Source organism: Pan paniscus, chromosome 12, assembly GCF_029289425.2.
Source record: "Pan paniscus chromosome 12, NHGRI_mPanPan1-v2.0_pri, whole genome shotgun sequence".
Lineage (NCBI taxonomy): Eukaryota > Metazoa > Chordata > Mammalia > Primates > Hominidae > Pan > Pan paniscus.
Window position 1 is genome coordinate 17,824,195 of NC_073261.2, and position 135,463 is coordinate 17,959,657.

A 135,463-nucleotide genomic window follows, 5' to 3' on the forward strand; every position below is an offset into this window, starting at 1 on the left:
ATAACTGATTGCTTCCTCTACCCTATTGTTCACGTAAAAATGTAGGTTCACTGAGCCAGACACAATTGTGTATTCATCGGAAGGCTGATCAAGGACTCAAAAGAATGCAACTTTTTGTCTCTTATCTACTTCTGGCCTGGAAACCCCCTACTTCGAATTGTTCTGCCTTACTGGACTGAACCAATGTACATCTTACATATATTGATTGATGTCTCATGTCTCCCTGAAATGTATAAAAGCAAGCTGTACCCCGACCACTCCGGGGCGCGTGTTGTCAGGACCTTCTGAGGCTGTGTCATGGGTGCGTCATTAACTTTGGCAAAATACATGTTCTAAATTGAGTAAGACTTGTCTCATATACTTTTTGGTTTACAGCAATGATGACAATCATGATGTAGCACTAGAGACAACTAAAGGGCTCAGAATCTTTCTCACGTCCCTGTCCTCTCAGGGCAGCGTGCCACCCACCAAAACCAAGAGACTGTGAAATAAAATCTACAGAACAGGCACAAGGCACACTGATGGACAGTCACGGAACCAGCAGCGACAAACAAAATGCAGCCAGAGACACCAAGTAACAACCATAAATAATGATATCCAAGAGTCAGTGAGTGCTTCCTATCACATCCCTTAATCCTTCCCACGGCTTCTGAGATAGGTGTTAGTTACAAATGAAGAAACTGAGGCACAAAGAGACTGAATAACTACTAAGGAGGTGGTGGAGTCAAGATTTAAACCTAGGCACTCTGAGTCCAGAGCCTATGTTGTTAATCCCTGTGTGAGAAAATGTTAAACATAATTACTGGGAAGCACAATGGTTAGCCAGAAAAGATGAGGGAGTGGGTACCAGACAGGACTGGAAGCAGGGGACCAAGTCTTTCTACTTTGAACCCTGAAAATCTCAGAGGATAGGTCAAGAACTCAAAGGCTGTGGGCTACAGATCCTGCCCAGGCCCCAAGCCTATGGCTCATGAAACAAGGGAACCACCATATTTAAATAAGAAAGGAACAACCTCATGGTTTAAAATGTTTCCTTTCAATTTATCTACATTTCCTAATTTTTTAGGTTTCTTTTTTACAATGACCATGTGAAACAGTGAGGAGGCAGGGAGGGAGGGAAAGAAAGAGACAGACAGACAGACGGATGAGGACACAGGCAGGCTGACTCAGACCAGAAATTTAATGCATCCGGTGGGGGTGGCATGGTAGGAGGCAGGAAGCCACGTGAGCCTTCTGCTCAGAATTCTCCCTCACAGTCTCCCCAGTGCTCACATCTTACGTGACTACAGTACAGGAGCAAAACCAGGAACCTGACATTGCAGCAATGCATGTGTGCGGGTCTCTGTCATTTCATCACATGGGCAGCTTCCTGTAACAACAGCCTCTATCAAGTTACAGGACTATTCCATCACCACAGACTTCTCTTTCATGTTATCTCTGACCATCACATACCTCTGCACACTCCAACACTCCTAACCTCTGGCAACCACTCATGTGTTTTTCATTTATATGATTCTGTTATTTAAAGAATGTTACCAAATGGAATCGTTCATATGACATCTTAAGGCTTTTCATTCAGCACAATGCCCTGAGACCAATCCAAGTTGCTCCACATGTCCACAGTTTGCTGTTGTTTACTGCCAAGTAGTATTCCATGACATGGATGCATAGTTTGTTTCACTGTTCACCTGCTGAAGGGCATTTAAGTACTTTCCTTCCAATTTGTGGCACTGTGAATGAAACTATAGAAATTTCTGTATTGAATATATTTTTATTTCTCTGGGATAAATGCCCAACAGTAAAATTGCTGAGTTGTATGGTAAGTGAATGCTTAGGTTTTAAAGAAACTGCCTGTCATATTGTGACTTTTAATAATAAATCTATTCTTGGTCTCTGCCCCCATTTCCTGGCACAGGACTCCTAAAACTCTTGGACTCTCTGAAGTGGTAAGTGTCTTTTGTAGGCTAATGTGACAGGTGTGGGGGTGGCTGCTGGAGAATCAACCATGCAATAAGAAGGCTGCAACTTTCAGCTCCAGCCCCAACCCCTTGGAAGGGAGAGGAGCTGTGGTCAATGATCAAATCAATCATGCCTATGAAAAGAAGCCTCCATAAAAACTCAATAGGACAGAGTTTAGGGGAACTTCTGGGTTGCTGAACATATGGAGGTGCTGGGAGGGTGGTGCTCCCAGAGGAGAGAAGCTCTGCTCTGTTTCCCCACACCTTGCCCCATTATCTCTTCCATCTGGCTGTTCTTAACTCAAGTTATGCTGTGTAAGGATTACTACGGGGAAGCAGACAGAGATCTTTCCTTTTATCTGGTTTCCTCTACTTACATCTGTGACTATTTTAATGAGGGTGGTTGGCACACAGTAACCCTAAATAGAACTCTTCAATAGAGGTCACCTTAACATGACCTGGTTTTATGATCAAAGGTACCATATACTATGAAGATATTTTTAAACTGTTTAATCAATCAATGTAACATTTTATATGAATGTAAAACAGGTTTGTGGCTCTGTTCCTTTGTTTACAATTTTGCTAGATCTCATTCTCTCCTCTTGGCCTTTCTTTCAATCAGGAATATCCTACTGGGAGTTGGGAGGGAAAAGAGAAGCTGACGTTCTGAAGGAAGAGAAGATGCAGCAAGAAAGCTAGATTGTCTTCAATTACACTCTATAGATCACCTTCCCATTAGCCTCTCCCTAGGAACTGATGACCCAACCAGTTGATTCTCATAATAATACAAGGCAAAGAAATTCTCTGCACATTACCCAAGCTACTTACACTGAAACAACAAAGGAACTAATGTGGGGGTTAAAGCCAAGCAGGAGGCTCAGACATGTCTTCCACTGCAATGGTGGGAGTAAACAGGCCCCGGGGTTTCAGGAGCTGGTGACAGCACTGATGGGCTGCCCTTCCTTTAGCAGCCCATTTTGGCATTCTGGTAAAGTCTATTTCTTCTAGAAAAATAGTTGCTCGCATTATTCCATAGTTGGCTTTACATCATTCCTGGACATATGGAACTTTTACTATGAGCCCATGATGCAATAGGCCCAATGTGATGCCTAAGAAGTATCCAGCCCACCATCAGTAGAAGATACTACAATCTGCTGAATGAATGAATGAATGAATGAATGAATAAAAGTCATAGCCTCTGCTTCTATGACTATACAGTACATAGTTTGGTGCCCAGTGCTGAGTGAACAAGGTTGTTTGTATGTCGTGAATAAGGATCTGTAACAGTGTGGCCATGGAAAGTTTAGGTGGTGGTCAGGTGCAGTGGCTCATGCCTGTAATCCCTGCACTTTGGGAGGCCGAGGCGGGTGGATCACCTGAGGTCAGGAGTTTGAGATTTGGCCAGGAGCCTGGCCAACATGATGAAACCCTGTCTCTACTAAAAACACAAAACATTAGCCGGGCGTGTGTGTGGAGGAAAAGTTAAATATTAAATTTGAACTCAATTGAACATGGACACAAACAATGGTCACCAAGTCCTGAAACAGGTTGAGTGAGCCCCTTGAGGCATTCATCCAGCGCTGTTTCAGAGAAATCTCTATTTCAATCTATTCTTACATGTTAGTTATTGAAAAACAATAGACAATCGCAAAAACAAGTTGTGACCTTTTTGTGTTCCTTAAGCCCAGTCACGAAGGCACTTGTGACTGGGTCTCATGCCAAACAACTTGTTACAAAAACAGCTAGAGTCCCAGACTGCACCGAAACTTCATGAGACCTTCCCTCGCTGTGCATGGACCAGTGTCTGACTCTGGAGCCCAGGCTGTTGCTTCCCGGTCTGGTGATGAATCCTCCATAGTTTGGTGAGTGTAAAAAAATATATATATATATCTTTTCCCTTCTCCCCTTTTCATTGCAATTTGTTTATTATATCATTTGTTTATTATATCTGCATTGCCATTTACGTGGGATAAAGCTTGTTTACCCTTAAAGGTATTGTGTGTGTGTTTTTCTTCCCCCCTTAGGCATCTCCCACACAGAAGAGCATGGTGGCAGGTGCCTGTAATCCCAGCTACTCAGGAGGCTTGAGGCAGGAGAATCGCTTGAACCTGGGAGGCAGAGGTTGCAGTGAGCAGAGACTGCGTCAGAGCAGCCTGGGTGACAGAGTAAGACTCTGTGAAAGAAAAGTGAAGAAAAAAGAGAAGAGAAGAGAAGAACAAAAAATTCTAAAATTTATGTGGAGTCACAAAACACCCGAATAGCCAAAGCTATCTTAAGCAAAAAGAACAAAACTGGGGGAATCACATTACCGGATTTCCAATTATACTGGAGAGCTATAGTAACCAAAACAGCATGGTATTGGCATAAAAACACACATATAGACCAATGGAACAGAATAGAGAACCCAGAAACAAAGTCCACACACCTACAGTGAAGTCATTTTCCACAAAGGTGCCAAGAACGTACACTGAGGAAAAGACAGTCTCTTCAATAAATGGTGCTGGGAAAACTGGATATCCATAATGCAGAAGAATGAAACTAGACCCCTACCTCTCACCATAAACAAAAATCAAATCAAAATGAATTAAAGACTTAAATCTAAGATCTTAAACTATGAAACTAGTACAAGGAAATGTCTGGCAAACTCTCAAAGACATTGGTCTGGGCAAAAATTTATTGAATAATACCCCACAAGCACAGGCAACCAAAGCAAAAATGCACAAATGGGATCACATTAAGTTAAAAAGCTTCTGCAAGGCCAGGCGTGGTGGCTCATGCCTGTAATCCCAACACTTTGGGAGGCCGAGGTGGGCAGATCACCTGAGGTAAGGAGTTCAAGACCAGCCTGGCCAAAATGGTGAAACCCCGTCTCTACTAAAAATACAAAAAATCAGCCGGGCGTGGTGGCGGGTGCCTGTAGCCCCAGCTACTCGGTAGGCTGGGGCAGGAGAATCGCTTGAGCCCAAAAGGTGGAGGTTGCAGTGAGCAGAGATTGCATCACAGCACTCCAGCCTTGGCGACAGAGTGAGTGAGACTCCACCTCAAACAACAACAACAACAACAAAAACAACAAATACAGCTTCTGTACAGCAAAGGAAAACAATCAACAAAGTGAAAAGACAACCACAGAATGGGAGAAGATATCTGCAAACTAACCATCTGACAAGGGATTAATAACCAGAATATATAAGGGGCTTAAACAACTCTATAGTAAAAAAAATCAAATATAATAATCTGATCAGAAAATGGGCAAAATATCTGAAAAGACATTTCTCAAAAGAAAACATACAAATGGCAAACAGGCCTATGAAAAGGTACTCAATACCACTGATCATCAGAGAAATGCAAATCAAAACTACAATGAGATCTCATCTCACCCCAGTTAAAATGGCTTATAACAAAAAGACAGGCAATAACAAATACTGATGAGGATGTGGAGAAAAGGGAACCCTTGTACCCTGCTGGTGGAAATGTAAATGAGTACAATCACTGTGAAGAACAGTATGGAGGCTCTTCAAAAAACTAAGAATAGAGCTACCATAGGATCCAGCACTCCCACTGCTGGGGATATACACTAAAGAAAGGAAATCAGTATATCAAAGAGGTATCTGCAGCACTGATCACAATAGCCAAGATTTGGAAGCAACCTAAATGTCCATCAACAGATGAGTGGATAAAGAAAAAATGTGGTACTTATACACAATGGAGTATTATTCAACCATAAAAAAGAATGAGATCCAGCCATTTGCAACACCATGGATAGAACTGGAGATCATTATGTCAAGTGAAATAAGCCAGGCACAGAAAGATAAATATCATTTGTTCTCACTTATTTTTGGGATCTAAAAATCAAAACAATTTAACTCATGGACACAGAGAGTAGAAGGATGGTTACCAGAGGCTGCGAAGGGTAGTGGTGAGATGGAGAATGGGAAGGGAATGGTTAATGGGTACAAAAACATTAGTTAGAAAGAATGAATAAGACCTAGTATTTGATAGCACAACAGGGTGACTACAGTCAATAATAATTAGATTGGACATTTAAAAATAACTAAAATAATATAATTGGATTGTTTGTAACATAAAGAATAAATGCTTGAGGGGATAAATATCACCCCCCCAATAAAATAATTAAACAGAAACAGGAGGTAGATTTGGACCACAGACTGAAGTTTAGAGACTCCTCCTTAATAGGAAGAACTAAATACCATATTGGACAAACTTAAACAAAATATCATTACTATAGAGCCTTGAGAAAACAGATTTTTCTTTATAAGATGCTAACTCCTTAAATGAAATAGTGGCCACCACAATTACTGAAGGAATACCTTAAAGACCCACACAACCACAGCTTTTTGAAAGACCAGGGCTACGTTTACAATGACAGGAGAAACAGACACAGCTTCCGTGTTGCCTGAACTGGCATAAACAACAGAAGAAATGAACAGTGTCAGACTGGCACACATCTGCCTGGCCAGGGCCTCATTCCCACACTCCGTCCGTTCTCCCAAAAGGATTACCCCCCGCCACCCCCCAGATGGCTAGTATCCAACCATCAGGGCTTAATCCTAAGCAAAATATTGAACTAGCTGTTTTCTTCTCACTGGCCTGGTATCTGCAAAGCTAACCATCCGGCTGCCCTACCTTCAACTTTCCTTCCAAACATAGTACTCCTCAGTCTCTCCTTCCTCCTAGCCTATACAAAGTCACAGTTTATGTTAATTTTATTAAAGCTTTGCCAACAACAACAAAAAGTCTCAAATCACATCTAAGACATACCAGGTGACAAAAATTCATTTATAAACAAAAAAGTTTGGATAAAGTAGACATTTTTTTAGTTTACTATGAACTGATGATATACTGGCAAACTTACTAGATGGAGGGCTTTGAGCCAGCTACTTACACATCAGGTCCTAATCTATGAAATAGCCCACACTGCAGTTGTAGGGATGAGGGGTAAAGTTCATAAGCCACCCAGTGCACAGCCAACCACAGTGGGTGCTCATAATTGGTAGCTATTCCTAGGATGATGAGAAACAAGGATATATTAGAAAACATTCAGAATTCATCTGTAGAACAGGTGGGAGAAGGTTTTAAAAAAATAGCATTTCTGGCCAGGTGTGGTGGCTCACACCTGTAATCCCACCACTTTGGGAGGCCGAGGCGGGCAGATCACCAGGTCAAGAGTTCAAGACCAGCCTTGCCAACATAGTGAAACCCCGTCTCTACTAAAAAATACAAAAAATAGCCAGGTGTGGCAGCGGGCGCCTGTAATCCCAGCTATTTGGGAGGCTGAGGCAGGAGAATCACTTGAACCTAGGAGGCAGAGGTTGCAGTGAGCTGAGACTGCATCATTGCACTCCAGCCTGGGCAACATGCAAGACTCTGTCGCAAAAAAAAAAAAAAAAGAAAAAAGAAAAAAGTATTTTTGCTTGTATTATAGATAAGTGAAAAGGAGAAAAAAGAAACATGCACAAAGAAATTCTTTTAGTTATGCAGGTAGAGACAGTCTGTGTGTGTGCCTCTGTCTCTTTCACACAGACACACACACAAGCAAGCACATACACAGGAACCTACAATGGCAACCTGCCAGAAAGAACTTGATATTGTGTGCTAGAAAACATCACCCTCTAGTGACTGCTAGTGTATTTGTTGCTTATTCAATTTATCAAGAATTCACAACATTTTAACTCTTCTATCCAAAAAAATGCTTTTAAAAAGTCTTCAGAAATGCAATCATCATTACAATCACGTGTTGCTGTGGCTGGACTGGGGGCATGAATTCCTGGAAGTTATACAAAAACTTTCTATGCATGTGCCTTTGTGCATTTTCTTCTATTAATGTCGTAAGTGTTGAGTCTCAAAGTGGTCTGTGAATTTAAAAAAAAGGTCAAATTAAGATGTTTTGACCAAGCACAGTGGCTCACATCTGTAATCTCAGCACTTTTGGAGGCTGAGGCAGGCAGATCACCTGAGGTCAGGAGTTCGAGATCAGCCTGGCCAACAAGGAGAAACTCCACTTCTACTAAAAATACAAAAATCAGCTGGGTGTGGTGGTGTGCACCTGTAATCCCAGCTTCTCGGGAGGCTGAGGCAGGAGAATCGTTTGAACCCAGGAGGCGGAAGTTGCAGTGAGCCAAGATCATGCCACTGCACCCCAGCAACAGAGCAAGACTCTGTCTAAAAAAAAAAAAAAAAAAAAAAGATGTTTCGCAGGGAAATTAATGAAGCATCCCAAGTACTTCAAGTTCCTATTTCCTCAACATGCCCCCCTCCTTTTTATTTTTATTTTTATTTTTATTTGAGACGGAGTTTTGCTCTTGTCCAGGCTGTGCAATGGCGTGATCTCGGTTCACAGCAACCTCTGCCTCCCAGGTTCAAGCGATTCTCCTGCTTCAGCCTCCTGAGTAGCTGGGATTACAGGCATGCACCACCACGCCTGGCTAATTTTGTATTTTTAGTTGAGATGAGGTTTCTCCATGTTGATCAGGCTGGTCTCAAACTCCTGACCTCAGGTGATCTGCCCATCTTGGCCTCCCAAAGTGCTAGGATTACAGGCGTGTGCCATGCCCGGCCAACATGCCCTTTCTTTACATACATCCCTAATGGGGAAAGTAAAATCTGAGACCTAACTGAATTCCATTGATCTGTTCTGTAAATCATTTTACATTTATGTTAATCTTCCAAAAAGTGTGCTCCCATTTTCCCCACCTCTTATTTTTAAAATGTTGTCATCATATATAACACCAGAATCCTGAGCCACCCTCTGGCTTTTCTGCCCCTTCCACAGCTACAGCTCATCTTCCATGGACCCTTTCATTTCCTCCTTTGGAAATTAAAGACAGCACATGCTCATTTATCTCACACTCTTTTGTAAGAATTACAAATTAACTCGTATTAATACTAAGAGTATTAATTATCGCTAATTAGAAATAAGCTGAGAAAGATAAAGTACTATACAAATGTTGGCCGCTGAATGGCTACAGGGGCATATGAAGTCAAAACAGTATCAGGTCTTTCTATGTCTGCGGCAGAATGCCAAAGCCCTGACACACATCCTTTTAGCAGCTTTAAGTCACTTCTGCAAGTGAATACTAGGAGATTGTCCCTTACTCCTGATCTCTGCTCTCAGGGGGCCACTTCAGCATAAGCCTTCCACCCTCCACAGATAACCTCAGGTTCTCCTCAAGCCTCTAGATCTTATTTGACATTTTATTATAGGTAGCAACTTCTCGTGGCCTGTTCTTCCATCTTCAAAGCACATTACTCTGACCTCTGTTTCCATCCTCACATTCCTTTCTCCTCTTTCTGATCCTCCTGCATCCCTCTTATAAGGACGACTGTGACTCCCTCGGGCCCCCAGATCATCCAGGATCATCTCCCATCTAAAGGTTCTTAACCATATTTGCAAAGTCCCTTTGCCATGTAAGTAACATATTCACAGGTTTTGGGGAGTAGGATCTGGACATATTTGGGGGCCATTATTCAGCCCACCACATGTCCTTCTTACACGCCTCCATCCTTTCTTTTCCTTCTGGTGCTACAAGATGTTCCAGCCTTATTCTGTGTATTCCTGGCTCCAGACGTAGAATTTCTCAGGCGTTTCTCCAGAAATACTGGGCTGTCACTGCTTCTAGGGCTTCTCAGAAGACAGAGTGAAAAAATATAGCTAAACACAGATTAGTGTATTATACATGAGTATATATAGACACGCACACATTCATACTGATACCTCCCACTCTACTCCACAGGGCTCATTCTAACTTCCCCCCTTGCTTATTTGTAACTTTTTTCTCTGAGAGTGAGACCCCGACTTTCATTATCTACAACATATTTATCTATTTATTATACTTGTAGTTTCAAAATTACTGAGAAACAAATTTACTACCTAGAATACTGTGTTAATATACAATTTTCTTTAGTTTTACAGTATCCAGTCAAAAGGCTGTCTTCCAAAATTGCTTAGGTCAGCTCCTTCTCCATGCAACTCTTTCAGTGAGGCTGTATCATGCATTTGTAATATTGTTAGATTCATTTGTTATAGCCTGCTTTCTCCACAGGACTTCCTAACAGCCTATTTCTTTTCTTTTTTTTTGAGATGGAGTCTTGCTCTGTCACCAGGCTGGAGTGCAATGGCACTATCTTGGCTCACTTGCAACCTCTGCCTCCTGGGTTCAAGCGATTCTCCTGCCTCGGCCTCCAGAGTAGCTGGGACTACAGGCGCCCGCACCACGCCTGGCTAATTTTTGTATTTTTAGTAGAGATGGGGTTTCACCATGCTGGCCAGGCTGGTCTTGAACTCCCGACCTCAGGTGATCCACCTGCCTCCACCTCCCAAAATGCTGAGTTTACAGGCATGAGCCACCCGCCCGGCCAGCCTGTTTCATTTTTCAAATTTGCGTGCACTAAAGTCCACTCTTTGTGGTATACAGATCCATGTGTAGTTGTGTGTTTCTGGGCTTTTTATTCTGTTCCAGTGGTCAATCTGTCTCTTCATATGACAGTATCACACACTTTCCTAAAAGAGGATCTAGAAGTGTTTTTAATACCTGACAAGCTATTCTCTCTCCACAGCTTTTTATTCCAGGGTTCTTCTAGTTGTTCTTATGTTTAATTTTTTTCATATGGACTTTGGTATCAACTTTTCAAGCTCCATTTAAAAAAGAAAGCTTGTGGAATTTTTATAGGATTGCACTAAATTGATGGTGTTGCTAAGATTCAAACTTAGGCAGTTTGCTCCAACACCTACATGAAGTTTTGGGCGAAAAAGAAAAAAGTAACATTTTTGTAGTGGTATTCAGTTTTTATTAATAGAGTTCGGTTTTGATGTTATAACTAGGCTACTTTGTATTAACCCTGGAATTGAAACTTATTATGAAAATAATTTGCATGTAGGTTTACTAATAAAGAATCAGGCTCAAATGCACTAAAAGACAGACATGAAAATTGTGTTTAGACTACTCTGAAAATTCTTATCCCTATAATAGAAAATAATTCATCTGTGAAATGAAATAATAATCTAGAAACCCTCTGATGGCATGTAGAACTTGTTCTCAGTGGAAAACTCAGTCAACTAATTCTCAAATGTTTGCATACTTAAATTATACCCCAAGTCATAAGTAACAACGTATTAAATAAATTTGCTTTGTGTCTTTGTGTTTTATTAATTTTTTCTCATCTGACTTCTTTCCAAAAGCACTTAAAAAGATTATAATAAGTCTCTAGTTACACTTTCCTTCTTCTGCAAATTTGTCAGAGTGAAAATTTATTGTGTTCTTTGAAAGAATTACCTTTTGACAACTTGCACGAAGTCTTCACAAGCTTTCGCCAATTCCTCAGCCATCTTCTCCAGTGAGGCAAATACTTCATTCTCCACTTCTTTTCTCTCCATTGAGATGAGCAGATGGCAAAGCTGAACGATCATTGGTGAGATGATTCTCTCAATGCCTTTGTTCTGTATCACAGAGCTGATGTCATCCAAGAGGAAAGACTCCATCTCTCTTAGTCTGTGAACAGAAGTTACAACATAGTTTAACTCACACTGACTGACATGTAAACCTACTTCTCTTTGACTTGATGTTCATCTAATTTTACTTCTACGATGAGAAAGAAATCTGCAAAATATCAAAGGGATAAGTTGGGAGAGATATTTTTAGGACCTCACAAGTATGGGATAGGTTGTGGCTTAGCAGAAACATTAAAAAATGGGACAAAGGCACAATGAGATAGATTCAGAGGTTCAAACAATGGTGAATGGACTCACAAACTATATGAAATAGAGGCAGTTTAAGAAATGGTTAATGGACAAAGAAACATTGAACTTAAATAGGACTTTACAGACATTTACAGAACACTCTACCAAACAACTGCAGAATATACATTCTTCTCATCAGCACGTGGAATATTCTCCAACACAAACCTCTATCAAGCCACAAAACAAATTTTTCTTTCTTTTTTTTTTTTGAGACAAAGTCTCACTCTTGCCTCCCAGGCTGGAGTGCAATGGCGCGATCTCAGCTCACTGCAACCTCCACCTCCCAGGTTCAAGCGATTCTCCTGCCTCAGCCTCCTGAGTAGCTGGGATTACAGGCACCTGCCACCACGTCTGGCTAATTTTTGTATTTTTAGTAGAGACAGGGTTTCACCGTGTTGGCCAGGCTGGTCTCAAACTCCTGACTACAGGTAATCCACCCACCTCAGACTCTCAAAGTGCAGAGATTACAGGCGTGAGCCACAGTGCCTGGCCAAAACAAATTTTTAAAAATTAAAATCATATCAAGTTCTTCTCAGACCACAGCGGAATAAAAACTTAGAAATAAACACCAAGAGGAACTTTGGAAACTATACAAATACATGGAAATTAAACTACATACTCCTGAATGATCATTGCATCAAGAAATTAAGATAGAAATGTAAACAACATTTTAAAAAATTTTTTTGAGACGGATTTTTGCTCTTGTTGCCCAGGATGGAGTGCAATGGCACGGTCTTGGCTCACCGCAACTGCTGCCTTCCAGGTTCAAGCAATCCCGCTGCCTCAGCCTCCCAAGTAGCTGGGATTACAGTCATGTGCCATCACAATGGCTAATTCTGTATTTTTAGTAGAGACAGGGTTTCTTCATGTTGGTCAGGCTGGTCTCGAACTCCTGACCTCAGGTGATCCACCCGCCTCGGCCTCCCAGACCACGGGGAGTACAGGCATGAGCCACCATGCCCAGCTGGAAATTTAAAAATTTTTTGAAACAAATAAAAATGAAAACAAAACATACCAAAACCTGTGGGATACAGCAAAAGCAGTGCTGAGTAAAGTTTATAGTATTAAATGCCTACATCAAAAAAAAGAAAGATTACAAGTTAACAACCTAACATCACACATCAAGAAGCTATAAAAGCAAGAACAAACCAAATGGAAAGTTAGCAGAAGAAAAGAAGTAACAAAGATCAGAGCAGAGCTAAATGAAATACAGATAAAAAAATTCAAAGGATCAATGAAATGAAAAGTTTGTTTTTCAAAAAGATAAACAGATTGATAAGCCACTAGCTAGACTAACCAAGAAAAGAGAAAATCTGAATAAACAAAATCAGAAAAGATAAAGGAGACATTACAACTGATAACATGGAAATACAAGAGATCATCAGAGACTATTATGAACAACTGTATGCTTACAAACCAGAAAACTTAGAGGAAATGAATAAATTCCTAGAAACATGCAACCTCCCAATATTGAACCAGGAAGAAACAGTAAACCTAAGCAGATGAATAATGAATAGCTAGATTAAATCAGTAATAAAAGATCTCCCAAGAAAGAAAAGCCCAGGACCAGATGGATTCATAGTTGATTTTTATCAAATGTACAAAGAAGAACTAATACAAGTCCTCCTGAAACTGTTCCAAAAAAAAATTTGAGGAGAAATGAGTTCTCTCTAACTCATACTATGAGACCAGTAATACCTTATACCAAAATCAGAGAGACCATGACACATAAGGAAAGAAAACTCCACACCAATATCCCTGATCAACATTGATGCAAAAATTTTCAAAAAATACTAGCAAACCAAATCCAACAGCACATCAAAAAGTAATACCCCATGGTCAAGTGGGATTCATCCCAGGGTTGCAAAGGATGCTTCAACATATGCAAATCAATAAATAAATTTGATACATCTTATCAACAGAATTAGAGACAATAAACCATATGATCATCTCAATAAATGCAGCAAAAGCATTTGGTAAAATTCAGCATCTCTTCATGATAAAAACCTTCAATAAACTAGGTATAGAAGGAACATACTCTGAATTAATAAAAAACCATATATAACAAACCCACTGCCAACATCATACTGAATGGGGAAAAGCTGAAAGCATTCTAAGTACTGAAACAAAACAAGATTGCCTACTTTCACCACTCCTATTCAACATATTAATTAGTACTGGAAGTCCTAGCCAGAGCAATCAGGCAAGAGAAAGAAATAAAAGGCATCCAAATTGTAAAAGAAGTCAAAATATTCCTGTTCACTGATGATATGATTCTATATCTAGCAAAACCTAAAGACTCCACCCAAAAACTCTTAGACTTGATAAATGAATTCAGTAACACTTAAGAATACAAAATCAATGTATAAAAATCAGTAGTGTTTCTATACACCAATGAGGATCTAGCTGAGAACAAAATCAAGAAGGCAATCTCATATATAATAGCTTCAAAAATAAAATAAAATAAAATACCAAGTAACCAAGGAGGTGAAAGATCTAAACAAGGAAAACTACATAACTCTGATGAAAGAAATTGTAGATGACACAACCAAATAGAAAGATATCCCATGCTCATTGGTCAGATTTAATATCATTAAAATGATCATACTGCCCAATGCAATCTACATATTCAATGGGATCTCTATCAAAATACCAATGTCATTTTTCAAAGAATTAGAAAAAACATGCTAAAATTAACATGTAACCAAAAAAGAGCCGGAATAGCCAAAGCAATTATAAAACAACAACAACAAAGCTAAAGCGGTCACATTACCAGACTTCAAATTATAATACAAGGCTGTAGTAACCAAAACAGTATGATACTGGTACAAAAATAGACACATAGATCAATGGAATAGAAAAGAGAATCCAGAAATAAAGCCACATATTACAGCCAACTGATATTTGACAAAATCAACAAGAACATACAGTGGAGAAAGGACACCCTTTTCAATAAATGATGCTGGGATAATTGGATTGGCATCTGCAGATGAATGAAACTGGACCACCATCTTTTACCATATAAAAAAATCAACTCAAGATGAATTAAAGAGTTAAATGTAAGACCCGAAACTACAAAAACACTAGAAGAAAATCTGGGGAAAACTCTTCCGGACATTGATCTAGGCAAAAATTTGATGACAAAGACCTCAAAAGCACAGACAACAAAAACAAAAATAGGCAAATGGGACTTAATTAAACTAAAAGGCTTCTGCACAGCAAAAGAAATAATCATCAGAGTGAACAGACAACCTGCAGAATGGGAGAAAATATTTACAAACTATGTATGACAGGGGACTAATGTCCAGAATTTACAAGGAACTCAAACAATGCAAAAACAACAACAAAAACAAAATAGAAAACAATCCCATTAAACAATAGGCAAAGGACATGAATAGACACTTTTGAAAGAAGACATACAAATGGCCAAGAGGCATATGAAAAAATGCTTAACATCACAAATCACCAGAGAAATGCTAATTAAAACCACAATGAGATATCATTTTACATCAGTCAGAATGACTTATTAAAAAGACAAAAATAACAAATGTTGGCAAGAGTATAGAGAAAAGGTCATACACTTTTGGTGAGAATGTAAATTAGTACAACCTCTATGGAAATCAGTATGGAGATTTCTCGGAGAACTGAAAATAGAACTACCATTCAATCTAGCAATACCACAACTGGGCATCTACCCAAAGGAAAAGAAATCATTATATCAAAAAGATAACTGCACTCATATGTTTATCACAGCATTATTCACAACAGCAAAGATATGGAATCAGCCAGGTGCTGTGGCTTACACCTGTAATCCCAGTACTTTGAGAGGCTGAGGCAGGTGGATCACTTGAGGCCAGGAGTTGAGACCAGCCTGGCCAACATGGTGAAAACCCATCTCTACTAAACATACAAAAAAAAAAAAAAAAAAAATCAGCCAGGCGTGGTGGTGCATGTCTGTAATCCCAGCTACTCTGATGGCTGAGGCACAAGAATAGCTTGAACCCGGAAAGGGGAGGTTACAGTGAGCCAAGATCATGCCATTGCACCCCAGCCTGGGTGACAGAACAAGACTCTGTCAAAAAAAAAAAAAGATAGGGAATTAACCTATGTATCCATCAACAGATGATTGGATAAGAAAATGTGGTACATATACACAATGGAATTCTATTCAGTCATAAAAAGAGAATGAAATCATGTCTTTGGCAGCAACATGAATGAAACTGGAAGCCATTATCTTAAGTGAAAAAAGTCAGACATAGACAAATTCTGCATGTTCTCACTTACAGGTGGGAGCTAAATAATGTGTACACATGGACATAGAGTGTGGAGTGATAGACAGTGTTGACTTGGAAGAGTGAGGGGGTGGGAGGGGAGTTGATGGTGAGAAATTACTTAATAGGTAAAAATGTATGTTATTCAGATGATGTATACCCAACAAAGCCCTGACAAGGATTTTGAAGCAGATGTCATGAACATACTTCAACAAGTAATTGAACACACTTAAATTTTAAAAATTACAATTCAAGAAAAAAAAGACATAGAAGGAAAAAATTTGAAATTTTAGAACTGAAAATGTAATTAAAATAAATTCATTGAATGGGCTCAATAGCAGAACGGAGATGACAGAGGAAAGTCAATTAATTTGAAGATAGATTATTACAAGTTTCTCAAACTGAACGACAAAAAGAAAATAGCTGAAAAAGAAATGAACAGAGATCCAGGAACTTGTGGGACAATAAGAAAATAGCTAACATTTTCAAGGGCTAAAATAAAAGAACTGTTCATCCTAATTCTATACCCAGTGAACTATACTTCAGGAATGAAGGGGAAATAAAAACATTTCTTGTCAAAATATAAACAAAAGTTACCCAGAAGAAACAGAAAGCCTGAATGAATTATTAGCTATAGAGAGAGTGAAATAATAAAGGCTTATATTTTAAAAGGTCATAGATCCAGAAGATTTTAATCCCTGAATTCTTTCTGGCCTTTAAAGAAGGAACAATTCTTACAATGCCTAAACAATTTCACTACTTGGAAAAAGTGCAAAGCTTCATTGTTTATCTTATAAGGCTAACATTGCTTTAATTTTTAAAACTAGTAAGAAATATCAAAAAATTTGAGTATATACCATTTTTATAAAGGGATACAGACACAAAAATTATAATCAAATTATTAGAATATGAAATCCAATGACACGGAAAAAGAATAGTACTCCTTAACTAATCAGGGTTTGAGGAATGAGAGGGTGCTTCAACATTACAAACTCAACTGACTAGGATTCCTTGGACAAATGGCTGATTCAAGGACTGCAGCAGGAATAGAGAAGGTAAGCACAGAATCTCTTGAAATGACAGGAAATAAAGAAGTGCTCCCAAACAAAACCAAACCCACTTTGATGGAGGTTTGTCAAAGGCACACAGGAGCAAGTGAAAGAACTTCCAGTGGCCAAAGGAGGCATGATTGGAGCAACACCATAAAGTAACATTGGATTCTAACCCAAAGTATGAAATAAGTATCTATGAACAATGATTGAGAAAATAAATAAATAGGGGAGACAAACCTCCCATGCAGAAGAATTCTAAATGATTGATGTCGATATTTCACCCTCAAACAGTGGAGAGCATAACTCTCCAATCCTTAAGTGTGGGCTGGAAAGGGATCGGGATCCTGATCCACACCCTAAGAGAGGATTCTTGAATCTTGCACAAGAAAGAATTCAGGATGAATCTGCAGTGCAAAGCAAAAGCAAGTTTATTAAAGAAAGTAAAGTAGTGAAAGCACAGCTACTCCATAGACAGAGCAGGGCGTTCCTGAAAGCAAAAGGAGGAACGCTTCCACTGTAGATACAATGTTGGTATACCCACACACACACACACACGATAAATACACACATATGTGTATATATGAGATAAATACATACATATGTGTATATATATACACACACATATGTATATATCTGATAAAAAAATCTTGGGGAGATGTGCTCTGCTACAGGGGTTTGTGATAAAGCATTAATTGTCCTAATTACTCTATTTTGCAAGAATCGATATGTTTAAAGCAAAATTAGGAATGCCCTTGTTCTCCAGATATCGGGATATCTGGACACTCCCGAGTCTGCATCTGTTTAGTAAACATTATTAATCTGTTCCCTTAACCATAAACATCTAGGGGCTAGGAATTCCTCACTTTCTGGGAATGCAGCCCAGGAAGCCTCAGACACATTTTCCTAGCCCTCACTCAAAATGGAGTCACTCCAGTTCAAACACCTCTGACATAAGGACTTCCTTCCAAAGAGTACAGTAAGGAAAGGGAAAGAAAGAGGGACTTTTCTGTGGAGAAACGTAATGGACACCGTCTCAGCCAGGTGATCAAGGTCAGCATCAACAGGAATAAATCTCACCAGTATCCCCAAAACTGTCAAGGTCATCAGAAACAAGAAAAGTCTTAGAAACTGTCACAGCCAAGCGGAGCGTAAGGACACATGACAACTAAATGTAATGTGATGTCCTGGATGAGATCCTCGAACAGAAAATAATATTAGGCAAAAACTAAGGAGATCTGGATAAAATATTCACACTAGCTAATAATAACAAATCAATATTAGTTGAGTAATTGTTGCAAATACACCATACTCGTGTAAGATGTTGGTTATAGGAGACAATTGAGTACAGGGCATATAGGTGCTCTTTGTATGAATTTCTTAATTTTTCTGTAAGTACAAAACTGTCCAAAAAGTTAAGATTATTTTTTAAAAAAATTCAACTATCACAATATATTAAATCAACAATTTAAACTAGGATAATACGATTAAATCAATAAATACTAAAAAGCTTGTTTCTGATCTTTTTTCAAAGTTTCCAAGTAAAATGATTAAATATGATTAGTCATCAAGAGAAAGCTTTATACTAAACAGTAAAACACAGAGCCAATTTTATCCATCAGTTTCAAGCTGGAAATATCAGCTGCCACCATTATTAAACATATTTTTTCAAAATTCTACTCAATATAATTCGATCAAAAATTGAAATAATTGGGGCCGGGCATGGTGGCTCATGCCTGGAATCCCAGCACTTTGGGAGGCCGAGGTGGGCAGATCACTTGAGGTCAGGAGTTTGAGACCAGCCTGGTCAACATGGTGAAATCCCGTTTCTACTAAAAATCCAAAAAGAAAATTAGCCAGGCATGGTGGTGCGCACCTGTAATCCCAGCTATTCGGGAAGCTGAGACAGGAGAATCACTTGAACCCGGGAGGTAGAGGTTGCAGTGAGCCGAGATCGCGAGACTGCACTCCAGCCTGGGTGACAGAGGGAGACTCCGTCTCAAAAAAAAAAAAAAAAAAAATGAAATAATCAATTTAAATATTGGAAAGTAGGCAAAACCATCCAAGATATTTTAGAAAAGAAACAAAAACAGGCCAGGCGCGGTGGCTCACGCCTGTAATCCCAGCACTTTGGGAGGCTGAAGTGGGCAGATCATGAAGTCAGGAGACCGAGACCATCCTAGCCAACATGGTGAAACCCCGTCTCTATTAAAAATACAAAAAATTAGCTGGGTGTGGTGGCGGGTGCCTGTAGTCCCAGCTACTCGGGAGGCTGAGGCAGGAGAATGGCGTGAACCCGGGAGGCAGAGCTTGCAGTGAGCAGAGATCCCACCACTGCACTCCAGCCTGGGTGACAGAGCAAGACTCTGTCTCGAAAAAAAAAAAAGGAACAAAAACAATCTTAAACGAATAAGTAAATTTGGTTAAATAGTTGCACATGTTTTCTCTATGAACAGAAATCAGAAATGGAAATGGAAAACCATGTCATTGAATAGCAACTAAATTCAAAGTGAAATAAAAATAACATCAAGGACATGAGTTTAACTTGAATAAAATTTTGTAGTGGACGTTAAAACTAAGTACACTGAGAGACACCGTATCTGAATGGGGAGACTCACTATCATAGGAATAAAAATCCTCCCAACATTAATAATGTATGGCTATTGCTGCCATTCTTACACAATGTGTTTGAGCTAGCTAAAAGGATTTCAAAAATTACATGGAAAAATAAATGCTTCAGAATCACTAAGACACTAAGTCAAAGAATAATGAGAGGGAATTGCCTTTATATCCACTATATAGTGGAGAATGCTAAACGCTGCCTGCATTAGTTACCTATTTCTATGTATATACAATCTAATGTTAAAATCTCAGAGAGACCAAAGGATCACAGTCATATTCAGTCACACAAAGGTCCCTTTAAAGAGATTAAGGGTGTTGCTCTCAGATTGTCTCAAACAATTAAACCTCTAGGGAGCTTAAGAGTATTTTTCCTCAGCCTTTCAGCAGAAGCTCAAGATAGTGAAGGGTTTATCCAGAGAGATTTGTAGGGTTTTGTCTAATGTAGTTAACACATTATGCAAGCAAACAAAAAGACCCACAAATTTCCTGAGAAATCTGTGTGTCAGTTTGGAGTGGAAAAAGCAGACCCAGTACAACATAAAAAGGAATTGTTGGACCTCCAAAATTCTAGCAGGAAGCAGGCTGAGAAAACAGATGCTACCTTTTCTTCAAAAAAAAAAAAAAAAAAAAAATTCCAGGCACAGTGGCTCACACCTGTAATCCCAGCACTTTGGGAGGCTGAGGAGGGCAGATCGCTTGAGGTCAAGAGCTCAAGACCAGCCTGGCCAACATGGTGAAACCCCGTCTCTACTAAAAATACAAAAATCAGCCAGGCGTGGTGGTGGGAGCCTGTAGTCCCAGCTACTCGGGAGGCTGAGGCAGGAGAATGGCGTGAACCCGGGAAGTGGAGCTTGCAGTGAGCTGAGATCGCACCTCCAGCCTGGGTGACAGAACAAGACTCCTTCTCAAAAAAAAAAAAAAAAAACCATTCCATTTTGAACTCACTTCTTGTATTGCCTTGGAAGACATCTAGCCATTGGTACTCATTTCTGTTCCGGGTCGAAGGGACCTCACCTTCTTTTCCACCAGCCATGAGACAGGAAGGCCTCAACTGGTATCCCTGAAAGGGGGAGAGTTGGACTCTTGCCACAAGTCAGGTATCTCACCTACTTCTCTCTCCCCTTTTGTGACCTTTTCTCAAGTACTGCCCCCTAGTGTGGTTCCAATGGTAAATGACGGAATTGGAAGAGGAAATAGACATCCCTTCTCCTGTGGGTTTGGGATTGGAGTCAGAATGGCCACTGTGAGGACACCTGGTGATCCCTGGACCCTCACCAAGACAAGACTCAGAGGGACACCAAGCAGCAGGGGGAAGTCAAGAGAGAATAAAATGCTAAAGACTTTTTGCTTTAGGAGTTGAAGAGATATATATTTGATATATATTTATTATGTTTGGAAACCATAAAATGAAACCAATAGGATGAATGAATGGCTTTTATTCTTGTTAAACAAGTATTTATTTGGTACCCACTACATGCTTTGTACAGTTGGCTCAACCTTCAAACTCTACCCATTATGAAGCCACTGTTTACCATGTCCACTGCCTATCTCTAATCTAGCCACCTTCACCTCTCACCTGGAGCGTGGGAACACACTACATCTATAACAGAAAATTATTGTTTAGAAACAACCCCATTGTTCCGCTATTACAGATAACAGTAGTAAATGTCTTTGCTGTAGATCACCCTTGTTTCTTTTTTAATTTTAATTTTTTATTTTATATATATATATGTGTCTGTATGTGTGTGTGTGTGTGTGTGTGTGTATTTTATTTTTTTTGAGACAAGGTCTCACTTTGTTGCCCAGGCTGGAGTGAGATGGCATGATCTCAGTTCACTACAGCCTCGACTTCCTGGGCTCAAGCCATCCTCCCAACTCAACCTCTTTTTTTTGAGACAGAGTCTCACTCTGTCACCCAGGCTGGAGTGCAGTGGTGCCATCTCAGCTCACTGCAAGGTCCGCCTCCCAGGTTCACACCATTCTCCTGCCTCAGTATCCCGAGTAGCTGGGACTACAGGTACCCACCACCAAACCCGGCTAATTTTTTGTATTTTTAGTTGAGACAGGGTTTCACCACATTAGCCAGGATGGTCTCGATCTCCTGACCTCGTGATCCGCCCGCCTCAGCCTCCCAAAGTGCTGGGATTACAGGTGTGAGCCACCGTGCCCGGGCCCGCTCCCATCTCAAGCTCTTGAGTAGCTGGGACGACAGCCGTGCACCACCACACCCTGTTAATTTTTTTATTTTTAGTAGAGATGAAGTCTCACTATGTTACCCAGGCTGTTCTTGAACTCCTGAGCTCAAGTGATCTTCCCACCTCAAGCCTCCCGAAGTGCTGGGATTACAGGCATGAGCCATCACACCCAGCCTTGACTCTTGTTTCTTCTTAAAAATTTCATTAGAGTAAGTTTGAAACATGAGATTACTTGGTCAAATGATATGAAGCCTTTATGGCTCTTGCTCTGTGTTATCCTCTTGCTTTTTCAAAGGGCCGTGAGCTAACAGGGAGCACTTCATGACGAACTTTTACTAAAAGTATCACCATTTTTGTTTTCTTATTTTATAGGTATAAAACGATACATACAATTCAAATTTATTTTATAATTTTTGATACTGTTGTATCAAAAAATCTGAGTCTGATTCCTAAGGGAGATGAAACAGCATGAGTCATGTGTGTAGGGAAAGAGAAGAAGGGAGCTTTTCCAGGTTGATTTGCAGTTTCTTGTTCAAGAAGCTCACCAGATGGTCGAACAAGTGACAGGAAGAAGATAGTTGAAAAGGGCGTTAACGTTTGGGAAAGGTGGATCATTGAATTAATGAACTGAATCGAATTCATTTATAAAGAAAGCATGAGATCCAGGGAGAAATCAGCTATAAATCTAAAGCATAGATCAGAAGATTCTAGCAAACTGAAACCACAGCGAGCTGTCACTACACTTTTATTAAAATGGTTAAAATAAGAAGTGGTGACAACTCACTAAAGAGTGAGTTCAGCCATATTACGGGATATGAGAGCAACACACAAAACTTAATCACATTTTTATATGCCAACAATGAACATGTGGAAACCAAAGTTAAAAACACAAAACTACTTAGCTGGGCGCAGTGGCTCACACCTGTAATCCCAGCACTTTGAGAGTCCAAGGCGGGTGGATCACCTGAGGTCAGGAGTTCGAGACCAGTCTGGCCGACTTGCTGAAACCCTGTCTCTATAAAAATACACAAATTAGCCGGGCTTGGTGGCAGTCACCTGTAATCCCTGTTACTCAAGAGGCTGAGGTGGGAGAATCGCTTGAACCCAGGAAGCAGAGGTTGCAGTGAGCTGAGATCGCACCATTGCACTCCAGCCTGGGCAAGAGAGCAAAAATTCCGTCTAAAAAAAACCCAAAAAACCACAGTACTACTTACAGTCACCCTAGAGAAAATGTGATGCTTGGATATAAATTTAACAAGACATGTATAGGCTCTGTGTGCTAAAAATAGTAAAATGATTATGAAGGAAGTCAAAGAGGACCTAAAGAAATGGACAGACATACTGTGTTCGTGGATTGCAGGACAGTATAGTAAAGATGTCAGTTCACCCCAAACTGGTCTATAGGTTTATGTAATTCTTATCAAAATGTTAGCAAGATTTTTGTATAGACATGGAGCTTCTTTTAAAATTTACATGGAGGGGCCAGGCACAGTGGCTCACACTTGTAATCCCAGCACTTTGGGAAGCCGAGGCGGGTGGATCACGAGGTCAGGAGATCGAGACCATCTTGGCTAACATGGTGAAACCCCGTCTCTACTAAAAATACAAAAAATTAGCCGGGCGTGGTGGTGGGCACCTGTGGTCCCAGCTACTCGGGATGCTGAGGCAGGAGAATGGCGTAAACCCGGGAGACAGAGGTTGCAGTGAGCCAAGATCACGTCACTGCACTCCAGCCTGGGCAACAGAGCAAGACTCCATCTCAAAAAAAAAAAAAAATTTACATGGAGGCCAGGTGCAGTGACTCCCGCCTATAATCCCAGCACTTTTGGAGGCCAAGGCAGGTGGATCACCGGAGGTCAGGAGTTCGAGACCAGGCTGGCCAACATGGTGAAACCCTGTCCCTACTAAAAATACAAAAATTAGCCAGGCATGGTGGCGGTAATCGCAGGTATTTAGGAGGCTGAGGCAGAAGAATCGCTTGGGCCCAGCATAGGCAACAAGACCAAGACTCCATCTCAATAAATAAATAAATAATAAAAATTCATATGGAAAGGCACAAGCCCTAGAATAGCTTAAACATCTTGAAAAAGAAGAATATAAGTGAACATGCTACCTGATATTAAGACGTATTTTAGAGCTATAGTACTTAATACACTGTAGTATTCATGAAAAAATAGAAACATAAATCAGTGGGGCCAGGCACGGTGGCTCTCGGCTGAAATCCCAGCAGAGGCCAAGGCGGGTGAATCACCTGAGGTCAGGAGTTTGAGACAAGCCTGGCCAACATGGTGAAACCCCATCTCTACTAAGAATACAAAAAAATTAGCCAGGTGTGGTGGCGCATGCCTGTACTTTCAGCTACACGGGAGGCTGAGGCATGAGAATTGCTTGAACCAGGGGGCAGAGGTTGCAGTGAGCCGAGATCACACCACTTTGTGACAGAGCAAGATTCTGTCTCAAAAACAGAAGAAACATAAATCAGTGGAAGAGAATAGAGAACTCAGAAATAGACCAAAACATATATGCCCATCTGATATTTGAAAAAGGTGCAAAAGCCATTCAATAGAGGAAGGATAAACTTTTCAACAAATTGTACTAGATAAGGTGGATATCAACAGGCAGGAAAATGAACATCAACATAAGCTTCACACCTCATACAAAAACTAACTCAAAATGGATCATGGACCTAATAATTTTTCAGAAAAGAGGAGATAGGGCTTGGCAAAGAGTTCTTGAGCTTGACTCCAAAAGTATAATCCATAAAAGTAAAAATTGATAAATTGAACCTCATCGAAATAAAACTTCTGCTCTATGAAACACCTCATTAGAGTATAAAAATGAGTTACAAACTGGGTGAAAGGATTTTTAAGTCATACATATGACAAGGGACTCAGATCTAGAATATGTAAACAACTTTCAAAACTTAACAGTAAACAACAGACACACAATCCAATTAGAAAAGAGCAAACAGTAAGACCCCAGCTCTACAAAAAAAATACAAAAATTAGCCAATGTGGTGGCACACACCTGCATACATAGTATTCCTGAGAGTTGAAAATATATGTTCACAAAAACTTGTATGCAAATCTTATAGCAGCATTATTCCTAAGAGGCAGACAAGAATGGAACCAATGCAAACGTCCATCAATTAATGACTAAATGAACAAAAATGACTCTTCAGCCATAGAAAGGAGTGAACATGATGCTAATACACACTACAATGGGGATGAGCCTTGAAAACTTTGTGCTAAGTGAAATTAGACAGAAAAGGCCACATACTGTGTGATTCCATTTATATGAAATGTCCAGATGAGACATCCGTAGATACAGAAAGTAGATTAGTGGTTGTCAGAAGCTGGGGTGAGGAGGGAGTAGTGAGTGACTGCTAATAGGTACAGAGTTTTTTTGGGGGGAGTGGTGAAACCGTTCTAAAATTAAACTGTAGTAGGCCGGGCATGGTGGCTCACACCTGTAATCCCAGCACTTTGGGAGGCCAAGGCAGGCAGATCACGAGGTCAGAAGACCAAGACCATCCTGGCCAACATGGTAAAACCCCATATGTACTAAAAATACAAAAATTAGCCAGGCATGGTGGTGCACACCTGTAATCCCAGCTACTTGGGAGGCTGAGGTGGGAGAATTGCTTGAACCCAGGAGGCGAAGGTTACAGTGAGCTGAGATTGCGCCACTGCACTCCAGCCTGGGCGACAGAGTGAGACTCCATCTCAAAAACAAACAAACAAACAAACAAATAACAACAACAAAAACTGTAGTAATGGTTTAAAACTCTTGAATATACTCAAAGCCATTGAACTGTGCACTTTAAAAGGATAAATTTTTTGGTATATGAATTATACTTCAAGCTATTAAAAAGGATATATCAATTATTTAATGTTAATGGACAATTCCAATGTATCCAGTTTTTTCTATTGCAATGCTGCAAGGGACGTACTTGAACATTCATCTTTATGCCTTTATCTTCCTGGTAGTTCTATAAGATATAGTGAAGGAAGGGGATTTATTGTTGTTATAGTCTTTATTGTGGTAGCCAGTGACCAGTAATAGAATGGTATTTATTTTGAGTGCTTAGGCACTTCGAATTTCTGTAAAACTGAGGTTTCATGGTTGTAGCCAGCCAAGATAGCGTTGACAACCCGTATGGAGAAAGAGTTGGTAGGATAATCCTGGGTGCTCTTGAGGGGAGAAGGGAGCATGTGGGGGACTGGAGTAAGGAAGGGAGGGAAAAAGGTGAGCAGGACATTGAAAGCCTCTTGTGGGGTTTTTGCTGTTCATATTTCCTTTCTGGCTTTATAGAGAGCTCTTGGTTTGAATTGGATTGGTTTCTCTTTTGCTTTTTCCCTGTTAGGTGAAGGCATTCTCATCTCCTCAGAGGCTTCAGAGCTTCTCGATTTCATAGACAACCAGGGCCAAGTGCACGTGATCCAGAAATATCTTGAGCACCCTCTGCTGCTTGAGCCAGGTCATCGCAAGTTTGACATTCGGTAATGCATTCATGTCCATAGCTTTTGTTTTTATTCATCTGAAAAAAACTGCCATGGTATGTGGTGGGAAGGGGGACATGGAATATGAGGAAGCGTTTGACCATGTTTAATATGTTACCAAAATTGAGCACAGCTGAATGGAACTTACCTTCTGTACCTAATTTTCTATTTTTCTTTCTTGTTTTTTCCATCTAGAAAATGTTACTACGATTATGGATTTTCTTTTTTAAAAAATATTATTTTCTGACTGGGCACAGTGGCTCACGCTTGTAATCCCAGCACTTTGGGAGGCCAGGGTGGGCAGATCACCTGAGGTCAGGAGATCGAGACCATCCTGGCTAACACGGTGAAGACCTGTGTCTACTAAAAATACAAAAAAAATTAGCCGGGTATGGTGGTGGTGCCTGTAGTCCCAGCTGAGGCAGGAGAATGGTGTGAACCCGGGAGGCGGAGCTTGCAGGGAGCTGAGATTGCGCCAGTGCACTCTAGCCTGGGCGATAGAGCAAGACTCCGTCTCAAAAAAAAAAGCTAACTTGAAAATTGAAGTCCCTATAATCCTACTTCCTAGATAGAATCAGTGATCTTGCACTTTTAGTGTTATTTTCTGTCAATCATAGTTATATGTATCCCAATGTAATACATATATTACTTAACATGAAAAATTTTAAGCACATAGAAATTTAAAGGAAATATGTTCATCTATGAATATTATAAAGCCACCATCTAGATTTAGCAGTTAATATTTTGCAGTGTTTAAATTTTTTTCACTGTAGTTTGAAGTAAATTACTTTAAACTTTTCACCCCTAAATACTTTAGAATGCATCTTTTTTAAAGAAGGAATTCTTTCACAATATAATCACACAATTTTCACACCTAACACAAGTAACAGTGCTTTCTAAATGTTGTCTAATAACCAGACTATATTCACCTTTCCCTTTTTGACCCCAAAAAATGTCTTTGAGAGCTGGTTTGTTTAAATAGGGTTCTAATTAAGGAGCATAGGTTGCATTTCATTGTTTGTCTCTAAGCTTTTTAAAAATCAAGTGTAGTACCTGGCCCCCCTTTTTTTTCTTGACTTTGAACTTATTGGAGAGACCTAGCCAGTTGACTTATAGAAGTTGGGTCAATGTTCTCACTTTCTGTATTTATCTGATTGTTTCCTCATGGTGTCCTTTAACTATATTCTCTTTTATTTCCAGTAAAGCAGAATTTTAGGCTTGAACACAATTACATTAAACATGTTGGACAACAATTCTTCACCATTGATATCATTTTCTTTCTTTCTTTCTTTCTTTCCTTCTTTCCTTCTTTCTTTCTTTTCTTTTCTTTTCTTTTCTTTTCTTTCTTATGCAGTTTCACTCTTGTCACCCAGGCTGGAGTGCAGTGGCACGATCTCAGCTCACTGCAACCTCCGCCTCCTGGGTTCAAGTGATTCTCCTGCCTCAGCCTCCCACGTAGCTGGGATTACAGGTGCTCGCCACCACGCCCAGAAAGTTTTTGTATTTTTAGTAGAGATGGGGTTTCACCATATTGGCCAGGCTGGTCTCGAACTCCTGACTTTAGGTGATCCACCCACCTCTGCCTCCCAAAGTGCTGGGATTACAGGTATGAGCCACCACACCCAGCCTGATGCCATTTTCTTCACATAATATCTAGTGTACCCACTATTAGAGATTCTAAGATTATAGGGTTAACTATCGATTTACCTTCTTGCCACTGGAAAGTATTCTATGGGTTGAAACACTGAGATCTTTGACATCTTTCCCTTAATGGTTTTAGCATGCAGTAATGATTCTTTCTCACTTCAGTTACTTAATTAGAAGTTGCAAAATGGTGATTAAATTATCTTTTTTTCCCTGCATTTATTAACTGTCATTCTTACCTCTAAAGAACTTTCCCTCATCCACTGGGGTTATTTTGTATCTAAAACTTAGTTCCACTGCAGAGAAAGAATACATTATTCTTTATTTACCTTTAATTACCAAGTTTTAGAATAAGAACTTGAATAACAGCCACCCCCAACAGTGACGATTAAGATGGTTTGTTTTCATCTTTATTGAGTATGATTATGGACTCAAGAATTTTTATGCTTTAAATGTCTTCTAGTCAATTATGGTTCATTACTCTTATTGATGCTCAAACTGTCAAAATGTTCCAGATTTGGCCAAGGGGAGTCCTTTCTGTTGGCTTCTGGGACCTTTTCATATGACTCCATTAGTCTTTTAAATGACTCTTTTTGTCTTTTGGAGTTTTAATATAACTTCATTAGTCCTGGTTCACTTTGTACATTCCTTACCCCAGACCTGAAATAAGCATCTCTCAAGCCTCCTGATTCCTTTTACTATGGAATTACATTTACACATTTATGATTGTTATGTCTTCTTGTTGAATTGACCCTTTAATAATTACATAATATCCTTCTTTATTCATGGTAATCATCTTTGCTTGAAGTCTACTTTGATATTAATATAGACACTCTCATTTCCTTTTTCTTTTGCTTATTTTTTTAGATACAGGGTCTCATTCTGTTGCCCAGGCTGGAGTGCAGTGGTGTGATCATAGCTTGCTGTAATCTCAAACTACTGAGCTCAAGTGATCCTCCCACCTCAGCCTCCCAAGTAGCTAGGGTACATTATACCATGCATGCCACCATGCTGGGCTATTTAAATTTTTTTTTTTCATTTGTAGAGAAGGGATCTCATTCTGTTGCCCAGGCTGGCCTGGAACTCCTAGCCTCAAGAAGTCTTCCTGCCTTGGCCTCCCAAAGTGCTAGAATTACAGGTGTAAGCCACCACACCCAGCCTAATTTCCTTTGATTAGTATTTGCATTTTTCTACTTTTAATTTTATTTTTCTATATATATATTTTTGATATGAAGTCTCACTCTGTCACCCAGGCTGGAGTGCAGTGGCACGATCTCAGCTCAGTGCAACCTCCACCTCTTAGGTTGAAGTGATTCTCCTGCCTCAGCCTCCCAAGTAGCTGGGACTACAGGTGCATGCCATTATGCCTGGCTAATTTTTTGTATTTTTAGTAGAGACGGGGTTTCACCGTGTTAGCCAGGATGATCTCGGTCTCCTGATCTCTTGATCTGCCTGCCTTGGCCCCCCAAAGTGCTGGGATTACAGGTGTGAGCCACCAAGCCCAGCCCATTCTTTTAATCAATTAAGTCTTTATATTGAAAGTGATTTTCTTATAAATAGCATGTACTCGGGTCTTGTCTGTTTAATGTAGTCTGACAATCTCTGCATTACAGTTGGTATATTTAGACCATTTACATTTAATGTAATTATTGATTTGGTAGGATTTAGGTCTACCATTTCTAATCTGTCGTCAAGTTCACAAACTCCTATCATTGTCATCTGCATTCTGCTATGTAGCCCATTGAGTGAATTTTTGAAAACTATTAATAATACATTTTATTGTTTGAACAATTTCAGCTTATCAGAAAAGTGAGCAAACAGAAGAGAATTCCCATATGCCCTCTTACCCCAAACCCTCCCACCCCCGTTTCCCTTATTATTAACATCTTGCATTACTATAGTACATTTGTTATAATTGATGAGCCATTATTAAAACTTTGTTAACAATAGTCCTTTGTGGATTACGTTAGAGTTCATTCTTGGTGTTGTATAGTCTATGGGTTTTGACAAATGTATAATGACATGTATTCATCATTACAGAATCAAACAGAATAGTTTCACTACCCTAAAAATCAGCTGTTCTCCACCATTTATCCACCCTCCCCGCCCCCAACTCCTAACTCCTGGCAACCACTGAACTTCTTACTGTTTCTATGGTTTTGCCTTTTTCAGAATATATATACATAATATTATATATGATATATATTATTATATATCATATATAAAGAACTATTTTTTTGCAAAGATTTTTTCCCATTTAATGGCTTACCTTTTCATTCTCTTAACAGTGTCCTGTGTGAGCAGAAAAATTTAATTTTAGTGAAGTCCAACTTACCAATTTTTTCTTTTATGAGTCATGCTTTTGATGTCATATCTAAAAAGTCATCACCAAATCCAAGGTCACCTGAGTTTTCTCCTATGTTATCTTCTAGGAATTCTGTAGTGTTGCATGTTACATTTAGGTCTATGATCCCTTTTGAGTTAATTTTTGTGAAAGGATTGAGATCTGTGTCTAGATAAGATATACTTAGGCAGGCCTAGTGGCTCATGCCTGTAATCCCAGAACTTTGGGAGGCCAAGACAGGCAGATCACCTGAGGCCAGGAGTTCGAGACCAGCCTGGCCAACATAGTGAAACCCCATCTCTACTAAAAATACAAAAAATTAGCTGGGCTTAGTGGCGGGGGCTTGTAATCCCAGCTACTTGGGAGGCTGAGGCCGGATAATCGCTTGAACCCAGGAGGCAGAGGCTGCAGTGAGCTGAGATTGCACCATTGCACTCTAGCCTGGGCAACAAGAGCAAAACTCCATCTTAGGAAAAAAAAAAAAGATATACCTCGATGTAACATTTTTGTTATTTATCCTATATGGTGTTTTTTGAGCTTCCTGGATCTGTTCCTTTATGTCTACCTTAGTTCATTTGGGCTGCTGTGACAAAAATATCATAAACTGGAGAGTTTATAAACAACAAAAATTTATTTCTCACAGTTCTAGGGGCTGTGATGTCCAAGACCAAGGCACTAGCAGTGTCTGGTGAGGCCCTCCTTCCTCATAGATGGCACATTCTGGCTTTGTCCTCACATGGTGTCAGGGGCTAGCTAATTCCCTGGGGCTTCTTTCATAAGTGCACTAATCTCTGTCCTGAGGATAGAGCCCTCATAACCTGATTGACTCCCAAAAGCCCCACCTCAGTACTATCATATTGAGGATTAAGTTTCAATATAACTTTTGAGGAGACACAAACATTCAGACCATATCTTTATATATCATTAATTTGGGGAAATTTTCAGTCACTGTTGCTTCAAATGTTTCTTCTGTTTCTTTCTTTTTTTTTTTTTTTTTTTTTTGAGATGGAGTCTTGCTCTGTTGCCCAGGCTGGAGTGCAGTGGCACGATCTCAGCTCACTGCAAGTTCCTCCTGCCAGGTTCACACCATTCTCCTGCATCAGTCTCCCGAGTAGCTGGGACTACAGGCGCCTGCCACAATGCCCTGCTAATTTTTTGTATTTTTAGTAGAGACAGGGTTTCACTGTGTTAGCCAGGATGGTCTCGATCTCCTGACCTTGTGATCTGCCCGCCTCAGCCTCCCAAAGTGTGGGGATTATAGGCATAAGCCACCACGCCCAGCTTTCTTTCTCTTTTTCTTCTCTTTCTGGTATTTCCAAAAAGTCTCCATGTTCCACCTTTTGTAATTGTCTCACAGTTCTTGACTCTTGTTCTGTTTTTTCTTTTTCATTCTTTTTCCTCATTGTGTGTCAGCTTTTGAAGTATCTATTGACATCTCTTCGAGTTCACTGATTCTTTCATTGGCCATATCCATTCTTTTGATGAACCCATCAAAGGCATTCTTCATTTCTGTTATGGTGTTTTTTATTTCTAGTATTTCATTTTTATTTCTTCTTAGTGTTTTTATCTCTTTGCTTACATTACCCATCTGTTCTTGCATGTTATGCCGTTTTTACATTAGAGCCCCTAGCATGTTAATCTTAGTTACTTTAAATTCCTGGTTGGATACTTCCAATATTTCTTTCATATCTGAGTCTGGTTCTGATGCTTGCTCTGTCTCTTCAAAGTGTGGGGTTTCTTGTCTTTTAGTATGCTTTGTAATTTTTTGTTTGAGGCTGTATATGATGTACTGGGTGAAAGGAACTGAGTTAAATAAGGCTTTAGTATGAGATTTTGTGTTTCTCTGGCTAGGAGTTAGGCTTTGTTTACTCTTTGCTATATAGTCATGGATGTCAGAGGCTAAAATTTCCCCTCGTGTCCTTGTGTTGTCTCCCCTGTCTTCTCTAGGGAGCTCCCTAGAGGCTTCTTTGTAAAGTAGCTCTGAGTCCTGCAGTGTCTATCCCTAATCATAGGAAAACATCAAACAAACACATACAGCAGGACATCTGACAAAGTACCAAGTGTCAAGGATCATGGATTGAATCCTGAAACAGAGGAAGGACACTGAAGGAAAGACTGGGAAAACCTGACTGAGGTCTGGAGTTTAGTTAGTGATACTATACCAAGACGAATTTCTTAGTTTTGATAATTTGTTAACAGTTATGTTAACATTGGGGGTAGCTGTGCAAGGGGTGTGAGAATGCTGTTATATCTTTAACCTTGGCCAATGGTTACAGTATTTCCAGTGTAAGGTCACTGTTATTCCTTGTAGTTAACATATATTTGGCACCACAGGATTCATTCTGGAATTCTCATTGGCTTATTTATAACTTTTTTTCTTTTTCTAGTAGTGAGAAACCTGGCTTTCATGCAGAGTTTACAAATGCCAATTTAAACTTTTGTTTTGTCATATGCAATGATTTTATTACCTGTATTTATTTCAGAGCTTATGAATTTTTAATTATTCTAAGGGCTAACACAGAACTTTTTCATGTTTTCTACTCTTCAAGAGTAGGTAAGACTTTAGTTTGTAATACATTACAAGAGGAATCCTGTGGTTCTCTAAGAGCTAATTTGTCTTGGCAGAAGGCCTTAGCGAGCTGTGAGTGGTGGCTCATGCCTGGAATCCCAGCACTTTGATCTGAGACGGGTGGATCACCTGAGGCCAGAAGTTTGAGACCAGTTTGGCCAACATGGTGAAACCCCATCTCTGCTAAAAATACAAAAAATTAGCCAGGCATAATGGCATGCACCTGTAGTCCCAGCTACTTGGGAGGCTGAGGCAGGAGAATCGCTTGAACCTCGGAAGTGGAGGTTGGAGTGAGCCGAGATCGTGCCACTGCACTCCAGCCTGGGAAACAGCGAGACTGTCTCAAAACAAACAAAAAAAAACAAAAAAAAAAAACAAAAAAACAAAAAAATTAGACGGGCGTGGTGGCATGCACCTATAGTCCCAGCTACTCAGGAGGCTGAGGCAGGAGAATCGCTTGAACCCAGGAGTTGGAGGTTGCAATGAGCAGAGATCATGCCGCTGCACTCTAGCCTGGGTGACACAGTGAGTATCCATCTCAAAACAACAACAACAGCAACAACAACAACAAATTAAAAAACCCAACAACAACAAAACCAGCAAACAAAATACTAAACAGGCTTTAGGGAAAGAGCAATCTAATTATCTGATTATATGATTGGCACTAAGATGGGAATGACTCTGGCCTAATTTCTTCAATTTACATTTTAAAATAGGAGCTTAGTTAGCCCCCAAATAATATTTAATTGATGTATTAGGGTTGGGGAGTGAATATTTTTCAAAGCAGAAGATATTTCTCAATTCTTGCTTACTTTTAGAGGTTGAAGTTCAAGGAAGTCCCTGCCTTGGCACTGTATCCCAGGGAGGTATTTGGAGTTAATTTCAGGGCTTAGCAGTGACTCTTTAGAAAAGCAGTATACGATTGAAATGTAATGTGTTACAAATGAGATCACTACAAGTAATTTAAAAATGTGCTAGTAGTGTTTCTTTTTCTGAGACGGGGTCTCGCTCTGAAGCCCAGGCTGGAGTACAGTGGCACGATCTCAGCTCACTGCAAGCTCCACCTCCCGGGTTCGCGCCATTCTCCTGCCTCAGCCTCCCTAGTAGCTGGGACTACAGGCACCTGCCACCACTCCTGGCTAATTTTTTGTGTTTTTAGTAGAGACGGGGTTTCACCGTGTTAGCCAGGATGGTCTCGGTCTCCTGACCTCGTGATCCTCCCACCTCAGCCTCCCAAAGAGCTGGGATTACGGGAGTGAGCCACCACACCCAGCCTCTAGTAGTACTTTTATCAAAAGTAAATAGAAACGTGAAATTAATTTTCACAATACATTTTATTTAAACTAATATGTTCACAATGTTAAAATTTCAACATGTAATCACTATAAAAACTACTAGTGAGATATTTCACATTACTTTTTTCATGTAAGCCTTTGAAATCTGGTGTGTATTTTATATTTACTGTACATCCTGATTTGGAATAACCACATTTCAATCTTTCAATAGCCACATGTGGCTAGTGGCTACTGTGTTAGAGCAGTTCTAGAACAAAGGAGTCCCTTTCAAACTATTTTGAAGTCATCGTCTGTAAGGCAATATGAAAGCTGATCTGAATGATTTCTCCTTTTCCAGGAAAGGAAACAAAAATGAAATCATGTTAGGGCTGCATATTTTATGGATCCCAGGAGAAATACACATAGTCTGAAAGAATGATCTCAGTCAGAAACTCAGAATGAATCATATGAATTAAACATTGGACAATGTCCAATGCTCAGCATGTGTTTTTGGTTTATACTAAGAACATATTATGCCACCAAATACAGATATTTACTATTATACTTAGTGTAGGAGGTATATTGAGACATCGTTCTAGACTACCACAGTTCCATATTTTGTGAAAAGTTATATTGCACTTTTTTTTTTTGAGAGTGTGCCCAGGCTGGAGTGCAATGGCATGATCTCAGCTCACTCCAGCCTCCGCCCCACCAGGTTCAAGTGATTCTCCTGCCTCAGCCTCCCTAGTAGTTGGGATTACAGGTGCGCACCACCACGTCTGGCTAATTGTTGTATTTTTAGTAGATACGGGGTTTTGTCATGTTGGCCAGGCTGGTCTCAAACTCCTGACCTCAGGTGATCCACCCACCTCAGCCTCCCAAAGTGTTAGGATTACAGGCGTGATCCACCATGCCCAGCCTTATATTTCACTCTTTGGGAATTGTATCTTACTGTAATCTTAAACTACACTAAAATAAATAATGTAAACCTTTTGTCAAATTGCTCAGAGTAGGTTTCTACTTTGGTTATAAGGAATAAAATTCATGCTTTTGTGTACACACTAAATGTGTGTGTACACACATCTAAAGCAATCAACTATAGTTAACAAGCAGTGCTCTTACCAAAAGGTAACTCTTTCTAGAATCTGGCACACCATTTAATATCAGTATGAGCATATGGTGGGCTTAATAATTGTTTTCCATGTTTATAGGTTTTCTTTAGTTTTATAAGCAGTTAAAAAGAATCCCTTTCACTGAAATACAATCTGTGGTGGGACTTCTAGCTTTTCTCAATCTTACGCTGCTAGATTTATGTCACTGCCAAAGCTATGCAATGGGTGATATTTACACTATGCTCAAACAAAGCAACCAGAAAAACACACCACTGAATAATACAGATATTCTGAAGTCAAGCAAGCCAACTTTCATTAACAGATCAATTTCCTTAGAAAAGTTGATGAAACTAAAGACTGAAGTTCAAACAAAAAGCCCTCTCAAGGGGGTATGAATTTCTGGTAACTTATGGGGTAAGAAAAAGAGCAAGAAACTTGAAAGTAGGGAAGAGAAAAAAGAAAAGGAGCAAGAGGGGATAGCCAGCTCTCAAAAGAGTCTCCAATAGGAAAGCAAAATCTGTATCTAGCCAGTACCAACATGTGAAGAAAGAGTGAGCATAGCAAAATTTAGAAAGGTTGCTTGAAAGCCAAACAAAAAACCAAATACCTGTAATCCTAGCACTTTGGGAGGGTGAGGTGGGCGGATTGCCTGCACTCAGGAGTTCAAGACCAGCCTGGGCAACATGGTGAAACCTTGTCTCTACTAAAATCCAAAAAAAAAAAAAAAATTAGCCGGGCATGGGTGGGGCGTGGTGGTTCACGCCTCTAATCCCAGCACTTTGGGAGGCCAAGGTGGGCAGATCACGAGGTCAGGAGATCGAGACCATCCTGGCTAACACAGTGAAACTCCATCTGTACTAAAAATACAAAAAATTAGCTGGGCATGGTGGCGCGTGCCTATAGTCCCAGCTACTCGGGAGGCTGAGGCAGGAGAATCGCTTGAACCCAGGAGGTGGAGGTTGCAGTGAGCTGAGACCATGCCACTGTACTCCAGCCTGGCGACAGAGCGACACTCGTCTCAAAAAAAAAAAAAAAAAGTCTCTTTTGGCCAGGTGTGGTGGCACACACCTGAAATCTCAGCACTTTGGGAGGCCGAGGTGGGTGGATCACTTGAGTCCAGGAATTCAAGATCAGCCTAGGTAACATGGCAAAACCTCGTCTCTACCAAAAACAAACAAACAAAAATCAACCAGATGTGGTGGTGCACACCTGTAGTCCCAGCTACTTGGGAGGCTGAGGCAGGAGAATCACCTGAGACCGGGAGGCAGAGATTGCAGAGAACTGAGACTATGCCAAGGCACTCCAGCCTGGGTGACAGAGCAAGACTCTCTCTATCTCTCAAAAAAGAAAAAACAAAAAGCCTCCTTTAAAAAATGCAGTTTGATGCTATAAATTTATCAGTTAATAGTTTTTGGGGCAAAAAATGTTTTCTGACATTTCAATAAGAGCTATAGACAAAGTCCAGCATTAGTCATGACTCTGGACTAAGTCTGGAAATCTGGAATCTCTTCCCAGCTCTGGGAGGTACAAAGTTTTAAAAAATAAGGTCAAAATACTGGAAAACATTCAATTTATTTCCTTATTAACACAATTGTTCACTCATAAACGACAGTAACACTTGGTGCTATGGGTCATGCACTGAGGTCAGAACAAGGAACAGAAGAAAATGAGGTAAATTGGTAAATCTTTTTGCAGGCTGAGAAGTGAGAGAATGCTGGCATGCCTACTCTGTGCTGGTTTTTTTTTTTTTTTTTTTTTCTGAGATGGGGTCTTGCTCTGTCGCCCAGGCTGGAGTGCAGTGGCGCAATCTCAGCTCACTGCAAGCTCCACCTCCTGGGTTCACGCCATTCTTCTGCCTCAGCCTCCCAAGTAGCTGGGACTACAGGCACCCGCCACCATGCCTGGCTGATTTTTTGTATTTTTAGTAGAGACGGGGTTTCACCGTGTTAGCCAGGATGGTCCCGATCTCCTGACCTTGTGATACGCCCACCTTGGCCTCCCAAAGTGCTGGGATTACAGGTGTGAGCCACTGCGTCCAGCCCTCTGTGCTGGGTTTTATTATGTCATCCAATAACTCACAACTATGTAATTTATTTCCTTTTTACAGATAAAGAAATGGGGGCTCAGAGCAGTCAAGAACATGCCCCAAGTTATTCGTCAGTGAGGCGGAAATTGTGGTGTCCTTGTGTAAGTTCACAGTTTATACTTTACCATTATACTGTGCTCCAAATTATCTGATATTTACTTTCAAAGCATGTGTAGGAAGTTTACTATGATGATGCAGAGACATTGTACAGAATCCAGTCCCTTGACTCTCAGGTCCCCAGAACACTCACTTCACGATTTTGTTGACCTCTTCTGTCAACTTAAACCTGGCACTCTCTTGGCTGGCTTTCTCTGCTCTTTCTGGGCACTCCAAAGCTTCTGTACTTACATGCTACAATTCCAGTCACAGGAAGATGCTGAGTTCTTTAGTCCCAGATCCATATTCCTGAGAAAACCTAATTGCCTAGGCTCAGGTCATAACTCTGTATCTGTTTCAGTTGATTATGGCTGGGCCTACTGCCCCTCTGTATGGTGGTGGGGCAGAAGTTCCCAGAGAGAGGCAGGGGTGACAGGGACTGTTGTCTCAAATGCTAGGCAGACATCTGGAGTGGTAACCACTACATCTGTTCACAGTGAGCACATCCTTGCAGGGAAACTGGGTTAATCATCTCTATTATTGAAACTCAGAGGTATAGTGTTTCTTCATAGGAATTTTCTTTCCTTATTTGAGATGGGGGTCTCACTTTGTTGCCCAGGCTGGAGTGCAGTGGTGTGTGATCTTGGCTGACTGCAGCCTCCCCTCCCAAGTTCAAGCGATTCCCCTACCTCAGCCTGCTGAGTAGCTGGGACTACAGGCATGGGCCAACATGCCTGGCTAATTTTTGTATTTTTCATAGAGACAAGTTTTCACCATATTGGCCAGGCTGGTCTTGGACTCCTGACCTCAGGTGATCTGCCCACCCTGGCCTCCCTAAGTGCCGGGATTACAGGTGTGAGCCATCGCGCCCAGCCTATTTATAGGAATTTTCTATAGGTATATAAGTAATAATTTGAAGGTCACAACTAGATGCCTTTTCGTGTAACCGTATCTTGAATGGAACAAATATTTTCTTTCTACATAATTATACATAAATAACCCAATGCTTTCTAATACCCATGAAAAACCATTAGCTCAAAGACACTTGCAAAATTGTATCAGGTTGTTTTCCTTGGTGTGTATTAAGTTTGAAGCAAAGGGGATTTTCACATACCAAGACAAAGTAGAAGTCTTCCACCAAGTTGAAATCATCACATTGCAATTTAATCATACGATACAACCAATTTTTTGATGTGTTATGCCATTCGCCAAATACCAAAAATTTTTTAGGGGAAACTTTACATCCTCAATACTATACACTTCCAGCTACATCACCACCTAACAGGGACTTTAAAAAGAATACAAAGTATGGTATGCCTTCTCAGTGCCTTGTTAGTAATTCAGTTACAGTTCTGCCGAACTTTCTTTAAAGGAATACAATTCTCAATCTTACACAGTTCAGAGCACAAGCATAGCTTATTGTATACAAGAGATGTGCATCAGTTCCCACTCCTCAGGGACTGTATGAATTTGGCTTTATTTTTTTGACAGAGTCTCACTCTGTCACCAGGCTGGAGTGCAGTAGTGTGATCTCAGCTCACTGGACTCTGCCACCTGGGTTCAAGTGATTCTCCTGCCTCAGCCTCCCAAGTAGCTAGGACTACAGGTGCATGCCACCATGCCCAGCTGATTTTTTGTGTGTTTTTAGTAGAGACGGGGTTTCACCATGTTGGCCAGGATGGTCTTGATCTCTTGACCTCATGATCTACCCACTTTGGCCTCCCAAGGTGCAGGGATTACAGGCATGAGCCACTGTGCTGGGCCAAATTTGGTTCTTAGAAACCAAGGAGTGATGTGTGCACCAGGCCCAGGGCTGAAGAGCTGCTTCTCACTAGATGCCTCTCTTGGTCTGGCTGCTGTGTCCAGTCCTATCCAGGGTTAGCTCTGTTCCTCCTCCTTGTGGCATCTGTGTTTCTCTTTCTGCTATGTCTCTCCCCATCTCCTAGTCCAAACATCCAAAGAAATCAATTACCTCCAGGAGATCGAGACCATCCTGGCTAACACGGTGAAACCCCGTCTCTACTAAAAATACAAAAAATTAGCCGGGCATGGTGGCGGGCGCCTGTAGTCCCAGCTACTTAGGAGGCTGAGGCAGGAGAATGGCGTGAACCTGGGAGGCAGAGCTTGCAGTGAGCCGAGATCGCGCCATTGCACTCACGCCTGGGCGACAGAGCAAGACTCTGTCTCAAAAAAAAAAAAAAAAAATTAATGACCTCTGCCCCTAACTGAACAAAGCCCTTCATCTAAGGCCACCCTTTGGTTGGCAGCCTTAGCCAGACATCTGCTTCTGGTCAAATCAATGTCTTGTCCACAGGGAGGCCCAGCGCTGTTTTTGGTTTTAGCTGGATGCAGGGTATCAGACATGGCAGGTACTACGGCCTACCTGGCGGGTATCAAAGAGTTGGTCGACGTTCTCTCAACAACCTAATAGGGACCAACCATGGAAGGCCAGTAGTAAAGGAGTTTGAAGTTCCCTTTCAGAAACCAATTAACAACCCCAAAGAGACAGTGGGTAACATAAAAGAGCAGTCATAAAAATATACAGTTAAACATATTTAATAGAAATATTAAAATAATCACACTTCCTCTCATTGCAGAAACCATGAAAGAATATGCCTTTTGTAATCAAAGTAATTTTTTATCATGCAAAAAAGTATTTTGTTATGACATTCATAAGTGGAGACTGTATTTCAAAACAAGTTTATACAGACTTCAAAAGATCTAAAGTCAAAGTGAAATATATTTAAATATGATTAGTTACATCGAATACAGCTGGCATACTCATATTCACAGTTTATAAAGTAAAAAAACTAAACTCTTCATGTCGGCTCTGAAATAGATGCATTTTCATTCATACATTTGCTAGTTAGGTCTGTTCTTCTAAGGAGGAAAGATGAGATATATGAGATATTTTTTAAAGAACAAACTCAACATATCAGCAGCAAATTTCAGTTAAACTAAATTGGAAACCAATGTTCTGTGTAACCAAAGTGCAAAGTCAGTTCCCCAGCTCAGAAAGAAAATTAAGAGTATAAACTGAAGGCTTAAGAGAACTTCAGAGAGCATACTGTGTGATTAATACATAAATATTAAAAATTATCCCATTTTTGATTTAAGAACAACACAGTTTGGATCTAGTCATTAAAACATATGCACAGGTGTCAAAGGCAAGTAACACTACCACCTAAGGTTATTCGGAGGAACTGTGAAGATGTAGCACGGACCTCTAAGGTGTCTAAAATCCCTTCTGATGGAAAGCTTATGGAACACTATCTGCCAAAAACACTGAAAGCACCAGTTTTATATTTAGATCCAATGCTGAGTGATATAGTCACTGTTGGGATAGGTTTTTATTTGGGAAAATGGAGAGAATTCTCAAAACAGATTCATGGCTTGCATGCAGTGACACCCTATCAAGAGCCTGGAAAGACACCATGAAATCACCTCAACTCAAGTGGTGGGCCCACCTATTCATAGTCAGTGTTACACTAGCCAGCTCTAGGGCTCTGACAACATAATGAGTTTTGAGATAGTATACTTTAAAGAAAAAAAGAAGAGTTTATTTTAAAGCAAATAACTAAACTGTATTTTAACTTAGCATAATTCACTGCAGCATATTTACTTCATAGCCCCTTAACATGTCACTTTTACCAACAAAGCTTTTTCCTTCATATTCTAATCACAAAAGTTTCTCAACAATTTATAAAAATCTGTAAATCTGACCTTGCAATAGTCATAAAACGTTATTTTTATTACTATTATTATTTTTAGAGACAAGGTCTCGCTCTGTTCCCTGAGCTGGAGTGCAGTGGTACAATCACAGCTCACTAGCCTCAAGCGATTCTCCAGCCTCAGCCTCCCAAAGTAGTGGGATTTCAGGCATGAATCACCACACCTGGCCTTGAAACATTATTTTTAAAGCCTAAATTCCAGTTGGTATGGTACCAAAATTTAGTTTAACTTCAAAATTCACAGTACTGCCGAGAAATGGGCGGGTCCTGAGGTTCCAGAGAAGTGGGGAGTGAATTCATTCCTGGTGGTTTTATTCTGGCAGCATGCATGGGAGATCACATGAGTTAGAGGGCTGTGGCCTGGTATCAACACTTCAAGCTGTTGTACTTTTACTTCAAGTTGAAACTTTTAAAATACATCTGTCATACAGATGTACAAATATATGTAAATGCAAACATATATACACACTTTTTGACAAAAGAATGATGGTAACACACACGAACCATTTTTGTAAACAGATTCTATTTGGTTAATAACAGTATTCCTTCCATCAACCGATTGGAAGTCCAAACCAACTACGAAGATAGGATGCTCATCCAGAAGAACAGGAAGCATTTTCTTCCTCATCTTTGGAAAGTAAAACAAAGAAAAAAAAAAAGAAAAAAGAGAGTATTAAAATTTCTCAATGTAAAATCTATATTTTAGAACCACTCTACAATATAAGCAAATAATGTCTTTTTTACTGATCACATGCCTTTTTTGGTGGTGGGGGGGGTTCTTTTTTTTTTTTTTTTTTGAGATAGGGTCTTGCTCTGTCACCCAGGCTCGAGTGCAGTGGCGTGATGAGACTTCAATGCAGCCTTGATCTCCCAGGCTCAAGTGATTCTCCCACCTCAGCCTCCCAAGCAACTGGGACCACAAGGTGTGTACCACCATGCCTGGGTAATTTTTTGTTTTTTTGTAGAGATGCAGGTCTCACTGTTTTCCAGGCTGGTCTCAAATTCCTGGGCTCAAGTGATCCTCCCACTTCAGCCTCACAGTGTTGGGATTGCAGTCACGAGCCACTGTACCCAACCATATGTCATTCTTTAGACACACTGCTTACTAAATTTCTCTTTTTAAAGGATATACTGAATTTCCGGTTGAACCAACTTAACAGCTAATATTCTATTTTAGCTTTAAAACATTGATAAGCAACATGAAGCAATCTAGAACTTAACTTTTAAATGGCTTTATTAAAGCAATCCAGCTATGAAAATTATGCAGAAATGATTATCTACAAACAATCTTACCAGCACATAAGAAATTCTTCCTCTATTCTGAAATACCATCTTCTCACAATATACTTTGATGTTATGAATCAATGTCTGTTCTTGAACATTATTTATTGTCTTTCTCTATTAAACAATTCCAAAATAAAATTTCCAGCACAACTAAATATTGTTGACGATAAGAGGATTTTTTAAAAAATTGTTTTAAAACAGAAGTTTATATACAACTTAGAATCTAAAACCAATAGATTTATGGTAAACCTTAAAACTGAACCAAAACAAACAAAAACCAAAGTTTTAATCATTTAAAAATCATGTTTATTGAGGTACAACTTACTTATAGTAAAACCTGCCCTTTTCAGCATATAGCACTGAGTCTTGACAAATGCACAGTTATGTACCACCACCAACCAAGGCCTGGCACATTTTTACCTCCTCAAAGTTCTCCCTGGCTGCTTCTCCCACTCCTTGGCAACCACTAACCTGTTTTCTGTCCTTATAGTTCTGCTTTTTTCAGAGTGTCATATAAGTAGAATCACACTGTACACAGTATTTTGAGTCTGACCTCTGTCAACTGGCATAATGCATTTGAGAATTATCCATGTTGCTGAACTGGCAGTGCATTCTTTTTTATTGCTGAGCAGTATTCAATTGCATGGCTGTACCAGTTTGTTTATTCATTTGCCAGTTGAAGGATAACTGAGATCTTCCTCGTTTTTAGCAATTTTAAAGAAAGTTTCTATGAATAATTGTGTACAGGTTTTTAATTAAATGTTTTGGAGATATAATTCATATACCACATAATTCACCTTTTTAAAGTGCATAATTCACTGGTTTTTAATATATTCACAAGGTTTGTGCCTAGGTTTTTGTGTGAATACTGGTTTTCATTCCTCTTGGATAAAGATTTAATTTGGTATTACCCTTCCAGACACCTTTCTGTGTTTTCATACATATATATGTATGACAGTTTGACCTTAGGCAGAGTAGCATTTTCAAAATTTTACATGGGGAAACTTTCTAGAGTTAAAGCCATTTTATTTTTCTGTTCTGTCTGGTTTTATCTGCGTGTTATTTACAATCTGCTGCGTAACAAATTACTACAAACTTAGTACCTTAACACATATTTATTTCACAGTTTCTGTGGGTCAGGAGATCAGAAATGGTTCTATTTCAAGGTCTCTCACAGGGCTGCAATCAAGATGTTGGCATGGCTGGGGTCTCATCTGAAGGCTGGACTGGAGAAGAATCTACTTCCAAACTTATGTGGTAGTTGGAAGAATTTAGTTCCTCAAGGCTGCTAAACTGATGGCCTGTGTTCCTTGCCTCTGGGATGGTAGATTGCTTCAACAAAGTGTCCAAGCAGAGAAGACAGAGAGAGTCCGCTAGCAAGATAGAAGCCACAATCTCTTGTAATCTATCATTCTTGTTGTATTCTACTGGTTAAAAATAACTCATTAGGTTAGCCTACTGGCTCTCAAGGGGAAGAGATTATACAAAGGCATGCATTTCTGGAGGAGGGAATGAGGGCAAAGAATTCTGAAAAGTCTGTCTTCCACAATCTGAAGAACTTCTAGAAAGTAGGAGGAAGCGATATTGCTTAGGGATGGACAACTTGGCACTGGTTATGTGTTCCAAGTGAGGTAACCTTGTTCCCAAGAATAAAGAGAACCAGACGACTGTAAACATCTCCCTAAACTGAAATGCAGACTGTTGTATGTTCACCTGAAATGAATGGTGTGAGCTGAATATAAGATTTTTGACAAAATAAAAATTTTGCTGTGTTCTCAGATCTGGCAGGCTCCTGCCCTTGTGCAAACAATGTTCCTGGCAGCTATTCATCTCCTTAGGTAAATAAGAATTGGAGAAAAGCTGTGCTTAGATAGGGTGCATTTGCTCTTGCCTTGGAAGGCTGTTTTCTGATAAGGTTCTATATCCTCTGCAAATCAAATCAGGCACTTACAGTGTGAGTATGCATTCTCTTCCTGCCAGTCTGGAGATGATCAAAAAGCCTATAACAGGCTTGGCCTATTTTCCTATTGGGTTGCTGGGCTTTTTTTCTTTATTTACTTGTAGAGAGTTTTAGACCTCTGTGTATGTATGGTGTACAAGTGACAATATTCAGATCTGTAAACTGTAACCCAGTCTGGGAGCAAAGAAGATATAGAAAAATGACTTTTACTTCCGGCTTGAGTAGTAAAATTGAGATTCAAATTTTGCATATAGAAGTACTATATGGCTAACTTATTTGGGGAGCAAAGCTGACTTACCATAAGTCTATCTCAAATAGAAATGAAACACTCAATTTGTGAAATATGCTGAGTTTTAATGCGTGTGGGGGCAGGGTGAATTAACATTTGTGATGCAAGGAGAAGAGCAATCTATACTTACCACTGTCTATTTGACATTGTTTGGGGACTACTGCTACACTCTAAGTCATTTTACCTTATAACGCAGAGTTGTAACACGCTACTCTGAGCAGCTCATGACATCTGCTTGAAATTTAAGTTGGGCCCCTAATATGTGTTTATTATAAAGATTTTGATGCTGCTTTTCAGAGTTGGGTAACCTACTTTACCCCCTAAGCTAATGTTTCCCAAATACACCCAAACCCACAGAAAGGAAAACTATTCCTCATTAACTCACAGCCAACATCATAAACATTTTATATCTAGAGCTGATGATACAGTCAGGTATTTACCAACACTCATGTATATATGTAGAGTTTCAAGAAATAATTGCTTATCCTTACCAGATTCAACATATCCTAACGTTTCACATATTATTTTTATTTCTTAATATTTTTTTAAAGATGGGGTTTTACTCTGTTGCCCAGGCTGAAATGCAGTGGCGTGACCAGGATTTCGACCAGAAGTTTGACTGCAGCCTCGAACTCCTTATAACAAACAATCCTGCTGCCTTAGCCTCCCGAGTAGCTAGGACTATGGGCACATGCCACCAGATCTGGCATATTTTAAAATTTTTGTAGACATAGGGTCTCACCATGTTGCCCAGGCTGATTCTGAACTCCTGTTCTCAAGCAATCCTCCTGCCTGGTCTTCCCAAACTGTTGGGCTTACAGGTGTGAGTCACTGAGCCCAGCTTGTATTCTTTTGATTTAAAAAAAATATATTCTGAATGTGATCCACCAAATTAATTTCACCATCCACTAATAGGTAGCAACCTGAATGAAAAATACTGTTATAAACTTTACACAAAACCAGAGATTATAAACATTTGCTTCCAAGGAGATGAGAGAGGCAAAAGGTACTTGTTTGCTCTGATGGGCCCTGTTTCCTTCAGTGCCAGGAAGAGTGGCTCTCAGACCTTTCTTCTGGCATCCCTCATGTATGCAGTGTTGGTTATTATTTTCAAGGCCTTGGTAACAAAATGCCCCTAGTGTGACCAGTCAGACTGACAGTCCATATCTGTAATATGGTGGTAAGTTTCCTTTGCATGTCTTTCTTTCTGGCATCTTAGACCTTTTACCTAGGAAATTTTCTTTTTGCTTGAAGTACATCATTAAGAATTTTCAGTGAAGGCAGATTCTTAAAGTTTTTGTTTTCCAGAAGAGATCTTGGAAAATATAAAAGGTTGGCAGTTATTTCTTTTAGTACATGAGATAGTATTACACCAATGCTGTTGAGAAGTCTATTGTGAGGCAATGTGTCTTCTTTCTCTGGCTGCTTTTGAGATTTCTCTCTGTCTTTTTTAGGGGCAGTTTTACTTTTATGTGACTAGAAGTAGATTTCTTCTTTTTTTTAAATATTGCTTGAGATTTTATTGGGTTTTTGAATCTGTGGATAGATATCCTTCAACAGTTCTGAAAGATTTCCAGCCATTCTCTTCATATATTATCTGTGCTGTATTCTTGTCTCTCCTTTTAGAACTTCGATTAGTAAAAACATGTTTGATGTCTTTTCCCACTATTGTTTTTTGTTTCTCCCATGCTGAATTCTGTGTAATTTCTTTTGAACCATCTTGTAGTTTACATTCTTTTTTTTTTTTTTTTTTTTTGAGATAGGAGTTTTGCTCTTGTTGCTCGGGCTGGAGTGCAATGGCACCATCTCGGCTCACTGCAACCTCTGCCTCCTGGGTTCAAGCAGTTCTCCTACCTCAGCCTCCCAAGTAGCTGGGATTACAGGCATGCGCCACCACGCCCGGCTAATTTTTGTATTCTGAGTAGAGACGGGGTTTCACCATGTTGTCCAGGCTGGTCTTGAACTCCTGACCTCAGGTGATCTACCCTCCTCGGCCTGCCAAAGTGCTGGATTACAGGTGTGAGCCACCGCGCCAGGCCTTACATTCTCTCTCTTAAAGAGAGAATGTAAGGTATCTAAATCTGCTGCTAAACCATCATTGTTTTTAATTGTAATAAGGTCTCTTTTATGTACTCACATTGATAAGAGACAAGTAGGAAATAATCTTTAAAGGGCAAACTAATGTAAATGTGTTTTCCTGTCTGTTTACAGGACTTAGCAAATGCACATCTTAGAGTTCTAGGTTTCTAATGTGTATCTCCTCTAGGAAATTCTTTAAAAATATCTGTTATTGGTATCCCTTAGGTTAGTCTCTTTTAGAACTTCTAAATCAATGGACCCTTAACTTACAGGAGCCACCTGGACGTTAGCAACATCTACATTAAACATGCTGAGCTTTTAAAAGAGGCCTGTTAGACATGCTGAGTATTTTGAGATAGTATCATTGTTGTATTGAAAACTATTGAAAACTTTAATTTTAAAATGCAAATGTTCTTAAAGTCCTGGTTAATTTTATAACTATAAAATTAGTTATAATTTTGAGATTTCTGTCTTGTTTTTTATAGGGGCAGTTTTACTCTTAGGTGACTAGAAGTAGATTTCTTCTTTTTTATAACTATAAAATTAGGTTTACTTTTGTTAGAATAAATTAAAGACAGTGAATTTGTAATTTGAATAAGTACTAAAAATATACATGATGTATTCTTATTTGGGCCCTTGTGACAAAAATACTATTGTGGCTATAGAAACCTATCCTATAGTTTGAAGAACTGAGATTACTGTCAGTATTGAGAACATTCCTCCTTCATCATTAGAAAGATTATTAAAAACCAGGTTCAAAGAAACTATCAATACTACTTATGAAGTATGTCTGTAAAAAAAATTAAGCCTGAATCTTATCAGGCCTCTAGACCAGGGGTTCTCAAGGTATGGGCCCCAGACCAGAAGTATCAGCAACAAATTGCTAAAAATGCAGAATCTTGGGTCAGAAATTGGGGACCAGCAATTGGAATTTTAGTAAGTATACCAGATGATTCAGATGCCTGCTCAATTTTGAGGATGACTCTTATCAGTTTAGTTATTAGGATTTACAGGGGATGGGGAACATGTTAAAGAGCACCAACTAGATAAGGTCAATCAGTCAAAAGTAAGATGTCTGGACATTCTGGGCCTCCTGATGTCTTAGAAAGCACACAATACCATCTATGATGTGTTTTTGTCCACCATCCCACCCAATTGCACTTGGATCTTCCTATTTATAGGCAATTGGAACAAGCTCAGTGTTACCCTGTAATGATTAAAACCCAAATATAGGACTGCTATAGCATAAACGACCACTTTCTTCAATTAATAAGTGGCATATTAAAAATATACTTATATATATAATTGTTATAGATAAAAAAACAACAAAATGGCCGGGCGTGGTGGCTCACACCTGTAATCCCAGCACTTTGGGAGGCCAAGGCGGGCAGATCACAAGGTCAGGAGATTGAGACCATCCTGGCCAACATGGTGAAACCTCGTCTCTACTAAAAATAGAAAAATTAGCTGGCGTGCATCTGTAGTCCCAGCTACTTGGGAGGCTGACACAGGAGAATCGCTTGAATCTGGGAGGCGGAGGTTGCAGTGAGCCATGATCGGACCACTGCACTCCAGCCAGGGTGACAGAGCAACACTACATCTCAAACAAACAAAAACACAACAACAAAATAAAGCTTAAGGAACATCAACCAAATGCAATATATGAGCCCTATTTAGGATACTATAAAAAGACTTTCACAATAACACAGGCAAAATGAACATAAACTAGGTATAGGTGACAGAGAAATCCAATAAACATTGAATTATTCACTGGGGAAAGAAATGATGTATGGGATTTAAGTCTCTAACTCTCCCCTATTTACGCCAAAAGATTGTCCATGAGTTGAAAACTGTTAGAGATGGGTGACAACTCAAGAGAGATTATAGCATCTTCCTTATGCTTGTAAATGTCAAAAATAAAAGTAATTTAAAACTAAAACAAAAATGAAACCATAATTCTTAAGATGCAGCTTGAATTCAGTTAACTATAGCAGTTGTATATGAAGCATTTCAAAGAAGTTAATGACATCACAGTATTAAATCCATCTGACATGGAAACCAACTCTAACTACATCATAGTTTTTTGTTTTTGTTTTTTTTTTTTTGAGATGGAGTCTCGCTCTGCCGTCAGGCTGGAGTACAGTGGCGTGACAGATCACTGCAACCTCCGCCTCGTGAGTTCAAGTGACTCTCCTGCCTCAGCCCCCTGAGTAGCTGGGACTACAGGCACATGCCACCACGTCCAGCTAATTTTTGTATTTTTAGTAGAGACGAGATTTCACCATGTTGGCCAGGACGGTCTCAGTATCTTGATCTTGTGATCCGCCTGCCTCAGCCTCCCAAAGTGGTGGGATTATAGGCATGAACCACCGGCGCCTGGCCTATGGCACAGTTTTAAAACTGCATTTGCCTAGAAAGTGGACTGCTGTATATAGACCAAGTGTTGGGCTATATGACTCCATTGTCTTAGGCTATTTGGGGTTGGAGGAAGGAAGAGGGGTGAAGTAGAAAAGGAACAAGCTAATAAATGTTTTTTAAAAAGTAGAATTTAAAACAAAACCACGTTCAGCTGAACACCAGAACTCAACACCAGGATAAAAATCCAATTTTCAAAGAGCTAGAAGATCAAGCTAAGCACTTATTGTATTTTGCTGAACGTTAAAATTATATAAATGTACTACAGTTGCCTCAAGATGTTAAAAAGTCAGCTTTTCAAATCTAGTCACGGCCTACTCATATGACAGACCCAATTCAAATGAGCAAAATTGAAAAGTTACACATACAGACAACTTCTCAACCACCAGGCTGTTTAGTTTAAGTTAGAAGTCAGAAGTTCTGAGACTCTCCTTTTACCCACCTTGAGCAACCGCAGCAAGTTTTCCCTTTTCTTCAGGGCTGAGCTGCAACATCGTATTTATAACAGGAAGAAGTCTCTCTCTTTCACTACGTGGCTTCAAGAAAATGAACTGCAGCAAGACGTTCTTCAAGTGTTCCACATTAGCTGCAGACTCCTCTTGCTCTTGATTCCATTCCAATCTTCTTATTTCACTTTTGAGAAGCTGGTGTTAGAGAAATGAGTTAAAAATGGGCTTTAGGAGCTTCTGATTAAATATGGCAGACTGAACTCATGTATTTTTCTTCTCTTCCCCCCAAATTTCTCCCTTCCCTCCATATGGCAATAAAGGAAGGAATTCAGTTAACTACAGCAGCTGCATGTGAAGCATTTCAAAGGAGTTTATGACATCACCGTATAAAATCCATTTGACATGAAAACCGGAACTCCAACTATGAGATAGTTTCAAAGCTGCATTTGCCTAGAAAGTGGATTGCTGCATATGAACCAAGTGTTGGGCTATATGACTCCATTGTCCTAAGCTATTTGGGGTTGGAAGGAAGAGGGGTGAAGTAGAAAAGCAACAAGCTAATACAAGAGGAGAAAAAGTAGATGAGACACATCAAGAAATTCTCACGAGAAACAGATGAAGAGGTGGAAATGTGTCAGTCCAGCAGCTTACCAAGTATCACTGACAAGAGGAGAGGATGCATCCTGTGTAAATACTGGAGTTCTTGTCTCAGAAGCACAGGGTATCATGGAAATGGAGGTGAAAGCTGGGGAACTGATGGAACGTCTCCATGAGGAGCAACTAACTGGAGCCATGGGTTGGTACCAAGATGTTCCCTCTGCCTTCTACTTTCGATAGAAACTAAGCCAGTATGGCATGGGGCTCTGAAAATGGGCTGAGGGGAACATCGGTAGCCTCCACTAACCCTCTGCCCCTACGCTGTTCCTAAAGTCCCAGGCAGTTAAGACGTCCACAGTGAACGGCACTTAATCAAAAGTTCAGACACAGTGAAAATTCAGGAATATAAGACAATGTAAAACACTATCAGAGAAATGAGGCAAAGAACGATATAAAAAAGGTAATATCATGTTCAAGTCTTTGAGGAAGATTTCCAGGTTGAAACCAAGCCATAGCTTTTAGTATGTTTTCATTTTAGGTTAGGCAAGAAAGTTAGCGAACTTTGTCCTCAAACCTAGGACCATTTAAAAAAGTGACAATAAAGAAGACGAAGAAATCATGAAGAGAGTATAAATTTATGAAAATATAACATTTGGCCAGGCGTGGTGGCTCATGCCTGTAATCCCAACACTTTGGGAGGCTGAGGCAGGCAGATCACGAGGTCAGGAGATTCAGACCGTCCTGGCCAACATGGTGAAACCGTGTCTCTAGTAAAATAAAAAAAATTAGCCGGGCATGGTGGTGCGTGCCTGCAGTCCCAGCTACGTGGGAGGCTGAGGCAGGGGAATCACTTGAACCTGGGAGGCGGAGATTGCAGTGAGCTGAGATTGCACCACTGCACTCCAAACCTGGTGACAGAGCGAGACTGTCTCAAAAAAAAAAAAAGAAAATATAACATTTAAATAAGTCATTTAGGTTTACTGGGCTAGTTAGTGATTTGTTAGCTATGATAATGTTTTTATTAGTGGGAAAATGTTAATTTATAGAGATGCATACTGAAGTATTTAATGGTGGAATGTCATGATATATACAATTTACTGAAAATAACTGAATTCGGCTTTAAAATAATCTGACAAGGATAGCTAGTGGCCTTGCACAGTGGCAGGACAGATCTATTAGGAGCAGCAAAGTACAGGGGAAAAGCATGTACTTTTCAGACAGCTGTGAGTTTGAATTTTGTTCCACCATTTACCAGCTTCAATTTTTCTCTCAACCAGTGGTGAGATTAAAGAATGTATGTAGAGCCCAGGGCCTGGGTCATAAGAACTCCTCAATAAGCAGTATGACTATATTCTGAGGGGTGATTTATCAGTGAGCCAGGGTGGAAATACCTCATTTGAGTAATCCTCAACTGTTCTGCAACATTCCTAGATGTTTCTGGTGTCTACTTTAAACAGGAAAAACTTCCCATGCCACTTTGCCATCTCCACCTGAAAACTGTTTAGTAGTTCAGTACTATAAATATCAGTTGAATAATTTAAATTCACTGGTTATCTTTAGAATTCAAAGACTCACACCCATTTTTTATTTAAGCATATGTGAACAATGATTTGTGAACATCTCTCTAGTTTCTAAATCTATTAGGGTTTCTTAGGAAAAGTAGGAATTAAGAAATAATCTTTATGTAATAGGTGTAAAAGAAGTATTTTGGCTGGATGCGGTGGCTCACACCTGTAATACCCGCACTTTGGGAGGCCAAGGCAGGTGGATCACGAGGTCAGGAGATCGAGACCATCCTGGCTAACGTGGTAAACCCTGTCTCTACTAAAAATACAAAGAAATTAGCCAGGCATGTTGGCGGGCACCTGTAGTCCCAGCTACTCGGGAGGCTGAGGCAGGAGAATGGCGTGAACCTGGGAGGTGGAGCTTGCAGTGAGCCGAGATCATGCCACTGCACTCCAGCCTGGGTGACAGAGCAAGACTGTCTCAAAAAAAAAAAAAAAGGCAATATTTCTCACCATCAGGAATCTAATATAAAGATCAAGACGTTATAGATGCATCTGCTATGTGAATTTTTAAACTTGGGTGCATGTGTATGGAGGGTCCAGAAAACCAAACTGGCGGTTTTCACGGTGGCCAGGTTTTCTGATCTCACCTTAATTTGCTCCATAAGGACTGCATTGGTTGCCTCTGTTTCCCAAAGCAGGCCGATTAAGCGATGTGTACTTTTTGTGATGGAACTGAGCTTCTGAACCAATTCTTCTTTGGTAAATTCAGCATGCCATAATGGAGGCTCTGCAACATGTTGTTCCAAGAATTAATTTTCAAAATCATACATTACAGATGAAGATTCTAAATAAGAAAAATCTAAATATAAATATCTTACTATGTGATATTTTATAGGTCTGCTTTCTTTGCCATTCATCTATTCAGCATACCTCAATCAACAGATTATATGTTGTAGGTGACACAAATAAAACAGTATCTCTGTTGTAAAGCATGTCATCTAACTGAATAAAGCCCTATGAGTCCCAGTTCTGAAATTTGTCAGAATTGTGTTTATAGACAGTTTTATTACACATCTTCTTCCCATCTATTAATATTCCAAGATTTTATGTCATTTCACGTATAAGGAAAGCATTAACATTTACTGGTCACGTATCATGTTCCCTCATAAGAATCTTCTATCAGGCGGGGTAGGTATCATTATTCAAACTTTACAGACAATGAAACAGGCTCACAGTTGACAGGTAATTTTTTCAGAAATCACAAAGTCAAATTGGCTTCTGGAGTCTGCTGCTCTATCATGATGCCTCCATGTCACCACTATTAACTTTGCCTGAAGGAACCATGACTTGCAGTTTCTACCCCACGTGGTCAGTGACCATGAATACAAATGACCCTTACTCCAGGTGATTCTGAAGTTTCAGGAAGATGACAGATTCCCCCTAAATTTTGAACAGTAATATTAATTACAAGTAATAAAATATACCAAAACATCACTACAAAAATTTAGCATTACTTCATCAAGAGGAATAAACTGAAACTGTCAGTTTCTTGGAAGGGTGAGAGGATAGTTTATCCTGCTTTCTAATACCCACCACCTATTTGTGACTATAAACTTCCCACCACTTATTTATGGTTCAAGCCTAGGGCAAGAGCTAGCATTTTATTTTTAAAAAGATTTGTTTAATAATTTTTCCATTTGGACAGTGTGATGGTTAATACTGGGTGTCAACTTGATTGGATTAAAGGATGCAAAGTATTAATCCTGAGTGTTGTCTGTGAGGGTGTTGCCAAAGGAGATTAACATTTGAGTCAGTGGGCTGGGGAAGGCAGACCCACCCTTAATCTGGTAGGTGCCATCTAATCAGCTGCCAGCGAATATAAAGCAGGCAGAAAAACCTGAAAAGGCCAGACTGGCCTAGCCTCCCAACCTACATCTTTCTCCTGTGCTGGATGCTTCCTGCCCTTGAACATCAGACTCCTAGTTCTTCAGTTTTGGAACTTGGACTGGCTCTCGTTGCTCCTCAGTCTGCAGATGGCCTAGTGATCGTGTAAGGTAATACTTAATAAGCATCCATCCATCCATCCCATCCATCCATCCAACCATCCAATTAGCCCTGTCCCTCTAGAGAACCCTAATACAAACAGGTAGTGGAATATTGAAAGAAATTTTATTGGAGCAGCCCAAAAAAGCATATGTACCTTAGAGTAATAGTAATTAAATAAGACTGTGAAATTAAAGAAGAAGAACATATTTAGACAGAGTAACAGACCAAGTTTAGTTTCGGGAGAATTAAGCAGCTGCTCTAAAGACTGTGTGTATGTGCTGGCGGAAGACACAGACTCCGTATCAGTTGTCTCCGTGCCTTCTCCCTCTTCCCGGGTTACAGTGTGCATGTCTAGAAGCGGGAGGTCTGTGTTCTCCTTTCTCGAAGGTTCTTCAAAGATTGTTGAGAGGAAACTGGGCCTATTAGGTTTTTTTTAAAGGTTAAGTGTGAGATTGTTCAAAATCTATTGATTCGGCCTTACAGAGATACACAATAAAATGAAAATATCAAATGATAAGAGTAGAGGAATTAAGTAACTATAAGATAAGTGAAAGGTGTATGAAGAATTGCTAAAACATTTCTTAAAATGTAGTCATCAAGGCCGGGCGTGGTGGCTCAAATCTGTAATCCTAGCAGTTTGGGAGGCTAAGGTGGGTGGATCACGAGGTCAGCAAGTTCAAGACCAGCCTGGCCAAGATGGTGAAACCCTATCTCTACTAAAAATACAAAAATTAGCCAGGCACAGTGGCAGGTGCCTGTAATCCCAGCTGCTGGGGAGGCTGAGGCAGAGAATTGCTGGAAACCAGGAGGCGGAGGTTGCAGTGAGCCAAGATCACGCCACCGCACTCCAGCCTGGCGACAGAGCGAGACGCCAGCTCAAAAACAAAAACAAAAACAAAAAAAACTTAGTCATCAAACTTTTAACTACGTTAGTCATTTTAATAGCAGCTATAAATTAATTGCTACTAGCTAAGATAAACTGTTAGATAACACAGCTCATAATATAGTACTACTTATTTTTTATTAATTTAGAGTAGAGGGCCAAACTACTGCTAAATACTGGCCAAAATTAAAAGACTAGATTCTAGCAATTTTTCAGGATTAGGTATTTCAGATTGCTGCATACTTCTTGAAACACACTTGCTGAAATCTGCTTGGTAGACATCCTCAATCACTGCCCTTATACCTTTACCTCTGCAGCTTCTTAATTGTTGCTGCTCACACCTACAGTGCTCATACAGTTAAGGGCCCAGAATCCAGGGCACGGAACTAATCAATTACATTGTCTAGCAAGACTTTCCTGTTTGCTGATAAACTGTAAAGTGTTATTTTTTCTGAGACAGGGTCTCACTCTGTCACACAGGTTGGAGTGCAGTGGCACGATCTTGGCTCACAGCAACCTCTGCCTCCCAGGCTCAAGCCATCCTCCCACCTCAGCCCCACAAGTAGCTGGGACTTCCGGGTGCATGCCATCCCGCCCAGATAATTTTTGTACTTTTAATAGAGATGGGATTTCACCATGTTGTTCAGACTGGTCTCAAACCCGTGGCCTCATGTGATCCACCCGCCTTGGCCTCCCAAAGTGCTGAGATTGCAGGGGTGAGACACCACGCCTGGTCTAAACTGTCAAGTTTATCAGGCCCTTTGACATGTATTGGTTTATTGACTCCCAAAAATCTGAAGTTCAGAGAAATTTAATGACTTTGCCCAAGGTCTCATAACTGAGTTAGAAACCAGAATTGCAATCTAGATTTTTAAACTTCAGATTTCATTTATTTTGCATTTCATTAAATTGCCTTAGTCCTGACTGCCCTTTCTGAAGCATTTTCCTGGGTTTCTGGTAAGCTGACTGCTTATTCCACTGCTGATTGCTAGATTACAATCTCTTGTGCGACCTTTGCCCTGGCTGATTACTTCCTTTGTTGATTCATTGGCATATGTTAAATTCTTCTGAAGTTGCTTTTTTACCCTAATAAGTGACCGATAGCTGCTAATGCTCCAGTGACAATATTTCCCATGGGAAACCAAAACACCATCAACTTGCTACTAAAATACTGCATCATCATGGCTGACATTTTTCCATTTCTTCCTGGAAGCAGAATGGAAGATACTGGGTGCGGCTGAACTAAAACTCCAACTAGTTGTAAATGTGAAAGCAAAGAAGCTATATTGGTTATGCAATTCTACACATTCAGTGCCGCTTGAGTGTTTCTAAGTTCCTTGCTCTAGCTAATGTTTCTATTTAAAAAGTAGACAAATTTGATGACTAACGACGGAGAACACGAAACAAATCTGGTGAATACCAGAATTAAGACATGTGTCAGCCAGGCGCAGTGACTCATGCCTGTAATCCCAGCACTTTGGGAGGCCGAGGCGGGTGGATCACGAGGTCAGGAGACCGAGACTATCTGAGGGAGAATCTTCAGGTTTTTTCTTCTCTTTTGCTGTAACACCAGTCAAAAAAATTGACAAAGATAAGGTATTAAGTATTGACGTTAATACTCTACCTGAAAATAAAAACCATGGAACCTATCTATAGGTTAATACAGCATACTGATAAAAAACACATATACTTTGATGCAGAGATGTGCGATAATCATGAATTAGAATTAGCATCCTGATTTAGTGTTCTACCAAAAACCCTAAGTGAACACAGAATCTATTTAAAACCAAAGAAAACAAAAAAAATCTTGTGTTTACTTAATAGTCATTGAAAAGAATTACTACAAATTTCTAGAATTTAAAAAGGTTAAAAATTTTAAAGTGTTGCCTAACTATACTTAGCATACAATAGTTTACCAAAATATCCATGCATTTGCAGCAATTGAAAAAAATCTTAAAACATAAGCAAGTATTAGTATACATATGAAACTAATCCAAAGCCAACTGTGATTAGTTCCTGTAAGGAAAGTTAACAATTGCCAAGAATGGAAGGTGACTAGAGTTGCGTCTAGTTTGCCTGTGTTCAAGCATGATACTAGATAAAATTAAATAAAAACTGTTACTCTATGGGTAGCTAACACTATAAAATCTAAGACCATTCATATGGCTGAAAACAACCCATCCCCAGCCACCACCAATGCAAAGGGCAAAAAATTAGAAACAGAAAAAACTTCTATATGCAACCTGTTCTGATCTATTAATGTAAAGAAGAACTTCTGGCTAAAGGAGTTTAATAAAGTAAGCCAGTTATGAAGCATGCCATGTATACCAACTGGTGACAGGGAAACATTCTGAGAGCTATGGTGTCCAATATGGTAGCCTAGCCACATTCTATTAAAACCTCACAAGGTGGCTAGTCCAAATGAAGACATGCTAACAGTAAGTGTAAACACACACACTGGATTTTGAAGACTTGGTGAAAAACAATAATGTAAAATATCATTAATTTTTATATTAATTAGAAGTTAAAATGATATTTTGGACATAATGAGTTAAATCAAATCTATCGATAAAGTTACTTTCATCTGTTTCCCTTTTTAACTGTTTCTTTTTATTCTTTTTAATATGGCTACTAGAAAATTTATTTACGTATTTATTTGAGATGCGGTCTTGCTTTGTCACCCAGAGCTGGAGTGCAGTGATGTGATCACAGTTCACTGAAGCCTGGAACTTGTGAGCTCAAGTGATCCCTCTGCCTCAGCCTCCCAAGTAACTGGGATTACAGGCACAAGCCACTGCACCAAATGACAATTTGAAATTACATACACAGGTTATATTTTCTTTCTATTGGATGACACTGCTCTGCAGAACCAGTGCCCTTCCTTTTACAATGTGAAATTTGTCCCTCTCCTTCATTATAAACAAAAACTTAGTATCATTTCCTAGGTAGGAGGAATAACAGTACACCGTAAGATACAGATTCTTGTTCCACTTCTGCTATTACTCAGTAAAGACCCCCTGGGTAAATCAGATAGCCTCTCTTGGCCTCAGTTTACTCATGTCTAAAGTCTTCATTTCTAAGGTCCCTTGGGACAATGACATTATCAGATTCAAAACAGAATAAGGCTCTATGTTCTACAGTAGTGTATAGGCACATTCGTTCTTAGGTCAGGGATTCCTAACCTAGAGCTCACAGAAACTGTACGCAAGTATACATCCACTTTTAAGTTAACACTTTTCACATTTCTCAAAGACCGTATCTTTAAAATAAAAGATTAAGAGCTACCTTAGCTGGTAATAAAACTGGTATACTTAAAAAAAAATCAGAGATTGTTACTTTATCATTGTACTTGTTTGGCATGGCTAAGATGTGTTACTGGTCACTAAGGGTGAGATTTCACTTCCCTAACCTGCTCTTGAAGGCCTTCAACAGATCCCACTTCTTGTTCCACTCTAGAAGCCACACTTCTAAAAATGATCTGTGCAACATATATAATATGCAAGCTGTAGAATGCTGGCTGTGAAAAATGGGGTCCATTTTCAAATACAGCATTTTTCTAAACCATGCACAAAAGAACAGCCCTACAGGGACACTCTTCCATACTGTATACATGCCGTTGCCACTACATGTGAATACTGGCAGACGTTAGTGGCTAAAGATAAACATTAGATAAAACATAGGTCTTCATTGAGCAGACCTGAAATAGCAGAGCAATGAAGTACATTACAAATCAGCATCCCAGTACATTTTAAAAAACAAACCAACAAGGGTGTCATGCCACCAGTCAAAAGGTACTTTGCTTAAACTGGCATTCTTTAACATGCATGTTGTAGTGGTAAGTACTTCATTTCATACAGCCACAGTTATTAATACTTTGCTAAGGGCTACCAGCTGCTAAAAACTGCTGTTATCTCATACTGAGAATGCTAGTTCTATACCTTTGCTCTCAGGCTGTGAGGAAGGGGTGCTAGTCCAAAAGGCCATGGGATTAGATTTAAAAAGGCTAAAATTAAATCCTAGAAAATAAAGAATATTTCGTTTTTTAACATTTTAGGAAACAAAATATGCTTTTAAAACATAAAAAGCCAGAATCCCTCAATTTATACCACCAATCTGACTGTCTTACATATTCATTTATCCCTGTAGTTTCATTCTTTGCTCATTTAATACATGAGCAAGACTGACATACAACACATAAAATGAGAACATCTCAATATCATGGTTTTTTTTGTTTGTTTGTTTGTTTGTTTTTTTGGAGACAAAGTCTCACTCAGTCAGGCTGGAGTGCAGTGGCATGATTTCAGCTCACTGCTACCTCCATCTCCTGTGCTCAAGCGATCCTCCTGCCTCAACCTCCTGAGTAGCTGCTAATTATAGGCACGCACCACCACGCCCGGCTCATTTTTGTATTTTCAGTAGAAACAGGGTTTCACCATGTTGGCCAGGCTGGTCTCGAACTCCTGAGCTCAAGTGATCTGCCCACCTCAACCTCCCAAAGTGCTGGCATTCTAGGAGTGAGCCACCGTGCCCAGCCTCAATATCATGTTTTCTGAGTGACAAAAGAAACAGAACAAATGAAAATGAACACTTTAAAAAAAGACTCATGTTAATGCGCATGATTCAAGCATGAGTCCGTACACTGTACCGAGTTCTTTTGCTCTGCCCTAGCATGATAGAAGTATCTTCCAGTTACTGAAATGTCTTTAACTAAGTTCTCTTGCTCTTTGAAACCTCACCGTGAACTTATTAAGGGAGAAAAAAAATTGCTCAAATATTTTGGGGGTGTTCACAAAGCATCGTTTATACCCCAACATTAGTATCCCACAGAGAGTCTGCATCAAGCTAAACATTAAAAGAAAGAAAAATTGTGCTTAACTTTAACAACAAAGTACCTACCCTTTTCTGGTGTTTTAAATGTGTAGTTGATTGAAGATTCTTCCGTTGGAAAGGAAGCAGAGAGATTTTTGACTTTCCTATCTGAAGACTGTTCGATATCAGAGTTCTTTGACAGTTCACATTTTTTAGGTTCCACGTTGCTTTCAGATCCACTCTGGGCTACTGAACTAGTTTCACTATTGTTACTTTTCAAAGGTGCATTAAAACTAAATCCAAACAAAGACCCAGTGGCAGAACTGTTGCCAAATGCAACTGGTTTTGATTTTTCACTACTAAAAATGCTTTTAACAGACTCTGAACGAAATACAAACTTTGCAGGAGAAACCACTGCTTTTGTTGTTGTTTCAGATGTGCTAGACACTTCAACTTCTGAAGCTGCATCTGCTACATCATCACCCTGAATAACATCTGTCCTCTCTCTTGTGGTTTCTTCTAATACAGCTACAGCAATTTTGCCACATGGTGACTCTCTGGGAGTGCTTGACCGAGAAACATGAGGTGTTATCAAAGAATCTTTTTCCTGGGCTGTTTTTGCTTCATCAAAAATTTTCTTAAACGAGTCTGCAACATCCTGTAGTTTAAAACGAACAGCTAAATGCTCTACTTTTCTTTCTCCATCTGCAAAATCACATGCAGTCCACACCCATACTCTTTCTGTCCCTTTCATATTGTGCAAACTCATGTCTGGAGTTATTCTGTGATTGGCACAAAGTTTTAATACTTTGTCCCTTCTCATCACTATACGAACTTGCTTATTATCATAATTCTGTAAAATCTTTATATCACCAATGCCCCTTTCTTTCCATTGACCAACATCTTTATCATATCTGTAGAGTTCTGCCCTGTGACTAAAAACAACTTGTTCATTTTCCTCACCACTGGATACTTCAACTAGATCAGGTAAAGGAACAACAGGTTCAAAGTACTGTCCATCTCTCTCTTCTTCTTGAGTAACATCAGATTCTTCATCAGTGCCAACTGAAGTCCCACTCTGATTCAACTTGGCAGGAGACTTAGATAGACTCAAAGCAGATTTAAAACTGAAGTCAGATCCTGTTGTTGACTCATCAGAGCGGAAAAGATTTTTTCTCACAGGGCTACTTGCCAACGGAGAATCATGTACTGAGCTACTACTAACATTATCATCCAAAGCATCTTCCCTTAAATCATGGTTATCCCATTCTAATGTGGGCCCAGTGTTTTCAGGATTCGGTTTTATTGTTGAGTCTGAGGCACTGGCTGCACCTGTACCTGAACCCTTATTTTCTTCCTCAGTGACTTTTGTTTGATCATTTGTCAAAAATGTTTTGAAATCTTTCAGTCCACTCTTCATTTCTTCAGCTCTCTGTATTAACTTGGCAGCTCTGCCAGTATCTACAAGTTTATGGGGAGTTTGAAGTGGTATGTCTAACAGAAGCCGCTGGCATTCCTCAAATTTCTGCTTGAATTCTTCAGCCAGCTCTGGTGTTTTAAATTTTGCTGCCAACTGCTCTAGTTTGGCATCACCATCAGAGAAATCACTGGCTAACCACATCCATACTCTATCTGATCCAGAGAGGGGCTTCAGGTTCATTGTAGTTGTTATCCAATGATTAGCACACACTTTTAGTACTTGGTCTCTTCGCATCAGCATTCTTGGTTTGCCATTGACCTCATTTATGAGGATTTTTAAGTTCCCCAAGCCCCTTTCTTTCCACTGACTTATCTCAGCATCAAATCTAAATAGTTTTACCCGCTGTGAATACAGAACTTTTTCACCTTCTTCTCCGGTTACAAGTTCTACTTTTTCAGGCATTTGAACTACTGGTTCAAAATGGATGTCATCGCTGTCCTCAGTCTTATAGGCATCATCATCTTTCTCAAAGTCACCGGAAGTGTTTGCTTTATTGGCCATTTTACCACATTGTGATGAGAATAATTTTTCTCCAGCACCTGAAAATCCCTTGAAATTGGGGTCTTTTTGGCCAAACTGAAATCCTTCTCCTGAAGTTGATTTTCCAACATCTGCAAATGTAAAACTGTTACTTGTTTGGTCAAAAATCACACCACTGCCATTCTTCTGGCCACTAATATCCTGAGCCTGGAAGCCAGTATCATTTTCAAGAGGCTTTTCACTTTTCTTTTCTGGATTTCCTGGTTCTGAAATGCCAAATTTAAATCCATCAGCAGACACAGGGATGGAAAATCCTTCTTTGGTTGACTTAAATTCTGTATTAGAAGAACCCTGAAACATAAATGAAGGTGAATTTTCTTGATCCACATGCCCAAAATAGTCATGAAATAAATACCTTCTTCATTCCTAATTTATCAAATGATGTTAACAATAATGATGATGATGATGATGATAACATTTATTGAGCATTTATTAATGCGCCAGCTGGGCACTGTTCTAAGCACTTTACATTATTATCTCATTTTAATATTCTCAAAAACCCTATGAATTAAGGTATTATTATTATCCTCATTTTACACGTGAGGCAACTGATGTATTGAGAGGTTAAGAAACTTGCCTGTGGTCAAAATAAGCAGAAGAGCAAGGGTCTAAATGCACCCCAACACTCTGTCCTCAAAGCTGTCACATTCAACTACCACTGTAATATTGAGTCTTCAATCAATTGTTATATATATAGCTGTATCAGGCCTGAAAGTACTTACCACATAGTGGGTCAGCAAGGGCATTACAGTTCTATTTCTGTTAAAACAGAACGATGAAGGATCCACCACCACCACTCCCATTTTTAAAATATTCTAAATATTCACACTTATTAACACAAAAATAAGGTGACTAAGAAGGATAATTTCTGTATTTGGAGATAAATTTAAAATATCTACATTTTAAGGGACATAAAAGTTTTAATAGTGAACTGCTCTCTTGAATTTATTTGAAGGAACCCTAAACAATTTAAAAAGAAAATAATTATAAATGTATAAATTATTCCTTTGTTACCTTTGTGGGAGTAACATTAGCTGCTGGTCTGAGAAGATACTGGGAATTATATGCTGGTGACTGACTATAATATACTGAAGGGCCAGTAGTTGCAACTAAAAAAAAAGAAAGAAAGAAAACACTGTTAAAGTCTATACTACAGTTAAGACTATCTAGGCAAGAGCTATAAATACAAAGGCAATAGAAATTAAAGAAAGATTTAACTACATAAATTTTAAATTTCTGTACATCAAAATACACCAATCAAGATTATCAAATGACAAACTAGAAAAAATTGCTAAATATGACATGAAGAATAAGAGAATAGCATCGCTGTGATCAACAAGAACTACCTCACAAGCATTAAAAAAGGAATAAAGAAGAAAGTAACTGTTGCCTTTTCTAAGAAAGATCAGTATGATGTGGAATTATGGACATTCAGTCACAGAAAGGACGTAAGGAACCAAGATGCCATCTGATGGTCAATGCATTTGAAGTGGGCCTAGAAAATCTGCAGAAAGACTAGGTTGTATTTTGTAAACTAAAGCTATTACTGAGAATGTTCAGCTCAAAAATCACCTGACAAATTCATGGAAAGGATGTCATAAATAACATAAAATGTGTTCCCTGGCTTAAAATAAAAAGCACATCAACACTCATACAGATGTACAAACTGTCTGCTCCCTCTGTTTGGTCTGTTTTACCAGGAAACAAAATGACTAGAAGGCACCCATGTTAATGACAAAACTACCAATAGTCATTTGCTTGAACTGTTTTATGATAGTTTTACCAGAAAACAACCAAAAGACCTTTTATGCCTGTACATGGAAGAAGAAACAGAAACTGTGCCAAGAGGTTCCAAACAATTGCCTCTGGAAAGCACTGAAAAATCAAGACCTAGAAAAGGCTAGCCAGAAGCCCAAGTTTGATTTTGGAAACCTTACAGAGGTGAGGATAGCTATTTTGAAATTACTATGGGGAGGAAGCAGGCACAGAACACAGAACAACCTGACAGAAATGGCCCAAGAATCTTAAAGTCTTGCAAGATGTCTGTCTGCATGAAAGCAAAAAGAAAAAATAAAATATTAAATTAAAAAAAATCTTAGTCTGAAGTTTAAGTAGGGACTTTAATTGACTACTGACTCTAAACTGTGCGGCTCTAATAAATCTACTAAAAGTAATCTAATTTTTTAAAGCACCGTATGAATAGACAATTTGGGAAAGAAATGTTAATAGGCCTCAAGGAACATGTTTTTGAAGTGAGCCTTGAAAATCTGCAAAATGACGAGGTTGCATTGTGCAAATTGAAGCTATTATGAGAATGTTCAGGTCAAAAAAATTACCTGACAAATTCATGCACAGGATCTCACAAGGAACACAAATGTGTTCGTTGGCTTTTAAAAAATCACATTAACATTCATGTTGATATACAAAAACTCTTCTCCATCTGTTTTGTGTGAGTTTTACCAAGAAACCAAACAACTAGAAGGTACCCACGTTGAAGATGGCAAAACTACCAACTGCCATTTGCATGAATTGTTGAGCATGACTAGTATTTAAAAAACTTAAAAATTGATATCACTTTTGTTCCTACAAATTGGCAAAGGATTTTATAAGCTAGTAAGTCAGCATTAGCAAAAGTGCGAAAATGGCACTATCAGATACTAGTGGTAAGAGCATAAACTGAATATTTTGAATACCCTACAAAACTAGGACAGTGTCCTAGAATTTGTAATGGCATAAACCAGAAACAACATAAATAAAGGAACAGAATTTACAGTACTTCCATGTGATGGGATACCATGAACTCATTAATATTCAAAAAACATTTAAGTTTAAAAATGCTCAGAACTAAAGTAACATTTAAAAAACAGGCTAGCTCATCTACACACAACATAGTAACATGCTAACAATCTCATAAAAAATACTATATGTATAGAGAAAGAACCAGAAGGAAATGTTCTCAAATATAAGAAATGTTAATAAGGTGGTTAGTTTTTAGTTTTCTTCACCCTGTTCAGTACTTCTGAGTATCTCCTATGAGCTCATTAATCTTTAATTTTAATCATCTTATTTTAAAAAAGCAAGGACCATCTTGATATATGTTTACTTTTATTAAGGAAAAAGAATCTATGAACACAGGAACAGAAATCAGGAGATCTTGGCTCTCGCCCTTTCAGTGCCACAAAGCTGTTTTGTGAAACTGTAAATAATCCATTTGGAGTCTCCATGTTTCTCAATTGTAAAATGAGGATGTGCTGCTTCTACACATTTCACAGGGTCATTGCAAGAATAAAATGAGACAATGAGAATGTTGGATTTACATGCTTGTATAAGAACAGAAGACCTTTTATGCCTGTACACAGAAGAAATGGAAATCATGACCCACAAGGCACCAAATAACTGACTGCACACATCACTAAAAAAGCCCCAGGAAAGGCTAGCCGGTTTGTTTATCCTCTTACAAGGACCTATATGATGTGTAAGGTTTCAAGAAAACAAGGTTTGAACGTTAGACATTTCATATACTTATCTATGACTTACGACATTTAATAAGCTTGACTTCACAAAGATTTTCTGTTATTTTGCTTGTGTTGAGAAGATACTATCACAAAAGGCTAGTGGGGTTGCCTTAACTATATGAACCATCACACAAATGTGCTCATCTAAACTACATTTTATTCTAAATCTTTCCTGGGCTAAAAAGAGAAAAAAAAAAGGGCACTACTACTACCATTTCAGAAGTCTGTCGTACGTAAAAGGAACAATTTTGTTATTTCTGGCTGCCTGGGAGCAATGTATTATACTGGCAAGTGCTTTGGAGTTACACCACTGGAGTGTGAATCTCGGCTCTATCAATAACTAGCTGTATAATAATGAGTAAGTTACCTAACCTTTCTTTATCCATTTCCTTATTTATAAAAAAGGGATTAATAATGGTACCGGCCATTCTAAGTTACTGTAATTAAATCAAATTACATTCACAAAGCACTTTTGCACATAGCCAACCCACAGTAAACACTATTAGTAACCTTAGTTCATTAACTGTTTACTCTATACTCTAATAAATGTCTGATACACACCCACGCCCACCTGCACATACACAAATGCTCATAGTAATTATGTAAGGCAAGTATTATCTCCACATTTCAGACAGGTTAACTTACACAGCTATTATAGTAAGTGATAGAGCAGAACTTAAAAACCCAGTATGATTCAGGTCCAAACTCCTTTTCTTTCTTTATATAACCATAATATTTCAAATTAAGTAAGATTTCCTATATAACGTCCTGCCTCTCATCATTATCATCAAAATAATTCCCCAGAGGTGTAGGTTCTTAATTAAGCATTTCTTAGTGCATAACTCTATTCAATAACATTTTTCAATTTAAGGAATAATCTCATCTCAGCTCATCCGAGGTGTGGATTAAGTGTTCTTTAAGCCTTTATATACATGTGATCACATACAGCTCATTTTTTCTGCTTGGGATTATAAAAATCTCCGTAACACCAAATACAGCTTTTGAAGTCACAGATAAACAGACGTTGACATGTATATTAACAAACATATATAAACAAGGTGATTTCACACGTTATCTACTTAAAAGAGGGAAGTAAAGTAGTTTTACTAAAATATGCGATTATCCACTTGCCAGCTCACCTGTTAGTGGAGCCCCATGAAATATCTGTGACCTCTGATATCCATCAGGCACCGAGTCTGGTCCATAATTCTCTGTGGGCCAACGATGATGGGATGCTGACTTACTGCTATTTAGTTTCAACTCCTGCATTTCTTTCTATTGGAAGAAAAAAAAATCAAATAATTTTAATCATTTAATTATATCATGCCAGAAACAGTGCTGGGGAAACTTACTCTTTTAAATTTAAATAACCGATTTTTTCTTTTTTTCTTTTTTGAGATGGTGTCTCGATCTGTCATCCAGGCTGGAGTGCAATGGCACAATCTTGGCTCACCACAACCTCCACCTCCTGGGCTCAAGTAATTCTCCCACCTCAGCCTCCCGAGTAGCTGGGATTACAGGCATCAGCCAGCACGCCCAGCTAATTTTTTGTATAATAGTAGAGATGGGGTTTCACCATGTTTGCCAGGCTAGTCTTGAACTCCTGACCTCAAGTGATCCACCACCTCAGCCTCCCAAAGTGCTGGGATTATAGGTGTGACCCACCACGCGTGGACCTGATTACATCTTTTGAAAGTTTCTATTTGCCAATGAGTTCTAGGTACCTGGTGCTGATTTTAAAATATGATTCTTAATTTGTTAAAAATTTATCTGCTCCCATTTTCATTCGTTAATACAAAACCTAATTCATTAACTCTCTCACCTAAACAAATAACCTCCTAAATGATCACACCTTCATTTCCATTCTACACTTGCCTACATTAACCTTTCTGACATTCACCTCCAGCCAAGACAATTCCCTGCTCAAAAAAACAAGTACCTACAAACTAAATTTCTTTCCCCAACTTTCACAGTCCTCTAACATTACACTGACCATCCTTTCAGTGTGTTCTTTCTACACTGCAATCTGGAATACCTGACATTCCAAATCACCTCCCCAAATTAGCTTTTCACTTAACCCCATGCTGAAACAAAATACAACTAATTCTCCAGGTGATGTTCAAATGCTCCACCAGGAAAGGGAAAAAAGCAGTAGCTGCAGATAATTTATTATGTATATAATAATACATCCAATGCACTTAAACTCTTAATTTTTATACTATCTACACTGTTAGGTAAACAATATTAGCTCCTATCTTAAAATGAGAAAAAGGGATGCAGGGAATAACAGCTGGAATTTGAACCACATCTGACTCCAAAAATGTTTTCTTAACACAACTCTGCTGCCTTGACAAGATGGCAGATAGATACAATGCCGTCTAGTGTAGCTATGTGGCTACCTGATCTCTGCTGAAGAAAACTAAATGACAGCACCATACCCAACCCTAGAACCTACAAAATGTCCCCTTACAAAACAGACACTTAACAGGAAATTCTTTTTCCAAAGAAATTGTAGTGGTATCAGAAAACAGGTAAATTTTGAAAAGTTTCAAACTTCTCTGTATCAGCCCAGGAATCCGATCAGTTCTAACAAGTGAGGTCAGGGACAGATCTAGCATGTCTGCTTTCTTTTTCTACAAGTGTTTCAAATAAAAATTTCCCAGAAAGACCTAACCATGAGGTCCAAAACTATCTCAATTTTCAAGCTAAATAAAATTTCCCCCATTCATCCATCTACAGTGCCTAGTCCAGATGCTACACATACACATCCAAGAAATAAGAAACTAGTGGAATCACCTAGAAAACTTTATGGTCACTGCTGGTATCCACACCAGAGCTTTGAATTTGCAACCACTGCTGTAACTGTAATTTTTAACATTCAGTGTGATGAGAACTGGCTTCAATAATTCTCTCATTTTAAAGATAAGAAGCCAAACAGTCACAAAGGAAGTGACTGGCCCAAGATCATTAATTAATGGCAGAGTCAGTACTAGTACCAAGCTTTTCAAGCTCATGGACTAGTGCTCCACTATGCTTCCACAGAATACAATGTTGGGAGCCTGAAACCTGTATGTTAAGTCAAAATTGTATGTAATTGTCATAGGCCATGACTACACAGAATTAACATTCAAGATTTTTGTGCAAATTCAAAAATGTCTTCCCCACCAAATAGTATTCTCTTAATTTGCAAATACTGCTGATCACACTGTAATAATCGCCACACATCAGCATATCCTTGATGTAACTTTAGCAGTATAATTTAGTTCTTGCCTGATAAACATGAAAGAACCTACTTTTATTTCCAATTCCAAAAAAGTCAAGCTCCTTTGAACCCTATTGCTAAAATAAGATATATATACATAACTATTTCCTTACATAATTAAGTCAAATTCATATGGAAGTATTAAAATATAGTAAGACCTTTTGAAGCTCAGACCACTTTTCAATTCCTAGCTATACATTTGAACACATGTAATCCACAGCTAATCTGGGAATGAACTCATAGACCAGAGTATGATTAGTACATTGTAGCAGTTCAATCACTTGGGAACCTTCTCTGTGTCAGGAACTCTTATATTTTAAATAAAACAGTTTCTACCTTTGAAGGTCTCAAATTTTGTGGAAGATGAGGAGAGAGACACATAAAGTACTTTCAAAAATATAGTAAAGGGCTGGGTGCGGTGGTTTACACCTGTAATCCCAGCACTTTGGGAGGCCAAGGCGGGCAGATCGCCTGAGGTCAGAAGTTCAAAACCAGCCTGGCCAACATGGTGAAACTCTGTGTCTACCAAAAATACAAAAATTAGCTGGGCCTGGTGGTGGGTGCCTGTAATCCCAGCTACTCGGGAGGCTGAGGCAGGAGAGTCGCTTGAACCTGGGAGGTGGAGGTTGCAGTGAGCCAAGATCGCACCATTGCACTCCAGACTGGGCAACAGAGTGAGACTCCATCTCAAAACAAAACAAAACAAAATATGGTAAAGGGTCAAGACCAAGGTATGTAGGCTGGGCACAGTGGCTCACACCTGCAATCCCAGCACTTTGGGAGGCTGAAGCAGGAGGATTGTTTGAGCCAGGAGTTCAAGGCCACCCTGGGCAACATGGAAAAATCCCATCTCTACAAAAAATACAACAATTAGCTGGGCCTGGTGGCATGTGACTGTCTGTAGTCCTGGCTTCGTGGCAGGCTGAGCCAAGAGGCTCTCTTGAGCTAGGAGGTCGAAGCTGCAGTAAGCTGTGATCATACCACTGTACTCCAGCCTGCACAACAAGACCCTGCCTTAAAAAAAAAAAAAAAAGACCAAAATGTCCGCTTGCCATACTATTTGGATGGCAAGGGGACATTCTGACCAGCTTCAGAAAAAAAGTGAGAGAGTGGCCAGGGAAGGAATCTTGGAATAAAAAGTACAGCTAGAGAAATTAAGTGACTTACCTTAATGGCCTTTACTTCTTGGCAAATCATTTTCAGTAAAGAAATCTGATCTTCTGCCCATCGAGGTGGTGTTTCGGGAGAATACTAAAAAAAAATAAAAATAACAAAAGAGCATTTAAAACACTTAGAAACAATTTCACAATGAAATGATTCCATTCTTTCCTGTTTACCTTGTAACTTTTACTTGGTGATAGTGAATATCTGGTAGGAGACGGTGTAGAATGTTTTCTTCCTGAATCTGCATTTCGCAAAGAACCATTTGTATAGAGAGGACCTCCTTCACTATAGGCTTCGAGTTCCTGCAGGACTGACTTCAGCATCTCTTTTACAGACTCCAGGGGCACAGGCAACTCAAAATAAAAGACATTAATTAAGGGCTTTCATTTGCAAAAAATTCCAAAAGTAAAAACTCTAAAATGATATATTTTATCTTATTTACATTTTTGTCATTTTAATAAGCACTTTACACTTTAATAATACACGTGAAAGTGTTTTTTAATTATCTTTTTTCTTTGTTTTTCTGCTGTTTTGTATTATTATTTTTATTTTTTTGTCTTTATTCTATTTTTTTCTTCATGAACACAGAAAAGTGTTGTACAATCTAGCATCTTCTGATTCTAAAGTCCATGCTCTTTCTATTACTTCTGTTAACCATGATAATTGTAGAGGAATGTTAACTTGGAAAGCTTTTCCAAGTGAACAAAATAAGTTACTGATGTTTTCTAACTGATTTTCAATGGTGACAGAAATACAGATGCTACAATACACCAGACAACATAAATCCTAATAAAAGAGTAGTAACACAAATTAATCAACAAAACACTCAGAAGACTGAACATAATTTAACATCATCATGACAATCTCAAACAGCTGACAGCAAGAAAACAAGGGCGTTCATAATGGCTGATGACGATGAGAAGAAATGCTCTTAAGTTGTCAGCAACAACTTTCGATTTCAGCAAAGTTCATTAAGAATTAGTCCTGAGGTTATAATATTTGTTTTGATTACACTGCTAAGATAACAAAATCAATGTCTTATCTTAGAAATCTTTTCTAATTCCCCAAGAAGTACTTTTTAAGAGCATATACCTAGATTCCCAAGTTTAAAAAGACACACCAAACCTAAGACAAAGCAAGCAAATATAAGCATTTAGATACACACATCCCTTCTGTGCATTAATAGCAACATATTACTGAGTATTTTTGAAATTACCAAAATATAAGACCAACGCAAAAACATTGACCAGTGGGTTATCAGTAAGAACGTACATACAACAACCTGCTACTTACTTTCTTGACCACTGAAAGATTTGAATCACTGTCATCTATAATCTTTATTAGGTAGTCCCTGGTCTTTCTCAGATAATTTTTGCATTCTTCTCGTTCTTCAGGAAAAATGGCATCATTTTCAATGTCTTCTGCCTTCCTGTGAAAAATCTATACAAATAGTGCTTTTATGAAATCATTAGCTTTTTAAAACAAAAAACTTTCAGCTTGGCCACGCATGGTGGCTCATGCCTGTAATCCCAGCTACTCGGGAGCTGAGGCACAAGAATCGCTTGAGCCTGGGAAGCAGAGGTTGCAGTGAGCCAAGATTGTGCCACTGCACTCTAGCCTGGCCAACGGAGAAACCCCGTCTTTTAAAAGAAATAATAAATAAATAAATAAAACTTTTAGCTCAAGTACCGCATCTACTTACCAGTGCAAGATTCCAATAAGAAACAACACTTTGTATAGATTCAAAAGCAGTCACAGCATCTTCTATATTTCCATGTATTGCATCCAATATAGCAAAAGTTATGTGTGCGTCTTCTTCATATTCAACAATTTCTGATGCCTAAACGCACAGAATAGTTTTTAGTCAAATTGTTTATACTCAGAATATAAAACCCAAATGATTTTCCAAAGATTTTATATGATCTTAAGAGACAAACATCTCATTACTCTTCTCTGTCATATCTTATCTGTGAGAGCTAGTGAATTTAGAAAACAAGATTACCGTTAAATAACAAGGCAATTAATTTAAGCAGTTTATAGCTCCACTTCTTTGTTTATAAACTGGAAATTCCCGTCTCCAATAAATTCATAAAGGAACTCTGTTACCTGAATGTCTACACTATGAAAATGTTTAAACAGAGGATCAATAGGTTCAGGAATACTGTTCTTCTTTATTATCTTCAACAATGGCAAAACTTTCTTCCAATAATGAACACTTCTCCCTATGTATTGTCGTTGATCATAAAAAGAATTAAGACCGCTGCCCTAAAAAAGAAAGTTAAAAGCACACAACTTTAAGGAACACGCATGATTAGATCTAAAGTTCATTTACAAGTTGTAAGAACTGGCTAAAATTTCAAGTCAAAACCAAATGGTACCTCAATAGTCATTTGTTCAACTTCCAAATACTGTAATAACTAAACCACCTTAATACCAGTGAACTCACTGCAACCTCTGCCGTGCAGGTTCAAGCAATTCTCCTGCCTCAGCTTCCCAAGTAGCTGGGATTACAGGCACCTGCCACCATGTCTGGCTAATTTTGTAGTTTTAGTAGAGTTTTTTTTTTGTATTTTTAGTAGAGACGGGGTTTCACCGTGTTAGCCAGGAATGATCTCGATCTCCTGATCTTGTGATCTGCCCGCCTCGGCCTCCTAACGTGCTGGGATTACAGATGTGAGCCACCGCACCCGGCCTCTACACTCAACTTTTAAACACTTCTAATGATACCACCCTAATGTAGCAATCCCAACTACTTTTTAACAGTTGCCATTTTTAGATAGCTGAAACCTGCCTCTTCTGTAGTGTCAGTTTGTTCAAAAGGCTGACCATCTACACCTAATGGTGACACAAAACAAACCTTAAATATTTAGAAAGATCTATAATGGTCTTACCTACAAAGCCTTGTGCTAATTTGTTTTTAATTTTCAGGCTGAATAATTATCAGAACTTAATTATTAAGGAATAACAGTAACAGCTCAGCTAATATGTAACATTCACTGTGTGCCAGGCATTGCTCCTCTAAGTGCTTATATTTAACTACATTAACTATTTTGCAGCAATAAAAAACACATTTGTCATAATATGACCAAGCTGCTGTTTTCAGAACAAAAAAACTTTCAATAAAAAGTGCATGATTTTAAAAAATTAAGGTAATGTTCTTTAAAAATGCTTATACTTTAAAACTCACCATTTTCTGAAGGCATTTTGCCCAATGTACAAGCAGAGCAGGTTGAAGGCCATGTTTTTCCTGGGCTCTTAGAGTGTTTATTTCATGCTGAACTACAAGTCTCAATTCTGCTGAGTTTCCAGGTCTAAAAAATAGTTCAATATACTAAAATTGCTTTCTAAATACACAGTTCAGCGCTTACATACATATATGTTAATGGGTCACATGACAAATTAAATCTTCACATGAGGATTAAATCCCTGGTAAAACCTACGCACGAAGTGAAAGCAATATTTTTGTTTTACTACTTACAGTGCTTTTCTGTGAATCAGAGTACAAACCGCATCCCACCAAGACTTTTGTCTTTCTGTACAAAGCTGTTTACATACAGGAAGGGGCAGGCATAACGGCTGATAGGAGCTGTGGTCAGAATTACATTTCTCCTTTAATTCTAAGTGGCTGGTATATACTACTCCAAGGAGAAATACCTGTTTTATTTAAGGAAAAGTTAAGTTAGAAAAAAAAATTAAACAAAATTCAGAATATTTAATTTGTTAAAATCTTTGCTTACTTCAAGATCTAAAATACATATTGATTCAGGCGCATTTGTTTCAAGCCTTGAGGTTTCATGGGGCAAATGATGGAAAAGCTGTTTTAGCCATTTTCGGATTCCAGGTAAAGCAGGCAATGAATTCCACTGTAAGCCAAGCCAAGTAAGGTGCTGAAGACTACCATTATGTGCTTGAATAGCACCTGAAATAAAATTTAAAAATTGGCTTAAGGGTTTGAAATTTTTCTTTGTGCCATTAGTTTTGCCAACATAAACAATTCACATTATATATATATCTTAATTATATAACTGCTTTTCTATATCAAAGCTGGAGGGAATTCTATGTTAGGCAAAATCTCATGTTCTTATTAAATGCATTCTCACTTGATTATTTCTAGAAATTTTAATAAAAATAGTAGTGATGAAGAATGTTTAAGTCCATCTTAAAAAATGACACTGACTAGAACTCAATAAACCAAAATCAACTGACAAAAGCCAAATAAAGAACACCTAACCTAATAAGAAACCCCAAAACAATGGGTTTTCCTTTAAGTCATTAAAGCAATGGAACACCACTATATTAATCCATCGGTACAGTAAAGAAATCTGTTTTTCTACAAGAAAGTCAATATTGAAAAGGTTATGTGCAGTCAGGAGTTCGAGACCAGCCTGGCCAGCATGGTGAAACTCCGTCTCTACTAAAAATACAAAAAATTAGCCGAGCACGGTGTCACGTGCCTATAGTCCCAGCTACTTGGGAGGCTGAGGCAAGACAATTGCTTGAACCTGGCAGGCGGAAGTTGCAGTGAGCCGAGATTGCGCCACTGCACTCCAGCCTGGGTGACAGAGCGAGACTCTGTCTCAAAAAAAAGAAAAGAAAAGAAAAGGTTATGCACTTCTGGAAGCATGAAGAGGTATAATCTTTCTGTCATTTTGGCAATTTGCAAGACTTAAAGATGTTCATGTCCTTTGTCCCAGTAGTTCTGTTTTTAGGTATCTCTATGGAAATAACTTGCAATGAAGACACTTTTTGTTGAAGTTTTTATGAGAGTATGATTATTAACAGTGGAAAAGTTGAGAAAACTTGGATGCCCAATAACAGAAAGTAGCAAGAAAATTATGACTACTTCATAAAAAAGATTATATTGCCAATAAAAGTGATATTTATAGTTTTAATACAGAGACTATGGGAGAGAATTCATGAAGGAAGCAAGATAAATCATACATAAACAACCATTTAGATGAAAAATATGGCCAGATGTCGTGGCTCATGCCTATAATTCCAACACTTTTGTTTTTGAGACGAAGTCTCGTTCTGTCACCCAGGCTGTAGTGCAGCAGTGTGATCTTGGCTCACTGCAACCTCCACCTCCCGGGTTGGAGCGATTCTCCTGCCTCAGCCTCCTGAGTAGGGACTACAGGCACATGCCACCACCCCCGGATAATTTTTGTATTTTTAGTAGAGATGGGGTTTCACCATGTTGGCCAGGATGGTCTCGAACTCCTGATCTCAGGTGATCTGCCCGCCTCGGCCTCCCAAAGTGCTGGGATTACAGATATGAGCCACTGTGCCAGGCCTAATCCCAACACTTTGGGGGGCTTAGGCAGGAGGATCACTTGAGCCTAGGAGTTGGAGACTAGCCTGGGCAACAAAGGGAGACCCTGTCTCTACCAATTAAAAAAAAAAAATTATCTGGGCCGAGTGGCATGTGCCTATGGTACCAGCTACTCAGGAGGCTGAGGCAAGAGAATCCCTTGAGCCCAGAAGTTCAAGGCAGCAGTGACCTACGATCACGCCACTACACTCCAGCCCAGGTGACACAGTGAGACCCTGTCTCAAAATACAACAAGGCTGGTCGTGGTGGCTCACTCCTGTAATCCCAGCACTTTGGGAGGCCAAGGCAGGTGGATCACCTGAGGTCAGGAGTTTGAGACCAGCCTGACCAACATGATGAAACCCCGTCTCTACTAAAAATACAAAAAATTAGCCGGGCGTGGTGGGGGGCATTTGTAATCCCGCTACTTGGGAGACTGAGGCAGTAGAATTACTTGAACCCGGGAGGCAGAGGTTACAGTGAGCCGAGATCGCACCACCGCACTCCAGCATGGGCGACAAGAGCAAAACTTGGTCTCAAAAACAACAACAACAACAAAAAATACATGCCACCCCCACAGCACCACATTCAAACTCCCCCCAGCCCAACCCACACACAAAAGGAATACAGGAAAATATTGAGTCGTTATTTCTGGGTAATAAGATTATGGGCAATTTATAAGAATTAAGACAGAGACCATTTCCTCTGAAACATATAACTTACCAACATCGTATCTAGCCAAATCTTCAAGCTCTGGTTCTTGTACATCAATGTTTCCAATATCATCGCTACCAAGAAAAGATGTATCCTTAGGTGACTGACTAGAAAACAGAGCATCATATAACACAGACTGCCCGCTTTTGTTGGCAAAAGTTTCAACAATCTCTTTTAAAAAATCTTGCTTGCCACGACTTAAGTTTAGCAACATATGCCCTGAAAAAAAAAATTTAAGTTATTTCCATCACTTTAAAAATACAGATTGTATTTGCTCACGTTGTCTCATTTGTATACCCAAAGGGGAAATAACATGATTATTGCAGACCTAACCCTCCAACCCAAAAAATACAGCGGACAACAAAACGGGTGCTTATGTAGCAAATGAAAAGAGTACAGGTTTAATATTCTCAGTATCTACATAAGACAGCAGAAGGGGTAAAAAAGACAGGAATGTGTATGAAAAATGCCAAACATATTTGCATTTTAGATGAAAAGGTCTGGACTTAAGTGGCCATAGGAGAACCGGGACAAGCTCTTATTCTCTGATCTGATACACTGATTTCTGAACCTGGCTGATCAGAATCCTCCTTTAAACAGCTTTTAAGAATTATTTCCGGCTGGGCACGGTGGCTCATGCCTGTAATCCCAGCACTTTGGGAGGCCAAGCTGGGTGGATAATGAGGTCAGGAGATCAAGACCATCCTGGCTAACACAGTGAAACTCCATCTCTACTAAAAATACAAAAAAAAAAAAAAATTAGCCGGCCCTGGTGGCGGGCACCTGTAGTCCCAGCTACTGGGGAGGCTGAGGGAGGAGAATGGTGTGAACCCGGGAGGCGGAGCTTGCAGTGAGCCGAGATCACGCCACTGCACTCCAGCCTGGGTGACAGAGTAAGACTGTCTCAGGAAAAAAAAAAAAAGAATTATTTCCAGGCCTCGTTCCCAGAGATTTTTATTCCATAGGTTTACAGTAAGCAATCAAAAAATCATAGTCTCGGATAAAGTACTGATACATGCTATAACACAGACGAACCTTGAAAACCTTGCTAAATGAAAGAAGCCAGTCACAAAAGACCACATACTATATGATTCCATTTATGTGAAATGTTCAGAAGAGGCAAACCTACAGAGACAGATGAGCGGTTGCCAAGGCTGAGAGGTTTGGGTAAAATGGGGAGTAACTGCTAACAGGTAAGGAATCCCTCATGGAGTGATGAAAATCTTCTAAAACTGACTGTGGTGACAGTGGTAATACTCTACGAACACAGTAAAAGCCACTGAACTGTACACTTTAAATGGGTGAAGCGTATGGTACACGAATTATATTTCAATTGAACTTTTTTTAAAAACCCTCCTTCGAGTTAATTCTGCTGGGCTATTAGGTTTGGTTACCACTACACAGTTGTGTCTCAGCACACTTACAGAGGCACCCTTGGGATGCCCAGATCAAAGACATAAAAAAAAAATACAGGCAATTTTCATCCAACTGTGACACCATGCAAAGGCACTTATGAGAGCCCTGCAAGGGTAGAAGGAAAAGAGAAAAGGGAAAAAGTAGAAAGTCACTTTAAGGACTGAAAGCCTAACTCCCACAAAAAAAGTGGGCTATGGAATAAAAGAGCAATGTGAGCTTTGGCCAACAGCCTAACTATATACCAAAGCTTGTAATAACCTTGATTTAATATTACATCTTGCTCTTTACAAAATTCATCCAATTTTATATCAAAACTGCTCCTTATAGAAAGCATTATGTTTCTTCAGTTCACTGCTTGATTCAATGGCCATCTAACTACCTTAAAGTTTGTATCTTAGCAAAATCACAGGTAATACGCAACAGACCTTTAGCATTCATCCCAAGCCAAAAATGGGGGGAAAAAATCCACAAATTCCAAGAGCCTAATATAAGGTAAGTATATATCTTCTATCTTCCTCACTATGCTCTCAGCTCTTTAAGACAGATCCGTATCTTCTTCATCTTTATATCCCCACAGCAGTGTTTTTAGAATCAGCTGGTGTTAAATGGTTAGCAAATCAATAATTATACTTAGTTCAGGAAGTGACTAAATATTCAGGCTAGAGGCTCTAGCAGCCAGATGAAGAAAGAGTTAAGAAATCCTCTCCACATAGGAACAAACAATATCAAATATTCATTTTTTTAAAGAATGTGCTATTTCTTCACATCTCTTCCATACCTATTGCTCTTAACTGATATGGCAAAAAGAAATAATTTTGACAAATTATCTCCTGGACAGATGAAGATTTTATCATAAGATATGCCTTAACAGAAATTCCTTTTTCTTTTTAAATTAAATTAGTTTAATATTACTATTACCTGATTGGCTCAGTCGGTCACAGGCCATCATTTCCAGCAGATTTTGTCTAGCTTCACCTTTTATTAATTTAATCTTTGGTCTTGGAACCTAATAATTTTAGAATCAAAAATCTTAATTTGATGATACCCATACTTCTAATAGTAACATGGTCTTATCTATTACACTGTACTTTTTTTGATAATGAATAAACAGTTAACCATTAATTAAACTGAATTGGAAAAGACTGCAAAAACTGGGAACCAAGGAATTTATATAACCTATGAAAAATAGGCCAGGTACAGGCGTGGTGGCTCACACCTGTAATCCCAACACTCTGGGAGGCCAAGGTGGGCTGATCACTTGAGGTCTGGAGTTTGAGACAAGCCTGGCCAACATGGTGAAACCCAGTCTCTACTAAAAATAATAAAAAAAAAACAAAGAGCCAGGCGTGGTGGCACACACCTGTTAATTCCAGCTACACGGGAGGCTGAGGCACAAGGATAGCTTGAACCTGGGAGGCAGAGGTCGTAGCGCGCCGAGACTGTGCCATTGCACTCCAGCCTGGGTGAAAGAGCGAGACTCCATCGCAAAAAAAAAAAAAAAAAAAGAGGGGCCAGACATGTTGGCTCACACCTGTAATCCCAGCACTTTGGGAGGCCAAGGTGGGGGGATCACTTCAGCCCAGAGTTCAAGACCAGCCTGAACAACACGGTGAGACCCTATCTCTAAAAAAAGTTTTTTTTAATTAGCCAGGCGTGGTGGCACACACCTGTGGTCCCAGCTACTCAGGAGGCTGAGGCAGGAGGATCACTTAAATCCAGGAGGTCAAGGCTGCAGTGAGCCATGATCATGCCACTGTGCTCCAGCTTGGGTGACAGAGTGAGACCCTATCTCCAAAAAAAGAAAAAAAAAAAAGCATACACAGAGCAGCTCTGAGAAATTAGTTTCTACTAAAAGCACATTCATGTTACATTCAGAGAAATGGAAATTTTAATTACATTACTTTTCTACCCTGCATAAATAGGACAACAGCAGATGTTGTCCTATTTGAGTAGATATGACACCCTACTTTAAAAAGTACAGGTGAAATGACACTTGGAAATGCCACATTGTAGATAACACATTTTCAGAGTATGGATAATAGGGGATAGCACTAGAATAAATGGGACAACCAGGAAATTAAAGAGATCCTAATGCAATAACCTATGGGGGAAAAAAAAAGCATGATGAATAGAATGGCGAAGGGAAGACGTGACAGCTGCCTTCAAATATTAAAATTATTTTATAAAAGAAATCATCAAAAGAAGAAACAAGACCAACAGGTAGAAGGCTTGAAGAATATTTTTATTCTATATAAGGAAGTACCAAGAGCCAAACCACCTAAAGATGCACTGGGCTATCTTGAAAAGTAATGAATGTCCATCACTGAAAACGTCCAGTCATAGGCAATGCCCGCTTACTAGAAACATGCCAAAAGTAACTATATGGGTGACTAGAGCATCGGCTTTTAATTCTATCACCACTTTCTTAATTGGTGGTGGAAATGTAATTTGATACAACCTCTTTAGGGTTAGATATTTGGCAACAGCTCTAAAAATTATAAATGCACAGATATACTTTGATACTGCAATTCTTTCAGGAATTCATGGCACAAGTTAATCATTGCTAAATTACTTGAAGTAGCATTAAAAAAAAAAAAGTAAAAGCAAGCTAATGTCCTGGCTTTAGGACCCTGGTTTTAAAAACTCCAAAACTACAGTACATCCATACAATGGAATAATATGCAAGCATCCAAACTAATGAGAATGCCCTTTATATATACAGACATGGAAACATCTCCAAGATACAGTTAATGGAAATAAAGTAAATGCAATGTTCAAATGTTTTCCTCCTTCTTTTAAAGACAGGGGATATATGTGTGTTTACTTGGAGATGCATAAAACATTTCCTGAAGAACACACAAGAAAGTAATAACATTAGTTTCTTTGGGGGTGGAGAAAGTAAATAACTAGGGAACAGAAAGGAGTCTTCATAGCATATTCTTAAGAGCCGCCAGAATTTTAAACCATGTATATATAATTCTTTCCAAATATGCTCATTTTTCAAAATATATGATTTATGAACCTAAAAGCTTCTGATTTTGAATTTTAGAAATATTCGTATCGCCTATCCTTTTACTCACAAGTTTTCCAAACATCATGTCAGTTTGTCATCTATATGTTGAAAAGAGCACACAAAATAAGAAAGAAACAAAATGTTGACATCATTCTTTTTGTTTTGAAACTGACCTCAATTCATAAACCTGGCCTCCTTTACAAAATTATTCAACAGTTGAATCTGTGACCAGTTAATTAGTTGTGAATCCACTCAATCAAATCATCTCAATTCACTATTTCCTTTTTTTTTTTTTTTTTTTTTTTTGAGATGGAGTCTCGCTCTGTCGCCAGGCTGGAGTGCTGCAGTGGCACGATCTCGGCTCCTGGTTTCAAGCAATTCTCCTGTCTCGGCCTCTCAAGTAGCTGGGACTACAGGCACCCGCCACCGTGCGTGGCTAATTTTTGTATTTTTAGTAGAGATGGGGTTTGACCATGTTGGTCAGGATGGTCTCAAACTCCTGACCTCAAGTGATCTGCCCGCCTCAGCCTCCCAAAGTGCTAAGATTATAGGCGTGAGCCACCGTGCCTGGCTATTTCCTCATCTTAACTAAAAGGTTTCAAGATACTTTGTTAACTACCTAGCTGCAATGCAGATGCACTTACTAGAACCACAGTATTCCTCTGATTAAGAGTCTGAAAATCTTGCCATAAAAGTTAGCCAATTCTTACATACCCAAATGCCAGCACATAACCTACATTTTATGCTTATAATCATTTGATCATTAAGCTTTAAAATAAACTGATCAAATAAAATACAAGCATCTAAGATGTTTCTATTATATATGCATTCTACAGAAATATGTGGTAGTTAATAAAGACTGAGGTAGGTATCTCTGTGCTGAAGTGGGACAATGAAGAAACATTTAGAAAAGCAAGGCATCTGGCAATAGGTAAAGCACACCCACATTGAGGCACAATATTTTTTAAAAGCAGAGAAAGAATGTATTGCACATTTGCATATGCAAAAAATATTTCTGAACCCAAGAAACTCCTAACAGTAGCTGTCATCTAGGAAAGGAGACCTGAGTGAATGGATTAAGAGGGAAACTAACTTTTTATGATTAAAAGTTCACAGTCAGGTGTGGTGGCTCATACCTGTAATCCCAGCACTTTGGGAGGGCAAGGCAGAAGGATCACTTGAAGCCAGGAGTTCAAGACCAACCAGCCTGGGAAACATAGCAAGACCTTGTCTTTACAAAAAATTTAACAATGTAGCCAGGCATGGTGGCAGGCACCTGTAGTCCCAGCTACTGAGCTGAGGCTGAAGCAGGAGAGGATCACTTGAGCCCAGGAGTTCGAGGATGCAGTGAGCTATGATCATGCCACTGCACTCCAGCCAAAGCAAGAGTGAGACTCTGCCTCCCAAAACTACATATCAAAAAATTTTAGGCTGTGCGCAGTAGCTCACACCTATAATCCCAGCACTCTGGGAAGCTCGAGCCCAGTTCAATGTTACAGTGAGCTACGATTACGCAACTGCACTCCAGCCTGAGTGACACAGCAAGACTCTAATAGACACACAGACAGATAAATTTTAAAGTTTCCATTAAAAATAAGAACTATTGGCAGGGCGCAGTGGCTCACGCCTGTAATGCCAGCACTTTGGGAGGCCAAGGTGGGCGGATCATGAGGTCAGGAGATCGAGACCATCCTGGCTAACACGGTGAAACCCTATCTCTACTGAAAATACAAAAAAATTAGCCAGGCGTGGTGGTGGGTGCCTGTAGTCCCAGCTACTCGGGAGGCTGAGGCAGGAGAATGGCGTGAACCCAGGAGGCGGAGCTTGCAGTGAGCCGAGGTCGTGCCACTGTGCTCCAGCCTGGGCATCAGAGTGAGACTCCGTCTCAAAAAATAAAATAAAATAAATAAAAATAAGAACTATCAGTTACTTGAGAATTTCTATAAGAACCTTTTAATGTTTGTATTACCTAGTGAACCTCACTAAATCCATTAATTTTCACTAATCCATTCCTTATGAACACGCAAGTTTCTACTGAGCAAATATTAGCACTTAACATGTAAACTGTCTATCAACGGTGTTTTTAAAAGATTTACAGGCCGGGCTCGATGGCTCATGCCTGTAATCCCAGCACTTTGAGAGGCCGAGTCGGGTGGATCACGAGGTCAGAAGATCGAGACCATCCTGGCTAACATGGTGAAACCCCATCTCTATTAAAAAATACAAAAAATTAGCCAGGCATGGTGGTGTGTGCCTGTAATCCCAGATACGTGACAGGCTGAAGCAGGAGAATCACTTGAACCCAGGAGACACAGGTTGCAGTGAGCTGAGATTGCGCCACTGCACTCCAGCCTGGTGACAGAGCGAGACTCTGTCTCAAATAAAAATAAAAAGATTTATATTAGGCAGGGCATGCTGGCTCACTGCCTGTAATCCCAGCACTTTGAGAGGCCGAGACGCGCAGATCACCTGAGTTCAGGAGCTCAAGACCAGCCTGACCAACATGGAGAAACCCCGTCTCTACTAAAAATACAAAATTAGATGGGCGTGGTGGTGTGTGCCTGTAATCCCAGCTACTCGGGAGGCTGAAGCAGGACAATCGCTTGAACCTGGGAGGCGGAGATTGCAGTGAGCCAGATGGCGCCATTGCACTCCAGCCTGGGCAACAAGAGCAAAACTCCATCTCAAAAAGAAAAAAAGATTTATATTAGAAGGAGGGGCCTTCTCTAAAAGTAATGAATCCTTTTTTTTCCCTCCCCAAGCAAAAAATCCTTCTCTAAAATTAATCATTTTTCTAAGCCTGGTTTAATGCTTTTTTGGAAGACTGCTTATTTCTTTTCCTTTCAAAAGTTATGCAAGCTCATTAAAAAAAAAAAAAAAAAAAAAAAAAAGGCCAGGCATGGTGGCTCATGCCTGTAAATCCCAGGACTTTGGGAGGCCGAGGCAGGTGGATGACTAGGTCAGGAGATTGAGACCATCCTGGCTAACACGGTGAAACCCCGTCTTTACTAAAAGTACAAAAAAAAATTAGCCAGGCGTGGTGGCAGGTGCCTGTAGTCCCAGCTACTCAGGAGGCTGAGGCAGGAAAATGGTGTGAACTTGGGAGGTGGAGCTTGCAGCGAGCCGAGATCGTGCCACTGCACTCCAGCCTGGGCGACAGAGCAAGACTCCGTCTCAAAAAAAAAAAAAAAAAAAAAAAAAAAAGGCCAGGCGCGCCAGGCGCAGTGCCTCGTGCCTGTAATCCCAGCACTTTGGGAGACCAAGGCAGGTAGATCACGAGGTCAAGAGATTGCGACCATCCTGGCCAACATGGTGAAACCCCATCTCTATTAAAAATACAAAAAATTAGCTGGGCTTGGTAGCACGGGCCTGTAGTCCCAGCTACTCAGGAGGCTGAGGCAGGAGAATCACTTGAACCCAGGAGGTGGAGGCTGCAGTGAGCCGAGATCACGCCACTGCACTCCAGCCTGGCGACAGAGAGAGACTTGGTCTCAAAAAAAATAAAAAAATAAAAAATAAGAAAATGTTTTATGTTTTCAAAGATTAATAGATATACTGTTACATATACACAATACAGTCATAAATGTTATATACATGTGTTTCAATTAACATGTTAAATTGCAATCATATTCTTCTATCATAGGCTATAAAGCCATTGCCCTACGTCTACTTATTAGGATTTTGTCCAAGTAACACATCTTTTTGAATCAAGCTTTACCCATAATACGAGATTACATCTTTATCATGTTCCCAAAAATGGCAGAGTAAAAAGATCAAACTCTTCAAATTTGTCTACAAACAAATCATGGCAATGCAGGCTTTCGACAAGAGTGCATTCAACATCCCTGTTTCACCAGCCTCACCAGTATTGTGTATGCTTAGTTATTTTCCACTGTATCAAATTGACTATTTCATTTTAACTTTAATTCCACAGGTTTGTTCACATATTGTCATTACATACCAGAGCACACCTTCATTTAAAACACATCAAGACTCCGTGAAATGTCAATTGCTCCTACAAGTGGAAGACTTACCTGAAATCCTATGAGATAGCACAATGCAGCCAGCTCAGAAAGAGCTCGCCATTGAACATTATTACCATGCTGACCCATCTTCAAGAGCAGAGAACCTGCATGCATGTAGAAATGTCCTTTCATTTCTAAGAAAGTAGCTGACAGTTCATCATTTCCACCCAAAGAAGATTTCGCAGACTGAAGAGCACTATCAAAACTGTAATATGAAAATATCAAACAGATGATACACACTTACTGCACTGTGAATAATCATGGTTCATTTAATTCAAAACAAAATAAAAATTTTATTTCAAGCTTCATCTTCCACATTCAACTTCTAATAATTCTTATTCCCCATGTTATAAACTATTAATCATCTAATGCTTATTTTTATCCTGCCTACTTCCTATACTTCATGCTTAACCTCTCAAATGATGTCTTATTCCCAGTTATTTCCAGCCCTCCAATCACAGGATAAATATAAGATTAGTGATTATAGGTGCACATTTCAAAATAAACAAGGATAAAGTTGGGAGACTATTTTGTAGTTTCTTCCTGATCATATAATTTCATTATTTAATTAACAGTTGTAATTTCTCAAATTAGACATACCATTTCCAAGTTATAAGTAAATAACTGACAGGTATTTGAGTATCAATACAGTAATTGCTCTTTTTACTATATAGATCATTACAGCGTTAAATAAATTGTCTTTTTTTTTTTTTTTAGACGGAGTCTCTCACTATCACCTGGGCTGGAGTGCAATGGCACGATCTAAGCTCACTGCAACCTCCACCTCCCAGGTTCAAGTGATTCTCCTGACTCAGCCTCCTGAGTAGTTGGGATTACAGGCACCTGCCACCATGCCCCGCTAAACTTTTTTTATATTTTTAGTAGAGACAGGGTTTCACTATGTTGGCCAGGCTGGTCTCGAACTCCTGACCTCACGATCTGCCCGCCTCAGCTTACCAATGTGCTGGGATTACAGGCATGAGCCACTATGCCTGGCCTATTATTTGTAATCTATATTCTAAATTAGTTCTTCTAAATCCTAATGTTTCTCCAAATCCTCACTTTGGAAGAAAAGTAAAAGCAAAAAGCAAACACTTAAACGTGAAGCATGATTTTAAAGTGGCTTACAATAAAGCAACCAGAGCAAGTGAGGTCTAAAGATCTCTGAGGGTGCTCAAAAACCCCTTCAGGGGATCCATGAAGTTAAAATTACTTTTACAATAGTACCAAAAAAAAATTTATATATTACATACTCATTTTCTCATGTATGTAGAGCTGAGTTTTTTTGTTTTTGTTTTTGGAGACAGAATCTCACTCTGTCACAAGGCTGGAGTGCAGTGGCACAATCTTGGCTTACTGCAACCTCTGACTCCCAGGTTCAAGCGATTCTTCTGCCTCAGCCTCCCGAGCAGCTGGGACTATAGGCGCGTACCAACGTGCCCGGCTAGTTTTTTGTACTTTTAGTAGAGACAAGGTTTCACCATTGTTAGCTGGGATGGTCTCGATCTCCTGACTTTGTGATCCACCCGCCTCAGCCTCCCAAAGTGCTGGGATTACAGGCCTGAGCCACCGCGCCCCGCTGAGCTGAGTTTTCTAGAGGCTTCATGACGTAATAATTTTACAGACTGAAGGAGGAAGTAAATGAGAATCTAGCTATGTTCTATTAAGCCAGACATTAAAAAGATTTACAAAAATGCAAAAACAATGACACTTTTCTGACTACTTTTTTGCTGTTGGGAAATAATTATTTTTCATAAAAAATGCTATTATTGGCCCTGCATGGTGGCTCACACATGTAATTCCAGCACTTTGGGAGGCCGAGGCAGGTGGATCACCTGAGGTCAGGAGTTCAAGACCAGCCTAGCCAACATGGTGAAACCCCATCTCTACTAAAAATACAAAAAATTAGCCAGGCGTGGTGGTGGGCACCTGTAATTCCAGCTACTTGGGAGGCTGAGGCAGGAGAATCGCTTGAACCTGGGAAGCAGAGGTTTCAGTGATCCGAGATCACACTGTTGCACTCTAGCCTGGGCAACAAGAGCAAAACTCCGTCTCAAAAAAAAAAAAAAAAAAAAAAAGCTATTATTATTAACACACAATAGGGCTTATTACATTTTTAATGGATTACATTTTTTATTTGTTTTAATTTCTAATGTAATAAACACTGACAGAAATAACCCACATACAGCTGGGTGCAGTGGCTCAGACCTGCAATCCCAGCACTTTGGAAGGCCAAGGCAGGCGGATCACGAGGTCAAGAGATTGAGACCTTCCAGTACTTTGGGAGGCCAAGGTAGACGGATCAAGAGGTCAAGAGATCGAGACCAGCCGGGCGCGGTGGCTCATGCCTGTAATCCCAGCACTTTGGGAGGCTGAGGCGGGTGGATCACAAGGTCAGGATATCAAGACCATCCTGGCTAACACAGTGAAACCCCATCTCTACTAAAAATACAAAAAATTAGCTGGGTGTGGTGGCGGGCACCTGTAGGCCCAGCTACTCGGGAGGCTGAGGCAGGAGAATGGCGTGAACCCTGGAGACAGAGCTTGCAGTGAGCCGAGATGGCACCACTGCACTCCAGCCTGGGCAACAGAGCGAGACTCCGTCTCAAAAAAAAAAAGATCGACACCATCCTGGACAACATGATGAAACCCTGTTTCTACTAAAAATACAAAAATTAGCCAGGTGTGGGCTGGGCACGGTGGCTCACGCCTGTAATCCCAACACTTTGGGAGGCCGAGGACGGCAGATCACGAGGTCAGATCAAGACCATCCTGGGTAACACGGTGACACTCCGTCTCTACTAAAAATACAAAAAAATTAGCCGAGCGTCGTGGTGGGCGCCTGTAGTCCCAGCTACTCAGGAGGCTGAGGCAGAAGAATGGCGTGAACCTGGGAGGTTCACAAGGGGGATAACAAAGGGCCCATGAGGCCTGATTAACTGATCTGACAAACCATCTGTCACCCACAGCCCTAAGCCACACTGTGAAACTGCCTAGGGTGGCACCAGCTTTTTATCTTCCTCAGGGTCCTCCCCTCAGGCCCCCAAGTCACCCCCTCATGGTCCAGATTCTCCCCTGAGTGACTCCATCCCCATGGTCATCTCCCCTCCTGAGCCTCCCCCTCTGAGGGCCAAGGGCTGTCCTCAGGGCCCTCCTGGGGCTTCCTGGTGGGGAGCAACCTGAGGCAGGAGGATAAGCTCTTATTCAGAGCATTGAGAGGAAATTGTGAAGCTTGCAGTGAGCCAAGATTGTGCCACTGTACTCCAGGCTGGGTGACAGAGCGAGACTGTCTCAAAAAAAAAAAAAAAAAAAAAATTAGCCAGGTGTGGTGTCGGGCACCTGTAGTCCCACCTATTCAGGAGGCAGAGACAAGAGAATCACTTGAACCCAGGAGGCAGAGGTTGCAGTGAGCCGAGACTGCACCACTGCATGCCAACCTGGCGAGAGCAAGACTCAGTCTCAAAAAAAAAAAAAAAAAAAGAGAGATTGAGACCATCCTGAACCCTGTCTCTACAAAAATTAGCTGGGCGTGGTGGTGTGTGCCTGTGGTCCCAGCTACTCGGGAGGCTGAGGCAGGAGAATCGCCTGAACCCGGGAGGCAGAGGTTACAGTGAGCCAAGGTCGTGCCACTGCACTCCAGCCTGGTGACAGAGCAAGACTCCATCTCAAAAAAAAAAAAAAAGAAAGAAAGAAAGAAAAAAAGGAACCCACATACAAAGATCTTTGATGTCCTTAAGAAAAATGTAAAAGGAACTTATGACCAAAAAATTTGAGTATACAAAGAACACAAAATAAAACATCCTACATGTTTTCTAAAATAATCTTAAAGTTATGTTAGTTCTTTTAGATACTGCTCTTACCCTACCAATTTAGGACACTATGTACTTTTTCAAGAAAATTACCTACTCCCTGCACTCAGTGAAATGAACTTCTTTCCTTATACCAGATGGGGAAATAAATTAACTTCCAAACAAATGGACAGCCTAAACTAGCAATCAGTAAACTTTTTCTACAAAAAGGAGGAGAATACTAATCTGGCTTTACAGGCATACAATCTCTGCTGCAACCACTCAACTCCAACCCTGTAGTATGTAAGCAGCCACAGACAATACATAAACAGAGGCATGCTGTATTCCAATAAATATTAACAAAATTAGGCAGGGGCCATATTTGGCCCACAAGTTCTAATCAACCCCTGCTCTAAACTAACATCTTTATACAAATCCAAGTGATGTTTTTGTTCAATGGAATTTATTTTCAAAATGGAGACACTGGTTTTCAAAATCAAAATTTAGGAAAAAAGGTAAATAACATAGTTGAGTTATTTTGTTTCTTAGCTAAAACAGTATTTTCTGAAATACCAGTGATGCTAAGTGCTTATACTAGTATATGTGAACCTAGCCATCTGATGACAGATGAACTTTAATTTTCACTCAAGATTATACTATTATAAAAAAATAAAATATGAAATAGCAGTTAGAACATTCATTTTAAGCTTGACTATGACAAAACTGAGTATTTAACCATAAGGCTAATTTTAATCAAGCTTGAACTATAAGAGTTCTCTAAAAAGGAAAGTCATATAAAACCAATTAGAACTTCCCCGTAAAAGAAGAAAAATAAGATTGCCTCCTAGTGGTTCACTGTATTAACTATAACTCCTAGGTACATTATAGAAATAATGATTCAGTGAAGAAGTTTAGAGCAATGAACTTACTGCAAAGAGAAAAACTGCAATTTATACTAAAGCATTCTCCTCAAAGTCAACGCACCTTTCCAGTAATTCTCTACTTTCCTGCACATCTCTAGTGGAAAGCGTAAGAAGCATAAGATTAGCATAGGCCAGCAGTAAGTCTGTATTGGTTGCTCGCCAGTCACTTTTATCAGACTCCAAACACTGTAAAGACTCCAGATATTCCTATTTTGTGGAATGAATAATAAGTTACAAAACTTAATCAAGTGTTAAGAAATTAACCATTTTATGCCCATAAATTCCTTTTCTCACTCCAACCACGTTTGTGAAACTACATTGATTTTTACATCAACCTTATAAATGAAAACACCAAAAATATATACATTTATCATAGTTATCTCCCCAATTTTCCCATTATAAATTTAACTGATCCTGGTAAAAATTTCATTTTATAACTGTTCTACCTAAATAAAAGAAATTTAAGTCCTGCGGGGTACTGCTGCTTTAGTACAAAAAGATGTATGCTAATTGCCTACATAGAAATGTAAAGACCCAGTAGCTTTTATCTACCTTAAGGGTCTGTACAACACACGAATTCCACTCTAAACTTGAACGCAAAGCTATGTTCCTCTCTGCCTCATGGCAGTGGGCCACAGCATCCTTCAATCTTTTCTTTGAGCGATACAACTCCACTAGCCGGATGTTCACATGGACGTCATCAGGTCTTACATGAAGTTCTGACTGAATCAAGTCAAAAAGTTTATTCCATCCATCTTCACCTTCACAATCTAGAAGCTGTTCCTATTTAGAGGGGAAAAAGAAAAATTATTAGAGTAACACTTGTGCAATTTTAAACAAGTCATGCTCCCAAAAAGCACCATTCCACTATGTCTAGTTTTATGATGATGCCACCAAAAACACCATCCTACATACCTTATTCGTCCCTTCTGAGAGTTGCTTACAACCCAGAAACTAAGCCTCAAGAACTGTATGTGAAGAAAAGCATCTGTGATTACTGCAGTAGCTCATACTCTCTTCAGAGACTACCAGGACTATTGCCACACATCCCTGTCTGTCTGAGTCACCACCAGAAGCCTAGACCTCCCCAGTCAATCCTCAGCAACAAGGTCCTTATGCTCAAACTGCTCTGTATCTCCTTAAATCTGACTCAATCCCACATCCCCTCTCCTCCCACTGTTCTGTTACCTTCATCATCATCTCAAAGCACTGTCATCACCTCCTGACCTTAAATGAAGACAGTATCATCTCAGGATAACCCCCACTACCATGATGGCTTTTTCTCTCTGAACTTACATACAAGGAGAGGAAGTAGGGTTTGTGGCCACTCGCTTCTCATTTGCGATGCTCTTCCATCAGCCTCTCAAGAAGCTAGGACCATAGGCATGCACCACCATGCCCGGCTAATTTTTTTTTAACGTTCTGTAGAGATGGGGTCTTGCCGTGTTGCCCAGGCTGACTACTCAGTTCCTTAATCACCTCATCTCCAGTGATGTTATCCTCTACTCCAACCTCAACCATCCACTTGCCACTGACACAGGTCTTCAAAATCTGCATTTTGGTCATACCACCGAAACCACCATACCATCCTTCTTATTCTTCCACCTCACTAAGGGCCTACATACCCTTACTTTCAGAAATATACTTCTCCACCATATGACAAGTTCCCTTCAAGACAATAACATCATCAAGTTTTAAACACCTGGAAACACATATAAATACACACACTTTCTTCTGTCAGGCAAAAAATGCTATAATCCCTTATATCCATAATTACTGTTTGTTTACAGATCCCTTCAACTAATTCCCTCTTTTCCTCAGAAGAACCCTCCCAACTGGTTTCTGTGTGCTTAGATTTGGGAAATCATAACCCCAAGCTAACTGATTTCATTTGCATTATCTCAACCATCAAACTGGTGCTGCCTAAAACAAAATACCATTTTAGTACTAACAGACTCACTTTCTCCACTCCCTGACACTTCACACCTCCTCCTATTTCCTCAACTTCCCCATACCTTCCTTTGACCCTCACTTTCAACTTATAACCTAGATTCATCCTTCACTGAGAAACCTGATGCTATCACATATAAATTCCATTTTACCTTACCTGCTTAAACTCGTCTTTCCCCAGCTCTCAAGACCAAGCCGCCCATTAGTACTCTGTATTTCATTCCCCTCTCTCCTTTATCAATTTCTCCTCTTCTGGATGAGATGGATGATACCCTGGTCTCTCCCTATTGCAAAAGCCCTAGTGTTTGACTCTATGTTAAACATTTTTCTAAAAACCACTATGAGTGCTTTTAAAAAGTTCTATCTCATACTTGAGAGAAAAAGCCTTCTCAACAGTAATACTCTCATTCATTAAACAAATGTCAGAAACTGTTTACCTTAGCAAGCCTTAAATTTTAGGAGAAATGGAATTACTTTGCATGACAGTTATAAATCTCATGGATTTCAATTCCAAAAAAAAAAAATCTGATACAGGAAAGGTGTAACAGTGCCTTCAAGTTATTAAAGAAAATCTTTAAAGAATGCTTCAAAGTATCTAACTTGTTACGCTGCAAGAAAAGAATCTCCTGCCATTACATATGTTCTTTAACACTACTGACACCAGATTAACTGGATTGCCACGCCCAATATGGGAGTTATGTTTGAGGCATAACACCTAAGAGAGTAAAGAAATCTGCACAATTAGACCTCACGTTTTAGACTAATATTTAAAATCCAGCTGCTTATTACTGGGGAGAAAAACTTATCAGTAATATTTATCTTTGGAAGCATCTTCAATGCTTTTTCAGCTTCAAAAATCTGTACATGATTGTTCATAGCAGTTGAACAATAGCCAAAACCTAGAAATAACCAAAATGCCCCTCAAAAGTGAATGGTTAAGGCTGGGCACAGTGGCTCACACCTGTAATCCCAGCACTCTGGGAGGCCAAAGTGGGTGGATCACCTGAGAACCCGGGAGGCAGAAGTGGCAGTGAGCCGAGATAGCACCACTGCACTCCAGCATGGGTGACAGAGCAAGACTCTTGTCTCAAAAAAATAAAAATAAAAAAACTGAATGGTTAAATTGTGGACCATGAAATACTACTCAGAAGTAAAGGAACCAACTATGGATATACAAAACTTAATATGGATCACAAATGGTATTATGCTGACTGAACAAGCCAACCTCAAAAGGTCACATGCTTGGCTGGCCGCGGTGGCTCACGCCTGTAATCCTAGCACTTTGGGAGGCTGGGGTGGGCAGATCACATGAGGTCAGGAGTTCGAGACCAGGCAGGCCAACATGGTGAAACCCCGTTTCTACTAAAAATACAAAAATAAGCAGGACATGGTAAAATGTGCCTGTAGTCCCAGCTACCCGGAAGGCCGAGGCAGGAGAATCGCTTGCACCTGGGAGGCGGACCAGGTGGCAGTCAGCTGAGATTGCGCCAGTGAACTCCAACCTGGGCAACAGAGCGAGACTCTGTCTCAAAAACAATGAAAAAAGAAAAAAAAAGTCACACATTTCATGATGACATTTACATAACATTTTGAAATCACCAAAGTATAAAGATGGAGAACAGATTAATGGTTGCCAGAGGTCAGGCATAGTGAAGAGAAGTAAATAGCATGACTACAAAAGGGGCAGCATGAGGAAGATCTCTGTGGTAATAGAGTAGTTCTGTATCTTGACGGCAGAGGTGGTATGAATCTACACATGTTAAAATGAAAGAAAAACTATACATACACATTGTACCAATGTCAAAATTCCTGATTTTGATATTGTGCTTTGGTCGGGTTAAACAGATTGAGTATCCCTTATCCAAAATGCTTGAGACCGGAAGTATTTCAGATTTTGAACTTTTTCAGACTTTGGAATATTTGCAGGATACTTAGCAGGTAGAGCACCCCAAATCTGAAAATCTGAAATCCAAAATTTTCCAATGAGCATTTCTTTGAGCATCATGTCAGTGCTCAAAAAATTTCAGATTTTGGAGCATTTAGGATTTCGGATTTTAAATGCTCAAACTGTATAAGCATTGGGGGAAAATGAAGTAGCATATAGGATCTTTCTGTGCAATCTTTGCAACTTCCTGTGAAAAAACTCTATAATTATTTCAAAATTAAATTTTTTTAAATTTCTATCAGAAACATATATAATGGGAGTAGGAGGAAGCTAAAGGCAAATATACATTTATAATTTTATATTGTACATACACAATAAAGTATACATTAATATATAAAACATTACAATATAAATTTTAAATGTTTGCCAAACATATTTGTGTAGATTTTCTCCAGAACAGTTGCTTAGTAAACTATATTTTACTCTATAAAGAATATCAGGACCAGTCAACACACTAGCAAGAACTTCCTACCATTTTTAGTAATTACGTCTTATATACTAGAGAAACCACCTTTTATCTTTTGCTTGAAAACCTTACTATCTCAAAATACAATCCCTTCCACTTTCAGACAATAGTTATTAGAAAACTCTTCTTTAAAATATCCCTAAATTGTCATCCTGTAGGTAATTTTCACTTAATGAAGCAAAAATTGTTTACCAGACAGAACTTAATGTAAATCTTAGCTCTACTTAGTTTACAGCTACTAAACTGTAAAATCCCTAAAATATTAATTATTCCAGAAGGGTAAATGAGATGTCACTTATAAAGTGTAACAATGCCTAATAAGACAGTAGATGCTCAGAAAGGTTTTAATACACTTTTTAAAAGAAAAATGTTAAAGGAAACACAAACACCTGGGCTTAAGGTTTGCTATTGAAAAGTAATTTAAACTCCAAATATTAGAAATGGTTATGTCTTAAGTTTTCTCCCTTTATGTTTTGTTTGTTTACCTTTAGTTTATAAATTGCAGGACTTCCTGGGAAAAGTTTACTGGCTCTTTCAACCCAGTATTTTGCTCTTCCATCAGTAACATCATTTTTACAAAGCAATTCTGCAATCTTCAACACAAGATCTTTTTGTGTTGGGTTTAATTCCACTGAACGCTAATATCAGAAAAGAAATTAAAGATTAGTAAATAAATTGTATGTATGTATGTAGGAGTATATATACTTATATACTTATATATAAAGGTTAAAAATTATCACTCCAACCCTTAAAAAATTCTACTTCTAGAGAAAACATATTACTTCAAAGGTGTTAAAAGTGTGTTGGAATTTTCTGGAAATGAATCAAATAAAAATTATATTTGTGTCATTTGAATGCAAAAAACACAAAAGAACACCATTTCTGACCGTGTTAGACTTACAATTTATAGGTGTTAAACAATTCTAAATCTGTTCCAAGCTGTGTCACATAACTGTACTATGATACCAATGCCTGTTTTATGATATTCATAAAATATATTTGACTTACTTATATACATTTCTCTGGGCATCATGTGTTTGGCTATGCAAAGGCTATATTTGAATCCTATAACTTACCCTATAACATTCAATGGCTTTCTCTGTGTTTTCTTCCAATTCATAAAGAAGACCCAGAAGTCTGTGAGCTCTGGGATCCCACTGTTGCACATTAATGTAAGTACATATGTATCTGTTTTTTAAAAATAATACAAAAGTAAATTAAACTTAGAACTGTACTTTTAAATGCTAACCGAAGAATACATCTTAAACCAAAGCAACCACTAAACTCGTTTATATTGTTACTCAAAACTACCACTATTCATACAGATAACTCAAAAGTATTCATAGAAAGAAATGGGTAATACTTAAAAACATGTACATAGAGTTGACCACATACTCGTTTTACCATTAAATGTCACATTTACCAAATTTTTCTCCAGTGTTATCCACACATAAGAAATGAACATATAAATTGCTTTTTCTTCCTGATCACATTTTAATAAAGCACTAACAGTTTTGCAAATAAATTAGAAGTGATTATAATAAACATTTTTAAAGTTATCATAATGCAAAATACTAAACAGCAACAATTTCCCAAACAACAAAGGGAAATACATTTACCCTTTAAGCAAGAAAGTAATTTCTAACAGTACTATATCCAGCTAAAATCAAACAGAAGAAAAATTACTAATTACAGTACCAAATACAGGAAATTTCCATTTCTCAAATCAAGTAACAACTAAAATAAGTAAATATCCTCTAGGTTCCTTGACAGTATTACCATCAGAGAAATTAGGCCAGACCCAAACTAAGGGATTAAAGTCTCACAGTAAAAAGGTACAAGAGTTAACAGTCACAGTGCTGCTAGTTACATAATTTATGTACCACCATTTTCCTTTCTTACCAGCATTTCCATCTTCCTTTGGATGCCTTTAAAAGCCTGCCTCCCAGCTGGGAGCAGTAACACACACCTGTAGTCCCAACACTATGGGAGGCCGAGGCAGGCAGACTGCTGTGCTCAGAAGTTCAAGACTAGCCTGGGCAACATAGTGACACCTGTCTCTACCAAAAAATGCAAACCTTAGCCAGGTCCACGTGGTGGTGCGCATCTGTATCCCCAGCTACTTGGGGCGCTGAGGTGGGAAGATCGCTTGAGCCCAGAAGGCAGAGGTTACAGTGAGCAAAGATGGAGCCAGCTGCTGCACTCCAGCCTGAGCAAGAGAGACAGATACTGCGTAAAAAAAAAAAAAAAAAAAAGCCTGCCTCCCTCTTAATTTCCTGCTTTAATCCACTCCCAGTCAGGAAATCAGAATCACCAAGCTTCTTATCCCTAGGATAGAGCCTTACAGCATCACATATTGTGTCAATTAAAGATCTTTTATACAAGCTATTCTCCTGCCTTACAATTACAGTTTAATTTTTTATTCATTGCTATTTTCCATCTGATTAAGGTATCAGATATCTAACCAAAAACAAATTAAGATATAGGCATGGTCCTCTTTTACTCCAACAGAAGACAATTTTTAGAAAAAGTGTTTTAAGCCAAACAATTTCTTGCCCTTGGTATAAAGCAGCAGCATGCAGAAAACACTAATTGCAGTTTCAATCTCAATGGAATCTAGGCTGGTCCTTAGCATCAGTCTGAGTGATAAATCCCTTATTCTAGAATACACTTAGGAAGAACTACTAAGAACATATTTTTACCTATTCAAAGAAGAAAATGAGAAAAGGCATTGATTTTAAAAAAAAAGAATACATGTTACAGTTTGTACTTACTTTTTAGCAAGATCATATTCTTTAGCTTCATAATGCAGCTTTGCAAAATAGAATCCTCTCATTGACTTCTAAAAAAAAATTAAAAGTTGTTTTACTTTTCATACAGAAATATTTTCCAACATTTTTTCAAAAGTAGTAAAAATCTGTCCTAAGTTTATGTTCAAATATGCCATTTTCATTCACTTAAAAGTTTTTTTAAAGCCTGACAAATGCATAATTCCATGTTTTATAATTTCCTATCACAAAACAAAAAATAGAGCTGGGTGCAGCGGCTCATGCCTGTAATCCCAGCACTTTGGGAGGCCGAAGTGGGCAGATCACCTGAGGTCAGGAGTTTGAGACCAGCCTGGCTAACATGGTGAAACCCCGTCTTGACAAAAATACAAAAATTAGCCAGGCATGATGGTGGGTGCCTGTAATCCCAGCTACTCGGGAGGCTAAGGCACGAGAATCAGTTGAACCCAGGAGGTGGAGGTTGCAGTGAGCCAGAGGTTGCAGTGAGCTGAGATCGTGCCATTGCACTCCAACCTGGGTGACAGAGACTCCAATCTCCCAAACATCATCATCATCATCATCATAAATAAGCTGGGTGCAGTTGGTCACAACTTTAATGCTATTTAATTCTAGCACTTTCAGAGACCAAGGTGGGAGGCTAGCTTTGAGGCCAAGAGTTTGAAACCAGCCTGTGCAACACAACAAGATCCTGTCTCCAGGGGGGAAAAAATAGCCAGGCATAGTGGAGCATGCCTGTGTTCCTAGCTACTCAGGAGGCCAAGGAAGGAGAATCACTCGAGCCCAGGAGGTTGACACTGCCATGAGTTATGACTGTGACACTGCACTCCAGCCTGGGTGACACAGGGAGATCCTCTCTCTAAATAATAAATACATAACATACAAAAAATAAATTCAAGAAAGCAAGACAAGCAGACAACAGAAGTTAAGAATTTTCATCAGCCTTGGAAATCTTGGAAACCCTGTGGTACCACTCTCTCACTTAACAAACAAAAGAAACCAGCTTTCTTTGGGGAGGAAAGGTATTCTAGAAATCTCTTCTCCTACCATGTGTAAGCCTCTATGGGAAAGAATAAGTAAGTACTTAGGATCTATTAAGGCACTGAGGATTCCCTGGTCCATGTACTGTTCTCTCTACAGATCAGATCAGTATTTTACAGTCAAGGAGTCAAAAAGGCAGAAATAAATATTGAATTCTTCAAGTAATAAATGAGGTCCACAGCCTGGCTCCTTGGTTACATAAACTCCAAAGTCCAAAATGCTGATGCACACCAGGCTGGGTGCGGTGGCTCACACCTGTAATCCCAGCACTTTCGGAGACTGAGGCAGGTGGATCACTTGAAGCCAAGAGTTCGAGACCAGCCTGGCCAACATACACAAACCTCCTTTCTACTAAAAATACAAAAATTAGCTGGGCATGGTGGCACACGCCTGTAATCCCTGCTGCTTGGGAGGCTGAGGCAAAGAATCGCTTGAACCCGGGAGGCAGAGGCTGCAGTGGGCCAAGATCGCACCACTGCACTCCAGCGTGGGCAACAGAATGATTCCATCTCAAAAAAAAAAAAAAAATGCTGATACAACCAGAGTATGTTCCATCCATGTGATAAAGAGTATACAGCTACTCAAACATCTTATTTTTGAAATTCCAAGACCCCAGTGAATGTCCAAAACGATGAATAGTACCAAACCAGGTTGCCATCAATCGAAACATGTTTCCTGTTTGTGTCCTCCACCCACAAATTTAATGTCTTGTCCATCTCAACTAAGCACTTATCACATACTGTGGCTGTAACTTTTGCAGTTTGGGGTGTCACAACAAAACTAGCACAAATTTCTTTTTCCTTCTTCACAATTTCATGGACAAAAGATTTGTTCTTACCATAGATCTTAGCAACTCCAGTATATGATCTTTTTTCTTTCCTAAGTCAAAAACTCACCTCTTCACTTAAAGGAAGCACTATATGGCTTCTCTCTGGCATATGTGAACTGCCAGCATCGCTACTCTTGCTCTTTGGTGCCATTTTAAATAAAATAAGGGTTACTTGAACACAAGCACTGCAATACTCCAACAACTGATCTGATAACTGAGACGGCTAGTATGTAACTAGCGGGTGGCGAGCACATACAGCATGAATATGTTGGACAAAGGGATGACTCGTGTCCTGGGTAGGACGGAGCAGGAGGCCGTGAGATTTTTATCATGTTATTCAGAACTGTTTGCAATTTAAAACTCATGAAATGTTTATTTATATAATCTTCCATTCAATATTTTTGGACCACGGGTGACGCAGCTAAGTAAAACCACGTAAGGCAATACTGTGGATAAGAAGGGACTACTGTACCAGCAACGAACAATCAGAAAAGGAAATTAAGAAAGCAATTCCATTTACAATCGCATCTAAAAGAAAAAAATGCCTGGGAATAAATGTAAACAAGGAGGTGAGAGACTTGTATGCTTAAATTACAAAACGTTGCTCAATGCCAGGCTAACACCTGCAATCCCAGCACTGGCGACAGAGCAAGACTCCGTCTCAAAAAAAAAGAACTATAGCAATCTTAACAAAAATAATACACAACAGTCAGGACAGCACATAAAGGAACAAGGCTTGTTCCCCCCTTCCTTTTTTTTTTTTTTTTTTTTTTGAGATGGAGTCTTGCTCTGTCGCCAGGCTGGAGTGCGGTGGCTCAATCTCAGCTCACTGCAACCTCTGTGTCCCAGGTACAAGCTGGGACTACAGGCAACGCCACCATGCCCAGCTAATTTTTGTATTTTTAGTAGAGATGGGGTTTCACCATGTTGGCCAAGATGGTGTCAATCTCTCAACCTTGTGATCTGACTTCCTCCGCCTCCCAAAGTGCTGGGATTACAGGCGTCAGCCACCGAGCCCGGCCAGTTCCCCCTTTTCAAAATGAAGAAATAGATTCAAGGTACAATGCCAAAACATAATAGAAAAATAATTCCATTACCTTCTTTGCTTCCAACTATGTTATTAAAGTAGACAATCTTAAGATAATTAAATAACTTTACAAATTATTCTTCTATATGATCTTTTGCCTCTAACCTGCTCACTTTACAAGGGAACTGAAGCTCAAGCAGGTAAATGTCTTGTTTAAAGATACACAGCTAGGAAGGAGCACAGCCCATGTTATGTAAACAGGACAATATCTGATTCAAGCAGTACTTCTTTACATGACAGCAGATGTCACTATAAGCAAATACCTGAATTCACTTAAGCTGCCAAATATCAAGAACTGATGCAGGGCTGAAAACAGGAACAGTAAGACCCTAAGAGATGCCACATCATCGCTATCTTGCACAGTAAGATAGAGATGTAATTGTAATTGTCCAAAACTTAATGTTTGTGGCCTACTTTTTCATTATGCAGTTCTAAATTTCTCTCTTTTTTTTTAATTCAAACGGAGTCTTGCTCTGTCACCCATCTTGCACAGTCAAATGAATCTCCCTCCCCCTAAAATCCTCCAAAAAAGCTGCTGTTCTCAACAAACCCATCTGATCAGCTCCAAATCTGTGGAGTCCCAACAAGGGTGAGGGCCGTGATTATACAGGACAATGAGGAAAAGTCTAGATACTGAACCATGAGTTCCCCAATCTTCTTCCCCGGGAACATAAGGGTAAGGAAATCTCTCAAAAGGCAGAACAAACAAAAGAGGAGAATAAGAGAAAAATTAGAGAAATTCCAGCTTTCAGGTAAACATCATTAAAAAAAGGGTAAGAAATGGTCAAAGAAATAATACAAGAAATGCTACAGAACTGAAAGACATGAGTTTCCCAATTGAAAGGACACTTCCAGAAAACCTTTAAGTTACCAAGAACAAGAATCTCATCGGACTCCTAACAACAGAACTTCTAGAAAATGGAGCAATGCTTTCAAAATTGCGGAAAAAATTATTTCAAACTCAGAATTCGATAACCAAATGATCAACCAAATTAAGTAAAGACGTTTTAAAGACATACCATTAGTTTCCAGACCAGCCTGACCAGTATGGTGAAATCCCATCTCTACTAAAAATAGAAAAAATTAGCCGGGCGTGGTGGTGCACACCTGTAAGCCCGCTACTCGGGAGGCTGAGGCAGGAGAATTGCTTGAACCCGGGAGGCGGAGGTTGCGGTGAGCTGAGACCATGCCACTGCACTCCAGTCTGGGCAACAGAGCAAGACTCTGTCCCAAAACAAAAACAAACAAAAAATCCTCTCATCCACTTTTCCTCAAAGCAAGTGAGACTATGCTACACCAAAACAAAGTAAATGAAGAGGACATGAGATACAAGAAACAAAGGGTCTAACTCAGAAAAAAGATGAAGGGAATTCTCAAACTGATGATAAAGGGAAGTCCCAAGCAGCTGTGTAGCAAAGAGGAAGAAAAACCAATCCTGGTTGGAGAAGTCAGTTAGTAAGGGTATTCCAGGTAGACAGACAATCAATCAATCAATCAATGTTTTAAGCTGCAATTGATGGGATTATGTGACCAGTTTGACCACATTTGAGGGTGTAAATTGCTGAGTTTAAGTAAGCAAGTAGTAACACAACATACAAGCAAACCAAAAAATAAAGCAATTATTCAGTCCAGGAAAAACAAAACTGCACAACAAGGGCAATTCAAATGCAAAAATATTTACCTTATATTTATATAAATGTTAAATATTCATTTAAACAAAAACTGCAATAACAGTACTGAAAGAATGAGGGGCAAACCAAAGTGTCTGAGGACAGTTTTGGAGGAGCATAATAGCCAGTACAGAATGTCTAAAATGGGGCCTGGCGCGGTGGCTCACGCCTGTAACCCCGGCACTTTGGGAGGCTGAGGCGGGCGGATCATGAGGTCAGGAGATCGAGACTATCCTGGCTAACACGGTGAAACCCCGTCTCTACTAAAAATACTAAAAAATTAGCCGGGTGTTGTGGCGGGTGCCCGTAGTCCCAGCTACAGGCTGGGGCAGGAGAATGGCGTGAACCCGGGACGCAAAGTTTGCAGTGAGCCGAGATCGCGCCACTGCACTCCAGCCTGGACGACAGAGCGAGACTCCGTCTCAAAAAAAAAAAAAAAGAAAAGAAAAGAAAATGTCTAAAATGGGAGAAAGGAAATTAAAAATAACAAAAGTATATACGTGTGTTACTCAGAAGTATGAAGTATAGATGTAAAGGGCAGAAAAAACAACTAACAGCTGTCAAAGGTGCCTGCCTGTAGTCCTAAGTACTCAGGAAACAGAGGTAGGGGGATCATTTATGCCCAAAAATTTGATGGCAGCCTGGGCAACACAGCAAGACCGTATTCTAAAAAATAAATAAATAAAAATAAGAGCTGTCAAGTAGCCTTTGAGAAGTAGGAATCAGCTGCAGAATAAGAAACCAACTTGACAGAACATAGAAAAACTAAACAGAAGCCATCTGGAAAAAGAAAAACTAGAGAAAGAATTATATATTTTTTCTTTTTTTCTTTTTTGGAGACAGAGTCTCGCTCTGTCACACAGGCTGGAGTGCAGTGGCGCAATCTCTGCTCACCACAACCTCTGCCTCCAGGGTTCAAGCAATTCTCCTGTCTCAGCCTACCGAGTAGGTGGGACTACAGGCGCTGCCACCACGCCCGGCTCATTTTTGTATTTTTAATAGAGACGGATTTTCACCATATTGGTCAGGCTGGTCTCTCGGCCTCCCAAAGTGCTCGGATTACAGACGAAGAATATTTTTAAGAAGGGCAAAAGCACATGTGAGGGAGTAGAAAAATGGCAAAACAAGAGAAGACTAACAAATGAAAGCACAATGGAAGACTAGAAAGATATGATATACAGACACATCATCACACTCCAAAACTCAGACATTCTAGAAAGCATGGGCAGTTCACAGATGGCCAGCCTCTGCCAAACTAGGGGAGAATACTAACCTCTTTATACTCTTCACAGCCACTGCCTCTTCTCCCTCCATTCTTTACCTTCTATCCAAAGCACCCTGTTTTGTCATTTCACTCAAACCTAACTTCACAGAATAGCTTCACATGTTCCAAAGTTACTCACTAGTTAATCCATATTCCGCTGAAATCCCCAGGTTCTAATGTAAATGACTTTAAATTTGGGGGGGGGGGAAGACTCTGTAAGTGTAAGAGAGGTGGTCATAATAACCAATCCTCAAAATTTTGCCACCACTCCACTTTATTTAATGGAAAAGTTATGTAGTTGAAAGAACATTCTAACTTCTGTCTAGACCAGTGGTTTTTAATCTTTTGGAAGCCAAGGTCCCCACTAAGAATCTCAGAAAGGCTCTAAGGTTGCTTTTTTTTTTTTTTTTTTTTTAAGCTTGTTTAAAAAAAAAAAAAATCAGGCTGAGCAGAGTGGCTCACACCTGTAATCTCAGCACTTGGGGCCAAGGCGGGAGGATCAGTTGAGCCCAGGAGTTGGAGACCAGCCTGGGTAACATGGTAAGACCCCATCTCTACATTAAAGAAAAAAGCCGGGCATGGTGGCGCATGCCTGTAGCTGGCATGCCTGTAGTCTCAGCTACCCAGGAGGCTAAGGTGGGAGGATGGATTGAGCCCAGGACGTCAACGCTGCAGTGAGCCACGATCCCGCCACGTTCCCGTCGGGAACAAGCCGGGAGAAAGAGGAAGCGCCGGCGCCAACGGTCTCCCGCCCACCGCGGTCCCCCCAGGACTCTTCCTGCGCTTGCAAGCGCCACGCCGCCCACAGGACTGCGCTAGCCGGCCGGCGCCTCAACAGAGCCGCCAGGGAGCAGCGCCCGTCGGGAACCATGACGCCTGAGCCATCGAGGCCGCCGCCGGGTCGGGGCCGCCGCCGCCGCCGCCGCCGCCGCCCGATCGCCCGGCCGGGTCGGGGCCGCCGCCGCCGCCGCCGCCCGATCGCCCGGCCGGGTCGGGGCCGCCGCCGCCGGGCCGGATCCCCGGGCCGGATCCGGGCCGCCACCCGGCCAGGTCGAGAGGCCGCCGCCCGGCCACGTCGAGGCCGTCGGTCTCTTCCAGATCCACTCACCTCTGGAGGCGACGGGGTGCAGCCCAGCACCGAGGAGGAGACGTACCGCTCCTCATCGGCCTTGCTGCGCCTCATCGCGCCACCAACCTGGCTCCCGAGACGCGTGAGAGCACCGCTCAGCCCGGCAGCAGTCGCCACTTCCAAGAGGAAAGTGCCTGCAAGCCAGTGAGGCAGCGGTGTAGCCGTTGGAGAACCACTGTGACGAACTTGCGTTCTGCCTCAGCACTGTGTATCCTTGGCGACGTGGGCGCTGGAGCTGCACTCCGAGGGGCTCTTGGCAGCCCCCTGTGGTCTGAGGGTGTCTTGACATGATCTTATGTATAGAAAACCTTAATGAAACCTCAAAAAAAAAAAAAAAAAGACCTAAACTATCAGTGATAATAAATGAGTTCAAAGAGATTGTACCATACAAGGTCAATTAAAAAAAATGAGTTGTCTACTTATACACTAGCAAGGAACAATTCAAGTAAAATTAAGTAAACAAATCCATTTATAATATTATAAAAAATAATAAAATAATTATGAATAAATTTAACCCAAACGTGTAAGACTTGTAGACTGGAAACTACACAACACTGTTGAAAGAAATTAAAGAGGAGCTAAATCAATGGAAAGACATCCTGTGTTCATTAATTGGATGTAAACATGTCTACACAAAAACTTGTATACAGCCCAGGCATGTGGCTCACGCCTGTAATCCCAGCACTTTGGGAGTTTTTGATGGGAGGATCACTTGAGTCCAGGAATTTGAGATCAGCCTGGGCAACACAGCGAGACCCCCATCTCTACAAAAAAAGAAAAAACAAAAACAAAAGAAAACCTATACATGAATGTTTATAGCAGTACTATTTTTATTAGTAAAAGGTGGAAACAATCCAAATTTCCATCTACTGAAGACGGATTTTTAAAATGTGGTATTATTGGGCACAGACACACGTGCCTGTAGTCCCAGCTACTGGGGAGGTTGAAGCAGGAGGGTCGCTTGAGCCGGAGTTTGAAGCTGCAGTTTGCAGCTGCAGTGATGCTCCTTGATCCATGCAGGAGCTGTGATCAGGCCTGTGAAGAGCCACTAAACTCCAGCCTGGGCGACATAGTGAGATCTCTGTCTCAAAGAAAAATGTGGTATAGCCATACAATAGAATATTACTTTTGCATAAAAAATAATGAAGTACCAATGCATACTACAACATGAATCAGCCTTGAAAACATTATTCTAAATGAAAGGTGCCAATCACAAAACCTCATATATCATTTCATTTATATGAAATATCCAGAGTAGGCAAACTCAAAGACACAGAAAGTAGACTAGTGATTGCCAAGGGCTGGGCCGAGGGGAAATCTGGGAGTGCATGTGACTGCCAAAGTGAATGAGTCTCTCGTTGGGGTGATAGAGATATTTTGGAATTAGATTTTGGGGAAGGCTGTAAAACATTGCAAATTTACTAAAAAAAAAAAAATCATTGAATGAAATTAAATCCTATGGAGATGATAGGTATTTTCATTTTGGCCAGGCAATCTACCTGATTAGGTTCAAGCCACAAGTTCCCACCCCTCCATTCTGCAGTCTGGTTCCAAAGTCAGTTCAGTGTCCAAAGTCTTCACAGGACTATTCAGTTCTGTCTGACTTGTGCACCACCCAGTGGCCAGTTGTGTCTGTGGGTGATGGTCTCTCAGTTCAGCTGTCAGTCTTTGGTGTGTTGAACAGGACCAGATCTATGCAGGAGCAGCTCAAGAATGAGCCCTGGGGTTTATAGACAGGTTAATGGGGTTGCTTCACTGATTAACTCTCTCTCAGCAATTACCCTGTTGCTTTCATTTGCTGAGGCTTCTCTTTTTAGTCTTCCAAGCAGAAAACAGGCTTTCGGTATCTGGCTCTACCATGCATTTCTACATCTGAAGCCAAGCAGTGGGAGGACTGAATTGGAAGAGAAGCAACATGGATTGTTTCTGCCCTCTTGGGACCACAGCTCTGTCAGTTGGAGAAGGTTCCCTCCTGCGTCTTGGCTCCTGGGCTCCTCTTGGGGCTGGTGCCAGTGCCACTGTGGGACTGCTTGTGGGCTGAGGTATGAGAGAACAGGGAAAAGAAAAACGGGGAGGAACGAACTTCTGGATTCCCTCAGAATGTTAGGAGACACTTTTCCCGTTACTTGAGCCAGAAATAGAGGCATCTTCTGGAGCTCTTTCTATCTGCACCCCGGTGCCCACTGCCAGGTTAGTCACGGGATGCCATAGGGGAAACATGGTTATCTCACCACCGGTTTGGTGGTACTTCAAGTTCTTGTCTTCTTGGGAAAGCTGCCTGCAACTATTTAGTTTTCACTGTCTTCCAATAGCTGCTCCATGCATTCTGTACTGTCTCCTGGCTGGACTCCATGCAGGAAGCCTGTTTCCTCCACAGTGTGCACTCACTCAGGTCATTGCTAAGTTTTATTGTTGGCATTTGTTTGCTTTAATTTTTCAGACTGACTCCCTAGAGGTCGCTTCTTGTTTGCATAGTTCGTCAGTCAAACATCAGTTAAAGCCAATACGGTTTCCACCATCTGCTGCTGGATCTATGTGCAATGGGGAGGAGGCACGCCCCGGGCCATTTGCAAGGGTGTTCCGGCTTTTACTTCCTAACACTGGCACCGGCACACACACAGGCTGTGTGCCCTGGGCATATGGACATGGCTTGGGCTTGCTCTAGTCTCTGCCAGCTATGAGCCTTCAGTCCGTTAGGGTAGTGTGAAGAGTTTACTAAGCTCCCTCTTACATCCATGACTAATCTGCAGGTCATTTGCTCATCTCCAAAGGCCCAGAGCCTCAGGCTAGGAGTCAGTGGCCTTTCTTCCTCCTGGTCACTGATATCACCACCTTAACTAGTCATGCTGCAAATCAAAACCGTCCTCACTCTTGCCTCCAGCCCCTGCAGCGAGGTGGCAGGGGAGCTTATTTCCACAGGCTGCCCTGCTGGGGGCTGCTGTGTGTGTTATCAACAGCTGGGGTAAATGGGGGTAGCAGCCTGGGCAAAGATGCCACGGACACAGGCTGGTCTTATCCAAGGCTCACTTTAATTCTTCTTTTTTTCTTTAGGGACAGGGTCTGTTTCACTCTGTTGCCCAGGTTGGAGTGCAGTGGTGTGATCACAGCTCACTGCAGCCTCAATCTCCTGGGCTCAAATGATTCTCCCGCCTTAGCCTCCCATGTAGCTGGGACCACAAGTGTGCAACACCATGCCTTTTTTGATTTTTTTTTTTTTGTAGAGACGGGGGTCTCACCAAGTTGCCCAGGCTGTTTTTGAACTCCTGAGCTCAAGTGGTCCTTCTGCTTCAGCCTCCCAAAAGTGCTGGGGTTACAGGTGTGAGCCACCACGCCTGGCCAGCTTTCATTCTTAAACACATCCCCATTTGTGCTGTGTCTTTGGTAAAATAACAGAATGCTAAATGGTTTGTCCAGCTATACAGTTACATTTTGGAAAGATTTGTTGACCTCCTGACTTCATCATGCCAGAAGTGGGAACTTTGATTACTCTTTAAAGAATCTGAAGATGAAGGGAAGACCAACGCATAATTTGAGAGAATGGCAAGACTGAGAAAGGTTTCTGTAGCATGGTGCATGCATGTGTGTGTGCGTGTGTAGGGAGAGGCAAAGGGTTCTGACAAGAGGAAGAGGCTGAGGAAGCAGGCTCATCTCCACAACGTGCTGCTGCCACCCAATCATAGGGTCTCTTGCAGCAATTCCAGTCCTGATCTCACAAACCTCATACCCTAACTACCGTCTGCCTAATTGGGGTCCCTCCTCAGAGCTTTCCTAAGGCTCCCTAACTTTTCCCCTCACCTCGGTTGAGGCCTCCATGGTTTGGACTTGCTGGTTTTGCCTTGCTCTTCCCTTGATAAATACACCATTTATTCCGGTTCAGCCCTTGGAACTCTAAACCTTAACCCAAGCCTCCTCCACCCCACTATATTAGCCCAAGCCTAGAGTATCAGATCTGGATATTTGGGTAAAGATGCAGACAAATTTTGAGTTGGAAAAGAAAGAACTTAATTCATTACTAAAAGATGACCTTGATAGCTATATATATGGGAAACAAGAATGTATCAGGAAGTTAATCCTTTGCTCACACTACACCTGGTGCAAGTAATTCCATCTCTGAGTTTTCCCCTTATTATTATTATTATTATTTTTTGAGATGGAGTCTCACCTTATTGCCTAGGCTGGTGTGCAATGGCCCAATCTTGGCTCACTGCAACCTCCGCCTCCTGAGTTCAAGCGATTCTCCTGCCTCAGCCTCCCGAGTAGCTGGGAGGCTCAGACACAACCTCCTGGGCTCAAGTGATCCTCCCACCTCAGCCTACCTAGTGGCTGAGACTACAGGAATGTGCTGCCCTGTCCGGCTTGTTTTCGTTGTTTTAATTTTTATTTTACTTCCCAGGACTCTAAAAGACTTGCTGACCTATTAACACACAAACTAGTGCCCACATCCCTACTCCCCATCTTGTCACTTTGTCCCCACCCAGTCCCTTGCTGCCCCTCCCATCCCCTCAGTGTGACTAAGTTGCTGGAGGTACCCTGCCCCATCCTTAATTTCTTGCCCCAGGCCCTGCTGGGCCCCCTGTCTCTGCCCTGCCTGCCTCAGCTCCCCTCTGTCTCTAGGCCTTTTCACCTCCATGCTCCCAGCCTCACGTCCTTGGAGCCGAGTTTGCCTCTCACAAAGCATGGCCCCCTACGGTCCCCAGCACCGCTGGTGCCAGGGCCATCCTGCCCCGCCATTGTGTCCTCACATTCCCCAACACTGAACTCAGGTTTCCCCTGGGGGGCTGAGCTGTCTTCCCTCAGTCACGCCTTCCTCCCCATCCAGGCTCATCCAGTCCCTCTGCCCTGCTCCAGTACCCTCTCCCCACCTTTCACCATGGATCAGGCCCACAAGGTCACCTAGGGACGTTTTATATCCAAAGTAACATGACAACATCTCCTCCTGCACTGTCTGGTCACATGCTCTGAGGTCAACAGTGGTGCGTCCACTAATAACACATTTCATACTATTCAGCACAACTCACAACCCTGCAAACATAGATTAAAGGAAAAATGCCGGAATATGGGACGGATGGCTAAGCATTCTAATTTGAATGAGCACATTTAAAACTACAAGGGAAAACTATCACTAGGTTCACCTCAGAGGACATCTGGGTTTTCTTTCAAGGAAATGAGCAACTGGACACACTGTGAGACCCTCCTTCTGGGTTAAGGGCCCAGCATGCTTCCCCTGGGCTGCCTACCATATGCTGTTCTCCTCTCCCTGCTGTTCCTCAGTCTGACACACACACCTGCAGTGGTGGCCTGGTCAAGGGATGCACTTGCCTCCTCGGCACGAAAGGAAGATGGGCAAACAGGAATCCCACAAATGGCACCGTCAAAGTAAGAAGTGCGGCAAAATGAACTGAGGGCATGTGCTGTCGTTCGGCAGTCTGTGATTCTAAGACCTAAGACCAGGATTGTTTTTGAGACTGGAGTGAAACAGCAAAGACAGAAGACAAGAGTGACTCTGAGGCCTTTACTTGGCTTCCACACTAAAATGCCTTAGCCCCAGGAATCAGCTTCTCTTTTCTTCCTCTTCATATTTAGACGGTGAGAGAGGTAGCGTTTAAGACATACATTAGGGCCCCAGATGAGGGCCAGGAACAGGCTGGACCAAGACTCAGACAGCCCAGCTCCATGGCAACCTGATGGCCCCTGTGGGGGTGGACAGGTATCGGGCTCATTCTTTCTCAGGGCGACTTCAGCTCTTGGAGTGGAGGGTTCTGGTTAAGCCTCGGGTGGGATAGTTATGGTGAGTGAAAGTTGCTAGAAGAACACTGTGACAATTTCTGTTATTTTCAATTGATCCAGTCTCTTGTCCACCACACAGACTCCTTGATGGAAAGCCCTTCAGGAATAAGAAAGGGTTCAGGTTCTCAGGGTAAAACAGGCTTTGCAATTCTCTAATTTGCTAATTGTCAACTTCTGAAGACTGTGTTTCCTCATGGTAGTAGGAGCTAGTATGAGTAATTTACCAGAGTGAAACAGGCAAGATTCCATGCACCTGCGGAAATACAGCCTGAGTTCCAGCACCTCCTTTCTTGAATTCTTGGATTTCTTCCTCAGCTCCTTTCCTAAGTCAGTTCATCTCTGACTTAACCCGCAACGGGCATCCAAGGGAATTATTCCAAGAAGTGTCCTCCCCATCACTCTTTACTGGTTTTTTGTTTCCTTTTTGATGTTTTTGTTTTTGTTTTGACACAGCACACAGCGAAACTGCTGCAGGAAGCAGAAGGATGTGTGTGACATATCATCACCTTCCATTTTGCATTAATAAACATCACCCAAAATTTGCCTATCCACTGCTAAAATAAAGATCCAACAGAATAGAAACTCAACAGGAAAACTCACTGTCACTAAGGCCAACAAAAGACAAACTGGAGAAATACTAGTCATAAATACAGAAAATAAAGGATGGGTGAACAAATTGAGATCCGGCTTGCTGGGCGTCATGTGGAGACCGTGTGCAGGAAGAGCCAAGACACCAGAGCTGGGGGGGCTCCGGTGATCCCTGCCGCTCTCTGCATCCTGGGCTCATGGTTGGGGCCTGTCCCCCTCCAGCTGGTGGTGCCATCCTCTCTGTGCCCTACCAAGCTCACCAGTAAACTGCAGCTACAGGGCACATAGCATGGAAGAGGGTGACTTCGGGCAAGGTCTCTCCGGCTGGGGTGGGCCCAAGGAAACCTCCCTGAACGGAGGTGGCAGGTGGGGGACCTGCAGGACATCACTGTCACCAACGCCCCATTGTGATGCACCCACCTGCTGCCCCTGCCCTCGCATGCAGACCCCTGTGGCCCCCTGGACACCTGCGAGGTCCTGAAGCCTAGCGAGGCAGCTGCCCTGAGGCCTGAGCCTCTGCAGGGACCAAGGAACATGCCATGTACGTGACAAAACCTTTCCCTAAAGAAAGTGTCCCGTCCACCCCTTGAGGTTCTAGAAAACATTTCTTAAGACCCATTGAATGGCAGGACAAGATAAAAGGAATTGAATTTAAAACAGAGAATAAAATACTGGAGCTTGATTTCACTGCAGAGGAAAAACTGAGTCGCAGAGAACGAAGTTGTTCCCATCTGTGCATCTTCACCTGGCTAAAACGAAGAGCTGGGCCTGCGCCCAAGGATGGGTCTCCACGTGGTCCTGAGAAATCACAAAGTGTGGGTAAAATATCCTCCCCAGAATGCCCCCAAAGAGATCCACTTGCGATGGGATCCCTTCCTAGGGAAAAGTAGCCGCGCTCACGCTGGTAAGCCAGCTAAGCTTCTCCGCAAATGCTCCCCATGGCTGACAGCCAGAGGAAGCCCATGGCCCCCTGGCCCCAGGGACCTCCTGCCATTCCCCATTCCCCATTCAACAGCCTCCTCACAAACCACTAGCAAGCCCAGATCTCCTTGTGTCTCTACCTTCACCTTTCCAGAAGGGCATCTAAATAGAATAGTGCAGCCTCTTCTCTCCACCACTCTCACGTGGTCATATACATTGAAGGCTCACTCCTGCCTTTGAGCGACTTGACAGCTCATTCCTTCTCATCGATGAGTAGTATTCCGTTGTGTGAATGTGCTTCAGCTTGTTTTTTATTCACCTATTGAAGGACATCCCGATTTAAAGTGTCTGGAAACTTAAATATCTGAATAGAGGGTGCTGTACATAACTGCATGTTTTTTTGTTTGGACATAAGTTTTCAAAGCAGTTGATGACCCAGGAGCACAGCTGCTTTCTTAGACCATATGGTGAGACTATGTTTAGCTTTGAGACAAAACTACCATTGGCACTGCCAGTGGCTGTACCATTATGCCTTCCACCCACAGTGATAAGCTCCTGTTGTTCCTAATCCTCCATAGCAATTGCTATTGTCATTTTTTTATATTTGAGTTGTTCTAAGAGAACCAATAGGAATTTTATATTTATATACTTATATATATTTACATATATATACACACATATCTCTATATGGAGATATTTGTGCCCAGTGCAGTGGCCCACGCCTGTAATCCCAACGCTTTGAGAGGCAGAGATGGGTGGATCGCTCAGGAGTTCGAGACCAGCCTGGACAACGTGGTGAAACAGCGTCTCTACAAAAAATTAGCCGGCGTGGTGGTGCACACTTGTGGTCCTAGCTCCTAGGGGAGGTGAAGTGGGAAGATTGCTTAAGCCCAGGAAGTCAAGGCTACAATGAGCCGAGATGGCACTGCCGCACAACAGCCTGGGCAACAGAGCCAGACCCTGTCTCAAAAAAAAAAAAAAAGAGAGATTTATTATGGGAATTGACTCCCATGATTATAGAGGCCAAGAAGTCCCACAGTCTACTGCCTGCAAGCTGGAGAACCAGGAACACCAGTGGTATAACACACAAGCCTGAAGACCTGATAGTCAAGTGGGGAGCCACTGGTGCAGTCTCAGAGTCCAAAGGCTTGAGAACCAGGAAGGACAGAAGACGAAAGCTGCAACTCAAGAAGAGAGAGACTGCATTGTTCTATTTGGGCCCCCAGTGCATCGGATGGCACTCACCCACACTGGTGAGCATGGCCCATCCTCAGTCTACCCATTCAGTGCTCATCTCTTCCAGAAACACCCTCACAGCCACACAGCTACCTCACTGTTGTTGTAACTTGCAATCCCCTGATGACATATGCTATTGAGCTGCTTTTGGTAATGCTTATTTGCCATCTTTATATATTCTTGGTGAGGTGTCTGTTCAGATCATCACCCATTTTTACTGGATGGTTTGTTTCCTTCTGGTTGAGTTTTACTTTCTTGGTATACTTTGAATAATAGTCCTTTTTTAGTAGATGTTTTCCAAATATTTTCTCCCAGTATGTGCCTTGCCTTTTCATTCTCCTAATGGGGTCTTTTATGGAGTAGACATTTTCAGTTTTAATAAGGTCTACATTATCATGTTTTCCTTTCCTGGATTGGCTTTTGGTGCTGTGTATAAAACCTCATCACCAAATGCAAGGTCAGGTAGATTTTCTTCTATGTTCTATCCTAGAATTTTTACAGTTTTCTACTTTAAATTCTAAGTCTATGAATAATTTTGTATGTATTTTTGTGTACGTTGTAAAGTTTGTACGTTCGTTTTATCCCACAAGGTAATCTGGCTGTTTCATCACCATTTGTGGAAAAGACTCTTTTCTCCACTGAGCAGCTTTGCTCTTTGACAGAATCAGTTGGCTATATTTATGTTGGTCTATTTAGGGGCTCTCTGTATTGTTCCATTTGTCTGTGTGACCATTTCTTCCCCAATGTTACACTCTCTTCATAGATTTATAAGTCTTGGAATCTGGATGTGTGAATTCTTCATCTTTGTTCCTCCTCAGTCTTATATTGTCTATTTTAGGTTTAGAAACATTTTATTGGTGTCTTTGCTGGGATTTTGATTGGAATTGCACTGGGTCTATAGATCAAGTTTGGAGGAATTATTTATTTAGCTTTTGTCTAATTTTTTTTCCAACTGTGTTTCAAAGTTTTCTGAATGCACATTTGTACATATTTTGTTAGGTTTATACAAGGACTCAATTTTGGGGGTGCTATTGTAAATGATTTTTCTTTCATTTCAAATCAAATTCCAATTATTGTTTACTGACATGTAGGAAATCAATTAACTTGTATTATTGCCCTGTTACTTTGATTCTTATATCCATCCATTCCGATCAAGATACGGAATAGCCGGCTCCATTTCAGTTTGAATTTCCAAAATTACCGCGTGGCATAATCTGTACACTGAATTTCAGTGATGCATTGGCGCAGCCGTGAAGCGATGCGCGCAACTCACTCCAAAATAGCGGGCTCAAGTAGTCCTGCACTGTGTGCTGACCACCGGCAGGGCGCGCCCGATCCCGCTATTTTCCACCCGCGCGCCGTGCATGCGTGCTTGGTGTGCAGCCGGGGCACTGCGTGCTCGGGGAGAACCGAGCCCTCTTCTCAGGAGTTCGGTCGTGCGGAACGCGGAGGGGAGCGGCCCGGACCGAGGAGGGAGCTTTGCCGCGGCTTTCCCGACCGTTCCTTTTTTTTTTTTTTTTTTTGAGACGGAGTCTGTCTTCCCGGCTGGAGTGCAGTGGCGCGATCTCGGCTCACTGCAACCTCCGCCTCCCGAGTTCAAGCGATTCTGGTGCCTCAGCCTCCGGAGTAGTTGGGACTACAGGCGCGCGCCACCATGCCCGGCTAATTTTTTTTTTTTTTTTTTTTTTTTTTTTGGTAGAGATGGAGTTTAAGCTGGTCTCGAACCTGACCTCAAGTGATCCGCCCGCCTGGGCCTCACCAAAGTGCTGGGATTACAGGCATGCGCCACCACGCCCGGCTAATTTTTGTATTTTTAGTAGAGACGGGGTTTCACCATGTTGGCCAGGCTGGTCTCTAACTCCTGACCTCAGGTGATCCGCCTGCCTGGGCCTCCCAAAGTGCTGGGATTACAGGCAGGAGCCACTGCGCCCAGCCCTCCGACCGCTCTTAAAAACTGCGCACGGAAGCGGTCACTTTTCTGGGATTTCCGCACGTGGTTCTTTACTTTGTCAGAGAGCATTTTTAAAACACTTCCTTTTTAGAAGTTTCGCCTCCTTGAGGCTTTGCCCCTCCTGGTCATCGCCAATCGCGGTATGTTTGCAGATTCTGGCTTGTTTCTGGGAGAGTCCCCGATGCAGAGACGCTGGGGCCGGCGGGGTGGGCGTCCCGGTTGCCCAGGTTTTGTTGCTCTGTTTTCCCACAGCGCCAAAGCCCTGCACACGCGTGGAAAACAGCTGCGCGGAATCCACTACATTACATTTAAATATATTATTTATAACAAAATCAAATCTCACTACAGTCTTCTTTTCCTGGCTATAATGGAAGTAAATGCATCAACAATACTTATCGTTCCTTTGTTAAGAAAGTCACAGTTTAATTGGCAGCAGATTTGTAGGGGTGCATAGGTGATGCATGTTTTTAGTCATCGGAGTCATGGATTAGAGGAAATGTTAGCTGTGTCAAGTATTCATGTTAAAATACAAGATGAATTCAGGAGAATCTCATTTTTTTGGTTTGTTTTTCTAGGTCTTGACCATTTGCAGTACGGAATTAGCTGAAGGTCAGTTAACCGTTAGCTGTGAACCCGTATGGTCGTGGGGTCATATGGCAGCTCTTTATGCAAATTGCAGTTTTTGTTTTCCTTATTTCAGGGTCCAGTTTAGCAATTTACATTTTTCTATGAAATCACCCATTTCCTCTAGGTGTTTTTCATTATAATAAATGTTTTTAATGCTCCTAGTAAAAAACAGTAGGGACCAGGTGCAGTGGCTCACTGCTATAATCCCAGCACTTCAGGAGGCCAAGGTAGGAGGATTGGCTTGAACCCAGAAGTTCAAGACCAGCCTGGACAACACAGTGAGACCCTATCTCTACAAAAAATTTAAAAATTTGCCAGGTGTGGTGGCACGCACCTGTAGGCCCAGTTACTTGGGAGGCTGAGGCTGTCACCACACCACTGTACTCCAACCTGGGCAACAGAGTGAGACCCTGTCTCAAAAAAAATAAGTAAATAATAAAAATAAAAAACAGCCAGGCATGGTGGTACACTCCTGAGGCAAAGGTGGGAGGATCGCTTGAGCCCAGCAGTTTTGGGTTGCAGTGAGCTCTGATGGTGCCCCTGCACTCTAGTCTGGGCAACAGAGGGAAACCCTGTTTCAAAAAAAATGTACAGCCAGTTATCGCTGTCAATTACTTGTGATTAATAGTACAACTAATTAAACAGGTGTTTGAAAAAATAACAATGTTTTTTAATAATAACATTTATTATAATGAAAAGTAAATGATACAGACTAACATATAATTCCAAATGTCGCTTTGACACATTTTTATAATACATATAATTATTTATTATGTGTTATATTATTATTACTAAATTTGTATTTTTGAATAGTTTCAGATTTACATAAAATTTGGGAAGATAGCACAAAGATTTTTCATGTTGTGCAGACCCATCCATATGTTTCCTCTCTTGCTAACATCTTACATCAGTATATACTGTTATCACAATGAATGAACCAATATTAAGTTATTACTACAAACTAAAGTCCACACTTTTTCAGATTTTGTTAGTTTTCCTGATATAGTTTGGCTGTGTCCCCACCCAAATCTCATCTTGAATTGTAATCCCCATAATCCTCACGTGTGTCATGGGAGGGACCGAGTGGGAGGTAATTTAATCATGGGGGAAGTTACCCCCATGCTGTTCTCCTGATAGTGAGTGAGTTCTCAGGAGATCTGATGGTTTTCTGAGTGTCCGGCATTTCCCCTGCTGGCACTCATTCTGTCGCCTGCCATCCTGTGAAAAAGTGCCTTCTGCCATGATTATAACTTTCCTGAGGCCTCCCCAGTCACGGGGAACTGTGAGTCAATTAAAGCTCTTTGCTTCATAAATTAAACTTCTCTGCTTCATAAAGTCTTGGGCAGTTCTTTATAGCAGCGTGAGAAAGGACTGATACATTTTCCTTGTCTGTTCGAGTTCCATCAAGGATACCACTTAGCAGTGATGTCTCCTTTGGCTTCTCTTGGCTGTGGCAGTTCATCAGACTTTCTTTGTTTTTGATAACCTTGAAGATACTGAGGAGTGCTGGTCAGGTGTATTGTAGAATGTCCTCCAGTTTAAATGATGTTTTTCTCATTGTTAGATTGGGGTTATTGGTCCTGAGAAAGATGATCTGAGGTAAAGTGCCATTTTTCTTCTTTTTTTTTTTTTTGAGATGGAGTATGGAGTCTCGCTCTGTCACCCAGGCTGGAGCGCAGTGGCACGATCCCGGCTCACTGCAACCTCCGCCTCCTGGGTTCAAGCAATTCTCCTGCCTCAGCCTCCCGAGTAGCTGGTACTACAGGCAAGCGCCACCATACCCAGCTAAGGTTTGTACTTTTAGTAGAGACGGGGTTTCACCACGTTGGCCAGAATGGTCTCGATCTCTTGACCTCGTGATCCGCCCACCTCGGCCTCCCAAAGTACTGGGATTACAGGCGTGAGCCACCGCGCCTGGCCAAAGTGCCATTCTTCTTACATCATAGCAAGGGCACATGCTCCCAAGACCCTGTTCAAGTTAATGCTGATCACTCGGCTGAGGTTATGTTTATTAGCTTTCTTCACTGGGAAGTAACTTTTCCCCTGTCTATACTGCATGTGGTCTTTGGAATGAAATCACTATGCAAAGCCCTCACTTAAGAAGTGGGGAGTTTGTGCTGCCTCCTTGTTGACTGATTATCTGCATTAATCGTTAGGAGTTCTTCTGCATAAGGGATTTCTATTCACTCATTTATTCATTTAATCATTTATATATACCATCATGGACACCTGGATAATTACTTTAAGCTTTTGATTATAACTTAATACTACATTATTTATTTTGATGCTCAAATTGTTCGTGCTTTGGCCACTGGGAGGGCTTTCCAAAAGCTCCTTCTTTTGTTTGACAACATTCGATTTTTGCGGGGTTTGTTTAGTTTTGTTTTTTGAGCACTTCCTTATTTCAGTACTACCCAATCTTGTATTTTTGCTGCCCCAGTCCCATTATTATCAATTTCTCCAAGAAGCTCTGGTTTCTTTTATTGGAAGATCATATTAAAAACTTACATCTGGAACTCTTCCTAGATCCGTAAGAGAAGTGAAGTCACAGGACAAGCCTCAGCCCCTCAGGGTGGAGAGACCAACAGTCAAATACAAAGAACTACAACTGGCTGGGCTCAGTGGCTCACGCCTGTAATCCCAGCACTTTAGGAGGCTGAGGCGGGCAGATCACAAGGTCAGGAGTTCAAGACCAGCCTGACCAACATGGTGAAACCCCGTCTCTACTAAAAATACAAAAGATAGCCGGGGGTGGTGGTGTGCGCCTGTAATCCCAGCTACTCAGGAGGCTGAGGCAGGAGAAAAACTTGTTTGTTTTATAACTGGAAGTTTGTATTCTTCGGCCAGCACCTACCCATTTCCCTACCTCCCACACCCGCAGTTCCTGGCAACCACCAATCTACTGTCTGCTTCTGTGAGTTTGACTTTCTCAGATTCCACATACATACGAGATCACACAGTATTTGTCTTTCTATGTCTGGCTTATTTCACTTAGTATAATGTCCTCGAGGCTTACCCATGTTGTTGCTGCCAGTGGCAAAATTTCCTGCTTTTTAATGCTGAATAACATTCTGCCTTATATTCTATATGTACCTCACATTTGCTTTATCCACTCATCTGTTGACAGACAGTTGGTTGTTTCCGTATCTTGGCTCTTGTGAATAATGCTGCACTAAACATGGAGTGCAGATATTCCTTCACGATACTGATTTCATTTCCTTTGGGTATCTTCCGAGAAGTGGGATTGCTGGATCATATGGTAGTTCTATTTTTACTTGTTTGAGAAACATTACATTCCCAAGAGCAGTGTACACGGGTTCACTTTTCTCCACATTCTGACCAACCATTGTTATCTCCTGTCCTTTTGATAATAGCCATCCTAACAAGGGAAGCCTTGCTTCTCAGTGCTCTCTGCTCACAGTACAAGGAAACGTGCACATTCTCACGTGGATACAGATTCCTGGAAGATGTGTCTAAATTAAGGTAAGCATGAGTCACACTGATGTCTTCGGCTCTAATCCATTAGCGTATGGATCATTCTAGCTTCTCTTCTCATCTGTGACTTCTCACTCCAGCAGTGAGAAACCAGGCTCACGCCCATCTGCCACGTATTTAATTCATTGTGCAATTCCGCACTAGAGGTGGAGTGGCTTCAGAACTGTTAACTGTTACCCTTGTGGGAAGGAACTTTCTAAAAGAGACGGCACCATTTATGGACAGTTTCCTTTGCCTTTAGCTTTCTGGATCTCCGTAATTTCCAAAGTCACTTTGGTCAGCACCTTTCCCCCACCATCGGCAGTACGTTTGTTTCATACATTTGTGACACAGTTAGGTTCTTTGTCACATTCTGCATTCCATCCTGACATCCTCTAACCTCCTCAGTGATTTATGTTAATTTGCATACCTTACTACATATTCTTTGGGTTGTAACCTTCTATGGGTTTTGATGAATGCATAATAGCAGGTGTCCACCACTAAAGCATCATAAAGAATGTTCCTCTTCAAGCTCCCTGCCCCCAAAACCCCTGGCAACCACTGATCTGTTTACCCTCTCTGCAGTTTTGCCTTTTCCAGAACGTCATGTAAATGGGATCATACAGTACATAGCCTCATCAGACCAACTCATTTACTTAGCAATATAGATAGAGTTGAGTTCATCCATATCTTTGCATGGGTTGATAACTGGTTTTTTTTTCTATTGCTTCATTGCATGGATGTAGACTGGATTGCTTATCCATTCATCTATTGAAGCACATCCTGATTTATTCCAGTCTTTGACCATTGTGAAGAGAGCTGCTGTACATATTTATGTGCTGCTTTTTGTGTGCACATAAGCTTTTTAAAAGTTGGCTGAATAAGCAGGAGTGTGATTTGCTGGATCATAGAATGAGATTATATTTAGCTTTAGGGGGGAAACTGTCAGAATGTCTTCCGTAGTGTCTGTACCGCTACGCATTCCCACCAGCAATGAATGAGAGTTTATTTTCTTCCACATCTTTGATGACTATTGGTATTGTCTTTTTTTTTTTTTAAGATTTTAGCCTTTTCTAATTGGTGTTTAGGACTATCTCATATTGTCTTAGTTTTCCTTCCCCTAATGAAAAATGATGTTATGTGTGTTTCCTGTTTATTTCTTATGCTTACCTGTATATCTTCTTTGTTGAGGTGTTTAGATCTTTACCCATTTTTAATTGGGTTGTTTGTTTTCCTGTCGTTAATTTTTACAACGTATTTTAGATACAAGTCCCTTTTTAGCTATGTCTTTTTCAAAGGTTTTCTCCCAGTCTGTGTCCTGTCTTCTCATTCTCTTTACAAGGTCTTCCACACTTCTGAAAATTTTAACTTTAATAAAGTTCATTTTATCGGCCAGGCGCAGTGACTCACTCCTGTAATCCCAGCACTTTGGGAGGCTGAGGCGGGTGAATCACCTGAGGTAAGTAGCTCGAGACCAGCCTGGCAAACATGGTGAAACCCCGTCTCTACTAAAAATACAAATATCAGCCAGGCGTGGTTGCGGACACCTGTAATCTCAGCTACTTGGGAGGCTGAGTAATGAGAATCGCTTGAACTGGGAGGTGGAGTTTGCAGTGAGCCAAGATCGAGCCACTGCACTCCTGCCTGGGTAACAAGAGTGAGATTCCATCTCAAAAAAAAAAAAAAAGTTCATTTTATCAATTTTTGTCTTTTATGCATCATGCTTTTGGAGTTGTATATAAACACTCATGCAAAACCCAAGACCGCACAGATTTTCTCCTAAGGTTTCTTCTAAAAGTTTTTAGTTTAGTTTTATGTTTTACATTTAAGTCTATGCACTATTCTTAGTAAATTTTTTTATGTTGTAAAGTTTATGTCTATATTCGTTTTTCCCCATATGGTCACCAAATTTTTCCTTTACTATTTGTTAAGAAGACTGTATGTAAAAAGACTCCTTTTTCTCTGTGACAAAGACCAGTTGACTGCATTTACATAGGTCTAATTTTGGTCTCCCTCTTCTGTTCCAATTATCCACATGTCCAGAGTGACTAGAATAGTTTGATAATAGACAGAAATTGGAGCTGTCAGAGCATACTAGGAAAAATAAAGTTCCCAAAAAGAGGTTACGTTCCAATTCTGCTTTAGTTCCAACCCAAATGCTGAGAAACACTCCATGGAATTTAATTACAGGGCGATAACTGTGATCTTACCAAGATTTATGAACAGGAAGATCCTTGGTGATTGTAGTCAGTCAAAGGGTGGCTTTGACATAGCGCCTATCTGTTAGGGCAAATACAGCCAGGGAAAAGGTGACATTTGGAATCATCTGGGATTGGACTCTTGATCAATAGATGCGAAATGTCAGGTGGACATGAGAACTGTTGGTCTTTGGTACATATGTGTTGCAATGAGTAAGGATGAGTAATGTGAAGGAAAAATAGAATCTTGGGACCCCAAACTCACTATGCCAAAGGGAAAGTTAAGCGTGGGAGACTGAGTCAGGCAAAAACTGCCTTCCTTTTGTTCCCAAATAGATGGCTGTAATTTCACATGCTTGCGTTATGTGAAATGTGGATTCATTGAGTGCTAATCAGAGCCCCACAAGAATGAAAGCACTTGCCTTGCTGCCTACCCTCCCTCCTCTTTTTTCTTTCCCTCCTGCTTGCTCTTTTCCCTTTAAATAATGAAGTTCCCAAAACCCTCTTTGGAAAAAGCATAGGTCACAGATCCTATTATAACTTGCATTTCTTTTTCCTGGGTACATTCTCAACCTGGGCAAAATAAACCTCTAATCAACGAAGATCTGTCTCAGTCACTTTTTGGTTTAGAGTAAAAATAAGGAGATGGAGCATAGAGTAGAACCTGGGCTTGGGGTAGGGTAGTGACTGTGTGTTCAGACTGAAAAGAAAAGGCTCTGATAACAAGGAAAAGCCTCTTCTCACTGGTCAGACAGGAGACATATTCCAGTAAAACCTGACTCTGGTGTCCACCTCTCTCAAGACAAACACATGTAGAAATTTGAGATAAAGATAGGCAGAGCTTGGTTTAAATTCTAGCTCTGTCATTTTGTAGCATGAGACTTGGTCACATTCATAAAGCTTTTAGAACTTACTTCATGTCACTTGTTATATGGACAGCTGATCCACAAATAGCACACTTATTGTGAGGATTTTTTTTTTTTTTTTTTTTGAGATGGAATCCTGCTCTGTCACCCAGGCTGGAGTGCAGTGGCATGATTTCGGCTCACTGCAACCTCCACCTCCTGGGTTCAAGCCATCCTCCTGCCTCAGTCTTCCCAGTAGCTGGGATGACAGGCATGCACCACCACGCCCAGCTAGTTTTTGTATTTTTAGTAGAGACAGGGTTTCACCGTGTTGGCCAGGCTGGTCTCAAACTCCTGACCTCATGATCTATCTTTGGCCTCCAAAAGTGAGTCACCTCACCCAGAGGATTAAACAAGGTGGATTAAATAAGCAATCTCAAGTAACTGATTCACAGAGTCTCAATTAATGCTATGGGGATTTTTTTCTCTTTTGGGGACTTCACTCAAGGAGTTGTCTTCCCACCCTGTTCATGACTCATTATCACTATCTGTCCATGCAATACATCCAATTATTAACGTTGTTCTGGAAAGTAGTCTGCTGTTGGCAAATGCTTCAAAAACATAAATTATGAAATGCTGAGATGTTCCTGCCAATGATAATTACTAAGGCAGAACTCCAGCTACCATTTCACTAAGATTTCCAAAGGAGTCAAATGTCCCCCAAAACTAAGCTCTTTCCTTCTGTATTCTATGAGCTCCACTGCCGTAGGATGACTGTGAGACACAGCAGTGGCATTAGAAAGGGCTCACTCCCGGCTGGGCGCGGTGGCTCACGCCTGTAATCCCAGCACTTTGGGAGGCCGAGGCGGGCGGATCACGAAGTCAGGAGATCGAGACCATCCTGGCTAACATGGTGAAACCCTGTCTCTACTAAAAATACAAAAACAAAATTAGCCGGGCGTGGTGGCGGGCGCCTGTAGTCCCAGCTACTCGGGAGGCTGAGGCGGGAGAATGGCGTGAACCCGGGAGGCGGAGCTTGCAGTGAGCCGAGATTGCGCCACTGCACTCCAGCCTGGGTGACAGAGTGAGACTCCGTCTTAAAAAAAAAAAAAAAAAAAAAAAAAAAAGAAAGGGCTCACTCCCGCTTCTTTTTGGTAAAAGGGGTTTTGTTGCTAAACTAGCAGAGTGAACCACTGAACCCTCCAACAGGGGATGAGGCTTTGAATTGTTATGTCCACTGTTAAACAGATTCCAAATGTGCTTGGCTGCATATTCAGGCCCTGGGGCATGGAGCTTGGATTGAGGCTCTGGTGTTGCCTGAACCCACATGCTGGGGAGTCAAGATGATTGAGGGCAAGTGCATTGGAGGGTGGGGGCGGGGGGAGCATGGGGGTGGGGGGCAGGGCAGGATGGAGAGGAAGGGGGTAGGGTGGGACAGGACAGGGAGGGTGAGGGCAGGGCACAGCAGGGAGGTTGTTGTTCTGCAGGGCTGGGTGAGTGTTAGGGAAAGAATGCTAATGCACCTAACCAAGAAGTATTAAGTCACAAAGTTTTGTTCTTGGTTGTGCAAAGAAGAATCACCATGTGACATGAGTCAGGTCCTCCTAGGAGTTGCCATCAGGGAGGGAATTATATGATATCCCTGAAAACCAGGTCTAAGCAAAGCATACAACACTATAATTGTCCTCTTATTTTTCTATAAAATGAGGATTTTCACATGTTCCTTATGAGTTGCTGTAGCCAAAGCCTTCTTCCTTGTGATCTGGGAAAAAAGGGTTCCTCCTGTTTGTCTTAGATCACCCTGCAGGTACATGTGGGTTGGAGCTGGTGTCACTCACTCCCAGATGAAGGCTTGGAGGTCCATGAAGGGGTGAATAAGACCAGGGTCTCATGGTTTCTTTATCCTTCTTCAGCTTTGTCTGCTTAGTTTTCAGACCATCCTGAAGGAGAATGTGGAGGAAGACAGGTAGCAGCCGAGTTCCTGACAAGGAACCCACGGGTGCGTGGGGACTTGCTCTTTCTCCTGAGTTGATTACCCTTTGCCAGCAGACGAGCACATTTCTCCTCTTGGCCTGGATCTTCTATTAGTAAGGGTGTCCGGGAAGTGTTCATGCAAGTTCTGTTTCTCCAGAACTCTGGAATGCTCATGGCAGATCAAGAACTCATCATGAGATCATGTCCTTCCCAACATGTACATTAATTTTTTCATTCTCCATTGAGGATGTCCTTTCAGGGAACATAAGTGAAGGGCTGTCTTTTTCTCATCCATCCAATACTGTGTTAGGGAAATGACTCACTCAATTAACCATGTCAGTGGTTGCAGGGGTCTTAGGTGTGTGGTGACCACAGGTAACAGGGATCTGTGACAGCAGGTGCTGAAGGTCGGGTATGGAGGTAGGTGTTTCATCAGGTGCTCAGCCCGTCAGGCCAGGCAGCTTCCACATACGCCACTTTGTCTCTTTCCTCATCTGTTTTCTTTCACAGCACTTACAACTGCCTGAACATTGTTTATTTACTTAAATCTAGTTTATCAACCACTAGAACATGTCTTCCTGACCACCATTTTGTGTCTTTATTACTACTCCATCTCCAACATTGAGAACAGTGCTGGGAACTCAATGACTATTTTTTTAATAAATAAATGGATTAAATTTTTACTAAGTGACGATACTGTTTTAGGCACTAAGCTAGGGTTTGAGGCCACAGTAATAAAAATAACAGGTATTTTTCTTTTCCAAATAGAACCTAGATTGTTCCAATGGATCTTAATTTTATTGCATTAATTATGAGAATAAATTCCACAACCCACTGTGGAAACATTTAAATCTTCACTGCTTCTGAGACTGTCTGGGGCTTGGTGTCAGGGGTTTTCCTTCCTGCTCCAGGGAAGGGCCCTCAATGTCCTTGGTGTTCAAGGTGCTCTTCCCCGGGTGCCCTTCCATGCTCACCTTGTCTTGTTGGGAGCCTGCCTTAGATCTGAAGATCACGCACAGTTCTCACACAGAATTCAAAATCCATGCAACTTTGCCCAGAGAGCATCAGCTCTGCAAATCATTCAGGATTTCCCAGTTGAAGCAAGGAGCAGTGCTGTGGAGGGAAGGAAGGATTTCTCCAGAGCCCAAATCCAGGTGAGCTTCAAAAACCCGGAGTTTTCTGAGTGACAGGAGTGTCTTAGAGATGCTAGTGAGGTGACTGTGATGAGCCCCTAGATAGCTTCAGGATGGGGACAGGTCACCAGAAAGATCAACTATGCAATTATAGGGTTGATACTTTGACCCAGCCCAACCTGGGGGTGGGAGGAGCAGGAGATTGAGTTTGATTATGTGGTCAATGATTTAATCAACCAAGCCTACATAATGAAACCTCAGAAAGCTCTCTAGACACTGAGGTTCAGGGGAGCTTCTAGGTTGGTGAACACTTTGCTGACCAGGAGGGTAACCAGCAGTGACTCCATGGGGAGAGGGCACACAGCTCTGCATTCCCTCTAGACCTCACCCTATACATCCCTTCATGTAGTTGTTACCAAGTTGTATGTTTTATAATAAACCTGTAATCATAATTATTGCTTACTCTTGAGCTCTATGAGTTATTTCAGTGAATTATTGAATCTGAGGGGAAATGAAAACCTCTGATTTTATAGCCAGTTGTGTAGAAGTAGAAGTACAAGTGGCTTGGGCCCCCCCCCCCCAAGGTGTGCTTAGCATCTGAAATCTTAAGAACAGCTTTGTGGGAATGAGCCTTTAAATATGTGAAGTCTGATGCTAACTCTTGATAGTTAGTGTCAGAATTGGATTTCCATATACCCCTGGTGTGGTTAAAATGGAATAGGGGAACATCAGATAATGTATACTGGAGAAGGAAGTGAAATAAACATAAGAAACCCTTTACAAAAAAAAAAAAGAAAGAAAGAAACCCTTTACTCACAGAGCAACTCTTGTAGGACACACAAGGATTCACGTAGTACAGAACAATTTCAGTGTAACTAATGAGGGACAGGGCCCAGTGATCACTCATTCCTCAGTCAGTATTACAGTTCTCACAGCGGGGCAATACTAATCCTAAAGTCAAAGTGGAAAAACTATCTGCTGGAATTCATCAGAAAACTCAAACCAGGAAAAAAGCTCTATCAAGAACCCTTTAGGAAGTCCTAGCTAGAGCAATCAGACAAAAGAAAGAAATAAATGGCGTCCAAATTGGAAAGGAAGAAGTCAAATTATTCTTATATATGGCATGATCTTAAATTTGGAAAAACCTAAAGACTCCACCAAAAAACTATTAGAACTGATAAATTCAGTAAAGTTGCAGAATACAAAATTAACATACAAAAATCAGTAGCATTTCTATATGCCAACAGTAAACAACCTGAAAAAGAAATCAAGGAAATAATCCCATCTACAATAGCTATAAATAAAATAAAATATCTAGAAATAAACTTAACCAAAGAAATGAATGATCTCTACAATGAAAACTGTGAAACACTGTTGAAAGAATTGAAGAGGACACAAAGAAATGGAAAGATATTCCATGTTCATGGATTGGAAGAATCAATATTGTTAAAACGTCCATACTACTCAAAGCAATCTACAGGTTCAATGCAATCCCTATTAAAATTACCAAAGACATTCACAGACATAGAAAAAAAATCCTAAAATTTACATGGAACCACAGAAGACCCAGAATAGCCAAATCTGTCCTGAATAAAAGTAACAAAACTGGAAGAATCACATCGCCTGACTTCAAATTATACTACAGAGCTATAGTAATCAAAACAGCATTGTACTGGCATAAAAACAGACACATAGACCAATAGAACAGAACAGAGGACCCTAAAACAAATCCATACATCTGCAGTGAACTCAATTTTAACAAAGTGCCAAGAACAGACATTGGGGAAAGGATAAATCATACTGGGAAAACTGGATATGCAAACGCAGAAGAATGAAACTACATCCCTGTCTCTTGCCATATACAAAAATCAAATCAAAATGGATTAAAGACTTACATCTAAGTCCTCAAGCTATGAAACTACTCCAAGAAAATACTGGGAAACCCTCCAGGACATTGGCCTAGATTATGATTTTTTGAGTAATACCCCACAAGCATGGGTAACCAAAGCAAAAATGGACAAATGGGTCACTTGTTAAAAAGTTTATACACAGCAAAGGAAACAATCAATAAAGTAAAGAGTCAACCCACAGAATGGGAGAAAAGAGAACCCATGTTCACTGTTGGTGGGAATGTAAATTAGTTCAACCATTATGGAAAACAGTTTGAAGGGTTTCTCAAAACATGAAAAATAGAACTACCAGATGATCCAGCAACCCCGCTGCTAGGTATATACCTAAAAGAAAGAAAATCAGTATATCAAAGGGATATCTGCACTCCCATGTTTACTGCAGCACTATTCACAATCACCAATATTTGGAAGCAACCCAAGTGTCCATCAACAGACAAATGCATCAAGAAAATGTGGTGCATATACCCTACGGAGTACTATTCAGCTGTAAAAAAAGAATGGGATCCTGTCATTTGCAACAACATGGATGGAACTCGAGGTCATAGTGTTAAGTGAAATAAACCAGGCACAGAAAAACAAATTTCCCATAGTCTCACTTATTTTTGGGAGCTAAAAATCCAAACAATTGAATTCATGGAGATAGAGAGCAGAAGGATGGTGACCAGAGGCTGGAAAGGGAAGTGGAGGGTGAGGGGAAATAGGGGTGATTAATGGGTACAAAAATATAGTTAGGTAGAATGAATAATATCTAGTATTTGATAGCATAACAGAGTGACTATAGTCAACAGTGATGTATTGTACATTTTAGAATAACTAAAAAAGTATAATTGGGTTGTTTGTAATGCAAAAAAAGTATAAATGCTTGAGGGGATGGATACCCCATTTACCCTGATGTGATTATTATGCACTGCATGCCTGAATCAAAACATCTCACATACTCCATGAATATGTACCTACTACATGCCCACAAAAATAAAATTAAAAAATTTCTAAAAAGAACCCTTTAGCCCACAATTCATTTAAGAACTCAGAATTTTGCCATGTGACTCAATTTTTAAAAGTAAGATAAAAATAGGAATTGTGATATTATTTGGGTTATTGAATGCAAAATTTTGTGACAAGTAATAAGTGATGAGGTTATAGATTAAATACTTTTCAATAGATTGATACTTTTCAATACACATGCAGCCAAAGTTGCTGAAAAATACCATATGTTGGTCAGTTTCTAGCTTTTTATGCAGCTCTAAACATAATTTTATTAGTAGAAATTTGGATCCATCAGAAAATGACTGAAAATGAACTGAGAAACATAGGACACAAAATTATGCATCTTAACCATTATATTAGTATTATGTGTTCATACACATGGCAAATATTTATATGAACATGGATAAATAATGCATAATTTATGAATGAAGTCTGATGTTAATATAATTCCTCCTTTAAAATGTCAAACCTGTTCATACTTTCCCACCTACACTGCCATGGTTATTCCTCACCTTGACAAGCAGGAGAGGGCAGGGAGAGGAGGCTAGGAGGGAGGAAACAGGCAGAAGGAGACGCCACAGGAGCATGCATTATGCAGGTGAGTGTCCCCAGCCGTATTGGGGCAAGGATGGACTGGTGGCGGGGGATGAAGGGCAGTAGGAGCAGAAAGAAGGAAGAGGGCTGGACAGGCAAGGCACTGATGGGGCAAATGAGGCAGTGAGGTTTAGTATCTAGAGCATCACAGCCAAAAAGGAGAGGAAATGCAATGAAGATGTGGGTGTGTTGTCCTGGGAAGCTCACGCCTCCTCATGAGGGTGCTACCAATTCTTGTGAGAATCAGATCAGCTGAAGCATACAGAGCACTCTCTCTGCTGAACAGCGGGAGCTCAATTCCTGTGGTTTCCCTCTCTCATCTCTCCCAGTGCTTTCTGATAAACCTTGAGCTGCTCCTCCTCGTAAATTAGAACCTCCAACTTTCTAAGTTGGAAGGGGACTGAAAGGCTATTTTGGTAGACACAATTAATTCTAAGACAGCCCCCCAGATTCTGTCCCCTGGAGTCCACTCCTGTACAATCTCCTCCCATTGAGGGGGGCCTGGACTTCTGAATATATTGGGATGTTATTTCCCTAATTAGATAACCTTACATGGCAATGCTGGGGGGCAGGGTTTGCAGATGTATTTAAGGTGTATTAAGGTATTCTGACAGTGATATAATCAAGAGCTAGTTTTATCTAATTAGAAGAGTCCTTTTGAAGAGAGTCTATGGGTCAGAAATGAAGGAAGTCTGAGAGACGTTCCTAACATTCAACATAAATCAATTGGTAATTTGAGGTTTCCGGCAATTTGTTTCACATAAATAGAACTAACAGAGGTATCTAGACTCCTCTGCCCTGTTCCCTGGATCCTAGTCCTAGTTTTAACCAGTTACTAAATCCTTGTCAACAAAGGATCATCCAGCCTGTTCCTAAACAATCCCAATGTAGGGACCTGACTGACACCTAAGGTAGATTAATTTGGTTTTATAAATAGGGTTAATAATTATAGTAGTGGGGCCGGGTGCAGTGGCTCACTCCAATAATCCCAGCACTTTGGGAGGCCGAGGAGGGCAGATCACGAGGTCAGGAGTTCGAGACAAGCCTGGCTAACATGGTGAAACCCCGTCTCTACTAAAAGTACCAAAATTAGTAGGGCATAGTGGTGCACGCCTGTAATCCCAGCTACTCAGTAGGCTGAGGCAGAAGAATCACTTGAATTCGGGAGGCGGAGGTTGCAGTGAGACGAGATCACGCCAGTGCACTCCAGCCTGGGTGACAGAACAAGACTCTCTCTCGAAAAAACATTATTATTATTATTATTATTATTATTATAGTAGTGATTCTTTTTACCTGTTCAGCACTAAGTAGATGCCAGCTACCATGCGAAGTCCTTGATCTTATCAAATTTTTACAATAGCCTCATGTGGACAAGAGAGAAGGGCAGGGTAGCTAGGTGAGAATCAACCATTTAGTTCAACCTCCTTCAGTTGTGAGGAATCTCAGGCCCAGCTCTGTTAAGCTCGGGGGTTACAAAGCCCCCTGCTGCTGTTTTCAACCATTAGCATAACCCAGAACACCTAGATGTTTCCTCTGTTTTCTATGAACTCAGCAAAAGTATCCTTTACCCACACAATCTCCTATGGTTGTGCTTATATGCACTACTCTTGTGCTATGACCAGAATTCAGTTCACAGCAGCCTTTCATGTTGTCACAATGTTAACTTAGCACATCTTCAACACCACCAGCCTGTGATGTACTTTAGAGAATTGTGCATTTCTGGCTATATATGATTTAAACACAGTCAAACATCTATCATACTGAAAATTCAAAATTCATAAACAAATCTATAAAATGCTTTAGAGGCTCAGAAAAGAAGTGAGCTGGCATTGAGAACTCTTCATATATTTGAGTTTGTCGTTTTAATTAAGTTTTGAATGACTGTAATACTCATTATTATCCAAACAGGTTTTAAAGGGACTCTTGTATGACATCACAGTTTTTTCTGGAGATAAGCTAACAAATGGTGTGACATGCTATGAAACAGGTTTTATTGTTAAGGGAAGAAATATATATTCAGCAAAGCATATGTGTTGTCCATAAAACATACCACATTATGTGACCTTGTCAGTAGTTAAAAATCAAGTCAAGTTCCATCCAACCCTAACATTCATTAGGCTAAATTTCTTAAAAACAATTGTATCATATTAAATAATAATTGTAATTATTTCTCAAACTTTCTAATCTTGCACCTATTAGAAGTGTTTTTTGTTTTCTTTTTTTTTTTTTTTAGATGGAGTCTCACTCTGTCACCCAGGCTGGAGTGCAGTGGCATGATCTCAGCTCACTGTAACCTCTGCCTTCTGGCTTCAAGCAATTCTCCTGCCTCAGCCTTTCAAGTAGCTGGGATTATAGGTGCCTGCCACCACGCCCAACTAATTTTTTGTATTTTTTGTAGAGACAGTGTTTTGCCATGTTTCACCATGCCTGACAAGGCCAGACTGGTCTCAAACTCCTGACCTCAGGTGATCCACCCACCTCAGCCTCCCAAAGTGCTGGGATTACAGGTGTGAGCCACTGCGCCCGCCTCAGAACAGTTCTTAAAGGATGCCTCTACTCCTCTATTTGTCTATGGGTTTATTACCTTATATTAAAGCATCTTAGAGACTTCCAGGACAATACACATGGCTTTTACCATCACTGGAAAGTATTTCTTGCAAATACTTGATAACTTTAACAAAGTGATCTTCCCTGTTTCAGCTGACACTAAAGACACACTCATCCTCCGATGAAGCCGCACACATCAGCTAGCAAGAGTATCAGTGTTTCCACCGTGGAGGTTTGATTCAGTTGCTCTGAACGCTGGTCATACCAAATATACCTCTCTCTGCTCTCCACTGAAAGAAACTCAGCTGGGTGTTCATTCCAAAGTTAGGTTTCTATACTTCTTTGGAACAAATCATCTGAGTTGTGTAGTAAAGAGAAGTCATAATGCAATTCATAGTCATATGAATAAAATGCTAAAGGTTTCACAAATGCTAAATTGTAGGGATATTTCAGGCAGTATATGGTTTCCTTTCTATTACTAAGGGTAAATTCATTTTTTATACATGTTTATTTTAAGCTAGTCTTTATTTATTTATTTTATTTATTTATTTATTTATTGAGATGGAGTCTCTCTCTGTCACCCAGGCCAGAATGCAGTGGCACAATCTTGGCTCACTGCAACCTCCGCCTCCTGGGTTCAAGCGATTCTCCGGCCTCAGTCTCCCGAGTAGCTGGGATTAGAGGCATATGCCACCACGCCCAGCTAATTTTTGTGTTTTTCGTAGAGATGGGGTTTTGCCATGTTGGCCAGGCTGGTTTTGAACGCCTGACCTCAGGTAATCCGCCCGCCTCGGCCTCCCAAACTGCTGGGATTACAGGCGTGAGCCACTGCGCCCGGCCTAAGCCAGTTTTTTAAATGGGGAATATAGAATTCTAATTGTGTCTCATTCTCTGTTGTACAGAAAATTGAAGAGTTATGCAATAGTACTGGGGGTTACAATATAAATACTCTTTTAAAGGTAATGTGGGCTAAGCAATTTTTACACCTAGAAAATGAAAAACCAAAATGTTTTATTTTCCATGGAAAGGTAACTTGTAATCAGTCCACTGAAAGTATATTGGTTAGTGTTGTTTATTTGGCTTAGACTTAGAGGATAAGAATTTGTGAGACAGATCCTCTTAAAGAGGTATAAATGTTAGGCCAGGTGCGGTGGCTCACGCCTGTAATCCCAACGCTTCCGGAGGCTGAGGTGGGCGGATCACCTGGCCAATGTGGTGAAACCCCGTCTCTGTTAAAAATAGAAAAATCAGCTGGGTGTGATGATGTGCGCCTGTAGTCCCAGCTACTCAGGAGGCTGAGGCAGGAGAATTGCTTGAACCCGAGAGGTGGAGGTTGCAGTGAGCCAAGATCACGCCATTGCACTCCAGCCTGGCAACAGAGCGAGACTCCGTCTCAAAAAAAAAAAAAAAAAAAAAAAAGGTATAAATGTTAAAAAATTTTAAATTCCTTTAGCTTAATATTTTTTTCCGACAATCTCCTTCAACTTAAGTTTAATGGAAATTTAGGACCCTGTAAGAAGTAGTTTGATGGAAATGCAAGACCATGGCATTCTAACCTTGATCTTAAACAACTGGGTTGAGAATGACAGGAACAAAAGTTAGTTTACCTTAGACGGTAAATTCAAATTACTATCAAACTGAACCAAAAGTTTAGTGTGTAGGTATTATTAATGATTTTTTTTTTTTTTTTTTTTTTGAGACAGGGTTTTGCTCTTTTTGCCCAGGCTCAATCAAGTGCAATGGCGCAATCTTGGCTCACTGCAACCTCCTCCTCCCCAGTTCTCCTGCCTCAGCCTCCGGAGTAACTGGAATTACAGGCACCCACCATCACGCCCAGCTAATTTTATATTTTTAGTAGAGACGGGATTTCACCAGGCTGGCCAGGCTCGAACTCCTGACCCCAGGAGATCTGCCCACCTTGGCCCCCCAGAGTGCTGGGATTACAGGCGTTAAGCCTATTAATGATCTTATAGGGCAAAGTCATCCTTGAACATCAGGCATATTTAAAAAAACATTTTTTAGAGTCGTTGATGAATCATTTTGAAAGGAAAACTAATTTTATACCTCAAAACGAATTTAGATTACGTCTAGTCATAATTATTTTATAGTCATAAATGTCTGTTTTCTAAAGCTGGGCCTCTTGCTCAGTGTAATAAAATATTCATTTTTGTACCTATTAGATTCACTTAACTACTAAAGCTGGTATTTTTTATTACCTCATATGCTGATAAGATAATGAATATTTTCTTAATAAATGTTCAGTAATATTGGGAAGATCATGGTGCTATATGAATCATGTTTCATATATAAAGAAATCAAGGATAAGAAAGGCATATATATATATTATTTGCGCTATGTTACTAAGAATGGATATCATCTGTCTCAGCCCATCTGCGTTGCCATAAAAGAATACCTGAGACTAGATAGTTTATAAAGAAAAATGATTTATTTGGCTCACAATTCTGTTGGCTGAAAGATTGGGCATGTGGTGAGGGCCTCTGGCTGGCTCCACGCATGGAGAAAGACAAAGGGGAGTTGGCATGCAGAAATCGCATGGCGAGAGAGGAAGCAAGAGAGAGAGGAGGAGGTACCAGGCTCCTTTAACAACGAGCTCTCATGGGAACTAACAGAGCAAGAACTCACTCATAAATCCCCCGCCAGGGAGGGCATTAATCTACTCATGAGGAAGCCAACCCCATGATCCAAACACCTCCCATTAGGCCCCACCTCCAACACTGGGTATTAAATTTTAACATGAGGTTCAGGGGCCAACATCTAAACCATAGCATCATCTGTTGTGTATAACAAAAAAAAAATGAAGAATATTTGTGGAAACATCACTTAAGTCTATGCGAGATTTCACAAATACCTTGCCATTCCTAGAAATCGAAATGATTTTTTTATAATTTTGGATTGGCACATTTATAAACATTTTCCAAATACAGTGTCACCACCTATAACAGTGGTTTGATTTAGTATCTCTTTAGATCTTTCTACATGTTTACAGGAGAGTTTTGGAAAATTAGTTCATTTGTTCTAATTCTTTATACATTTATTGGAATGTAATAGAAACTAATTAGCTGGTATGTTTAATGTAGATTTCAGAATTGTCAGTCAAATGTGCTGTGCTCATTACTCAACTATTGAAGCCAGAACTTTTTCTCAGTATCTTTACCTTTTTTTCAATCATTTCATTACCTTTTTAAAAACTAATACACTATGTTTAGAGCTTGGTTTTACAGAAAAACCAAGTGGAAAATACAATGTCTCCTTTACTTCCTGCCCCACTTTCTCCTCATCTCCCCTCTTCCAGTTTCCTCTATCATTAACTTCACTGTAGTACATTTGCTACAACTGATTAACCAATAATGATGCATTATTATTCACTGAATCCTTAATTTTAATTAGGACTTTTTTTTTTTTTTTAGATGGAATCTTACTCTGTTGCCCAGGCTGGAGTGCAATGGTGCAATCTAGGCTGACTGCAACCTTTGCCTCCCGGATTCAAGCGATTCTCCCGCCTCAGCTTTCTGAGTAGCTGGGATTACAGGCACACACCACCATGCCTGGCTAATTTTTGTATTTTTGCAGAGATGGGGTTTCACCATGTTGCCCAGGCTGGTCTTGAACTCCTGACCTCAGGTGATCCACCCGCCTCAGCCTCCCAAAGTGCTGGGATTAAAGGCGTGAGCTACCATCCCCCGCCAGGCTATGCCTTTATGTTTTGTACTTCTAGGGCTTCTGACAAATGCACAATGGCATATGTCCATCATCACAGAATCATAAAAAATAGTTTTACTGCCCTAAAAATCTGCTGTGCTCCACCTATTTATTCCCGGCTCCCATCCCCCACCAACTACTGATCATTTTACTGTCTCTATAGTTTTGCCTTTTCCAGAATGCCAAATGGTTGGAATCTTACAGTGTGTAGCCTTTTCTGACAGGCTTCCTTCACCTTGCAACATACATTTAAAGTTTCTCCATGATTTTGCATGGCTTAACAGTTCATGTCCTGGACAGCGTGGTGGCTCATGCTTGTAACCTCAGCACTTTGGGAGGCTGAGGTGAGCAGATCACTTGAGCTCACAAGTTTAAGACCAGCCTGGGCAACATGGCAAAATCCTACCTCTATAAAAAATTAAAAAAAATTAACTGGGCATAATAGTACATGCCTGTAGTACCAGGTACTTGGGAGGCTGAGGTGGGAGAAGAACTTCAGCCTGGGAGGCAAAGATTGCAGTGAGCCAAGATCACACCACCACACTCCAGCCCGGGCAATAGAACCAGACCTTGTCTCAAAAAACAAAAACAAAAACAAACAAACAAAACAGAAAAAATATATATAGTTCACATCCTTTTATTGCTGAATAATATTCCATGATATAGATATACCACAGTTTGTTTATCCATTCACCTACTGCTTCCAGTTTGAGACAATTGTGAATAAAGCTGCTATACGCACTCATGTGCATTTTTGGTGGGGACATAAATTTACAACTTCTTTGGATAAATATCAAAGAGCTTGATTAGTAGATTGTATAGTAAGAGTATGTTTAGTTTTGTAAGAAACAGCCAAACTCTTCCAAAGTAATGGTGCCGCTTTGCTTTTTCCACCAGCAATGAGTGAGAATTCCTGTTGCTCCACATTCTCACCAGCATTCGATGTTGTCAGTGTTCTGGATTTTAGCCATTCTAATCGGTGTTTAGTGATATGTAATTGTTGTTTTAATTTCCAGTTCCCTGGTGACATATGATGTTGAGCATCTTTTCATACAATTATTTGCCATTCGTATATCTACTTTGGTGAGATATCTATTCAGATCTCTTACTTACTTGTTAATTAGATCATTTATTTTATTATTATTGGCTATTAAGAATTCTTTGTATAATTTGGAGTAAACAGCCACAGAATGGGAGAAACTATTCGCAAACTACACGTCTGACAAAGGTCTACATCCAGAATCTATAAGGAATGTAAACAAATCAACAAGCAAAAAAAAAAAAAAATTCTCAAAAGAAAACATGTAAGTGCCTAAGAAATATATGAAAAGATGCTCAACATCACTAATTCATCAAAGAAATGCAAATCAAAACCACAATGAGAAAACATCTCACGCTAGTAAGAATGGCTATTACTACAAAGTCAAAAAACAACAGATGCTGGCAAGACTGCGGAGAAAAGAGAATGCTTATACAGTATTGTTGGGAATGTAAATTAGCTCAGCCACTGTGGAAAGCAGTTTCGAGATTTCTCAAAGAACTTAGAACTACCATTCAACCCAGAAATCCCATTATTGGATATATATCCAAAAGCAAAATTGTTCTACCAAAAAGACACTTGCACTCACGTGTTCATCGCAGCACTATTCACAAAAGCAAAGACATAGAATCAACTTAGGTGCCCATCAATGGTGGATTTGATAAAGAATACATGGTACATATATACCATGGAATACTATGCAGCCATAAAAAGGAACAAAATCCTATGCTCTGCAACAGCATGGATGCAGCTGCAGTCCATCATCCTAAGTGAATAAACCCAGGAACAGAAAATCTACTGCCACATATTCTCACTTATAAGTGGGAGCTAAACATTGGGTACTCATGGACGTAAAGATGGCAATAGACACTGGGGACTAGTAAATGAGGGGGATGGGAGGTGGCAAGGGTTGAAAAACTAACTATTGGGTACTATGCTTGACACCTGAGTGACAGGATCATTCATACCCCAAACATCAGCATCACACAATATACCCAGGTAGCAAATCTGCACAAATATCCACTGAATCAAAACTAAAAGTTGCAAAAAGAAAAACAGAAAAAAAGAGTTCTTTGTATATTTTGGAT

At 40.4% G+C, this 135,463-nt stretch overlaps 1 protein-coding gene and 1 long non-coding RNA gene across 9 annotated transcripts; one reads left to right on the forward strand and one right to left on the reverse strand.

Moving 5' to 3' along the window:
* Positions 1-32,408: 32,408 nt before the first annotated feature.
* LOC129397114 (uncharacterized) lies at positions 32,409-44,532 on the forward strand. Its single transcript, XR_008624282.2, has 3 exons — positions 32,409-32,473; positions 37,402-37,481; positions 43,618-44,532. It is a non-coding gene; the product is annotated as an uncharacterized LOC129397114 (long non-coding RNA).
* On the reverse strand, positions 38,619-103,789 carry LOC129397113 (ranBP2-like and GRIP domain-containing protein 4). 8 transcript variants are annotated; one of them, XM_055107440.2, is made up of 24 exons: positions 102,824-102,889; positions 95,813-95,880; positions 95,117-95,247; positions 94,115-94,226; positions 93,524-93,676; positions 89,230-89,460; positions 88,739-88,884; positions 83,976-84,171; positions 77,847-77,934; positions 75,522-75,731; positions 73,225-73,406; positions 72,966-73,141; positions 72,675-72,798; positions 71,594-71,752; positions 71,190-71,327; positions 70,781-70,927; positions 69,661-69,840; positions 69,491-69,574; positions 66,201-66,336; positions 62,561-62,655; positions 59,614-61,837; positions 52,436-52,575; positions 49,677-49,878; positions 38,619-41,835 (listed from the first exon to the last, which is right to left on the reverse strand). In XM_055107440.2, the coding sequence occupies exons 3-24, from the start codon at positions 95,143-95,145 to the stop codon at positions 41,801-41,803; spliced, it is 5,187 nt and encodes a 1,728-aa protein (XP_054963415.1). In that variant the 5' UTR covers positions 95,146-95,247; positions 95,813-95,880; positions 102,824-102,889; the 3' UTR covers positions 38,619-41,800. The 8 variants fall into 8 exon arrangements, with proteins under 8 accessions (XP_054963415.1, XP_063450765.1, XP_054963414.1 ...); XM_063594695.1 differs by having other exon boundaries at positions 94,941-95,247; XM_055107439.2 differs by lacking the exon at positions 95,117-95,247 and having other exon boundaries at positions 102,824-103,784.
* Positions 103,790-135,463: the final 31,674 nt, after the last annotated feature.

Bases quoted from the DNA above. Each gene is read 5' to 3' on its own strand.
- LOC129397113 (XM_055107439.2), bottom strand. From the start codon at position 102,898: ATGAGGCGCAGCAAGGCCGATGAGGAGCGGTACGTCTCCTCCTCGGTG. The intron at 77,935-83,975 runs GTAAGTCTTCCA...TAAAATTATTAG, and splicing joins GCTATCTCATAGGATTTCAG to GTTCCAAGACCAAAGATTAA. The intron at 61,838-62,560 runs GTAACAAAGGAA...TTTATGTTTCAG, and splicing joins CTAATGTTACTCCCACAAAG to GGTTCTTCTAATACAGAATT.